The 136,024-nt window shown below is 32.9% G+C and overlaps 7 protein-coding genes and 1 long non-coding RNA gene across 11 annotated transcripts; 2 read left to right on the forward strand and 6 right to left on the reverse strand.

Moving 5' to 3' along the window:
• Positions 1-33,161: 33,161 nt before the first annotated feature.
• On the reverse strand, positions 33,162-85,031 carry LOC123693992 (pyrokinin-1 receptor-like). 2 transcript variants are annotated; one of them, XM_045639280.1, is made up of 6 exons: positions 84,887-85,031; positions 54,990-55,795; positions 48,448-48,554; positions 41,842-41,949; positions 35,844-36,020; positions 33,162-34,472 (listed from the first exon to the last, which is right to left on the reverse strand). In XM_045639280.1, the coding sequence occupies exons 2-6, from the start codon at positions 55,768-55,770 to the stop codon at positions 34,263-34,265; spliced, it is 1,383 nt and encodes a 460-aa protein (XP_045495236.1). In that variant the 5' UTR covers positions 55,771-55,795; positions 84,887-85,031; the 3' UTR covers positions 33,162-34,262. The 2 variants fall into 2 exon arrangements, with proteins under 2 accessions (XP_045495236.1, XP_045495237.1); XM_045639281.1 differs by having other exon boundaries at positions 34,319-34,472; positions 35,839-36,020.
• LOC123693704 lies at positions 66,507-67,223 on the reverse strand. Its single transcript, XM_045638899.1, has one exon. It carries the CDS (start codon positions 67,221-67,223, stop codon positions 66,507-66,509), a length of 717 nt encoding a protein of 238 aa, XP_045494855.1.
• A 14,347-nt stretch (positions 85,032-99,378) lies between the features above and the next one.
• On the forward strand, positions 99,379-110,625 carry LOC123693986 (WD repeat-containing and planar cell polarity effector protein fritz). Of its 3 annotated transcripts, none has more exons than XM_045639272.1 (13): positions 99,379-99,636; positions 99,705-100,003; positions 100,230-100,351; positions 100,545-100,711; positions 100,916-101,027; positions 101,121-101,345; positions 102,825-102,958; positions 103,153-103,273; positions 103,349-103,617; positions 103,865-104,019; positions 104,381-105,006; positions 105,407-105,571; positions 109,711-110,625. In XM_045639272.1, exons 1-12 carry the CDS (start codon positions 99,560-99,562, stop codon positions 105,557-105,559), a joined length of 2,460 nt encoding a protein of 819 aa, XP_045495228.1. In that variant the 5' UTR covers positions 99,379-99,559; the 3' UTR covers positions 105,560-105,571; positions 109,711-110,625. The 3 variants fall into 3 exon arrangements, 2 of the variants coding, with proteins under 2 accessions (XP_045495228.1, XP_045495227.1); XR_006751749.1 differs by having other exon boundaries at positions 99,380-99,636; positions 105,407-105,611; XM_045639271.1 differs by having other exon boundaries at positions 99,380-99,636; positions 105,407-105,530.
• On the reverse strand, positions 101,955-102,692 carry LOC123694013. The gene is made up of 2 exons (XR_006751752.1): positions 102,632-102,692; positions 101,955-102,588 (listed from the first exon to the last, which is right to left on the reverse strand). It is a non-coding gene; the product is annotated as an uncharacterized LOC123694013 (long non-coding RNA).
• A 1,768-nt stretch (positions 110,626-112,393) lies between the features above and the next one.
• Positions 112,394-113,404, reverse strand: LOC123694010 (ubiquitin-60S ribosomal protein L40). Its single transcript, XM_045639306.1, has 3 exons — positions 113,273-113,404; positions 112,777-113,010; positions 112,394-112,622 (listed from the first exon to the last, which is right to left on the reverse strand). Exons 2-3 carry the CDS (start codon positions 113,000-113,002, stop codon positions 112,459-112,461), a joined length of 390 nt encoding a protein of 129 aa, XP_045495262.1. The 5' UTR covers positions 113,003-113,010; positions 113,273-113,404; the 3' UTR covers positions 112,394-112,458.
• A 534-nt stretch (positions 113,405-113,938) lies between these two features.
• Positions 113,939-115,406, forward strand: LOC123694011 (cytochrome c oxidase subunit 7A, mitochondrial-like). Its single transcript, XM_045639307.1, has 3 exons — positions 113,939-114,105; positions 114,173-114,343; positions 115,173-115,406. Exons 1-3 carry the CDS (start codon positions 114,031-114,033, stop codon positions 115,311-115,313), a joined length of 387 nt encoding a protein of 128 aa, XP_045495263.1. The 5' UTR covers positions 113,939-114,030; the 3' UTR covers positions 115,314-115,406.
• Positions 115,407-117,853: 2,447 nt separating this feature from the next.
• LOC123693983 (synaptojanin-1) lies at positions 117,854-122,647 on the reverse strand. Its single transcript, XM_045639265.1, has one exon. It carries the CDS (start codon positions 122,501-122,503, stop codon positions 119,225-119,227), a length of 3,279 nt encoding a protein of 1,092 aa, XP_045495221.1. The 5' UTR covers positions 122,504-122,647; the 3' UTR covers positions 117,854-119,224.
• A 630-nt stretch (positions 122,648-123,277) lies between these two features.
• Positions 123,278-129,427, reverse strand: LOC123693985 (polyphosphoinositide phosphatase). Its single transcript, XM_045639270.1, has 12 exons — positions 129,292-129,427; positions 128,995-129,205; positions 128,344-128,767; positions 127,837-128,157; positions 127,245-127,589; positions 126,845-127,043; positions 126,413-126,546; positions 125,781-126,008; positions 125,301-125,487; positions 124,544-124,698; positions 124,087-124,275; positions 123,278-123,707 (listed from the first exon to the last, which is right to left on the reverse strand). Exons 1-12 carry the CDS (start codon positions 129,364-129,366, stop codon positions 123,467-123,469), a joined length of 2,709 nt encoding a protein of 902 aa, XP_045495226.1. The 5' UTR covers positions 129,367-129,427; the 3' UTR covers positions 123,278-123,466.
• Between the last annotated feature and the right edge of the window lie 6,597 nt (positions 129,428-136,024).

Raw genomic sequence — 136,024 nt, forward strand, 5'->3', positions numbered from 1 at the left:
GCTTATCGGCCAGAAAAGAAAAAGGGGGCGCCCTTCGAAATCCAAACCAGCGCTGATTATTCAGTGATTATTGTTTTTTAACAATAAATACATATTGATTATTTTAACTTTAATTAAGTGTTTTATCCACAATTATGCTAACCATAAGCCAGCTATTAAACCAGAGCTGATTATTCAGTGGTTAGTATTTTTAAGAATAAATATTGATTATTTTAACTTTTAGTAACATAATATGATTTATTGGTGATCTCTTTAAATTAGTTTGCTTAAATACTTATTAGGACACACCTATTATAATACATACAAAAACATTTATTTGGTACTAGACCTTATATCTCAGGATTTTAGGTGATTTATTGTGGAACTGATTTTGCATTGTTTGGTGACTACATTTTGGTGACAGATATACTATTTTGAGGACAAACCCTATTATTTAAGAAACACAAAACTAATTAAATTGGTGATAGCTTAAATGATACCCTTTTTTTAATGTTAAATTAAACTGAAAATATAAAAGTTTCCTTCATCTCTTGACGGTTTTCACTCTTTATTACATCAAAACCATTGCTATAGTTGTATACGTAGTATATTATTATTAGTCTATGGTTATAGATAGAACCCTCCAACCACAATCTTTTATATTCGTTCACTAGCATTGGGAATATTACGCAGGCCACAAAATGAAACCCTAAATAACGTAGCGTTCAATATGCACAACAGAATTTCAATATCGAAAGGTCAAGCTTCTGTAACAGTTTGTGCTTCGGCTGACTTAATTAGGCTTTTATTTTCATATACTGTGGTAATTATTTAAATGCGTGTATCGATAACATTATGTACTATTATGGATAATCTCTCGAAATCGTTGTCATTAATGGAAGTTTACTAAGGATTGTATAATATTATTTGCGTCATTATCTACGTAAAATTATTAAATAATAATAAGTGGAAAATTATATCGTCTTATTTGTTCTTGAATAACATTGTATTATTTATTGTATCTTATTAGATTAATACTTGATTAATATATATTGCTAAAATCTAATCTATGTAAATAATTACTATTGTGGGATGCTGGGAGCGTTTAAATTAAATCACAAAACATTCCACGATGAGGCGTTTAATTCGCACGTTACAATAATTCGAATTTAGATAAAAACTGAGCGCACATCCGTCGTCTATGCCGGTCGCCGCGGAGTGAGGGGCTGACCGCTGACGAGCCGTCGCGAACAAATCCCCGTGTACGACCGGCGCGGGCGCGGGGTGAAGGGCACGTAGTCGCTAAGCTGGCCGCCACACTACTCCCCCGCCGAGACCGATGCCAACAGCTAAGGTCGATAGTAGTTCGGGAAGCGAACCACTCGTCCACTTCTAGTCTTGAACGGTAGTGATTTGCTGTTCTCATCGTGTTGTGGTTCTTCCTGTAATTTAGTAAGCAAATAAGCAGGTTTAAGTCTATCTATGGTTACATGCGAAAGCTTGCCTCCCACGTCAATTTTAAATGTTTTTTCTCCTCTTTCAATCACTTTGTGCGGGCCAGAATAAGGTGATTCTAATGACTTTTTAATAGGGCCTTTGCGAAGGAAAACATAGTCAGCAATTTGTAAGCTCTTAGGTATGAAAAAGGTTTTGCTTGTATGCCAGTGCGCTGGTTTTGGTGCGAGATTATGAAAATGGTTGCGTAGGCGGGATGCAAAATCTGTTAGATCAGTACTATGAGCTTTAGGAGCGAGAAACTCACCGGGAAGGCGCAGTGGCTCCCCGTACACTAGCTCAGCTGCAGATGACTCAATGTCTTCCTTCCAAGCGCTGCGAATGCCAAGTAAAACAAGTGGAAGTACCTCAGACCATTGATCATTTTTATGGCACATGATAGCTGCCTTAAGCTGCCGATGAAAGCGCTCCACCATGCCGTTGCATGCCGGGTGATACGCCGTTGTAGGGCGATGAACTGCACCCAACAATGAAGATAAGCTACGAAACAAATCAGATTCAAACTGTCTTCCTCTGTCAGTAGTGATCTTCTCTGGACATCCGTATCTCGCCACCCAGCCAGAGAGAAAAGCACGGGCACACGTCTCGGCTTGTATGTCTGGTAAAGGAATCGCCTCAGGCCAACGCGTGAATCTATCGATGATCGTGAGACAATATCTGTAACCAGAAGAATAAGGTAATGGTCCTACAATGTCCATGTGGACATGCGAAAAACGTTGAGAAGGTGTAGAAAATTGAGAGAAAGGTGAAATTGTATGACGAATGACTTTGTTGCGCTGGCAATCTGTGCAAGCTCGCGCCAAGTGTCGACAATCTTTTTTAATTCCAGGCCAAACAAATCGTTGCGTAATCAACTTAATGCTCGCCTTAGCACCAGGATGGCTTAATCCATGTAGATTATTAAAAACTTGTTCGCGAAAAGCTTTAGTAACAAACGGTCTGGGATTTTGCATAGACACGTCACAGTAGATGAAATGAGATGAATTTGGTAATTTTACTTTTACTAGTTTAAGAGATGAATTGTTATTTAAAAGTTCTTGCAGCTCATTGTCTGTACTTTGAGCGCGTGCAAGCTCCTCAAAATTTATAGAGTCTGCAATTTCCTCTATTCTGGACATAGCGTCGGCTACCATATTCTCAGACCCGGTCACGTACCTGATATCCGTAGTAAATTGAGAAATAAAATCTAAATATCTAAATTGTCGAGGTGAACATTTATCTCGATTGGTTTTGAACATGAATGTCAGCGGCTTATGATCTGTGTACACAGTAAAATTTCTGGCCTCAAGCATATGGCGAAAATAACGTATAGCTTCATATATAGCTAACAGCTCTCGATCATACGGACTATATTTTACCTGAGATGGCTTAAGTTTGCGTGAGAAAAACGCTAGTGGTTGCCAGTCATCATTTACCCGTTGTTGGAGCACAGCACCAACTGCGATGTCAGAGGCATCTGTGTGAATTGCAAAATCACAGTCGGACCTAGGATGAGCTAATAAGGTTGCTCTCGCAAGAGACGACTTACAGGCATTGAAGGAGTCCAGCATGACATCAGACATCTCGATAGGTTGATTATTTTTCTTTTTAGATCCTGAGAGTGCCAAGCTGAGAGGACCTTGAATAGAAGATGCATCTGGAATGAAACGCCTATAAAAGTTATACATTCCTAGAAATCGGCGGAGTTCTCTTACACTCTTCGGAACTGGATAATCGACGACAGCTTGAACCTTTTCTTCAACGGGACTAATTCCAGCTGATGTAACTTTGTGACCCAAGAAGGTTATACTAGGTAAACCAAACTCACATTTGCTTGAATTAATAAGCATGCCGTAGTCAGAAAGTCTCTTAAATAATTGATCCAGGTGTTCCAGGTGCTCATCGTAATCTGCGGAAAAGACCAAAATATCATCGACATAACCATAACAAAAGGATAGTCCTTTGAGCATTTCATCAACAAAACGTTGAAAGGTCTGTGCTGCGTTGCGAAGGCCAAACGTCATATAGCAAAACTCGAATAATCCGAATGGTGTAGTAATGGCGGTCTTCGGTATATCGCTCTTGAAAACTGGTATTTGGTTAAATGCTCTTACCATGTCGATTTTAGAAAATATAGTGCTTCCAGCAATTAAATGTGTAAAGTCCTGAATATGTCTGATAGGGTAGCAGTCTGGCAAGGTTCTTGCATTTAAAGCTCTGTAGTCTCCGCAGGGTCTCCAGCCGTTGTCTTTCTTAGGAGCTAAATGTAATGGAGATGACCAAGAACTGTCTGACCTGCGTGCCACGCCTGCTTGCAGCATGTCCTCAAATTCTTTTTGTGCTATCTGAAGGCGATCCGGTGGCAGCCTGCGTGGTCGTGAGGAAACGGGTGGACCTGGTGTAGTTCGAATATAATGAACGGTATTATGTTTCACCTCCTTATGTGTACCAGCCGGGCGGGTTATGTCTGGATATTTGCGTAAAAGCTGATGGTAAATAGAATCTCCAGAAATTACCTTAATTGAACCATAGTCGCTTTCAGTTGGGATCTCAATTGACGCTGTGACCTGGAGTGACGTCAACCCATCAATAAGTCGCTGCTGGCGGCAATCTACCAACAGATTGTAAAAAGAAAGAAAATCAACGCCAATTATCGGCTTATTAATATCTGCAACTACAAATCGCCATTTAAAATCACGCCGCAAACCTAAATTAATATTTATCTGCACCCAGCCATATGTAGGTATGACAGTGCCGTTGGCCGCGAACAGCTGGTAGTCAGTCTTCTCTCGATATTGCCTGAGCGCTCTGCGTGGATAAACACACAAATCAGAACCTGTATCGACAAGAAATTTTATTTTACTTATTTTATCAATAATAAAAAGGCGGCCTGGCGAAATATTGCAGTCGGTTGCCGCTAGTTCCGGCTGCACATGTTGTTTTCCGACGGTAAATTAAATTTGCATGGTTTAATGCATTTATGCGCTCGCTTTCCAAATCTATGATGATACCAACAAAAATCAAAATTTCTAGATTTAGATCTTGATCTGTTACGGTTATTTCTTATTCGAGATGGGGTACGTGACCTTGATCTATGTAAATTACCTTTTAGTGATGCTACTTCTTTTGTTAAATTTTCTAATTGCTTACTTAATTCTGAAATTTCATTATTATTCAAATTATTATTTAAAGTGCAAACTTGTTGGGTGGGGTGTACAATATCATGAACAGAATCTGCTAAATCGGCAATCGCTTCTAAACTGAGACTTTTTTGTGAAGCTATTATTGTTTGAATATTTAATGGTAACCGACCTGTCCATAAAGTCCTGAGAAATTCGTCCGGAACAGCTGGCCCCGCCAAATTCTGTAGATGTCGAAGAAACTGTGACGGTTTTCTGTCCCCTAATTCCTCTTGAGCCAAAAGTTGTTGTATTCGTCTCTCCTGTGACGCCGTTAGCCGTCTTATTAATTCTGTTTTTAGTTTTTTATATTTATTCTCAGCTGGAGGATTTTTTATTATATCCTTTACTTCCTGGGCAAACCTTTGTTCTAATTGCGACGAAATGTGGTAAAACTTCGTCGTATCAGACGTTATTCCAGCTAAAAAGAATTGTCCTTCAACCTGGGCGAACCACAAGGCAGGGTCATCCGCCCAAAATGGCGGCAGCCGCACGCCGACTTTATTCAATTCCAAATCCGATCGGTCTTCTTTTTCCATCATAAACGTATTTTGAAGTCGGGGTCACCAATGTGGGATGCTGGGAGCGTTTAAATTAAATCACAAAACATTCCACGATGAGGCGTTTAATTCGCACGTTACAATAATTCGAATTTAGATAAAAACTGAGCGCACATCCGTCGTCTATGCCGGTCGCCGCGGAGTGAGGGGCTGACCGCTGACGAGCCGTCGCGAACAAATCCCCGTGTACGACCGGCGCGGGCGCGGGGTGAAGGGCACGTAGTCGCTAAGCTGGCCGCCACACTATCAAATATTTCGATACGCGAAAATGTCACTCGAAACGTTCTTTGCTATATTTCTTTAATGGACATTTTAATAAAGAACGTAAAATTTTAATGAGTACTAGTTTCTAGTTTGTACTCACGATCTTCAGCTTTTATTTAATTCGGAAATTTGTCATAAAACATGACCTTGCCTAACGTAAAATTAGACTTAGGTATTCTCTAATTTTTGAACGTTCTTTTTCGTTATAATAATACAATGATGCGATAATAGCATTGTTTTCTGTGATTGTTTTTATGCAATAGATTATAATTAAGAACCAATTTTCCTTAATTAGAAATATGAAATGTCCGCCAATGAAGTAAATTAATGACTTACACAGTAGGTTAATCAGATATTTGCAATTTTTAAATATTTTGTAATGATTACAAAATGACTTCCATTATGTACTTTTCTGTATAATCTACATTTAATGTATAAGTATATACATTTAATGTATAATTATATACATTTAATGTATAAGTATATACATTAAATGTAGATCGTAATTAGCCTTGCCTCTACTTTAATAATCACTGAGATACAGTGAATATAAAACATGTAAACCAAAGAACCTCTTATCATCAAATTTGTGCCACAAATTACCTCATTTTGACTTGAATATGTGTATAAGTTAATATACCTATTACCTGCTAATAATATTTTGTATTTTTAAACTAAATTGATTGCCTCTTCATACCTACATTTTAGGTCATCATCCTCATCATCACATCATTTGTAAATTGTAATATGTAACAGAAATTAATGTTGGCTTTTTGTTAACCTTGTCATCATCATTATATTCCGAGATTGGATAAATAAGTATCCATAATACTTTTAATATAGGTATTTATTCTATGAAAGTTTTACACTAATTCAAAGAAATCCAAAATACCTACTTAATTTATTTATAAAATTATTTCTATTAGGTAATAACTTTATTCTTAACCACGCGTTTATATAACTTGTATCCCACAGTTTATTATAATTTATAATACCATGTTTTATAAAAATATATCATCATTAAATACATAATTGACAAAAAATTATACACGTACTAAGGCTAGGTACATACCTAGGTACCAAAATTGTGATGACTATCGCAAGAATATATTATGCGCATCGCTGGTGTATGAAATAAAATAACAATCATTACAGTATTATATTATCTGTGCTATAACAAAAAAGCATATTCAATCCCATGGGAAATTATAGCATCCTACCTACAATATAACAATTACGAACCAACATTACGTTTGTAAATAAATTGTCCATTATTCATATCATTTTACTCCATATTTGTAGAGAACAAATTCTCTTATTACTTTCCATATAATCCAAATAATCAAATATAGCATTCAATTCATATTGAATTAAACAATAGTAAAATATATTAGTATATTAGTAGGTACGTAGTAAAATATATAGGTGTAAGAATACATAATGTAAAAAAAATTTCAAAGAAGTAGGTATGTTATAAAAAGCTATTAATGTGCCTAGTTACAATCACATATTAACGATGAACCCTAATCCTTCCCTTTCTTGTTTTATTAGCTACATTTTAATTCTGCACGAATAAGGGTCTGGTATTTAATTAAATATCTCAAATACTCATCAATGACGTTTATACGCCATTCCATTCGTTTTATTTCCTCTGGACACATAAAAATGGGCGCGTCATCTGGTAAGTTTTAAGATATCGTTAATATACTGCTTTATCGTTTCGTTGTATGTCATAGCAACGGAAAAATCTTGACTCAGGCCCCGGAACCACAGAAAGTGAAGTCCCGTGTCCCTGTAGAGGGGTAAGGGGCAGATGCATTATGCATACATCCGTTTCACTGATCGATTTTTCTTTAGGGACAATAGATTTTCTATTGTGTCTGGGACCGATCGGGCCGCTTGGGGCTCAATGGGTTAAAGTGTGTATGCACATTGCACATGGTGTATGAGTAGCATACCTTTGTCAGGGATGTTTTATTTTTTACAATTACTCTTTAAAAAGATAATATACCAAATCAGCAGATAGATCAGATCTATACATATAATAAATCTGTAGAAGGGTCAATTCTGTACATTGAAAATATTGAAAAAATAAATACCAGGGGGTGTTACTGGATCGATACCAAACCCAAATATGTGATTAAAAAAATTTTTGTCTGTCTGTCTGTCTGTATGTGAAGGCATCACGTGAAAACTAACGGTTCGATTTCGATGAAACTTGGTATAATTATACCTTATTATCCTGGGCGTAAAATAGGATACTTTTTATCCTGGAAAAATACGTAGAAAAAAATTAATCTTAATTTTTCAGTTTTATCCATAGACGTTGTTCTGTAGAACCGCGAACACACGTTGCGTATTATTATAGGCCTAGCCGTATTTGGGTCCAAATTCCAATAGATATTTATAAGATGTCATTGTCAGAGTTACTCAAAATGGAGAAATAAACCATCCACGTGAAGACCGACATCCGCGCGGACGGAGTCGCGGGCGGAAGCTAGTATATATTATATATCAATATTATTTTACATTAGGTATATTACAAGCTTGATTAAAAAGTTTCTTTTCGAAAGTGGTAACTCAAAAAGTTCCGAATAAATCTGCATGTAAGGTAGTTTTAACTAAAGATCCCAACAAATGTGGTTAAAAACTTCTAAAAACTAGTTCCACGAGATCCTTTATATACGGAACTACGTCTTAATTACTTTTTACAGGATCCACTTTAGCATATATGGTTGGGTTGAACTACAAAATTATATTCTTTTGCGATTTAAATAGATATGTAATAGAATATAATAAAATAATCTTTGTCTTTATATTATAAATTAATATCAACTTATACAACAAATCTAAGACTACAATATTTGCATATAAAGCTGCAATGTTTTTTTTTTCTTGTGGGAATTGTTTCATAACACGGCACTCACTACAATATGCTTTATGATGTTAAAATAATCAATGTATTTGCGTTTGGGTTTTATGAATTGAATAAAGAAGGGTTGGTAATCTTATCAAATATAAACATTTCTGTATTGCGGGTATAGAGAATAGAGCGGGTAAAGAGTGCTTCTTTTATATTTTAAATGCGACCTTTTTATATTATTTCATTATAATTTTTAAAATTATTCAAATTCTTTCTATCGTCAAAGGAAAGACTACATGTATGTGTCGGACCAATTCTTCCATTATCAAACTCAAATTTTTCTATTTCTACCTTTGAGACATTTTCACACATCATCTATCTACTATATAAAAATAAGTCGGGTTTTCCTTCCTGACGCTACAACTCCAGAACGCACCAACCGATTTCCACGGTTTTGCATTCGTTGGAAAGGTCTCGGTCTCTGGTGGCGAAACGGAGTTCGCCCGGTTTGCTAGTTGACATATTGACATATAGATTTAAACAAAACGTATGATTTTTATTTATTTTCGTTACATACCGTACGAAGGTAAGTACCATATTTCTTCGAGTGGGTCATATTACTTCATCCACAAATTTTACTAGGTACCAATTTTAAAATTATTTTAAATTTATTATAAAAATTTGTGGCTTATTCTAAGTATGAACTGAGAACCTAAAAAGAGATTTGCATAAAATAAAGATATCGAATGCTTATATGTAAGGGCCCTAATATAGAAATTTATTGCCAGCTATTAAGTACGTCCAGCCGTGTATTTCCCCTAATATATCTCACCCGGAATAATAAAGATTAATAACCAAAGCCGTTCGACACATCCTGTAACAAAATATCTCTCATTGATTAGATCTGTCACTGTGACACTAATAGAAAGAAAAGAACATTTAATCCTATGCTTCATCGATATACTTATAAATTTTAGTGGTTTAAATTCGTTATATCGACTACGATATTTAAATAGAAACGATTTAAGGAAAAACTTTTAGCGAGATCTTTGTGTGTAAAGTGTGTTTTAAAACGATTTCTTATAATGAATAATCTACTTCGACTAATATCATAAAGCTGAAGAGTTTTATTTGTCTGTTTGTTTATTGAATATTGAACTGCCGGTCCGATTTGAAAAAAAAATTCGGTAATAGATAGCTCATTTATCGAGAAAGTCTATGAGTTCATCTCGCTAAGACCAACGGGAGCGGGGTACTGTGGGTAAAACCGCAGAGCACAGCTAGTATAGTTATTTTAGTATTCCTTCTCAATATTTTTTTAATAATATTCAGATAATAATATACTACATCATTACAATTTTATATAATTACTGTATAATGTTTCAAGGAATTCCGTTATATAATTATGAGTATCAAACGGATTTTATTACAAAGGGAACGCGTGCGATTCGGGCGAGCATTGTTAACATAAATTATTATTAATCCTAGCATGTCATAATAATATGTTGTATTGTAATCTATACCCCTGCACATAACTGGACAGCCCAAATAAATTATAGTTACATAGTTTAAAACAAGAGGCTATTCCCTTCATAGGCTGTTGATAATAAAATGATTAAACTAAACTAATATTATACAGATTTAAATTCGTCGATAGGTTCGAAAAAACTGAAAACTCCCCGGGTAAGTTTCCGAGGAATCTGCAGAGAGAGATAGTCAGTCATAAGAGAATAGTCAGTAATTTAATACTCATTTCCTTTCCTCAAGTTTCTGATATTATACCTATTAATCAAATCTGTATTAAAGTCGAGATTAGCTTTTGTTTACGACATTTTTTTTCTTGGAAATATAATTAGAATAGAATAGAATAGAATATGATGTAGACCGTAAGTATATACTATTTTTGAGATTTGTTTGAGAATCTTTCATAGAAACAATATAAAATAATGTTTTACGATAATTATTATCAAAATACAAACATAATATTGGAGGCTTCAATCATATCCAGCTGTTGGAGTGGATGCAATTACATGAAATTTAAATCGAAATAGATAATATTTACGTTTCATCGGAACACTCTCAACAATTAACACTTATTTTGAAATGAAATATATACTTTTAATCTGATTCGATTACGATTTCGTATTATTGAAATTATCTGTTCACGTGAATTAATTAATATCTGTTTAATATTGTGGTATATTTTTTACTTCTTTATCCAACTATAAATTGGCAACGCCATGACAAATTACATCAAAAGTGAAAAGCTATTTTCGAAATATTTTTTCAAGAAATAACGTCACGTTTTCACATTTTCTTGTTTTCATTTCTTAAAATTATTGATGTGTTATTGATCTATCGTGTCACCACAGATAATATTGTACATAATACTATCTACCAAGAAGCTTATATCTTATACACTGGAGATTTCGGTATGAACATTTGACGTGTAACAAAAAAATTGTTGTGTTTTATCACTTTCACACCTAACTTGGTATTGCCACTGTTAATACGAAGTTTTCCCAAGGCTACTATGTATGCCGTAATATTCTGTGCAAAAGGTTAGTTTTTGTACATGAGTTTGTTGATAAATTGCCAACAACGTCATTCAGAAGCATTGTTGGATGAGACAATTATTATTTATGCTAAATAAAATAAGTATCTGGACCAATTATTAAAAAGCGAAACTCCCTGATTATGGGTAGTTACCATAATAAAATTGTAGCAACTCTCACTTTGACAATATGGCATAAGTGTCAAAAAAATTGCGTCGCTTCGAATATTTAAGTTAATATTGTTGCGTATTTAATAAATATTTTCCGAATATAAATAATGTATTGCATTGTGAAAAATTGCAGAAGTGTTTGGACACCAAATTCTGGCATAGAATTTCACAGGCAAGTGTATATTTACGTTATTTACAATATTCCTCAATACTCCTGCATTTACCTGTTTAGAATCATTTCAATGGCAAAAATTGTAAAATTTTGCATCATTTTAGAAAGCAGTCATGTTAAATTTGTTATTTTCGTAATACTTTATCATTTTTCAACAAGTTTTCAATAAACAAAATTAACAAGTAAGGTAACCATGATGACGAGTTTTTATGGATAGTGAAGAGAATATATTGTAATAACAATATTATGATGAAATTTAGAACACCATTTTCAAGATTTTTACTAGTAATGAAACAACACTCGACATCGGTATTGCACTCACATGTAGTTATAGGATTGTTCGTTTTTACATTGAAATTTATACTTTTTTAACTTACCTCATATTTTTTTGTTTTAGGTATTTCAGCTTTCCAAAAAGTAAAATAAAAAGAAATATATGTGCCCATCAAGGGTAAAATTACTGAGGATTACGACCCAGAAAAAAATACCTTTTGAAAAATAAACTTTGTAAAGTTAGCTGAAATTTGTGCAAGGCGTTTATTATAAACAGTTTTTCTTTGATGATTTTGGCTTGAAATTGACCCGTCGAAGCAACGCGTTTAAAAAGAAGATCTGAGTAGCTTACAATTTGGTAAACAGCATCTGATGCAAAACACAACTTTCCTCTATTTACAAAGGATGTTAATGCTATATATCGGTTCATATCCAGGCTTTGTAGCCAAGAGTTATTTAAAACTATCATTCTATACCAATTAAAATTGTATGTACCTATAAAGTATGGCCAGTAATATTATAATATAATTAATACTGTTAAAAATAAATGTAGTTATTATTTATAGACCATGATTTTTAGTTTTTTCTATTTCGAAAAATCCTGAATATACAAACCAGTGTGATCACCCACAGAAAGAGACAAAAAACAACACTGACGTCATTCAAGGTTATATTTTCTTGGTCATAGTGCAATCTCCAGTGTATTAGATATAAGCTTCTTGCTATCTACACTTACTGTTGTCACTTATTTAGGTCATTCCGCTCTTCCATTCCTTCATTCTAAGCCATCATTCAACACAAAAATGGGCGATATCATAAAATTCCACACAATAAACAGAAACTCCAAAAAATAGTTCACCCATAAAATATGGTTGTTTTTTCGTCGGCCGGTTCGTTCATATTAATATGTAAAAAATATCTAGCCAAATTAAAACTTTTCAATTTTCGTTTATAATGTTTTGCATTTGCAAATTGTCCAGTAAATATTTCATAGATAAATTAAATCGGATTCAAGCGTTGATTTGAAAATGTGCCCCCAATAAATTTTCTGTTACATTTAGTCTTCGGAATTCAGAGTCGCAATACTCCCAAAAATATATTGCTTTATAAGCTCCATAAAAGCAGTACAGGGACAAGGTAAATTATTGAATGTTATGTGTGAATTTGTTGCTAATTGCAAGATTTAATTGCGCTCCATTTTGTCTTACAAAATATAGCTTGTAATTTTATCAAATGCTGAATGTCTCGAGTTATTTTTACTATCTAATTAGGTACGAAGATAATATGTATTGTATTATCATAAAAGTTAGAACTTTAGAACTTAGTTGGCATTTGTATCTTTAAAAATTACACTTATCTCAAAAATATTAGGCACAAGCAACGTTCACTTGTTATAATTATTATTATTCGTAATTGATAGTTCCATGGGTAAAACGACAAAACCGCCGCCCGCGCCAAATATTTAAAGTTCTAAGTCCAATTGCCGCATTGATTTGCTACGAATATATTTTACGCAAGTTTTCGTCCTTGCTGAAAAAGTCTGAAGTCGAAATTGAAAAAAGTCAAACCGTATATTTTTACAATTTCGTTAACTCATTATACACTTTTACAGCAATAAATTCTCAACTTTTTATAGCGGTTTATGGAAATGGGGACTCCCACAGGGACTCCAGTTGGTTCGCTTCACGCCCTTAGTTTCTGTGATCTGTGGCTTCACGTGTGAAACTCGATACTGCACTATTTTAACACTTTTCATTTGACACAGTATATAAACTTTGTTGAAGGTTACGGTTTTTATGAGATTGACATATTTCGGTCAGAATCATTATGCGCATAACATACAATTAAATAATATGAAAAATATTTTTTTTATACTTGCTACATCTTAGCCAGTTCTACTCAGCTACTCAGTTCTCACAGAAAATGATTTTATTTCAGTCACATCATTTACAGTTACTATAGGCACCTATTTACTCTTTTGGCATTTTATTTTGTTGTTTCCTATGTAACTAGTTATTAGGGAACAGATTTCCATACATAATGCACTTATCGCGATCAGTTAACTGTTGTTACGTGTACAAAGCCCAATTGAAATTTGCTGCCAATCACGTGTTTGCTCTAACGCCAAAATTCACTGAGTCGATTCCCAAATACGACTGTAATTAATGATGTGGACTGTCCATAATACCCTTATACATCGTACAGCAGTCTATCACGTAATATATTTTCATTTGGGTTTAATTAATTTAATAAAAGTCACTGGAGTAGATTTACATTAAAATTGTAAGAAGGTAATGAACAATTGATTATTAAGAAACACGCGTCTCTTTAACCTTACTCTGGCTCATATTATGTTAATTAACTTGTATGTGAAGAACATATTTTACGTTACTTAGGTATATAAATTAAAGTTAAAAAATACAGATAATCACATACGTGTGACCGAAATACCTAATATTGAACGTTAATATTATGTAACTTCTGTAATACCTAAGGTTATTTTTTCGAACTCGTCAAGTGACTTAATTTTATTTCTCAGTGCGTGTTATCAAATCGGTCTGTTAATAGTTTGATGTAATAAAGAAAGGAAACTTTTATTAAAGAAAATCTAGGGAACTACTGGCTCAGCGCCAAGCAGTTTAGTTGGACGCCTGTTACTAAAATACGGCAATTGCATTTGCGAACTAAGTTCCAATGTTTTGCTATTTTTATTTACACCTTCAAAATGTATATCGAGGAATAGTCCTTGCTTAGTTTTTACAGCTCCATATAAATAATAAGCTTATACCGAACAAAACAATTTTATATTATACCATAGCTTAGTCCACATTTACTTTTAAATAAAAAGTAAATTATGCCACTCGGTAAAGATTTAGCTTTCTAGTGTTAAAGAATTAATTAAATTGATCCAGTTTTGTGTCTTATTACAATCGTACATACAATAACACAAGTATGTTTTTTCTTTAATATTTTATCAAAAAATCATTTACTAATGTTAAATATTATATTGTTGATAATTATGCAGTTTAAAATTTAATTCTCGTAATGGAATTTGTAGCAGATGCCTTTTACATATTTTTCACTGTCATTTTTCTTTACAATCAATCTTTTTCTTTTAGACTGAGACGGGAGACCTTCTAAATGGAATCGACCGACAACCTGTTGACCTCAATTGTTTGTATGTATTTGTGAATAAAATGTCTGTTATAAAAAATTAACTAGATTCACATGCTATATTTTTGACCACGGTTTGATATATTTAGTATTTACATGTCATTATAATACCTTTAGGTAATTTACGATAATATTGTTGTGATAATATGTGTAATATTGGTCCTTACGGGTGTATTGATATTCATTCAAATAATATTTTCAGTTTCGACACAAGAAATGTATATTTATTTCACAGTTGACACGTAGTTTTTAAATGTAGAGCTTATGTAGAGAGACTATTTTAGCTTTTCAATATCAAATTCTAGTTCACTTACTTTATTCTATTTAAATAAATGATTTTTAGATACGGCAACAAACGAACACAAAAATTGAACCAATACAATGAAATTACTAAGAGAGCTTAAACCCCAGCAATAGACATTCAGTATTTCTAGAAAAAACAAGCACTAGTAGGCACTAACAATATCGTGGTTCGTTTCACGTAATTTTGGGAACGTAAAAATAACAAAGTGCGACAAGAAAGATCCGGTTTCAGTTTACGGGCCATTTGACCGACTATTGTTTGAGGTTTTGTCCTAATGCGGCAGTATTTTATATAAACGACACGTTTCGAGTGATAACGTATCCCACTTGACTTTCTTTGGATGATTAACGTTATATTATCTTTATTACGAAGGTGCGTGATCTATTGCTGAGACGCTGTGTAACTTTAACAAAAGTTTTTGATTATTTCGTGTACATGTTTTTAGTCTGCCCAACAAAGCAGCATTGTTGTTTGAATTGCTTAATATAAAATGTGAAAGAAATATAAAATAAAAAGATTTATTTTTCACATTTTACCACTTTTACTTTGTTCTCAGCCGTGTTAAGTTTTGTTTTATTTTAGGTACTGTCTTCTAAGAAAGACTAAGCCTAATCTTATTATAGTAGGTACTAATCTTGTTATTGCTGAGGTAACTTTTAAAAGATTTTATAAAGTAAATAAATGATGCAGCAACATTTATTTATAAATTACATGTTTTATAATTTTTGAGCTACAGTTAGCATAAGAACGAACCGCAGTTTGCTGATACTTCTTAATAAAATAGGTAATGTTCTCTGTCCAACCATGTATTATTTTTCAAAAGCTCATTCATAGTATTCTGCTTCAATATTGTCAGTCTCTACAGTATTTCAAATATAGGTACCAGCAATTTTTCATCCGGGCGTAAATATATCATTGTCAGATTAGGAACATAGAAGAGTGTTAGATGAAAATGCGCGCGCGACCGTGCAACTTAATCCGATAAATACTCGATACAACAAGCTTGTGTTTTCTGAAGCGTCTGTAATCGGTAGTCGGCCGGCTCAAATAATCGCATCATCGTTTCATTTTAATCACAGCAAAGTTATTTAATGCTAAAGGTTCATTATTATTCATTCAGAGAACTTATTTCAGTAGATAATTAACTGAAACATCTATTAAAAAAATAAAAATAAGCATTAATTTTATCATAAAATGTTGGTGTCAAAATAAATCCTGGACGGTGTACTTGTACATAATATCTTCAAACTCTCGAGGTAAGGGCCCACTGCCCCCATTATTTTCCGGCTAAACTCCACTGTTCCATCGAACCGCTTTCAGTGACGGGTTGTTGTTTGGTTTCAGTAGGTACTCTGTCAGTGGCAGCCGGACACCGAGCACAGCGCAAACCTCGAGCGGCAGGTTGTTCTACTCTCCTGGGGCGGCGTAAACGGAAAACGTCTAACGCCGCCCACCGCACCAGACGATAGATTACATCCTAGATCCAAAGCCCAGTAAAATAATGATAGCATGCACGTATTTCCCAGTCTTTTATGCTTCGTATCCAATTTTCTTGCCTTTAAAAATATTGCAGTGTACGAGGTATTCTTACCGCATAATAAAATATGTTAATAACCTATGAATTTAAAGCCTTCTCCTGCCCTCACCTTTATCCTGACTACATTACTCTTGAGTGTGTATGCCAATTTATCTTATTTTATACTGACTGGAATAAATCGCTAGATTTTTCCAGTAATTACATCCTTAAGTTTTTACCTCGCCGTAATCGCGGTACGTGAACAGCATCTTAAACAAATGGCTCTCCAACGACAGATAAAAGGGGAAAATAGTTAATTTGCATATTTACTCAGACCGGTACAATTCACCTGATCCTGTTCTGGGAACTGTTTCTGTTCACCTGTCCTGTTATTGGGAAATGTGAAAAGTTTTATTTCTTTACAGTTCATCACTATACAAAATATTCATGACACAAGTCTCTTTATAGGACATCTATTATTGGCAGTGCCGGATTAGCCACGTAGCAAGAGTAGCAAATGCTACGGGCCCCGCGACTCGGGGGGCCCCGCGGTCTAATACCTGTCTGACCGTAAAAAAATATTAATTTATAATACACGTACCGTAAAAAAAATACACGTACCTGCTAATAATTTAAAACTTCACCACGTTTCTACAATGGAGCGCTGGCTACACCAAAAGTTGTGTTGTACTGCTTGCACTGCGCTACACGCAAGTTGGTAGCACGGCAAAACTAACAGGGGAATCCCCTGATATTGTCATCGAACGAGCTAGTCGTAACAACCCGATCAAATAAAATAGGATTCTATCGACTATCAAACCTTAGATTACAAAATAAAAGGCAATGAGAATCATCCATCGCCCTTGTCAAAGAAAATACGAAATCAAAAACGAATACGAACCTCCGCCAGTGCTATAGCGATTATAGTGTCATGCAATACGTCAAAAGGGGTTTGCTATTTAAGAGGCCTACACCACCGAAACTAGCGCCACCGAACATTTTATTTTTTTACTCCTAAACCAGATCAAATTTAAAAAATCTAGCTCGGTACTTTGCTAGTATATTACTTGTAGTATTTTTGGTATTACTTTTCACTATTCTAACTGTTCATTATTCTAGAGAACTTTTCTCCTAATGTAATGTTCTCCTAATTTACCGAATGCAAAATAATGAAAAATAATACCAAAAATACTACAAGTAATATACTAGCAAAGTACCGAGCTAGATTTTTTAAATTTGATCTGGTTTAGGAGTAAAAAAATAAAATGTTGGGGGGGCGCTAGTTTCGGTGGTGTAGTCGCCTTAAGTAAAAACTAAAAAAATGCTGTCTTGTGATATTAAAACGCTGTAAAATTTGTTCCCGAAAACAAACAAAAAGATAAAACATCGTTTTACAGGTTCTCTGTAGATTATTTCGCTTATTTAATTTTGTATACAAATAATAATTTTACATATACGAATAACGAAGGAATACAAAACTTCAACGTATGCTGCCAGTATTTTGAAAATGAATTTGCCATTTTTATGGGTAAAACGGTAAAATCGCTAAAAGATCTTCGAGGTAGTGCTGTTGGATTTTTCGATCGTGAATGTGATTATTTGTATAGTGCAATAAAGGTTCATGATCATTATAAGATAATTTTAATAAGCATAATACTTTTTTTTGTTACTTTTATATAGCTTAAAAACGTCAGAGTCGTTTTCGCCCGCGATTTAATTCATTTGAACTCCGTGATGGATATGACAAAATTATTATTATTCAGGAATTATATTTATTTATTATCCAGTAAAGCAGCTGACAATGTGGATGTCGTAAGGTGGTCACTGAAAATCAGTGTTAAGGTATTATGCCTCAGGTATCCTGAGTGGCTTCCTTTTTTAGCGCAAGCAACCATACATAAATTTATGTTTTCTATTACCTATTATTCATAATTTACAATGCTATTGTTGTTGTGTTTGTGTGTATTGGAATAAATGGTTTCTTCCTTCTTTCTTTCTAAAAATAAAATGTCCCGTGTTCTAGACTAAAAACTACCGCTATCCGCATTCATATATTTTAAAAACAAAAAATAATATAGGTAATCATTGTAATTTTGAAACATTTTTTTTTTATGTAATTTATTTAATTAAAAATTTATCGTTTATGTAACAAAAGAATTTTTACAATATGTATTATAAAAAATTATCATATACAAATATTTATAATAAAAATTAAAATTAAACCCTGACAGCTAATTTATGTAGAACGTCACTAACACCACTACCATAATAATTCAGATGATTGCAATGTCACCTCATAAATCAAAATAGGTTCAGCGGTTTATACTGCAGGGCGTGCCAAAGAAATATTATACATAGATACACTCGAAAAACAACCCTCTTTCTTCTGTAGTCGGGAAAAAATTTGGGAAAATTTTCAATATCTGGTAACATAACACCCACACAGAAGCACCGTGTACGTACAGTTTTATTTAATACCCTTTAACTTGAGAAACTATAGCAAACGAAGGGCCTCTTGACAGAATTTGCTACAGGCCCCGCGCTGGCTTAATCCGGCACTGATTATTATTGGCAATAGCCTAAGATGGCGGGTGCCTCTTTAAAAAAAAAACATTTTAGGACAAATGCTGACGAATTTTATATCAGTTACAGCTGTATTGGCAGCCTATAATAGAGGTAATCGGTATATTTATTTATCGATTGTTATATAACTATTCAATCAAATCGCTTGCCACTCAATCCAGAAAGTTCGAAGCTCTCAAGTATGTAATTATCTACTGGTAGTACGGTTCCGCGCCCTCTTTAACTCAAAAACAAAGACAAGTAATAAACTTTCAAGATCTATGTCAATGATACTCAAACTTGTGTGTATTGAAACCCTCGTATATAATTGAGACAAGAAGACTTCATGTCAAAATTATTTGTTCTATAGGTACTAATTGCAGTTAAAGGTGTATTTGTGCTCCTTAAAGAGATTTGTGTAATAAATCCGAACCAAACTGTCCTCATCTTATCTCACATAGCTCTACTCATCGACATGCCTATCTCTAAACTTTTTGAAAATTTATATTATGTTTGATATAGCACAATATGATGTGCATAATTTTAAAACGCAGGGATGGAACGGAAGGATTACTATACTGTTTTCAAAATTGGTTAAGTGTCAAAATTTAACGACAAAAAGGGGAAGAGGTTTTTTTTTTTTAATTTAAGATTGCCAGGCAGCTGACTGCATCCCACCTGATGGTAAGTATATGGGTGGACAATGGGCATGCCTGCCTAGAAAGAGCCTATAATTCACTTTTACCTTGCTTGGTAAAGCAAGTTTAAACTGTAATTTTAGCACTGGTTCATATTATTTTGTTTGAGAAGCTCTGCTCTAAGTTATTTATCTACCTATACCCCGAACGAGGTTCCGTGTGAAATCGCTGCGCTGCAAACATGTCACATAGTTAAACTTAAGCCCCTTTTCATTTATAACTTGAACTGAATTTCGTTTAAAAATTTCTTTATATTTATTTCCTAAGTATTGACACAATTCTGTATAGTAAATAACTTTACTATAAAAAATTGTTACATTTATCTATACAGTAATTAGGTCTACCGACGTGTCTGGTTGTTATCTTTCTAGTTCACATTGTATTGTCTGGTTTAAGGTATATGTTATAACGTTAAAAGATGCGGGTTTCTTTTCCAGTGTAGATAAGAGCCAAGTAAGGATTTCTAGAATTAAATTAAGTAAGGAGTCTGAGAAAAAAATCTAAAAAAAAAACAAGAATTCAATTCATTTATCGTAAACTAGCTATGCTGGTTTTAGCCGGAGTGCTACGATCCTGTTGGTCTCAGCGTGAGCCTTCCTCAATAAATGGACCGAAAGATTTTTCAAATTGGACCAGTAGTTCCTGAGATTGGAGCGTTCAAACAAACAAACTCTTCAATTTTGTAATATTTTTGTATTCGTATAGAATATATACATATAGATAACAAAATTCTGATAAAGAAGACATATCTGAACATAGTCGATAAGGTTAATAAAAAGTAAAAAAGTAGCGGCACTTGAATATGAAATTCATAATGGAACAAGAAAGTTCTCCACTGAAATTAAAACCACCGCGACCGCCATCGTTCTACATTGGAGTGTTAGGTACACTCCTTAAATTATATATATTATTTAAATATCTTTATTATCTCTGTAAATACTGTTAAAAAGTATTTCAGATCTTCTGTCGATAATTGGTCCTTTGTTTTGTAAAATTGTTAGTCTGGCATGTGCAGATTTACTCTGGTTCGATGTTATTTCCGAGCAGAAAATTGAATAAGGACGCACGCTCTGCATATTTGCATAACTATCGATAGTTGATTAGTATTATTCCCTCGGAGATTTTCGCTATTTTCATTGCACAAATATTTTAAAATATTGATTTGAAAAATATTTAAAACTCTATTTTTTACTATTCTCGCAAATGTTTCTGTGCTATAATATTTGTATAGAAAATTTAACAATTTCCGAGTTTTCAATTTTAATTTTGAAAGTCTTTGTTCTAATTTTTTACGAGCTTCATAAAAGGTTTTTTATTAAGCTGAGCAGAGAGCTGACTGGCGCATTTATGCAAAGTGGTATTAGATAATATTAATAACAATAAAACCAATGCTGTGTTTTATATAGAATCAACTGTAATTATGTACTATAGTCCTTTCCACCTAAGATGATTTCTGTGACACTTCGATTTTTGACACGTGAAGAGATGTCTGTACTGAAATCATATCAATTGTTTTCGATAATCGGTAATATTTTATATGGAAATGAAATCGATTTGAATAATGTACCAAAATTAGTTTTTTCGGCATTTCGCCATCAATTAACTAAGGAAACTTAGCAAACAACAGCAAAAAAAAGTCAACAATAACAATTAGTAACAATAGCAGAATACCACGGAAAGTATCAATATAAAAATGCAACTTGTATACAAGGCTGACGCACTCCTACAGACGATTGACTCGATTGACAAACGATCATAAGATGGGCGCCGATTATATGATTTTCCAACTCTATGATTTTTCAACGATCCATTTCATGTACACGAGTTGCGTAGGTATTATATTTTTGTGTTATTTTATTTTATTTTTCATTATATTAAACTAAACAATACTGTTTTTGATTTATAAGCTTAAGATGTCTCATTTTTATATTTTTGGTAATAATGCTGCCATAAAATAAAAATATTATGCACTAAAATCATTTTGGCGTTTTAAACATAAAATACGTAATTCGGAACACGATGAAGTGTCACAGGAATCATCATAGCTGAAAAGGACTATACATGAAAAATGGAACAGATGTTTTGGAACATTTTAACAACGCAACGTCTGGAATTTCTATTAATATTAAAGGTTAATTAAGTACCTTCTAATAAATACTTTGTATTTGTTTAAGATAATCTAGTATTTTCAATCATGGACACAATTACACGAAACAATATTCAAGTCATGGCGAAAAAGCATAACAACTGCTGCACGACTGCGAATAAAATTTGGGAGAGATTACGCCGAAATAACATGAGATATAAAAATGTACTTACTTACATGTAAACAAAGGGTTCATATAAATAATAATTTCAGGCTCAGTTACAAGGACATTACTGTAACTTTACCTCACAAATACGGATCTCATAAATTAACAGTAATCGCCTAACTTTGCCTTGTTTTCTACGTTATTGTTAATAACTACGTCGTTATGCCCCTGTGCCTTAGGACATAACAATACAAACAATAATATACCTCTAAACGAGTGTCAATTTAGGTATTATCATTTGCATAATTGTATTGAATCCTTTCTTTTACGTATTCGTATGTAAAATGTAAATGCAAAATAAAGACACAACTACAACTAAGGAGTTTCTTGCCGGTTCTTATCCATAGATATTGCTTTCCGATTTCCGAAATGTTAAAAATAATAAATCATAATTCCACCTCAATATATTTTCATGTAAAAAATTTGGATTTAGTGAAACTGAAACATACACAACACAATAAACATGTTATATTTCAGACAAAAATAACTTTTACACTTAACAAAAATAACTTTCATACAGTTAGTTACCTGCTTATCAATAAATCATTTTCACGTACGAAACAAAAAAGATCCCCAATGTATACAGCATTATGCATTTTCTAATCATTTTATTCATAAGGGTAATTACACACATTCAATTTGATTCAAAGCCTCAGATAAACATATAAATTGGTATACATTATTCATACTTGTCGAACATACCTTATTATGATTCAGTCGGCTCCCTGTTTCAGAACAATCTCTAATAAAAACCGTTTTACTTGTCTCTCTCTAGTGACAAGACTCAATCCATAACTTTATTTGCGTCACGGGATAACCATTTGAAAAAAAACAGGTTCTGAACATATTTACATAGTTTTATATCTCTTAAATTTCTTTAACACCATCTAAGAGTTACTCACAAATACAGCAACAAATACGTGGACATACTATAGTATTTTAGATCTAAGTGTGATATAAATGTACTAGTTATTTATTTTTTCTAGTGTTCTCCAAAAGAGTTCAAGTATTTTAAACGACATAAATATTATTAATAAAGCTTACTTCGTAGATTTCATAATAACTTAAATCAATTGAAAAGATGTTTTGTTATCATCCATACTAATATACTAATATTATAAATGCGAAAGTAACTCTGTCTGTCTGTCTGTTACTCAATCACGCCTTAACTACTGAACCAATTTGCATGAAATTTGGTATAGAGATATTTTGATACCCGAGAAAGGACATAGGATAGGTTTTATTCCGGAAATCCCACGGGAACGGGAACTATGCGGGTTTTTCTTTGACTGCGCGGGCGATGCCGCGGGTGGAAAGCTAGTCTCTTATAAAATATGAATACAAAATCAAAATGGAAAAATATTCGTTAAGGTGGACTATGCTATTTCGGCTTACAGAGCCGCTCTATTTTTCAAATGATATCAACACTGATATCATTTGAAAAATAGTATTAAAAAATTAATTCTATCACGAGCTCGTTGTTTAATATAATCACATAAATATACACTACAAATCAACATCCTATATCATACACAAGTATTGTATAATATGATACGTTATGAGAAGGTATCAAATCGTTGGACAGACAATCGAAGTTCGCCAATTAGTTTGTAACAGTGCAATGGCTCAGACAACTCCCGATGTTATCGTTAATGAGATCCTGCTTACAAGCAATCGCAACTTATTTTCCTAAATATTTTCTTTGTAAGTAATGATGAAAGTTTTGCTATGGTTCCATTCCTCGGATTACACCTCGTTTATAGTTAACGATGAAATGTTTTGCATTGTTTGTTTTTAAACTTCAATAAATGAATTATTGAAATGAAACAACTAGTCGATTGTATGGATTTTTATAATTCGATACTAACATTTATAGCAATGAAAACACGGTTCCTTAGTAACTTTAAACAAAAGTTATATTACCATTATTTAGAATCGATCTAATTTGAGTTAGTTATGTCTTGAAGGAAATATTTTCATTTATTTTATAGAAGTATTAGGTACTCGTTATTATATTCATTTAAGTAAAAATATTGTCCATTATAAAAGTATTTCGTCCTGTGAAGTTCAATCGTTGGAAAGCTTTTGAAATAGAATTTATGGGTATTCAGAAGTTTTTATTTTTATTTTTATTTTTATCCAGTTGTGAAGCAAGTAGGTTCTATAACAGAGAATCCTTAGCAATAAGCTCTTTGATATAAAATTTAAATGCAATTACTAATGTTTTTGTTGTCGACAAGTGCGACATTGTCAGCGCCACTTTCCTCTCTATTTAGTTTTTTTCATTCACATAGGAAAGAATCCATACTTAATATTATAAATGCAAAAGAAACTCTGTCTGTCTGTCTGTTACTCAATCACGCCTAAACTACTGAACCAATTTTCATGAAATTTGGTATGGAGATATTTTGATACTTGAGAAAGGACATAGGCTACTTGTATCCCGGAAAAATGACGCAATCCCGGAAATCCCACGGGAACGGGAACTATGCTGGTTTTTCTTTGACTGCGCGGGCGGAAACATAGTTTTATATCTTAATATACATATATAAATCTCGTGTCACAATGTTTGTCCTCAATGGACTCCTAAACCACTTAACCGATTAAAATAAAATTCGCACACCATGTGCAGTTCGATCCAACTTGAGAGATAGGATAGTTTAAATCTCAAATTGTTTTAGAGAAAGCGGGCGAAGCCGCGGGCGGTAAGCTAGTATTTTTATAAGACAATAATATATGGGTTTGTCACTTGACCAAAAATTATAATTTATAGGTAACTTTGTTTGCATTAATGTAATTTTGACTAATTAAAGATAGATCCAAAAATTTCTAGGCTTTGAAATTACTACCGAAAGGACATAAACACTTTAAAACACCAGTGCATCCGGCAATGTATGTTGACTTTGGTTTTGGTCATAAATGTGGTGCATGTGATCAAACAGGTCTTGGCAACCATATTTTCTTTTTCATAAAATAATCATGATTTTCAACCAGCAAAACTGGAAATGTAAATTAAAATCGCATTTTTGAACTCTTAGTTTGATAAAATCCAAAAAAAATCAACGAATTAATTTCCTTAATATTTTAAATGCTGCGCCTGTATCGTGTGTTCTCAACAATTTGAAATAACAGTAAATATAAAAATTATAAAAATATCTGACTGGCATCATTGTTTCAATTTAAAGAAAGAATGAAAGAAAGAACATTTATTTGATAGAAATGATAGAAATGATACAAGATAATTGCGACAAAATGTATGCATGTAAAGTTCATAGCGCTGGTATTCAATAGGACCCCTAAAAATAAAGTTGTACGAAAATGTTGTAGATATACTAGGCCTATATGTATATTTTACAAAACAGAAGAAAGAAAGAAATTTATTGGTACACGTGATGCGGAACACTTAAGTGGTCGATTTCGTAGCCCGCTCGCGAGTTGCAATTCCATGCTAAAATCGAATTTTATCTTCTATCGCTTGTGGCACAAATATTCATTGTGCATTGGAATTTTGTGAAAAAAACACTAAACCTTTTGTATGAAGGAAATGAATTTTGTACAAAGAATGAAGTATCAACTAATTTACAGAGTAGACTAAAATATCTGCAAATGTCTTTAGGTGTGATATTAAATGCTTTTTCATTAGTTGATAAAATACAATTTGGATAATTATTATATTACATTCACGGTTCAGCTTACACTTTCTTAAAAATCTTAAGATCATCAAATAAAAGTAAATAGGTACCCTACCTTCTTAGAAATGTACAACTGGGAAGGTTATTACCTACAATAAAATATTGTTGAGTATCTAAATACTCAAATACATATAGATACACATAAATGTATTGATACCTTTTTAGTATCTATATATGATATATCTACTTAGGTAGTTAATACATTTATAATACATTTATTTTTCAATTCCATTTTTACATTTATTGGAAAAAATTAAAGGCTACAAAATGTCAAGTCTGTGACTTTTTTTACATTTTGTATACCTACTGTGTCCTTTTGAAATTCCAAAAATAAATTGAATAGTGGCTTTAGCCTAGTATAATTATTTAATATGATTCTGATCTCGATGCACTTTCAAGCAAACAATACTTCCTCGTATTTTGAAGGACAAAATTCAACACTTTCTAACCTTAAGATTTTATTTGGACTTTTAATATCTGATATGCATATCTATAAATAAATTTAAAAGTGGTTTTATTCTTAAATAATATGCCGCTGTATTCGGCAAGGACGTTTCTTTTTATTTTATGTTGTGAAGCTTACATAATTATACAATATAATATAATCTTTAAAATCAACTTAATTCTAAGGAGACCACATTTTTTGTTTAAGTAGGTACCACAAATTTATATAGGTATTGGCCATTTCATATATTTTTAATCTTCTGCTTTAACGAGTAAATATTCAGATAAATTATTAACAACGAATAGTTCTTTAATTAAATGTCTTTTCTTTCTTTCTTTCTTTCTTTCTAATTTATTGCTGTTTCTCGTGTAAGTGACTTCATGTCTTAATGAGAATAAATGTCTTTAAACCTCAATTTATTGCGAATATTAAGTTTCTGAAAATTATTTTTTAGCCAAATAAAAACCATTTCATTAATAGACGGTTTTGTTAAATCTAATTATTACTTACTATGTATATATGTATAACTAACTATCCATTAAGTCCTGCTTCGGAGAAAAACTTGTTGCAATACTTCAATGTGTACTAAAAGTCATAAAATTCAGTCAAGTCATTCATTTCAATAACCACTTATAATATAACAGTATTTTGTAAAAGGCAATCATGGTTTTTGAAATGCATTGGTCCTTCGTTAGTACAGGCTGTACTAAATTACAACTGTACTGTACGGTAGATGTACTGTATAGTTACCAATATTAAAAAACGTTGTACCTATAACGTTTCATAAACTTCGTTTACGTATTTATTAAATGAATATTTATTGTAATAAATTAAAAGTTATTTATTATCAAACTGTTATGACTGGATACTATGGACGAAATTTAATCAGGAAGACAATAACTTTATTGTTACAACGTCGAAACTTTCCTACGATTTATCCGATTAGCCAATTATATAACTTTAGTATTACCTATACATATTGTAATGTAATAAGATACGGTATCAATCTAAAACCTACAAACTTCTCACGCAACAATATCAAAACAAAACAGAAGCGAAGTAGGTAAATAAGTAATCACCAATCTATAATTCAAAACATCCTAAATTAATTAAGGACAAAAATAGCTTTGTGTGTCTCTCTATCGCCAAAATATTCACAACAAACTGCTTATAGAGACAATAACAATTATTGTCAGTATGATAAATTATATCCTTGGAAATAACTTTTATCACTTATAATAAATATAAAGCGGGAGAGTTAATATGGAGATTCACCATTTGTACGCAAACGGAGTTAGGCGGGCGGCTAGTAATTTCACAAATAAGCTCCACAGTGATTTAAACATAATTGGGATAAAGACAGTTCCACACAGAGCTGAAACTAGATGCAGCATCAAACGTTTTCATGGTCCGTGTAATGACATGACCTTACAGGCCGTGGGTCCCACTAACGACGCTAATTATTACGGTCACGGGTAATCCATAAACGTGGCACTGATTTATGCTCTATACTTACATATAACAAGCTATAATAATGGTGGACAAGCATCTATCGTTATATTTTAGTGACAACGACATCTAAAATTAGCATCTTGATGTACTTATTCACTGAAACTGAAACTTGAAAAACGTTTTGCACCATTATAAAACTCTTCTAAAAAGGTGCAATGTCCAACCACCTCGAAGGTAGAGCTGACTTTTTACTAACTTTTCATTATCGTATACTTAGTAATTTAAATGCATACTTACTTCTATAAGAATAATACTAAATCAATTATGTATCATTTTACTACCTTCATCGTACCATAGTATCTGCATTTTATTACCTTATGATTAATGTTTAGGTATATGATTATTGATTACTAATTGATGATAGGTAGGATGATAACAATTTCTTGTTATACAAAATATATTATTCTAGATTTAATTATTTGTAGTATTAGTTAGTAAGTATCTCCTTAATCTTTATCTTCATTATTTAAAACAATAATTTTACTTATAGATAACTATCTAACCAATCTAACTTATCTTGATTCCTACATAGTGTTTTTATAGACAAGTACAGAAACCCTTGATAATCGTAAAACGATAAAATATGGATCTACTTAGAAAAGGAAGAGAATAAACCCAAAATTAAGGAAAACTAATTTACAGGCGAACCAGGATCGGGAAGTTGGAAAGAGTAAAAATCGTTTTCTCTCGATTTCCGGCAAAACTACAAGCCCCGTGGAAAAAATTGAATAAGCTTTAAGTAATTAAACGAGCTTTTTTATTTACACTTTTTTATTTAACCTCAATCCATACTAATATTATAAATGCGAAAGTAACTCTGTCTGTCTGTCTGTTACTCAATCACGCCTAAACTACTGAAGTAATTTGCATGAAATTTGGTATGAAGATATTTTGATACCCGAGACAGGACATAGGCTACCTTTTATTGCGAAATATGTACCACGGGCGAAGCCGGGGCGGACCGCTAGTATTTACCTAAACTTTCAAATGAAAGAGTCGTTTTTATTCAGTTTTATGTCCTAATAACCCTGCTTCCTTAAAATACACGTGTGATCGAAATAAACAAACACTTTATCAAAAGCTCTCATAAATGAATAATTTAATTCACATATTTAAATCAATTGATACTACAATATTATGCATATTGGAAAATACGAAAGAAATAATATGGCTTTCAAAAATATTGTTACAATAATTCATTTCAATATTGAAAATGAAAGGCGTAATGATTATAGGTTAGGTATTTTTGTGTTACTATTGATGAAGCAATATCAAACATTCTTATTAATTAATAAATTTTATATCAATACACACACGTAATATAATTATAGGCTAGCTTATAGGGAAACACATTTTACACGGTCGTATCAGTCTAATAAAAGTAGAATTAACTATAACAATCTCAATAATTGACATTCTCTTGTTGATTACCTTTGTAGACATACTAGAGTATAGTTAGTATTATCTTATCTGTGCCTGTGTTATCAAATAACGAATACGTATTTTCTACTATATTATGTACTTCCGACCGCTTTCTCAAAGAATTAAATGTTACAAATGGGCCCATATTATTCATCCGCCCCCAGTGCGTCTCTCAATACTCGATATCGAGAAAATACTTTCCACAGTATCACACAAACACCCCATTAAATATTCCTTGACAGCACTGACAATTGTAAAGGAATGACGAACCCAATTTAGCCTCATTCATGCCATATCGACTTTATGTACCCCACTGAAGAACATCGTTTGAAATAAAACGTCGCCCTTTTTAAATTATTTTTAGTAAATATTTCTGTTTATTTATTAATAACTCACTTGCTTATCTTAGTAACCCATCTTTTTATAGATAGAAGCATTGAGTTACGCTATCAAATGTGTATTCGACACAATTAAATGATTGTTATATGTATATTTTATCTCTATATTGATAAAACTTTTCCTAATCTTTTTTCGGCTCGGTTATCCTTCCTTAAACAACCCTTATTTATGGTCAAGTTGTCTAATCTCTATAAAGAATAACAATAAATTTCCCCGACACACCCCCACAAAACTAATGCAAGCCAAATAATATTTATTTACTGGGATAATTCTATTGCCTATACAAATCAATTGATAATTAAAAAAATGTATCTGAAAAATTTAGGTATAGATGTTGAATAGTTACCCAACTAGTGCTTTTATTTAAACGTTATTAAAATATCTTTTTATTCATCATTAACTACTTGAACATTTTCACACGTTCCTATCAAATCAAGATTCCAAAAATATGTTGTCGTAACTTTGTGGGCAAGAAATTCTATATTGTATTTTATGGAAGTTGTAGGTAACAATAAATTACACAATTTCGACAAGAGAAGATACGAATCCTTATTTATAGGTATGTTTTAGTTTCTTCTCCAGTTTTTTATCGGCTTCACACTGTACTTTATTTATAACTAGTGGTCCGCCCCGGCTTCGCCCGTGGTACATATTTCGTAATAAAAGGTAGCCTATGTCCTTTCTCGGGTATCAAAATATCTCCATACAAAATTTCATGCAAATTGGTTCAGTAGTTTAGGCGTGATTGAGTAACAGACAGACAGACAGAGTTACTTTCGCATTTATAATATTAGTACCTATGGATATATTTACATCTATCATATCGAACACATATGAGCAGTCAGTAGAGTACCTATATTAGACGTGGTTCGGTAGTTACGTGTGGTTACATCAAATGTTATGATTACATGTAAAGGTAGGTAACTACAATACACGTAACTATTACCAAAGGATATAATTCTACATTGTACTCGAGCATTGTCTTTCACTCATGCTGACTATAATAAATTTTCTTAATACAATCATAAGCCTCCTTTAAACCAAGCTTAAGAGCAAAACAATATAACATTATTGTACCTATTTACGTAGTAAGAAATGTGTAGTGTGTGCTATATAGCATGTATACTGTAAAGTATTCCATATATGTATTACAACGCATTAATAAATCATTTGCGTATCATATGAATCCTCCATAGCTTTATTTTTGGTAGATATTATAACTACGACCGTCTTGTTTATTTCCGTTTTGATTGTATTGCCATTTGCCATTGACTCTAATAAATCGCCGTCATCGCTATAGCCGCAAACTGACCAGTTGGATGTAGTCCTGATTAGTGTGGCATAACCCCCAACCGCGTAGGTACAGTGCGTAACCATCTCAAGATTGACTTACGACCTTGCCGGGTTTCAGGAAGCCACGTTATATTTAGCTCTCTGAAGCGGCCTATACAAATATTTGAACTTCCACAGTACGCAAATAATGAGTTGGAGAGAAGTAGACTTAAAACTTGAAAGAATAATCATTAGGAGATAACATTTTTTTCAGTTCTTGGTTAAAACTTACAGTCCAATGAAGTATCACAACAATAATATAAATAATCTAAGTAAATAATATTACCTATAAACATGTTAAAAGATGGGCAGTTAGGACAGACTATTCCAAGGGTAATTTAATACGATATTCGAGGAATTAGTTTTAACCAAGGGTTTAAGAATCGGCAATAAGTGTCCTAAGCTACTTTATATAGAAGATATTACAATTGGTTTACTAGGTATTGTGTATTTCTTCGATGTTTTTCCTTGTTATTATTTTTTGTTTATCGTACATCTGCCAGTACATATCAAAATATTCAAAACATCATAAAGTGGATAACAAAAGATCATGAAGAGGTTCTTCACGCATGAGCGAAAATCTCATAAATAAAGAGATGAATGAAAAAAAGAATATTTTGTGAATTAACTTCCTTACATACAGACAGTATTTCGTAAATTGACTTTTTCAGAAACTCAATTGATATATTTATCAAAAAGTTTCTAATAATTTGGAATATTCCTAAGCAATGTAAAAATAAAGTCTAATAGCTCTCGCTTATTTGATAACAGTTGGTATATTAATAATAGCTCAATGATATTTACCCGCCCATAAACTCAAATATTAACCTTTGTTTTATTTGATAGTTGACATTCTTACTGATCCAATAATTGTTTTATGTTCTATAGAAGAATAATTTAATCGTATTTTTTGTACGAAGACGAAACCAGACAAAACAGGTAATTTTTATTAATAAACAATAGTTTCCTACAAAGTACAAAGTATATAAAGAAAAAGCTAGCTAAGCATTATGGGTATGCCCTACGGTAGGGCGTAGACATACAATGTCTACACATTTACGATAAAAACTCATTTTGTTCTCAAGTTAAATTGGCAAAAATTACTATAAAATGGTATATTAGTATTATGAAAGTCCGAAAATATGTATTATATATAATATATATATATAATATTGACTCAACATTTCTAATATGTGGACGAAAACAAATCCAAAAAATTAAATATCTCAATTATCACATAATATATAACTAACCGTGTTTATATTTTACTAGAGGTCCGCCCCGGCTTCGCCCGTGGTACATATTTCGCAATAAAAGGTAGCCTATGTCCTTTCTCGGGTATCAAAATATCTCCATACCAAATTTCATGCAAATTGGTTCAGTAGTTTAAGCGTGATTGAGTAACAGACAGACAGAGTTACTTTCGCATTTATAATATTAGTATGGATTATAATTTATAACATACGAGTACATTTTAACTAACGAGCATCCACATTTATTCTATTATTGCCAATCAACCAGATAAGAGGGTGAGACACGAAAAAGGATTATGGGTTTCGACCCTAAGCCTTATTTATTGTACGATATGCAATTCAAATGTTCTCCCAATACTTTCCTACATGTCGTATTATACAAATCATTTTGTGCTTAGGTTATTAGTAAGTAAATATGCGGGCTTCATGCTAACTTATAATATGCCAATTTGCCAATACAATAGTTTTTTTTCAGTATCAGGGAGTAAGGAACTTCTGAAAAATTATGTTGGCTTTAAGTGAAGTACCCAGTCCCAGCAATCAAAGTCGAAGGTTCGAGAATGGATGAACAATGAAACAGAATGCATTCATTTTATTTGAATTCCTGGTGCTATTGTTAAAGAAAACCATCAGGAGAACCTGCGGAATTTCATCATTTGCCCACCTAACCTTATTTAACCTGAACCTTCGTCGGCCTGTGACCCTGCATTAGAAGAAAAATGCGGTGAAGAGATAGAGAGAGGGGTGTATTTAATTAACACAATTATATTATTTATATGTATCAAAGGTAATAAAACAACATAAATATTGAAACACATTTAATTACCATTCAATTAGGAAAATTCAAATCGTCAAATATCTTATAATTTGTCGTGTGTATTTACCCAAGCATTTCCATTTCCAAACCACCACATACAATGTTAAATAAAATAATGATCACGTAGATTTACGTGATCCTAATATCTCAGGCGTGAGCTTTATCACGGCTCTAGAGAACTTTTCTGTTTTCATGTATCCCTCATGAATCATGATTAACAATTGTGTAGAAACAATTCAACTTTTTTCACTATTTACAAACATAAATTATGAATAAGTGATGTACAAAATGTACGTGATAAAATAAAAATAAAATTCTACATTTATTATAATCTAACTAATCATATTTACAAAATGTACAGTGTATCTATGTAACTAACTTTTAACAATTATACAATTAAATTAATATCACGCATTATCCAGTATACACATTCCAATAAAAAACAACACGAACAATCGTTTCAACAATGTTATATTTTTCTACAATATTTTAATTTATTCATTTTAACATTTTATTTAATTGACTAGCCACACAATCATAGTCATAACCAATTTGTATTAGGTACTTATAAAATTACTTGTCCACTAACTACAATTTCACATCTTTTCTGAACATTTGTTATAAAAATAAAGATAAAAACTTCAACAAAATCTACCTCTCCGATATCATAGGTGCTTTAAAGCTTTAACAAATAGGACACGAAGTACGAAGTCTAACAAAACTAAAACACATTTTAGGCTGTCAAAGTCAATCAATACAACACATAGACCTTTGAACTGAAAATGTTGACTTCGTGTAAGGTATAGTAAATTTTAATAGAAGTTCCTTTTTTATAGATATTGGTCTCCATAGACGTTTGCCATTAACTCATTGAAAGCACTTAATAAATGAATCACATAAATTTACACATTGTGAGCAAACAATTCGAAAATGCTAGAGAACAATAATTATTTTAATGGCATTATACAATTTTTGTCGTAATAAATCATTTTTATTGACTTTTAATAATATTCAAAAACAGTGTAGCTACAAAATTTCTCAAAATTAATAGAACATATCAAAGCTTATTTTATACTATTGTTTATTATTTAAGGATAATAATACGTCATTGGTTCTCGCTAATCTTTTAACATTCATAAATTTTTGCAACAACAAAATAGCACATTACAAATATAACATCTATATACAACACATATCTGGAACGTACATTCTACAATTCGTATCACAGTTCTTTATCAACCCGAGGAGTCCGAGCTAAATTACCTATCACTGTTTTGTTTAGATCAACCGTTCCGGCAATCTAAACAGACGTGTCTCAGGTTAACCCACCGATATTGCAATTCACTTGATACATATAAGTGGCTAGTTCCTCCCCGCTCAGTTCTTGGTCGAATTCGTGTAAGCTTGAGTTTGATATACTGCGTGGTGAGGTGAAAGAGTCGGATCCCTCGTTCAAACGTCGCTGTTGCCACACCCAATTCACATTTGGCGACTCGTTGACTATGGAAAGATTTCTTCGGTAGGACTGTAACAGAAATAGAACGATGCGCTTTATTGCGCTTGTTTTTCCGAGTATTGGATGATATTTTTCCAGCCTACACCGTTGTAGCGATAGCGTTATATTACAGCATGCATTGTTGGCTTTGCAATGAAACCACAACAGTTGTACCCAGCACAATATCGTATAATTGTGCTGCTATTAACATGAAGTTCCTTTGAACGGAACTTTATCTTTAAACAGTATAAAATGAATAAATACAGAATGGAGCTTGTATTATATACTTTTCATATTTTCCCAGATACTTTGTGCAAATACGAAGTTAATTTTAACATAATATACGTTAACCGTATTCCTTTCTAATGAAAAATAAATTCCATTATCGGCGATGTTTCTCTACTTGTACACTGTAAAAATAACTATAAATATTTTTTACCTACTATAGTATGATTACTATTATTAGTGAATTGCTGAACTGTATCTTAAAACTAAAATCATCATCTTTATTGGGTTCAGTGTGTATCGTCCCCTTTCAACAAATGCGAGATCGTTAAGGAAGGATACTCTTGCACACGATGAAATAGATTGTTGAAAACAACAAAATACATTGATTACATATTCGTTTGAACATGGATTATAACGATAAATAATTAATGATTGCAGCCATTCGCTTGTCGAATGCATTTTAATTTATTTTTTTACTCTTGTAATTTTTGGCTAAATTTAATAAAACGGGTTTGTAATATTACTTTAAAGTTCATTTTGGAAAACGGAAATTTGTATACAGATTTTAAATAGCTATATTATCCGACTGTACATACTGTCTGACCTTTTTTGTCTTATATTATAATTTTGGGTATTTCCGAGAGCTATTCCATAAATTTTTACATCGCACATATTTATCGTTACTCAATATCATAAAATCCTTATATAAAAAGTATTTATGCTATAATAAAACTGGGTAAAGCGGATTACTATCGCTAAGCATAGAATAAATAAAACATTTCATCGGTAAGAGTGGTATTAAACGCCTAAATCAAAATATTTACTCTCGTACTCCATTAGATTGTCTCGTAATTATAATAATTATCTAAGAATAAATTCATTATAACAGCTGTGTTATGGTAAAGAGTTTTCAGAAACAAAAATCACGGTAGAATAAACAGTTTTCCTATTCCTTTTTATTTACTTCATGCTTTGTTGTTTTAATCGAAAAAAGGGTAAGTAATTTTAATTAAAAACTGAGTTTTCATTTTACAATACGGCCATAGATATAATATATTAAAAATTAAATGAATATGCATTAAATTATCTTAATAATAAATGAAGTCGATTAGTAATCTATAGCGTTAGAACCCATTACCCATTCCAAGATAAAAAGGTTCGTTCTAACCTCACCTGGGCTCTGGAAGGGGCCACACACAGTTGCGTGGTGGCGGTAGACAAACGCCGCAAAAGCCGAGGGTGCGGCCTTGCTCGCTCGCTAGCGGCCCTTTGCCGGGACGCTAGTAAGGCGCTGTATGTTCGGCCTAATCTAGGCCCATCTCGCCGGCTGCACCACACTGATAGTGTCATCTAGGAACAAAGGTTGTAATTAGTAGATAAATAGTAAAGTTAAAGCCGAGGTTCGGCCTGGCTCGCTCGCTAGCGGCCCTTTGCCGGGACGCTAGTAAGGCGCTGTATGTTCTGCCTAATCCAGGCCCATCTCGCCAGCTGCACCACTGACACTGATAGTGTGATCTAGCAACAAAAGATTGGCCAGTGTTAGCCCAACAAATGGTAGTCAATGTTGGCTGCCAATACGGTTATGAATAAGCACCTACAATGACGTCCGATCATGAGCATTTAGGCCCTCTACATTGTTCAAAGAGGAAAAACATAATTTTATTATTATGACTATAGAATACAATTATGTATATCAAATTCAATCTATTTCTACTCCATGGGAAAAGGAAATTTCTTGTAATACAAAAAAATAAAAAGCAATAAGAAAGACGAAACAATGAGAGAAAAAAAATGAAATAGACTATATTTCAGCAATAGTTTAAGAGTAAGCTGTTAAAACGATCCCAATTGTTTTAATAAATTAAAACTAAATGGTTCGGTGAATGGATTTGTACTAAAACTTTAATTGGCTTATTGGGTAGCTGGAAAATATTTATTGAATACAATTTTATACTGAAGTGGTAATATTATTATAAATAAATTAAGATATACAATATTATTTATAAAAAAAACTGAACGACGTAAATTTCGTTCGAATAGAAAACATTCTACGAAGCGGTAATTTTTTTCTATTGCTTTTTTAGGTATTTTTTTTTCGAATGCCATAAATAATAAAAAAAACTTCTTGGTATAAATAGGTATAAATTTAGATACAAATTGAGGTATAAATTGAGATTCTTAAGTATCATGAAAACCGCATAGTTATGTCGTGTAATCGTGTTTGCTTACGTGTCGGTGTCAAATTTATTATAGAAAAATTAACAACAATACAAACAATTAAAAAAGTAATTCCTAATTGAAAATTTAGAAAAAATAGATATATATTAAATCTAAACCCTTAAATATATAAATTGACTACATATTATTATTACTTAGGTAAATTCAAAAAGAAAACCAATATTCAAAATAATTTTACATCGCCGACGAGTTTTCCTTGCAATTTAAACAACAAAAAATGTATGACCTTCTTAAAGAATACTTCATGCGCAGAATTATAATTTTATACATTAAAATTATAAAGGCAAAAAACTCTACACTAGAATTTATATCTGAATTCAAATATTTATATAACATTACTGATAGGTACCTAAAACCGGTCGTAAAGCATTACTTAATTATTTAAACACACATCAAAAATGTTAATTAAAATGTAAATTCAAGTGAAACTTTAAAAAAGTATATTTAAAATTGCTTCCACAGTAACATATGGCATTAACAAGCCATCAAACTTAATAATAGTTTTTACATTAGCTTTTTCCAAATACCTATTGAATATTATTGATATCTTAGGTATATTTATTAGCCTAAAACTATTTAATTATCATGATATTATACTAAAAAAAAAACAAAGTTTACACCCAAGAAACTGCGCAGTTCATTCGCTACTGTCCAATTAACTTTTTCAATCAGCGATCGTAAATAAAAGGGGTAAGAATCGTTAAGAAAATATTTACTAGGAAAACTAGTCCTATTGATCTAGTGGCATTTTTAGATTAAATGGTTCAGTGGCGAAGCAGATAACTCAATCTTGGGGGTCGGTAGAAGGCTTATTCAGTAGACGATATATTTATGTCCCATAATGGGCTTAGACTGAGCACTTCGAAGGGAAAGGTGCGTTTATGCCAAATATAGCCCAGATTTACGAGCGACCTTTGACCGCAATCGGCTGATAGGTGCCTATTTCACCAAGGCGTTGTCGAGCTGTAAAATGATACTATTTTAACCCTAGGCAATGGATATGCGCAGTAACTTAATCAAATATCAACAGAGATGAATAAAAACTTTTGTTTACGGGTGAAATCTATTAAAATTCAACGTTCATACCTACTATGTAAATGGAAAGCTGAAATATTCATATAGTAAAATTCAATGAATTGTGATTGAGCTCACTTGTGGTGGAAGAAGAGCATTTTGGCGTGAATAATACAAAATAAAACGTATACTAAATTACAAACTTATAAATAACTAGCTGACCGCCCGCGGCTTCGCCCGCTTTCTCTAAAACGATTTGAGATTTAAACTATCCTATCTCTCAAGTTGGATCGAACTGCACATGGTGTGCGAATTGTATTATAATCGGTTAAGTGGTTTAGGAGTCCATTGAGGACAAACATTGTGACACGAGATTTATATATATTAAGATTTAGCCAAATGTCTCAGGCACAATCCTGAAGTATATACTGTTAAATTAAATATACGCTACAAATCTACTTCATTTATTTGAAAGAAAAATAATTGCGTGAGTATTTTTCTTTTTGCGCCCGACTTGAGCCAATTGTTATAAAATAAATTTGTTGAATATGAGTGCCTGTCGAAACCACTCTTACATAGGTCCTTAGCAATTCACGAATAGTATTTGCTAACGCTTGAAGTGTGTTAACTTACCTACTAAAATGTCTTTTACAATAATTATTTTTATAGAATAACTATTACAGCTATGAAATACATGTGATATCAAATTCAATAATGTGATACAAGATGATGTAAGTAATGTTCATGTCACATTCTAAATTAATAAATCCATTTCGATACAGTTTTCTGCTTGAGGGAAAATTCACAAATTGCGTCAAACATGCCAGTACTTTTTGAAGATAATCCCCTATGAATGACGTGATAATACACACTCATTGTAATAATAATAAGTATATGGATCTGGAAAACATAGGTACTATACAAATACTTTTTCAACGAGATGGGAACCCTGTTTAAAATTAACCCCGTAAAACATTTCTGAAATTAACAATTAATGTAAAACTTTTTTTTTATTGTAATTAGTAGGTATATCTGTAAATTCGTGAAAAAACCATGAATACCATTAATGTCTACCCACTGCCATCAAATAGTGACCAAGCTAGCTATATTTAGATTTAAAGTAACAATAATATTTATGATTTTTGCGTAATGTATACCAAGTATTTCCTGTTTCATTCTATTTTCATGGTACCTGGATTTAAATGAACTCCAATAACCCCTTGCTTTAAAAAGGGCAAGAAATACGCGTAAATAAATTATTCTTTAATTTTTTTACGACTATAAAAATAATTTACATAAATGCTTAAAATAGCGTGTAATTAAGATGAACCCTGCTATTTTATTACTAAAAGAGTGTATTTTAATTTCTTGGATATTTTTATCCATTCTTTAAAAAATATATATTTGTTGATAACCACATGTCCTAAACTGGATCCTTATTAGGATGGATTTAGGATGTATTAGGATATTAATTACGTCTTTACATATAGGTTATTTGCAAAACCAGGCTCAAACAGAGAAAAGGGAAAATTATCCAAATTAACCGAAAAAATATGTTTATTTGATAGGATTGAATTTCAAATGTGCCTTACAAAATTGTGCCATAAAAAAGTTTTGAAACAGGAATAAATAAATTCGCAACCAATACCTACATTAGATCTATCTCCACATGTAAAATAAAAGCCTTGAATGGAACGTGGCTAAAAAAGTAATCAGTATGCTATCAGAAAAATCTTAAACATACTAAAAAATAATAAAAAAGTTTCATTAAAATAAAACAATTTAAAACAAAGTTTGACAGAGATGTATCACGAAGAATGTAATTTGCGTCGAATCACGACGAAAAGTTTTATAGATTTCAATTTTTTTTCCAAAATTATGATAATAACTTTACAATATTTAAAATCATTTAAAAACATAACTAGTGTATTTTTTATATGTTGTTATGAGACAGTAGACTTCAAATTTTAGTCTCAACGCGACTTAAAGTTTCACTTCAAAAGGCAGATTTTAAGAAAAGTCTATGCAACTAAGTAGCTATGTAGTTCAAAAGGCTACTACTATGTATACTAATATTTTTTTTATATTAATTGGTATATGAAATGAATTAATTGCTGTAATTAAAAATTTTTGAACACATAATCTTCTTAATATATACATATAAATCTCGTGTCACAATGTTTGTCCTCAATGGACTCCTAAACCACTTAAACGATTATAATAAAATTCGCACACCATGTGCATTGTGCAGTTCGATCCAACTTGAGAGATAGGATAGTTTAAATCTCAAATCGTTTTAGAGAAAGCGGGCGGAGCCGCGGACGGTAAGATAGTAGTGTAATAAAATACAAAAACATTACACAATTTAGTGTAGGTAGTTATGACCAAGCTTCAAATTAAATATAATTAGCCAGACACATAATTTAAAATAATGAAACATTAAACCTTAAACATTAACCAAAAACGAACACACAATTAAATATTACAATAACCTTTTAGTTTTTCTGGTTATTTCATATGAAGTGATAAAATTTCAAAATTACATAGAATTAATGAATGTATATGTATCTACTCCAGAAACATACACGAAAATAAGATAACATTAACAATAATTTTAAACATTGAATGCTATTCAGTGAATGCATGAAACGCCTGAAGTAATAAGGGGAGAGTCAGGCCTATAAGAATTTCATAAAACATGAACGAAGTAAGTACACCGATATTTATCATAATGTAATTTATTCATTGCTGGTTTGAACGAATCCATACTAATATTATAAATGCGAAAGTAATCTCTGTCTGTCTGTCTGTTAATCAATCACGCCTAAACTACTGAACCAATTTGCATGAAATTTGTTATGGAGATATTTTGATACCCGAGAAAGGACATAGGCTACCTTTTTTATTGCGAAATATGTATTATGTACCACGGGCGAAGCCGGGGTGGACCACTAGTTGTATGATTTGTTCAGATACGCGCATTGCATCTCAATGTTGTTCCACCAATGCTCTTTGAAAAAATGTTGTTTTTAAAATAAATTCCGGAAGTTAATTATCGGTTATTACTTTCGATGTGTATTAAGTTAATTATGAAACTAATTGATATAGATTATAAAAAATGCTTTTAATTAATCAGGTAACTACTCACCTCAAGAATAATATAAATTACTGATGATTATAATATTATTACTCACTGTCACCACGTACTATAAGCGTAAAAATATGCCTAGTTTGTGAATCCAGAATAAGAATTAAGATCGTAATCTATATTTATTATATAATATATAATATATAAAACTCAGAGGTGACTGATATAGTGATCTATCATCGCACAGCCCAAACCACTGGACGTATCGAGCTGAAATTTGGCTTGCAGGTAGATGTCATAAAGTAGGCGTCCCCTAAGAAAGGATTTCCCGAAATTCTTGCGGGAACGGGGAAAAACGGGGATGCACGTACAAAGTCGTGGGCGGAAGCCTAGTATTATATAAATTTAAATTCAAAATTTTAGTATTCAATCATGTTATATTTTTCTGACATTGTAATATACCTCTATAAAAATATATAAATTAATATATTTTCCTCAACGAATTTTAGAATCATAATATTATAATTTATAACGTAAGTATTTTATACATATCTAAATCTTACAAGACAAATTACCCGGTATTTTTTAAGAATAATTAATATTACCAAGCTAATATTACAGACATTGTGTTTGACTTTACGTTGCACAGCTTTTAAGTTTGGGTTAATGAACTTCACCATTTTGATTTTATGATGATTCAGTTTTTGAATTATCCTTCCTTCAAAAGTTAAATAATTGTTTGCGATTTATACTTCAATAATATTTTTATAATTCTGATTTCTGACATTTTGAGTTTACAAATAGCCTTGGAAGAAAATTAAAAAATCTTACCTTAAATGCATTTCGGAACTTGTTAGACATAATGTTGTACAGGAAAGGATTGATTGCAGTTGACAGGAAGTAGAGGACTCCTGATAAATACGTCAGTACTATGTACACCTGTGAAGAAAAAAATTACATAAATAAAAACAATTTTTACAAAAATAACAAGCTTATTACTAATTACCAAAAATTTTCCATATCAATATCAATAATGTAACTATATTTTTAACACCAGAATATAGATACATAATTGGCCAGTGGCCTACTTATCCTCATTAAAAGATATTTAGACAATATTGGTAATGCTAAACTAAACTTTGTAAGCTTATAATATATCTATCATAAATCATAATCAGTAGTGAGTGACTCTGCGAGTCAATTACTAATTATTATTAAGGTATAGGTAATTATTATGGATGGATTCCTTAGGGCTTAGCCCAAAGATTTTATTTTAAGTAATTATCCCAAAAACCAAATTAATAACGTGATCACGGACTGCCAAGTGCCAAAGTTACAATTTTTAATTAATTTCACTTCGTATTCAGGTTTCTCAAAATATTCATGACATTCAAATTAAAATTGACCTCTAAATGTTAGATGTCAATGCATTTTTGGATATACTTTTCAAAATATCTTTTAACAATAACATACCTAATCCAATTTTTGTAAGATTAATAAGATTAATGTAGATTTGACCTTTTATTTATGAGTGGCATTTAAATCTTCGACTTATTATCATTTTCCTACATTATATTTACTTTCTACTTTTTACTATATGTTAAAACTAGCTTACCGCCCGCGGCTTCGCCCACTCTCTCTATTAAAAAACCGCATCAAAATCCGTTGCGTAGTTTTAAAGATTTAAGCATACAAAGGGACATAGGGACAGAAAAAGCGACTTTGTTTTATACTATGTAGTGATTTTAATCGTTTATTCATCCCATAAGTTATAATAACATCGAACATAAGAGATGTGAGATTAGATTTTTATTTTGTTTCTGGTCCATAAAAAACAATGATGTACTTAAAATAAGACTTTAAATGAGTATTTGTTAGGTTGGTAAAAAAATAATTGTGTTGCATAAGCACTCTGTATTTTAAAAAAAAACCGCTTCAAAATCCGTTGCGTAGTTTTAAAGATTTAAGCATAATATGGAACAGAGAAATCGACTTTGTTTTAATACTATGAAGTGATTCTCATCTACAGTATTATAGTAGACATATTTAATATTCTTATAAAACATAATTTATACCAATGGAAGATAAAAAACTAAAAATTTGAATTTGAAATAAGTATCATTTTAAATGACTTATTTCATTTAAGGTCACGGTCACGTGGATTCAGTTTTTGATAATATGTGAGAAGTATTAATGTTTGAATTATAAAAAAAACACGTTTTTTGGTAATTGTTTTATGTACTCAAAAGTACAATTACGAATGTACCTAGGAAATGTGATAATACCTTCCCTTCAGGTACATAATAATTAATATTGTTCTTTATAATTAGCAGTAGAGGTTGATGATAACTCCAATTTTTTAAGAATCTTTGTTATGTTGTAATAGTAAGATACGGAAAAGAATAATTAGTTTGACAAGGCTATGTAGTATGTATAATTGTATAGCTAAAGGCAAACAAGGAGGCAGCAACCATTCGGCTCTCGCATTAGCACAACAGATACCTATAAATTTTAATATAATACTAGATAGTACCAATTAATAACGCTATCATTTACAACTATATTATCCAATTGTACAATCCATACTAATATTATAAATGCGAAAGTAACTCTGTCTGTCTGTCTGTTTTGATACCCGAGAAAGGACATAGGCTACCTTTTACTGCGAAATATGTACCACGGGTGAAGCCGGGGCGGACCACTAGTACAAATATAAATCAGCATTACATTTGTTTGCGAATCAAAATATATTTTAAGATAATATTATGTGCAGATCTACCTTTATCTTATTGTATTGGAATCCATAATATAAGATAAGTCCATTCTAATCTTTACAAAAAGATACAATATATTTAAAATTGAATAAAATTATCTGAAAATTAAATCAGATTTCCATAAATTTGCCCCTTGTCTTATCTCGTTGTCAATTATGGAGCCTTAATTACTTATCTATAAAACTTTAGGCGTAAACAGATGTTATTCCCATCTTCCCTTGAATAGCCACTATCAACGTTCAAATAATTATTACATTTAATTAATTATCAAGAATTATATTTAAACTGTAAATACGTTGTTATAATTTCTTACCCACGAATAGGAGTAGTAACTTTTTAAACATAACATAATCATATCACATAACATAACATAACAAACATAACATAAGATAATCACATCCTTTATTTAATTGAAGTGGGAGTCGAGCACTGCTTCGGCACAAAATGGGTCAAGCTCGCACCGGGGAAGTTACCACACCCTCACAGAAAACCGGCGTGAAATGGTGGCATATTAACAGTATGCTACCGTGTTTCGTACGGTGAGTGAGGGGTCCGGAGACCCAAAAACAACCCCCAAATATGAACGCGGTATTATCAGGCAGAATACCCCAGGAGGGTACCGGCACCTACGGTGCAGGAGAATCCCTCCCGCAGCGCCTGCGCTGCGGCAGCCCGTCGTATTCTGGGGCGGGCATAATTCCGCTTGGTCATGTGCCAAGGGGTTCGCAGAGCAAGCGAAGAAAATCACCCCCCTCCACTCTCACGGTGGACTTTTGTAACATCCGGGGGCTGCACACTAATTTAAACGCCGTCCACTACCATCTTGAGACGGCTAAGCCGGCCTTGCTCTTCCTGACTGAGACTCAGATATCAACTCCGGCCGACGTATCTTATCTCACATACCCTGGTTTTAAGCTGGAGCATACTTTTGCACCGCGTGCCGGGGTATGCGCATACGTTAGGGAAGATATCTGTTGTCGACGTCTTGGCACCCTTGAAGGTGAGGATCTGTCCATTATCTGGCTGCATATTGACTGCGGCGACCACCCTCGCGTCTATGCTTGCCTGTACAGATCCCACAGCGGGAATACTGGTACCGACCGTTTATTTGAGCACATCCAAGAGATGATCGACACTTTGCTTGTACAGTTCCCTTCTGCGGAGCTTGTGGTTTTAGGCGATTTCAATGCCCACCACGTTGAATGGCTTGGGTCGCGTACAACTGACCACGCGGGACGAACTGTGCACGATTTCGCTCTAGCCTATGGCCTAACACAGCTGGTCTCATCGCCTACGCGAATACCGGATGTGGAGGGCCATACTCCCTCTCTTCTGGATCTTCTGCTGACCACACATCCCGAGAACTATCAGGTCTCCGTCGTGGCCCCACTGGGGTCATCAGACCATTGCCTGATATGGAGTATGGTGCCACTTACGGGTTCGAAACAGCAGACACCTGCAGCTCGACGCCGTGTGTGGCACTACAAGTCGGCAGACTGGGACGGAATGCGTGGTTTTTTCGCTTCCTACCCATGGGGGCCTGTTTGCTTCTCCTCGGAGGATCCCAACGCTTGTGCTGAGTCTATCACTGACGTGGTACTGCAGGGTATGGAACTATTTGTGCCATACTCTGTTGTGCCCGTCGGTGGCAAATCCAAGCCTTGGTTTGGACGTTCCTGTAACATGGCGTCTCGCCAGAAACAGGAACTTTTTCAAGCCTGGGTTGCAGCAACGGCGTGTCGCGATCCAAGCGTTGGTCTCATCAGGAAGAAGTACAACTTTGCCTCCAGATCCTGCAAAAGAGAAATCGCTAGGGCTAAATCTAGTTATATTGGTGCACTTGGCGATAGACTAACGCGACTTCCTTCGGGAACAAGGGCGTTTTGGTCCCTCGCCAAGGCCATCCAAGGTAACTTCTGTCGTTCATCCTTTCCACCTTTGCACAAGGACGAAGACTCTCTGGCCCATTCCGCTAAAGAGAAAGCCGAACTCTTGGGCGCTCTCTTTGCTAGGAACTCGACGCTTGATGACAGGGGAAAGACACCGCCGACCATCCCGCGGTGCAACCATTCAATGGCGGATATACGTTTCACACAACGTGCCGTTCGAAACGCTCTCTTTTCCCTTGACATCCATAAGTCGACAGGGCCGGATGGAGTCTCCCCTATTGTGCTTAGGACATGTGCTCCTGAGTTGGCACCGGTTGTAACGCGTCTTTTTCGGCTCTCTTACGCCAAAGGCATTGTTCCGAATTCGTGGAAGACTGCTCTTGTCCACCCAATCCCTAAAAAAGGCGATCGCTCAAATCCATCTAACTACAGACCGATCGCCATCACTTCTTTACTCTCCAAAATAATGGAATCCATTATTAACAGCCAGCTCATGAGGTATCTGGAGGAGAACCAGTTGTTAAGCGACCGGCAATACGGTTTCCGTAGTGGTCGCTCGACTGGTGATCTTTTGGTGTACCTCACTCACAGATGGGCGGAGGCGGTTGAGAGTAAAGGGGAGGCATTGGCTGTAAGTTTGGATGTAGCGAAAGCCTTCGATCGGGTCTGGCACAAGGCACTTCTAGCGAAATTACCATCTTTCGGACTTCCTGCGAGGTTATGCGATTGGGTTGCCAGCTTCCTGGAAGAGAGGAGCATTAAGGTCGTAATCGACGGTTCTTGCTCTAAGCCTCTTCATGTGAACGCTGGTGTCCCACAAGGCTGCGTGCTATCTCCTACACTGTTTCTTCTGCATATCAATGATTTGTTACAAATCAGTAACATTCATTGCTATGCAGACGACAGTACGGGGGATGCTCTTTATCCCGGCCGTGCAAACACCTCAAAGGAAAGCCTCAATGAGAATCGAAACAAACTTGTGTCTGAAGTCGAGTCTTCTCTCCAAGAAGTCTCGGATTGGGGCGAACTTAATCTTGTCGAGTTCAATCCCCTAAAGACACAGGTTTGCGCGTTCACCGCTAAAAAGACCCCATTTGTCGTAGAACCTCGGTTTAAGAGTACTCCCCTTAGTATATCGCCGAAAATCGGAATCCTCGGAGTTGAAATCTCGAGTGACGTTCAATTCCGCAGTCATTTGGAAGCGAAGGCTAAATTAGCCTCGAAAAAACTTGGTGTGCTCAGTAGATCGAGACAGTACTTCAAGCCGGCCCACCGACTTCAGCTGTACAAGGCTCAGGTGCGACCGCATATGGAGTACTGTTCTCATCTCTGGGCCGGAGCCCCACAGTATCAACTCCTTCCTCTTGACCGCATCCAACGTCGAGCAGCTCGAATTGTCGATGACCGTAGGCTTTCCGATAGGCTCGATCCACTGTCAGTGCGGAGAGACGTTGCGTCTCTCTGTATACTGTACAGAATCTACTATGGGGAGTGCTCTGAGGAATTGTTCCACCTTTTACCAGCCGCACAGTTCCACCACCGGACCTCACGCCGTAAAAACCAGTTCCATCCGCACCATCTGGATGGTTGGCGCTCCACCACTGTCCGCTTCACCCGCAACTTCCTTCCGCGTACGGTGAAACTGTGGAACGATCTGCCACCTGCGGTGTTCCCGAACAACTACGACATTGGGGCCTTCAAGAAAAGAGCGTATTTGTCCATTAAAGGCCGGCAAAGCACCTGTAACACTCCTTGTGTTACAAGTGTTTATGGGCGGTGGTGACCACTTAACATCAGGTGGCCCACCTGCTCCTTTGCTTGCTCTGACATAAAAAAAAAAAAAAAAAAAAAAAAATTCTCTCTGTACAACCGGTTGTCTGGAAGAAATCGCTATTTAGCGATAAGGCCGCCGTTTGTTACAATGTATCCTAGATTAAGTCTCAATTTGTAATTTTTAAGAGCAATAAAGTATTAATAAATAAATAAATAAACATATCATTATCATGATATTGTCGAAAATATGAGATATTTTTTATGTGGAATAGTATAGCTTAATTATGTTAATTTAATACAAATTTTTATATATAATTTTTATGTACATTGTACAAATTTTAAAGAACCATAATAATTAATAGCTTCCTGTTGTTAAATTACAAAGTATTACACGTGCTCATAAAATTGAGAGTTCATTAGACTATTGCCGGAATTTAGAAAAAAAGTGACTTAAAAAAGCAAGGGAAATGGTTTCACTTAGATACTTGGCTGTTGGAAAAGTCTAGCAGTGAAACAGAAGTTAAATAATGGCAATAGGACTTCCCTTTTGAATTGTAGAGTCGGGGAGATTCTTCGTTTTTATATCAAACACCGGCAATAATTGTTATTTTTATTTAATTACTTTATTTCAGCTTTCATCAGTCATTCCAATCCGAAGGGGCGGATCGAGCAAGCTTCGACTATAAGTTGTGTTATATGTAGATTGTAAATATATAACAAGGTATGACTAACAATACATGCAAATGTAAACATATAGAATACTAGCTGTGCCGCGCGGTTTCAGCCGCGTGTTTCCGCTCTGTTGGTCTTAGCGTGATAATATATAGCCTATATTACTCGTGGATAATTTAGCTTTCGAATGGTGAAAGAATTTTTTAAATCGGTCCAGTAGTTTATGAGCCTATTCAATACAATCAAACAAACAAACAAACAAAGTTTTCCTCTTTATAATATTAGTGTAGATATTAGTGTTGATATTTCATAGTTTATTTTCTACTCACCAGATAAAATGTATCGCTAGGATGTTCCAAATTCTTGCCATAAATTGCAATTATTCGCTGAACGTGGAACGGTGCCCAGCATAGGAAGAAGGATAGTGCCACAGCAACTAAAAGAGAAAAATAATAATGATAAAATACAGATAATAAATTAAATACCTACCAATTAATCTAGTCTCAATGTTGTAGGTATCAATATTTATATCGAAATTGCTATAACACTAGTCAATAAATTACAAAATATGTAGAAAAATAATGAAGGCATACAAATACATAATATTTGGTGTTTGTGTAGAGTTAACATGGATGAACTCCAGCCTATTTTTTTTTCTGCATATTTAATAATTATCTTTTTATTCCGCTATTATGCAAAACAGTTGGAAACAAAACAGATGTTATATTTATTGTTTATAGCGTAAAGAATCACATATAAATTATTATGAATGAATATGAATACTATAATACGGTAATATAATTCACTGCCTTATCTGTTTAATTAGTTATACATATATCTGTATAATTTGTGGATTATGGATACAATATGAAGCAAATATAGGTACGTCTTCTATACAAGGTAGGTATGATGCCAAAACATTGGTTTAATTTACGATAAGATATAGGTCTGGTAGATATGAGTGATTTATTCACTAGTTTCATTAATGATGTTGTATAACTGTAATAGATATATTGGTTTAAATTTTGGTCCAAAGAGTCAAATGTATTATCATCAATATAATATCGTAATTTTTAAAACAAGTGATAACTGCGTTAAAAACAACCGACTTCAAACTTGCACTTGCAAAATTTACAAATACCTACAGACAAAAATGCTCATAAAATAAAAACTACTGGGCCTATCCGAATAAAATTTTTATGGGACCAATTCGACACCATTCCGCATCGAACAAAAAAAGAATCACGTAAATCGGTTCAGAAACCTCGAAGTAATCGGTGTACATACATTAAAAAAAAAAAAAAATATACCGGCCGAATTGATAACCTCCTCCTTTTTTTTGAAGTCGGTTAATAACTAGGTACAAATTTTTTTCTTCTTAAATTACCTACTTACTATATGAATGTCCTATACAAGTAAAATTTACTGTTAACAATGTGTCTGATATGCATATTATAATATAGGTAGATAGTTTTTTCCAAACTTCTAGAACCTTTCACCTACAAGTACACCATTTTATCTATTGAAATCTTACTTTCAATCGAATTTCCTTATTTTATTGTGTCACGCATTTCAATGTCAAAGTGACACCACGACTCGAAGCCTTTATGGCGGGAAAGCTAACAAATTTTATTTACATTCGTATACTTAGTGTTATGTCGCCGGATATACTGTTACAAGATTTTCACATTACCGAATTCTATAAATAATTATACCTATATATACCTACCCGAAACTAATATGATTAATACAACATTTTCATTTAAGTATTTATTTTTTAATGCTCTGAATTAAATACGGATTGAAACATAACCAAGGTACAGATTCAGGTTTCTTATATTGAATATACAAATATATGTTTTCGATTGCATAAAACAATCATATTATTAAGAATCAGGAAATTCCAAAACCAGTTTACTGTTATTTTAAATCTGCAGGAACTAGTCAAAGATTTTTTTTATAGTTGAAAAGGAAAAAAAAAATTGTGTTAGTATAACATGTCATACTTTTTAAATAAAATTTAAAATTACGATGTCCTATCATCTAAAAGAAATACATAATCAAAACTAATCTTTGATTCCATTATTCGCACTATATCTTTATTTAGAAATCCTTGACCTCATTCGCCTCGATATTTTTTTATTTTCCGTCTAGTGCGACGAATTTTCTACTATAAGTTTATACTAAATGAAAATATCGTATTAAGTTATCCTCCATAGAACTTTTTACCCTAAATAATTGTAGGTAAGTATTAAGAAATCATTAACCGCCTGATTTACAGATATAGAGATTATAGAGACTTTACCTTCATTTACATTCAGATACTTTAATATATCTAGTGTTAAAATATCAGTAACAAACGAGGCTACATGTACCTATGTACTTCATAAATCATGAAGAATTAATTCATAAGGGTCATTTTACATTTTACATTTTTTACCATTTCAGTACGAAGATTGTTTCCTAATAACGGAAGTTGCAAAAATTAATTTGAATAAGTACCTAGATACGTATAACTCAGTTTTTAACACATATACCTATATATTTACAGTAATTAAAATTATTATAAACCACATTCCTTTCTAAATATCTTAGATACATAATATTTTGACTGATAATTATAAATGTATTATGTTGTTGTTAATTTTAAGCAATTGCGTACAACATATAATCATAATTTTTAATGAAGGTTACGGGGTATGGTTGTTATTTTAGAGACTTGGGTTAAGGTGAAGATACACAGAACATAATATTATAAGCTGGTTCAACAAAGAGTCGAATTGTTAGATGAATAGAACTAATAAAACAACAACATTAGCTTTTATCGTTTGTTGTTTGTAATGTTTTCTTTGATTTATTTGAAACTCAAACCTCGCGAATCTTCCATCTACAGGTAGATTATAATAGGCATTAACTACCTATGATAAAACCCAAATTTAAACATACATATTATTATACCTACATATACGTTATCTATTCTAAAATAAATAATAAAGCATAATATAATAATAAAGCGAATAAAGATAAAGCTTTTTTACGTTGACGGGCATGAGAACTCTAATTTAATTATAAAGAAAATTTATGTGATAAAATGCGGACAATTTGAAAAATAATTGTAATGTTACTAACATTACAATTATTTTTACCAAATATATAAGCGACACTTTTAAACAATATTTTTAATGATACAATAATTGAATATTAATATAGTTATGGCCCTGAAAATGCTAATGAATATTTATTAACACATACCATGTATGTTTGTATAGTAAAGGAATAAAACTAGAACGTCGAATATCTTTTCTCTATGGTTCTTTATTTGTACAAAGTTGGTACAAAATAATATCAAACGAGGTTAATCTTTACCCAGTGACAACGTTCAATAAAAAAATACTTGAGTAAAGCACGTGTGTACCTTTTGTTTAATACTAACTACTTACTAGCTGTGCCCTGCGATTTTACCCGCAGAGCTTCGCTCCTGTTTGTCTTCCTCGATAAATGGGCTATCTAACACCGAAATAATTTTTCATATCGGACCAGTAGTTCTTGAGATTAGCGCGTTCAAACAAACAAACAAACAAACTCTTCAGCTTTATAATATTGGTATAGATTTATGTTGTGGACTTAATTTTTTATAATTCTTTTATTAGATAATACAAACAGGAGATGAAGTGATTGCCAGAAGCGCTTTTATTATTATAGGTATTTGGGTTGGACGACCTGAGATTAATATCCGTTCCCTCATTTATAGTCATTTTAAATTTATAGTTAAATAAACGTGAATTGATTTTGTCATCATTATTTTTAAAATAAATAAAAAATTAAAAAAGCTTATAGAGTCGAGTCGATTTTAGGTCCCGAGTCCCATTTTTTTTTTTTAATGAAATAATACCGCTATCTTGAATCGGTGTAAATGCTTAATTCCTTCTATCCTATTTATATACTTTCCTGCATTATTTACTAGTATGCATTCATCAATTTTGCCAGTATATAAAGAGTCTTTAAATTTTATTTGTACACTGTATATAAAACGAATTTATATACCATAGAGTTTTCGTAACATTGCATTTACATACTGGACTTGAAGCGGAATGTTTCAAGGCCATAGATTCACATTATAGAATTTTATCGAACCGTGTAGCATTCTTATCACTAAATAATTATAGTACCTATTGGCATGTCGTTCATCGAAATCAACGTTCGGAAATTCTAAAAATAGTTCAAATGGTTTTACAACTTTTATTTGCGATTGTTCTTCTGAAATGTCTTTTAATGCTCGTGTTTGTTAATCCACTACATAGTATAAAACAAACTCTCGATTTTGATGCGTTTTTTTAATAGATAGAGAATGATTTAGAATATAATTTATTAGGTTTTAGACAAAGCGGGCGAAGCCACGGGCGGTAAGCTACTTTATATTTCTATAGTTTAGATTATTGTTAAAGTAGCGACTCATATATTTTATGTGATTTATCTAATTTAAAACTTTGCTTATTCACTTTATATTACAACTAATGTTCTTATATAGTAATGTAAATAATGCATAGTTCTGTTCTCATGGTTACCTACCTATCCTTCTAAATCTTAGTACTCGCTAGGTACTCACATAGTTCAGATATAATTCATGCGATAAACACGATACTAGAGCTTGGCATACAAAATGGTTATTAATTTACAAGACACCATGTGGTAAAGGAATTCTATCTAAGATATTTCGACAACATGAAATAGAGATACTGAGAAGACAGGGTAAATATTAATTTATCATCAATTCCTTAGCTTTAATAAATGCAAATGCAACAAATGCACATAGTAAAAAGTTTACATAAGCTAGCTGACTATAAAAAATCGAATAAATTTATAGAAAATGCCAGCTAATTATTAGAAAATGTTCAAAGCATAAAATTTTTCTAGCAGATCCATCTTCCGCTGCAAAAGCGAGTCGTCGTGATATTTTCATATTTATTTTCAGTCGTCGTTTTATAAACATCGATCATGATCGAATCCAATTATAGCCCACTCATAAATTATCACTTTTCTAATTTCTATATTATATAAAAATGCATTCCCTTAGTCACGGTGGCTGGACCATTTCGATACTTCTCGTCGTGTACTTTTTTGTCAAGAGAAAGATCTTATCGAAGATAAACTTAAGAAATTATGTTACAAAAAGTAAAATTAACATCTATTTATAAGACACGACGTCTTTCGGGTCAGCTAGTTAATAAAAACTTTTAACTATATTTAAGACTAGCTTCCGCCCGCGACTCCGTTCGCGCGGATGTCCGTCTTCGCGTGGATGGTTTATTTCTCCATTTTGAGTAACTCTGACAATGACATATTATAAATATCTATTGGACCCAAATACGGCTAGGTATAATAATACGCAACGTGTTTTCGCGGTTCTACAGAACAACGTCTATGGATACAACTGAAAAATTAAGATTAATTTTTTTTCTACGTATTTTTCCAGGATAAAAAGTATCCTATTTTACGCCCAGGATAATAAGGTATAATTATACCAAGTTTCATCGAAATCGAACCGTTAGTTTTCACGTGATGTCTTCACATACAGACAGACAGACAGACAGACAGACAGACAGACAGACAGACAAAAATTTTTTTAATCACATATTTGGGTTTGGTATCGATCCAGTAACACCCCCTGCTATTTATTTTTTCAATATTTTCAATGTACAGAATTGACCCTTCTACAGATTTATTATATGTATAGATAATATTTAAGATAATATCCTACAATATATCAAAATACGGAGCATAATGACGTATCTCATCAGTGCAATGGGAAGTGGGATTTAAAGGTTTAAGTGCCTTATACCGGAAGCTTCAAACGATGTTGAAACGTTCAGTAGTGAGGCTTTAACCTGTATTACAGCTCGCAACTTAATTACTACAAACTTTATTGATAGTTGTGTATTTGTGGCATTATAGCTAAACTGCAATCAACTACAATAAAATATTAGACATTAATGAATAAATTATATTGATATAAGTGAGAAGCAGTAAGTCTTACTCTATATATTTAACTATTTTGTACCTTATAAACTAAGCTTATAAATTTATAAATTATATATTTTGAGCCTTCATTCAATATTTGAGATGTATTACGAAAGTACTTACTTGTTCGATTTTACATTGAAATTCGTTTTTCCGTTTAAAATTCGTTATTTTCGAAATATAATTTGGTTATAAAATGCATACTGCGCTTACAGAGGAATCGTCACCACAATTAAACAGTACCTATTAAAAAAGTTGAATCTTAAATAATATTTTTGTAGTTGAAATGCCAGAAACACTGTACAGCTTCTGCCCTGTCTGTTCAAATTACTTTGCTCTCACGGTTCCTGTATTTTAATATCTATCTTCTAAAATGTATGCATTTAATTTACGAATAATTGTATTGCTATTCTCTGGTTTTAGAACAATACTGAAAATTTTACGAAATAAGCATCACAAATCAAAAAATTACACTGCAGTTATCGGTTTTCTTATACCTACCTAGTTACATAGTTAAAATTATATAATTATGTCAAATATAAAAATGTTTACTTTTTTATTTCTGATTGTTAAACAATATTAATATACCTACTATAGTTGCTACCTATATGAAAACTACCTTTATGCATTCTAATAACACACTGTACACATACCTATATTGCACTAAAATCAATCTATATACCTCCCTCCCATTCTGACACAAATAAGAGTAGGTAAATGTGAATCGATTACTCTTAAGATGCAAATCTTTTTGGATGCAAGTCTGAGCGAAATATCGTGAAAGCAATTCAATTTGTTCGCTGGATATAAAGGTGCACATACATGCATTAGATTGAAAATAAAATAAACTCACCTAGCATCCTTATAACTCTTCTTTGTGACGCTCCATTTCTGTAACGCGTCGAACCATTTTTATCCCTACTCTCTATGGACGATTTCTTCACTGGATGTAACACACGCGACGTGTTCAGTTTTACACCAATCAGTACATACAACACTGTTATTAGAGACATCGGTACGACGAAGAACACAAAACTGGATATAACAAACACTTCATGTACACCGTGTCCTTTTACCGTACACGCACTTATATCACGTCCCTTTTCATTGAATGTCACTATACCAAATTGCATCGCTTGCGGCACCGCAGTGCACAATGCAAACACCCAGATAACCATGATATAACGCACGGCTCTCGAAGATTTGGACATAGTGTGCGACATAAACGGACGGCATATTGCTATGTACCTCTCTACGGTAAACGCAGTTATAGTTAACACTGTAGCGTTGGCTGATGTCTCGGATATTAAGCCCATCGACAGGCATAAGGGCTCGCCCAGGGGATAAGAATTTGGGTCCCAAAGGCGATACAGTTCTATCGGCAGGCCACAAATCAAAAGAAGGAGATCAGATAATGCGAGACTAAATAAGTAGAAATTTGTCGCTGTGTGCATAGAACGATTTCTTGCGATCACTACACAAGTGCTGATATTTCCTAAAATGCCAGCGACAAAAATAATAGAATAAATGACCGTAAGAGGTACAATCACATTCAGGGACTCGTGTTCTGGTAACGGAGTAATTTCTGTGACATTTGTTTTATTAGCCCACAAGTCATCTTCGTCCAAATCCATTTTCACCGCTTCTCCATCCCTCCTCCTAGAAAAGAAAAACAAATGTTAATATTTCTAAAAATAAAATAATCATTATGAATGCGAATAATCTTTTTGCGAATAATTATTCTTAAATACATTTAATTTCCGTTGACTTCATTTAACTTGAAAAATGGCGTGGGTCAAAATATGATACCACATTACAAAGGAGGAAAATATTAATTATTTGGTCAACTCAAGAAAAATTATTCAAGTTATGGTTGCTTCGATCAAAAATATGAATATTATACATGAATGGCGCCTTACTAACGGAATTATTTCCGTGATCAGTATAGTAAAGAATGTTGACCCTGACACAGATGCGTAAGAATATTCAATAATTTATTGGTTGTGATTTGAGACAGACTTAATTAAAATTTATTAACATTTAGAAATAGATTTAAAGAAACCTGAACGTAGAACTTTGGAAGGATACCGGAATATCCTAAATGACATTCAGTCAAGACCATTGTTATTTAGATTTCTATGGTCAAGACTGAAGACGTTGAACGTTACATTCAATAATTTGACGAGTTGTCCGTTAATCATTCAATTAAATATCGTCATTCAATGAAAGCGCTAGCGCATTTAATCAAATAGCAAATTCAAACAGATGACTGTGACATATATTATATTTTCTTATTTTAATGTATGATGTTACAAATATTATATTCGTTATCTAGATTATAGACTACCTCAATGTTTGAAGCGATTAAAATAAGCAAGTCACTCAGAATCACTAAATTAAGGTTTAATATAGGAGATAAAATTATGGTTTGGCGTAGCGTAGGTACGCCTAATACAAAAACCCATTTTGTCATGATTAATATTCTTGTTTATCAAACAATAGTATAATTAAGTATTGTAGAAATTAGTTATTGCTATTATGTTACATTTTATAAATAAAGAGGTACGTATTACGCCGTTTTTTTAAATGCTAAATAAATCCATTATAATATGACTGCTAGTTGCTAGTGTATAAATTAATTACGTACTTGAATAATAAGACTTCAATATGAATAAAATAAGAACAATACTCCAAAATATGAGAAACGCTCTACATTATATAGATGGAATAGAAATTGATTAATTTACGTTTTATTAAAATCTGATCAGCCTTTCATTTAATTTCAAAGCTTTAAATTTGTTTTTCTTAAGCTGATTTTAAATTATGTTTTAATTAAACATCAGTTTTATAACAAGTAGGAAATGGTAAAGGTTCTCAATTACAAAAAAAAGCATTTGGTTGGCTTCATGCTTGCCCTTTTCCTGCTTTTTAATTATTTATGAAACAAATAAGGAAAATTGCAGTACAATTATGTTCGTAAGTCCACCATGTTTATATAGCTTTGTTGCCGGGCAGCGATAAAAGTAAATAGAGAATATATATTTTCTAATATTAAATACACTTGGGAAAATTGTGACGAAACTAATATTACTGTAACATGTGTTCAGAAATTATATCAATATTTACTCATACTAGAAAAATAAAAGATTAGCTATTATTTAGCAAAACGTACAAAGTATATAATATATATACTATATAATATAATAAAAGATATTATATAGAAAATAAATATTAAAAGAAATAGATAAATATTGGCCATGGATGGATGATTTGTAAATGGTAAGGACCATATTTTGATAATAACAAATCCCTCTAATTTAAAAAAATGAGGTTTACTTTATTTTACCTTATCGTATATCACCTTTAAATTTATATTTATTTATTTTTATAACATTAAAATGCAAAATTTATCATGAAACAGGCCTTTTCAATATAATTTATACACTTTTCAATGTAGGTAGGTAATTCTTCAATCATACTTAAAATGACTCAAATCATACTAGTGTGCTATTCAGGGCAGTATTTAAAGACGTTAATGAGCACCTAAAGATATGGTACATCCCTTTCATTACGGGAAGCCCGCTTCAAAGTCGACCCTTATCAATCTTATCACGCATCTGCAGTGTGAGTATGACCCAAGGAACCTCGTAAACCCATTATAACATAGACAAGGGCATTATAACCATTTCATTGAAATATTCCAATACCATGAATATTTTCGACCATATTTAAATGGTTCAAATTTGTAACGATAAACATTTTTACGCTCGGTTGAATTCTTGATATCGAAGAATGATAAAATCGAACGTTAAAAACCATTCGTAGTATTTCTTTTTAAATACTTTAGTTTCGCACGTAATTTTTTTCCTTATCATCAAAGTAAATCAATTTCTATATATAAAATGTGTTTTCCTTTTGTTAGTAATTTTTTGTTGGTTAAGTATCACTTAACTAGTTTTCCCAGTAATTTACCATCTAAACCAAAAAAACTTATTCCGGAACTCAGAAACTGAGAACAATTTAGAAGATAAGCTATTTAACAAATACATGCTCCTACCAAGTACCAATCTATCCCTAATATATAACACACCAAAAATATTCACTTATAATACCACAAGAGCTTCAAAATTATCGGGTATTTTCCGATAGGTTCGTTGCAAACAAATGAAGGAGTCAAGTTTTTAGTCAAGGTTAAAAAATGATTTTTCCTGAAAAACTTGACGACTTTATTTGTTTGCAGGGAACCTTGAGGGAAATGCCAGATAATTTTGAAGCTCGTGTGGTATTCGGGGGATTATTTTTCCGTCCCAAATGTCGGCCAATATAATTTCACAATTGAATTCAACCTGTCAATTTGACGTCAACGACCAGAGAAAATTTTCAAAAAATTATCAATATAATACCATGTAGGTTGTACCACGTGACGTCGAATGGTGCAATTCTATTGGCCGATATTTGGGTCGGAAAAATAATCAACAACATTGAACATATCATAAGCACGACACTATTCAATAACATTAATCGATGATTTACAATTACTTAAATAACAAGAAACCATTTCTCTTTGATATCAATTAAACTTGTACCGAAGTCGCAAACTATAGAACTGTAATTGATCCTATTATAAATGCAAAACTGTTCACAACTAACTCGGAGATGTTGTCAACATTAACAAGACTTCGCAATAATATCGTCATCTCTACCGCACTTTTTCCAGTTACCTAATTGGAACCGATATAAGATTTTGCCTTCTATTTTTCTTATTGTTGTTGAAAGCGTTCAATTCTTCTTCATCTATTCACGAAATAATAATCTTGTTGCCTTATGGGTCATATAGATATAAATACATGCATATTGTATGTAAATATATTATATACAGTCTTTTTAAAATCATAAAATATACAAAATACTTTTGTTTATCCTAGTTAATCGATTGGAACAAAACTTGATCATATATCAAAGGAAATCAAAGTGTTGAATCAAGACCTCTCTAAATATTCGGTTCGAATAAATCTCTAAATATATTATTTACGAACCCTTGCCGTCTGAATATTTTTTAGATGATGAGTTGGGAAAAAAACTAATAAATTTCACTTTAACGCCCAACGATTATTGACATGCTGAATATAAGTTTAAAAGAAGAGAAAAAAACCGGCCAAGTGCGAGTCGGACTCACACACCGAGGGTTCCGTTAAATTTAAGGTTTTCGGAATTTTTCCTTTATGTGTGCTATAAAACGTTGCTTCATGCCAAATTTCAAGATTCTAGGTCGACTGGAAGTACCCTTTAGGTTTTGATTCCCTTGAGAGTACTTGCGTGTTTCAAAATATGCAGCTTAAATTGCTGTTTCTTTTGATTGCGTTGACATAGAAGTTTGATTTTGTTACAGCTTAAAGTTATTAGACCTGAGTATTTTGTATGAATTTCAATTTAATACCTCTACGCGTTTATGAGGAAATGGGTAGTAAGTTTAAAATTATTAAAAAAATATATATTATGTGATGTAACTAAAAATTTATGGTTTTCGTAATTTTTCCTTTATCTATGCTATAAGACGTTGCTTCGTACTAAATTTCAAGATTCTGAGTTCACGGGAAGCACCCTGTAGGTTTTGATTCCCTTGCAAGTGTCGAAAATTTGCAGCATATACGGCTGTATCTTTTGATTGCGTTGGCTTAGAAGTTTGATTTTTTCACAGCTTCAAGGGACAGTAGACCTGAGTAATTGATATAAATTTCAGCTTCATACCTCCACGCGTTCCTGAGAAAAAGGGTCTTGACAGACGGACGGACGGACAGACGGACAACAAAGTGATCCTATAAGGGTTCCGTTTTTTCCTTTTTAAAAATTGAAATTGAGTTTGATTTTAAGATTCTAAAAGAAGAGTTAAATATAATGTTTGATACATATTTACCTTCAATCATCATTTATGTATTTCTAATTATTTATTGATGAATGAACTTGAACCACTTGCTTCTACAATATACGTTTACCTATATGTACATACTTTACGTTTGGTTCTAGGAGGAATAAAATTAAAACACAGTTGACAGATATATACGTGATTAAAACTATTATACTACGTTTTCACTCGACATAAATATGGAATGCCAAGAAAAATAAGCATAATATAACAAATATAATATAATATGATACTGTACTTGGAATTTGGATAGATTGTGACACAATTTATCAACAGCGTGGCTTTCCTTAATAATTAATAATTCAGCCGTACAACGTGTGACTTTAATTAAAATCAGTCTGTGTATTGTGGTAATGATAAAGCTAAGGAAAGATGAAACAAAAATGCTTTTTATGTTATGACTTATGTTAACCATTAATTGCTATTATTTATATCAGAACACAGGAAAAACTCAAATATCTAGTCAAAAATTAACACAAGGTTATCTTATGTACATTTAAGTATGTTTATATTACTTTAAAATATTTTATATAATATCATGTACATTTAATTAGTTTGTATTTTAATTTTTAATTTATTGTCTTATGCGTTTTTCGGACATACGAAAAGTAAATGCATTTTTTTTTCGTTTGTAGTCTTTTTTTATTTGTATCATTAATCCTAATCCAAGCTAATACAAATTCAACAAAGCATAATATATCATTAAATTTAGTTCATCCATTCTTGTGTTATAAATGGTGTAACTAACACGACTTTAATGGGATAGTTAGATTTAAAAAAAACTCAAACAACTCAACTTGTTAGCAAAGCATACGTATTTAGTAAATTCTCGCAAAATTTATTGGTTTCTCATGAAAGCTCGTATCTAACAATTTACGTAACAAATTTTCTTGTATATCTAGACTTAAATGCAAATAAGGGTTAGAGTTCTAGACTACAATATCCTCAATGTAGATACAAGTTTACCAAAGTTTGGCCACATATTCAATTATGTTGTCTCCATTTGGTCAGAGCTAGCAATTTTTTATGATTCCTCATAATTTACTATGAAACTATAAACTATTTCATAACATATTTGCGATTCTTAGTACTCTTACAATCTAAAATAATAAAAAATAAGTATTCAAGTTTTTGTCCACATAACCATATTTTTGAAAGGGAAATTTCAATGTAATATAAATATTTTAAAACGAGACAATACTTCCGTATTTACTAGTAAACATACGGGTCCAATGGCTACAGAATGTACAATAAATACAGTTGTCATTAAATTTATAGAGATGTTTGTTTTATGCTTCGATTTACGTTATTTAATTTTATACTTACAGAATATTGGTAGTAAAACGATGGTGTTAGAAGGCAATAGATCTTGGGTTAATAATATTGTAAGAGCGTATAATATTATAGCAAAGCATCTTGATAGTTATTATGTGTTCTTACCTGTACAAACTCTCCTTTATTGTATTGAATTTATTTGTCTCGAATAGCTTGTACGGTCTTCGTACATTATTAAATATTGAAAATTGCACTGATTCAATTGGCATAACTAGGCTCTGGAAAGCTTCTTAGTGAAATAATTAACGTAATTAATTAGTCTCTGCAATACTAATCATGTAATTTTTAAATAATTTGAATAATATATAAGTTGCTTTTAACTCCGGTACATGTCTTAAATAATGAACTAAGCCTTCGCATAACCTTAATCAAATTAAACTGAACTGCAGAATTATTAAAGCAGATATTTTTTTTTAGTTTTAATTGCTAGCAGTTTTATTTTTAACGAGCTAGAGAAACGGAATGCGTGTAGTGAATCTAATTGAAAGGATTTAACAACTGATTTGATACTTAGAGATTTTACGGATACTCGATAAAAATAAGATTTATGTTACAATAACACCATGCAAGTTTGTTTCCATTTTTATGAGAGATCGCGACAATACGGCCGTGTTCGGATTTATGGTGGTTATAAATAGTTGATTGTCACATAGCTCCATAAAGGCTGAAGCATTCAGTAGTGTTCTATTAGAATTCAATATAACTTCCATTCATTATATCATAGCAACCGACGGACAAACATGTCGATATTGGTGATTTTAGTTTTCATTTAAAATTTTAGTTTACTACTACTACTTTATTTTTTTATTTTTTAGGTGCGAACAATATTCTTCTTGGCATATTATATAGTTTTAAATTGGCTATGAAATAAAATTACTAAGTATCTATTCCAAGGAATATTACCTATTCTTCATTCTCTGCGTTGCGTTGTATTATTATCAGTTATATTCGTTTATGCATAATATGTTACGTGTTTAAATGCATCAAGGACGGTGTTATTTATCAAGTTAGATATTTTTATTGAGTAACTTCTTTATACGTCATAATGGATACGCTTGACACACTAGAAATAAGGGGAAAGAAGAAAAGAAAAGCCTTTACAGTTGCGGGATAAAATGGGCTTCCATACATCCAGCACTTTACAAAAATCTTTACACAGCTCTAAAAGGATTGAAACCATATTTGTTATCCGCGCTTATATGTATACCGAAACATATAGGTATGTAGTGTGCTTTATATAATTCAGAGAATGTACGATAATTGATAACATTGAAAATATTCAAATGTAAACTATTATCTGCACATAGCGAGACCTCCAAAGGATTTAGAAGCCATTGGAGGTCACAGGAGGATCACGCTGACCAAGTGGGAGGTCATGTTATTATATCGACAATGTTTAAAATTACAAATTTTCACACGATGTTTATCACAATCTAAGAAGTTTGTCGCTATTATTTTCCAGTCTTTTATGTTCTTTTTGACTGGATAAATTTTAACTTAGATACATGTACTATGTGATGTAACGTTTTGCTTCAAGGACACATTTACAAAAAATTGTACAGAAAAGATATTTAACACATTATTTATGACTTAAAAATCTAATGAATCGATTAAGTTGAAATTAAAAAAATATATAAAAAATACCAACGAGGCTTACAAAAACTATTATATAATCTTATTAATAGAGATTTAAATAAATATCCATTTCAAGGATTTATCGTATTGTGGTAAAGTATAAAAAGTTTATTCGTAAATTTTGCAATAATCGCATTAGTTAGCTGAAACTCATATATGATATAATTAATGGTTTCGAGGTTGACCGAACTCTGCTTTATTTGATTTTGCAAACCTCACACCGTCAACACTCCCAATATTTAATAAATAATAATGGTGTCCCACAACACAGTAAAGTTCTCTAAAGGGCCTCTGCGTGTTGGATCCGTGTCCCCACGTAAGCCTTCCAAAGGACCGGGTACCTTCCTTATGATGGTACCCGAGTATTATGGATTGAGATACACATAATAATAATAAAGCTCATTTATTCCGTGTAATAAATCAAAATTTACATTTCAAATGTTTTGTTAGTTGTTAGTTTAACTTAATTTATTTTAGTATCTAATGTTAGTTTAATTTTTTCTTATTTCCACGGACCCCTTATTGGGTAAAAGCCTCCTCTCTCCTCTTCCATGTAATCCTATCCTGTGAAATTTTCATCCAGTTTTTGCCCACCGTTTCTATTAAATCATCAGCCCATCGCTTTCTTGGTTTACCTTTTTTCCTTTTTCCTGTTGGTCCTGCCCATTTAGTTGTCAGTAATGTCCATCTGTTATCTGTATATCTCGATATGTGACCCGCCCATTGCCATTTGAGATGTAGAGCTTGGCGGAGAGCATCTGTTAGTTTAGTTTTATTTCTTATGTCTTTGCTTCTAATCTTCTGTATTTTTTTTATTTTTAATATACTTCGTTCCATTGAACGTTGGCATGTGGTAATTTTGTTTTTAATTTTCTTTGTATATGTCCATGTCTGGCTCCCGTATGTCAAACTAGGTAAAATACAAGTATCCATCACTATTCTCTTCAATCCTATGTGGTAGTCTCCTTTTAAAATTTCTTTTTGAGCCCAAAATTTTTTCCATGTCCCATTAATTCTTCTATCAACTTCTTCTTCATTACAGTTTTCGTTAAATGATACTAGCTTTCCTAGATATATGTAGCTGTTAACATATTCGATTTTATTACCGGATATTTGTATTAATTTAGTTCGAGAATTGGTCATTATTTTAGTTTTTTGAAGGTTCATATGTAGGCCTACTTCCTGGCTGGAGTTCGATAACAGTTGTAACATTTGTTCTAGTTCGTTGGCTGAGTTGGCAAATAGAACTATGTCATCTGCGAATCTTAGATGACTAAGATATCGGCCTGAAATCCACAGCCCTTTGTTTTTCCAGTCAATACTCTGGAAGACGTCCTCCAATACTGCGATGAACAGCTTTGGCGATAAGGGGTCGCCTTGTCTAACTCCTCGTCCGATTTGTATCTCTTCTCCTTTGTTTTCTAACCGTATTCTGCTTACACTATGAGAGTAGATGTTCTTTAGAATGTTTATATATGTGGTACTTATTTTGCATGATTCGAGCGCTTTCCAAATTGAACAGTGAGTAATGGAGTCGAATGCTTTTGAGTAGTCAACAAAAGCTACATAAAGCGGGTGATTGAACTCTTTATATTTCTCTAGTACTTGGTCTAACGTGTGGATATGATCTATAGTTGAAAAGGCTGAACGAAAGCCTGCTTGTTCAATTGGTTGTTGGGAATCTATTAGTGGTGTTAACCGACTCAAAAGTATGGATGTGAAAAGTTTATAAATACTAGATAGAAGGCTAATTATAGGTCTATAATTAGCAATATCTAATGGATCACCTTTTTTGTAGAGCAAAACTATCTCTGAGCAGTACCATTGTTTAGGTACATTTTCGGTTTGAAGTACTAAGTTATAAAGTTGTGCGAGATATGGAGTGAGTACTGGTGCACCTATCTTTAAAGCTTCATTGGTAATATTATCTGGGCCTGGACTTTTGTCAGATTTTAGTTTTTTGATATGTTTTAATACTTCGTCCTCACTAACAAATTCGTTTACAATATCTACCTTATGTTGCGTACTCAAGGACTTTTTCTGTGTATTTTGTATCATTATTTCTGGTTTCTTATATAATTCTTTATAAAATGAAGTTGCGTAGTTAATAATATCCTGACGTGTTTTAGTTGTGTCTTGCTTTTTGTTTAGTTTAAGTATCCAGTCTTTATGTGTAGTAAGTTCTTTGTTAGCTCGTTTGATGCTTCTGTATTTGTCTAAGTTTTTCTCTATAATTTTGCTTCTATGGTTTTTGTAATCTCTTGCTATTTCTTTATTTGATAATTTAAACAATTTTTTAAGTTCCTCTTTAATTTCTTTTGTTTTATTTTTAGTTTTTAATAATTCTGTTCGCCTGTTTAGTAGTTTTATTGTTGATTCGCTTAGTATGTGAGTTTTATTGTCTCTGTTATTAGTTGTAGGTTTTTTAATAACGCTTGTTGAGATTATGTTTTCTAATTTGTCGTAGAAATATTGTATGTTTTTTGTATCATGATTGAGATTTATATTATTTTCTAAATTTTGTTTCAGTAGCTTTATGTAGAACATTTTTTCTTGGTCAGTTGAAGGTAACTTATGTTTCGATCTGAAAGTTTTCCTGCTCAATTTCGGTATTTTTAATGAAAGAGATGCTCGTACTAATCTATGGTCTGACGGATAGGACAGTTTATTCAGAACTTCTACATTATTTATAATTTTAGGTTCATTACACATTATAAAATCAATTTCGTTTCTCGTTCTATGGTCTGGCGACACCCAAGTCCATCTCCTATTGTGCCTCTTTTTAAAATATGTGTTCATTATAAACAGTTTTTGTTCGCAAGCATATTGAATTAATCTTTCACCTCTAGCATTCCGTCTCCCATATCCAAACTTACCCATTACAAAATTTTCATGACTAGATGGTTGTCCTATTTGGGCGTTGAAATCTCCCATAACGAATACGGTTTTGCCTTCAATTTCCTGGGCCGTCCTAAGATCGTTGTAGAATCTATCAAGTTCTTCCTCGCTCGCTTTTTCGGTAGGTGCGTATGCTTGAACAAGTGTAAGAAGTTGTTTGTTTAGATTAAGTTGTAATACCGCTACTCTTTCAGATATTCCACTATAATTTACTATGCAATTTTTATAATGCTTTTTGATTAAAAATCCTACGCCATATAGTCCCTTTGTTTCTCCTGTATAGCAGAGTATGTATTCCTGTAATTCTTCGATTTTGCAGCCCATTCTCCTTACTTCACTCAGTCCTATAATATCGAAGTCTACGCTTTTCAGTGCATGCAGCAGTTCAATTAATCGTTCTTGTGATGCTAAGGATCTTACGTTGTAGGTGCAGATTTTTAACAGATGGTTGCGCTTCATTTTTGAGGGGTGAGGGTGTTGGTCGTTGTCCCCACGGTGACCAACCGGCTTGGGGAAAGTATTTTTAAGTTCTTCTATTGTGGTTTGTGTTATATTGTTCCGGTGGCTGATAGGTATTTGCTATGCTTTGTGTTCTACTTTTCCAGTTAGAGATGTTGTAGAGTTGGATCGGCCTCTCATTAGTGTGAATGCGTTTTTCTTATTTTTTGTCGGTACGTTTTTCTCTGGCTGGATTGGGGTAGTTGGTGATATGGATAGATCCCTTTTCCGGTTGTTTGTCTGTGTAGAATAATCTTTAATAATAAGTTTATCGTAGTTAATAGTCGCATAATTCCCTTTATCTCGTTCTTCTTTGACCCTTTCGTGTAGTTCTCTTCTTTTTTGCAAGACCTCTTTAGGAAAATCTTCCGATACGTAAACATCACCAAGTTTCTTCTTATTCTTCATAATTGTATTTTTCAACCAACCATTAACACATGCCATGAGTATTGGTCTAGTTTTCCCTCCAACAGTATCTTTTTTTCCGATTCTATAAATCTTATTTACATCTTTAGGTTCAACCGTAATGTTCAGATGGGTAGTAAGTTTCTGGGTTACTTTTTCCAAAAGATCTGTTTGGGATGATTCTGTTTCCTTAAGACCATAAATAATAATGTTGTTTGATCTGCTGTTTTTCTCCAAATTCGCTATTTTTTCTTTTAAAATTTTATTTTCTAATCGTAATTCTTCAATTTCTCGTGTGAAAGGTGCTAGTTTTTCATCCATTTTATTTAAGACTTCTTTAGTTTGGTTTTGCATTTCGGTTTTAAGTTTGTCAAAAAGTGCTTCATTATTCATTTTAAAAAATTTAGTTTTAGTCTATGGTCAATATCGTGTCACCCGACTTTTATATTATCCCTTATCTTTTTCGAATGGCAACTCCCGATATTTTCCTTATGTTGGCAGTATGTATTTGACACTTGTCAAATATGTGACATCTGTCAATAACAGCTGTTGGTTATCGAAATGCTTTGAATTATGGAATTATTAATTAGTAAATTCAATTGTTGAAAACTTATCTTTTCTTAGTACCCGATGATTTTTGTGCAGTTTCGATGTTTATTTATGAATAATTACACTTTTCACTGAATATGGATAACTTATACAGATGATTGAGGTTTAAATAGCGGAGCACAACAATTGTACGTATTACTTTGACAGTCACCGGAAGTCAATTATTTAATAAATAACAGATACTAATAAAGCAAATTTTAAATAAAATTAATTTAACAAAAAAATTGTTAGAGTCGACTTAACTTCAATTTCAAAAATTACAAGGCTTATCTGATCAGAAACCGTTTAAAAGGGAAACAGTTTGTGGGTTACACCTGTGGGTTACACACGGTGTCTAAATACATGGTTTTTTTTCTTGGTAAGAGATGGCGCAGGATATAGTCAAATGGAGGCTCTTATCGTCGTAGGTTACTACGGGTACTCTTTTTGGGTCATTGTGCCAATTTAGTCAGTATACATACACATAGATGCTACATACTATTACCATATAAAAAATATAATTTACTGTTAAAAGTCATTTAAATTTAAATGAGACGATAGGTTGCACACCTACACGAAACACGCTAATTGGCAATTACAGTTTCTAAATACTAATTAAAATGCGAATTTTTCCAATCGAAAGCGATAGATAGCATTACATAATATTAATTTCTAACTATATTTCAGTTAATTAAAGGTTTTTTTTTAATAACTTGTAGATAACTACGTTTCTTTGCAATGTTGTTTTCAATGATTCTAATTTCTAGTGTTTGAATTTTTAGGTATGGGAACAGCAGGATTTTTCCGTAGCATAGGTTCATTGATTTCTATAAAGGTATGCTGTGTTTGTCTTGGTGATAATCCCACGCAATATTTTCTTTGCTATTTAATTTCATGACTTTAAAGATAGGTAAAAAATTAAAGTATGTACTTTACATTAAAAATCTTTAATACATTTTATTATTATTACATATGTATAAAAATCTGTAAAGCTCCGACGCCTGTAATAAAGTTTATTTGAGCATCCCTACAATAATATTATACATAAATGCGAAAGTAACGCTGTCTGTCTGTTACGCTTTCCCACTTAAACCTCTCAACCGACTTTGATGAATTAATTTGGCACGGACAATCTTTAGACCCCGAGAAAGAACATATAAGATACCTTGCGAAATATGTACCACGGGCGTAGTCGGGGCGGACCGATAGTATACTATAATTTTACCATTGTCCTACGTAAGCCATGAAGTTTGTTTAGTGGCGACTCGTTCCCAAAATAACTTTATAATAATTTTAAACTGGAAAAACGATCCGTACTGACAGACTGACAGACGCGTAAAATTTCCTTTTCAAATCTCACAATTGAAATTGAAGAAGATATAATACATGCATGGGCGTAGCTAGCCATGGGCTCAAGGTGGGGCAACAATAAAAAATAATATTATGTAACTAGCAACTGTATGTACCAAGTATGTACCCAAAGTTATATCCAGGTCTTCAAATGCAAATGCCGGCGGTACGGCCGCCGGCGCGAAGGCATTTGCGAAGGCATTCGCGAAGGCATTGGCGAAGGCATTTGCGAAGGCATTTGCAAAGGCATTTGCGAAGGCATTTGCGAAGGCATTTGCGAAGGCATTTGCGAAGGCATTCGCGAAGGCATTGGTGAAGGCATTCGCGAAGGCATTTGCGTAGGCATTTGCGAAGGAATTTGCGAAGGCATACTACATACTAGAAAAAAGCCTCAGCTATTTTCTTCTTTCGTGTGTAATTCGTTATTCGAATTATTCTTATTCAAAACACCTTATTGTTCACCTACCACACCACGAAATAGATCCAAAAATCTTCAGCCGGCGGTACGGCCGCCGGCATTTGCGAAGGCATTTGCAAAGGCATTTGCGAAGGCATTTGCGAAGGCATTCGCGAAGGCATTCGCAAAGGCATTTGCGATGGCATTCGCGAAGGCATTCGCGAAGGCATTTGCGAAGGCATTTGCAAAGGCATTTGCGAAGGCATTTGCGAAGGCATTGGCGAAGGCATTCGCGAAGGCATTTGCGATGGCATTCGCGAAGGCATTGGCGAAGGCATTCGCGAAGGCATTCGTGAAGGCATTTGCGGTGGCATTCGCGAAGGCATTCGCGAAGACATTTGCGAAGGCATTTACGAAGGCATTTGCGAAGGCATTTGCGAAGGCATTCGCGAAGGCATACTACATACTAGAAAAAAGCCTCAGCTATTTTCTTCTTTCGTGTGTAATTCGTTATTCGAATTATTCTTATTCAAAACACCTTATTGTTCACCTACCACACCACTAAATAGATCCAAAAATCTTCAGCCGTTTGGTCGCTGGGCGTATGACACTAATTGTTAGTAACAACTAACTGACTAACAAGTCAGTCAATTTAGAGGTAAATAATACTAATTATAAAGGTCGCATTTTCTGTGTCGCCTGTCGACTTTCGAGAATCGAGTGTGAATTTTCTTACGGATATTAAGCTTAGTAGTTAGTAGGTACTTCAATTTTTAGATTTGGTTAGGTATCTACCTACCTTCCAGGTCAAAGCTAGAGTGGGGCAAGCACCCCACCCTGCCCCACCGTGGCTACGCCCATGAATACAGTCATGGTATAAGCCAACTTCACAAAACCTTGATAAAAAAACCCGGGTAAAAAAATCTTCAAGGCCATTTTAAATCACATTTATTTTTAAAAAATCTTGTTATGAAATGCCAAATTAATATACATACTTTAATAATTAACCACCGATTAATCACTTGCTTTTGAAATTATTCAAATGGCTAATTTCATTCATACCACTCCCCCCTGCATTTTGCATTAAACCTCTTTCATCCTTATTATCACTTCAATCTCAATTATAATACGAAAAGATAAATATGGTAAAGTATAATTGGATGAAATGCAGAACTGTAGAATAGATGAGTAGCTTTCTAGAAAGATAATTACCTAAACATTAATTTATTATTAAAATATTTTTGAGATAACAATACATTAATAAATTAGTATTATCACTCCAGTTTTTTGATTTCACTTAAAAAGAAAGTGTCGTCGTACAATATATATTATAAACGAAGGTCTTCCCTCACGTTTCTCAGTGAGGTATAAAACAATGCCGATTTGTCTAATGTATGTTTCATCGCAATACGTGCAGTGGAATCCACCTGAGGATCGTAAACATTAAAAGGGTCGAATCTCGACCACCAGGCGGTCCTAGTACTAATAAAACAACACAGAGCCATAGAGCAAATGCTTAATAATTTATCTTGATTCTATAAAACTCATAGGTAATGCTAAAAAATTAAAAATAAACAAATCTATACTAATCTCTACTATAGTATTATAAAGCTGAAGAGTTTGTATGTTTGAACGCGCTGATCTCGGCAACCATTGGTCCGATTTGAAAAATTATTTCCTTGTTTGATAGCCCATTTATCGAGGAAGGCTGTAGGTTATATATCATCACCTAAGATCATCACCTTAAGGCCAACAGGAGCGGAGCAATGCGGGTAAAAACGCAGGGCACAGCTAGTATGAAATACACATGTTAAACAGGTCTCAAAGAAAACTTCTCAAATAAGCCATTAAGTAAAAACGAGAGATAAACAACTGAGTACATCCTGCCTGGTTAAAGACATTATTGTTGTTTTATGAAACACGAAAAGCTTGCGAAAGTTGGAGCATTGGATCAATACTTTGTTTAATTGTTGGTGAGATAACCTTACGTAAACTAAAGGATTTAATATAAAAATGGCTTTAAAAGTTTATTTTTGAAAAAGTACTGTTTTTTTTTTTCAATCTTGGATGATTTTGGTGAAATTAATCGAAAAAATTGATAAATTGTTGATTATAGCTATGAACTCTATCATATAAATCGGTAATATCTTTGGCTATAAGTTTGTCTGGATAAGAAACGGTAAAATTTTTGTCAGGAAAAACGAAGGCACCGCATATGTGGTAATTAGGAACAAGAACAGTCTGAGTAAATTAACATAGATTAAAAAAACAATAAGGAGTTATTTCTTTAGCATGCGTAAGACATTTATTTGGCATTAACATTCAATAGTTTAAGTATATATTATCAAAATTGTAGAGGTCTCAGAACAAAAACTAATTCTTTTTACTGTAATCTTTGCTGCATAAATTATGACATAATTATATTAACTGAAACCTGGCTTAATAATGGAGTTCTTAGCAGTGAGCTTTTTGATGACCGATATGTAGTTTATAGGCGAGATAGGGATTCTTCTGGTTTTCACCACACTAAAGATGGTGGTGGGGTATTAATCGCTGTATTAAGAAAGTTCAACTCCAATCGTGTAGACATATGGCAAAGTAAATGTGAAGATTTATGGATAACAATAGATTTGCCTAACTACACGATGAACAAATTAATTTTCTGTGCAGTTTATCTCCCTCCCCCTGTTTGTTTTTCTCTAATAGAGCATTTCATTGATCATTGTAATATAGTTATAGAATCTACTGATATCCCCGTGTGTATAATAGGTGACTTTAATTTGGGAAAGATAAACTGGAATTCTGATTGTGTAAGCGATCCTATTCCTAAGACTTGTCAAACCCTCCTAGATTTTCTGAATGTAAATAAAATTAACCAACACAATAGAATAAAAAATATTTCCGGCCGTATATTAGACCTTGTTTTATCGTCACTTTGTAGATTTTCAGTTACTGAATCTACTAGTTCCTTAACAAAAATAGATCCATTGCACCCTCCTCTCAATATAAACCTTTCACTGATTAAAGACGTTACGCTTCCTTACAATAATCTGGCCAAAAGAAGAAACTATCATAAAGCAGATTATGAGAAAATTATTCAGAGATTGTCTGAGACAGACTGGGTTGAACTATTTGAGGATCGGGATGTGAATAGTATGGTGCAGATTTTCTATGACATTTTAAATAGTTTAATAAATCAATATATACCTTACCGTAAATCATTAGCCAGCCAATATCCACCTTGGTTTAATAAAAATCTAATTCGGTCTTTAAAAGAAAAAAACAAATTAAGATTACGATACAAATCATACAAAAATCCAATGGATAAAATCGAATTTGATTTGGTTTCAAAAAGATGCCAAAACTTGGCAAAAGAACTATACAATAGCTATATATTAAAGGTTGAAGCGGAAATTACCAAAAATCCAAAAATATTTTGGACACACATCAAGACCAAGCGTGGTGGATCAAGCGCATATCCATCAACTATGACTGACGGAGATACTACCTCATCCAATGGTTCAACTATATGTAATTTGTTTGCATCATATTTCTCTTCTGTATACATACCCAAAGGCGAGGACACTTCCGTAAAAGACTGTAACTCTCTCAGCGTTATCAATACAGGTGGTCAGTGTCTGACATGTCCAACTTTACACAAAGATTGTGTTCTAAAGATTTTAAAATCTTTGAACGTCAATAAGGGAGCGGGTCCTGATGGTATCCCTCCTTTATTTATTTCTGCTACTGCTTCAGCTTTGGCTACTCCATTAGTAATGATTTATAACAAATCTCTCATCTCAGGTTCCTTTCCTCAAGAATGGAAGAAAGCCAAAGTTGTGCCCGTTCACAAATCTGACAAAAAAAATGTTATCTCAAATTATAGGCCGATTTCAATCCTCTCTTCATTCGCTAAGGTTTTTGAGTCTTTGATCTGTCCTTTTATTCAACGGCACTTTAGGCAGTTTCTGAGTGATCAACAACATGGTTTTATTCAATCAAGATCGACAACAACAAATTTGTTGACATTTACTGAATCGCTTGTGCAATGTGTTGATGAGAATAAACAATTCGATGTAATATACACCGATTTCAGTAAAGCTTTTGACAAAATCTCCCATCCCATACTATTACAAAAACTTTCAGCCTATGGAGTTACTGGCTCGTTGCTACATTGGCTACAATCGTACATAACAGGTCGAGAGTTTTTTGTTGTCGTAAATGGCTTCACATCAAATGTCCATCATATTACGTCTGGTGCTCCGCAAGGATCCCATTTGGCACCAATCCTTTTCAACATTTATGTAAATGATCTACCCCATTGTTTCTCTTTCTCTGAGGCTTTTTTATATGCAGATGATCTTAAATTTGCCAAAAAAATCGATAAACCAAGTGATACCTGCCTTCTACAAGAAGATCTTAATCGGCTTGTTCAATGGTGTGCACTCAATGATATGCAGTTGAACCCCAAAAAATGTTACCATATGAAATTTTCTAGAAAGAACTCTTCAGTGCATTCAAAGTATTTCATTGGAAACCAGGTAGTGCAGGAGGTAGACACAATCAGGGACCTCGGTGTCCTGTTTGATAAATCCCTGACCTTTCTACCTCATATTGAGAATGTAACAAAAAAAGCTTCCCAAATGCTAGGGTTCATATTACGAAATACAAAAATTTTTAGTTTGGTCCGAACTAAAATTATTTTATACAACTGCTTGGTACGAAGCGCCTTAGAATACTGTAGTTCCGTTTGGAGACCCCACTATGCTACTCACATGCTAAGACTAGAAAGGGTACAAAAAAGATTCCTATGGCACTTAGCTTTTTCTGAAGGGAAGCTGAGACAACTACCCACATATAAAACACGCTTAAACCATTTTAAAATACGTGCTTTGCATATACGTTACAAAATTATTGATGCATCGTTTCTATACAAACTTCTAAGAAATAAAATTGACTGCCCCAGTTTATTGAGCCAAATCAGATTTCGCGTGCCATATAGATATCCCCGTAACTGTATCACACCTTTTTACCCTCCAATACGACGAACTGTTCTTGGTTCTAATTCACCACTTCTTAAAATGTATAAAATTCTGAATGAGTGTAGTGATTTAATAGATATAAACTATGATAGCCTCAGTATATTCGTGAAGAAAATCTCAGAACACTATATTAATTTAATTTAGGATCGCTTAGCTTATACAAACTTTACTTTTGTTTAGTCAATTTAGATTTATAAGCTAAATATTTACATATTTTTTTGTTTTCTCATAGATCTCAACGTAAAAAAAAAAAATAATTTAGATGTAAGATACTATCACAGTTTTATTTTTTTTATTTTATTTTTTTTTCCAATTAATCCTTGTATTGTCATAACATGTAACCGTTTTCGCATGTGGTGTTAGCCTATAAGTAGTTATTACATTTATGTAAGTTATTTTGTAATCTTTTTTTCTGTATGTTTGCATTGATGTAAATAACTGTTGGCTGACCTTAAATAAATAAATAAATAAATAATATTATGCTATCATGTAGTTGGTATTATATTATGATTGATGAAACATTAGGTTCTAACTTCTATCTAAAAATTCACATTATTATACTATTAATATGATTAATTGAAACGAAATCCGGTGTTTTTCTAATCGGTAAAATATTTTTTTAATTATCTAAGGCGTGATTTATTCTCCATATTAATTAATTCGACGTTTCGAACACTTTGCAGTGAGCATGATAGTCATCGATCTATCCGTGACCTTGTTAGATCTATATGTGTATAATCCATACTAATATTATAAATGCGAAAGTAACTCTGTCTGTCTGTCTGTTACTCAATCACGCCTAAACTACTGAACCAATTTTCATGAAATTTGGTATGGACATATTTTGATACCCGAGAAAGGACATAGGCTACTTTTTATCCCGGGAAAATGACGCAATCCCGGAAATCCCACGGGAACGGGAACTATGCGGGTTTTTCTTTGACTGCGCGGGCGAAGCCGCGGGCGGAAACCTAGTATTATATACTAATAATAAAAATGCCAAAGTTCTCATATTTTGTTTACACGCCATAACTACTGAACATAACAATTGATGAAACTTCGGGGCTTATATTTACTAGAACAATAATTATAAGAACTGTAGCTTTTGCCCGGGGTTTTGTTCGCGTAGAATTAAACAAATAGTTTTCAATTGGTTCTTGTAATCAATATTGCTACCTAAAAAAATTATATGGCAAAAGATACCTTTGTGTTATAAATGAAAATTCATTCCTCAATTTTTTGCGATATTGGCCAGAGCAATACAATTCCAGGCTATCCAATCGAAGGATTACGTGTACCTACGTTGTATTGTCAGATAGTCCAAAAGAGAAGAAGTTTTAATTCTCTTTCGGTGCTCTTAAATCGAATAGAAATAATTTCTATGCAGTCTTTTTAGATAGCCAACTTTTTTATTTAAACATTTATCAAGTTTAAACTTACACGCTAAAATGTTTAAATATTAAAAGTTTCCTTACACGTTTAATTTTTTCTAGTTTTTTATCTACATTGAAAAAAAAAATAATATACACCATCATTAATATGAAATGAATTACTGTTGAGTTTCTACGACACGAAATTATTAAAATCCTTTAAAAAATGATGTCACAAAACGTACCGAATGAAAAAGAAAGGAATTGAGTTACTGTTTTTGGAAACGTCACTCATACAGAAACACCTTACACCTACATAATAAATAGATAATTATAAGTACCTACACTAATTTAAAAACGGGCAGATATTTTTTCTATATAAAATGTTTATTATATTTAGCAGCCATAAAAAAGTTATTGTAATAATATATTAACTAAACGCTGAAACTTTCAATTGATATAAAGTAAATCTAAATTGGAAGCTATTATATTCAATATTCACTCTCCCACTGTTCATTGTTCTCACAAATACTACTCTTCCTGTTTAACGCAATAAAACTTTATGGTTTACCATAAGAAATTAATCTTTATTGAATCACATGTTTTATTACAGAGATATACCTAATGCTGTTTTCAACAAAGTATTTCCACTATTTTAAAGCAATGGTCATGACCATTTTATTTCCTTCATTTCAATTTTTTCGTTGCGTTTCTTTTTCGTTGCGTTTTCCTTGTCTTCCTTCAAGGAAGACAAGGAAAACGCAACTTTTATGCACATGACTTTTAGAACAAAATATATCAGTTCTAATTACTTTTCCTGTTACAATATTTATTTATTTTAACCCTGTTTAAAAAGAGCACTTCACTTGACTGTAGGGATTAGTTACGTTTGCGTCTGCAGACTCTAATATGCAACTCTGAAGAGGGATTAAGCCATTAAGACTCCGGAAAAATTACATTTCCTGGGCAGAAATAATAACTTCTCTCCTGTTATAAAATTTTAAAAATAACGGTTGTTATAGTACAAGCTTGGATTAGTCTATAAATTATAGGATTCTAAGGTATCGTTTACGAGAATTAATTTCATAAAAATATATTTTTACATCAAATAAAATTAATAGTTTAGAGAAACGTTCTAAGGAATAATCGTTTTTAATTAAAATTCGAACTGGCTTTATTTAATTAAAGTTCGATATTTTCAAAATAGATGCGATAGGATAAATTATTATTCATACATTCATTCTATCGCCATTTTGTTTTTGTCATGGACGGAATTTGGACGGAATCGATCGAATCGAGACACTTTTATTTCAATAATTTGTTACTTTTATTCCATACATTTTAGCATTGAGAGTAATAATAAATCATAAGAATAAACAAGAATAAAACAGGTATCCAGATATTATATCGAAAATAAAAATTTCAATTCTACATTGGATATTCATTAAAAAAGTCTAGACTCAAATCCGCTTTTTCAAAACTAAAGCAAAATACCAAAATATACCTGTATAATCTATGCATTATGTAATTTTAATTTATTTATTTCTTCTCGTCGATTTTATTTTAGATATGATATTTGGAAAAATAAGATACGTTAAACGTCAAAAAGATAGAAAGAACCGGATGTAAGCTTAGGCACATGTTTCGTTATCAAACAACCCTTTTGTAAATATGTATCATTAAGGGACAAACAGAAAGGTCTATCTATTCGCAATTATTTAAGTACATAATGTTAATATATTTAACCATTCTGATTTGAAAGGTTTTGGAAAATCAGGCTGATAAGAAAAAAAGGAAATAGTTAACTATAACCTTTATAAAAATTTATAAAATATAAACTTTTCATACATGTAAATGTAGAAGTTAGGTAAAATCTTCTACGAGAGTGACCTAATTCGTGTCGACCATCTTCTGTATGCCCGCTAAATTCAGGGCTCCAAACTTATGCCCTGCAAGTTTATCTAGTCAATTACGATGGATAGCGCTTAGCGGTGGTACATAAATTGAATAAGCGGAGCTTCCCCAATTGCACTAACTTTCAGATTGTACGGACAAAGAAAGGTCACGTACAGAGCACTAATACAAAAAAAATCCAACAATAGTAGATCGATAGACGAGAAAAGAATTGAAAATACCCCTCCAAACACCGCACCAAGTTTATTGAAATGCCGCTAAAATTTCTGCCCAGAATCTTTGGTATAAAATACCTTCTAAGAATCCTCACCAGCGACCTACATTATAGACATTATCATAAAACGTGCGAACTTTGAGGACCAAATTTATACTAGAAAAGAAATTAACCAATTCTTATTATTTTATTCAAATTTTAAAGCTACAAGCGAATAATGCTTTTAGAAGCTCTATAGCCTAGCCCAAAATCAAATTTAAATACATTCAATAGCTAGTTTATAGGATTAGGATTTAGATAGAAAAGGAAACCCTTTGGGAATGTCATGAAAACATTATGTAAATATATGACCCATTCTTTAAAATCGAATGCGTAAATTTGAGTAGGCTTGTGATGTACCTACTTCGTATTAAAGACTGTCTTTAACCCTAGATAGCTAACGTTCGTCAAAATGACGAATACTGAATGAATATATCGCCATCTCTTTTTAACCGTTTCGGTTGTGCGTGTGCGGTGTGAAACCAACTCAGTGCGAGCCAAGCTGCGTCGAACTGCAGTCGCGATTTAGCGGTAAGTTGCATAGTTTTTGAGATACCTACTACTCACTCGTCATTTTGACGAATGGTTAGCTTATGTGTAACTTTTTATAAATATCATTAGTGTTGATTTTTACTTGTTTTGTTTTAGTTATTCCGTTCAAAGTACAGAATGTCAGGGAGATCGAATATCACAGATGAGGCGATTGCTCGGGCGTTGGATGATGACGATTATTTCCCTTCGAGTTGTTGATGGATGATTTGGAAAGTGATTTTCAGGACGAGGTCTCGGACACTGATGAACCAATACTTACTGAAGAACATGATCGCACCTTCGCCTAATCAATCTGATGAGTCACAAGAAGAGTCTTTATTAGCTTCCGATTCGATTATCCACGTGTCTCAGGCTAATATAAGACAAAACAACCTTACAAGTTACAAGTTAACTTTAGTTGGAACTTTGAGGGCTAATAAAAGAGAAATTCCAGAAGAAATGTGGAACAACCGAACTAGACCAGTTGGAACATCCATGTTCTGCTATGATAGGCCACTTACTCTGTCATATAAACCAAAGCCGAGCAAGATGGTTTACTTGCTTTCGTTGTGTGACGAAAACGGAACCATAAACCAATCATCAAAGAAACCTAACATCCATCCTGGTTCAGACTCTCAATCAGACTTCGAAAATGTACCTACAAGGAAAAGAAAGATTTGTGGCTTGTGTTCCTATAAAACAGACGCATGACAAGAAACGTTTGCAACTGTTGCAAAGTGGCCATTTGCGGCGAGCATTCAGTTGGATTTTGTCCTAATTGTGCCAATAAAATATAACTTTTTAATATAATAATACAAACATACATATTTTTACTTATATACTTAATAAAAATAATATAAGAAAAAAATGTAAAAGTTTTTGTTTTAATTGATTTAAGATTTATCTCATTTTTTGATCTCTTGTAACCATGTGCCATTAAGATTTGTTATTTTGTACTTAAAACTCTAAAAAATATTATATTTTGCTAAAAATATCTTAAATTTATATCCTGTAGTTTCTAATATAAAAATAATCTCGGATATAATTACATTAAATTTCATTAAAAACATATTTTAAATTTGTTCGTCAAAAAGTCGAATGGTTAGCATCTCATGGTATTCTAGTAACGTTAGCTATCTAGGGTTAAAAATGCTTCGTAAAAATATATATATTTTTTTTTTAATCTAACGTATATTTTATATTCAAAAAATGTATTACATATTACTACTTCCTTATCACTTTAGGTCATTTTGTTAAACTATGTATTTATGTACCTCCTACTAAATATGCGTGTGACATTTATTATTATATAGTACAAAGAGAACATGAATTCATTTTCATTTTAATGAAGGAAATTTTTGGTCATATACCTAATGGATACACAATTGAATTTAATTGTAAATACTTGGCACAGTTGATTGCCATCTATTAATATTTAATACCTCTACATCTATACATATAATAAATCTGTAGAAGGGTCAATTCTGTACATTGAAAATATTGAAAAAATAACTAGCAGGGGGTGTTACTGGATCGATACCAAACCCAAATATGTGATTAAAAAATTTTTTGTCTGTCTGTCTGTCTGTCTGTCTGTCTGTCTGTATGTGAAGACATCACGTGAAAACTACCGGTTCGATTTCGATGAAACTTGGTATAATTATACCTTATTATCCTGGGCGTAAAATAGGATACTTTTTATCCTGGAAAAATACGTAGAAAAAAAATAAATCTCAATTTTTCAGTTATCCATAGACGTTGTTCTGTAGTAGGTACCGCGAACACACGTTGCGTATTATTATAGACCTAGCCGTATTTGGGTCCAATAGATATTTATAAGATGTCATTGTCCGAGTTACTCAAAATGGAGAAATAAACCATCCACGCAAAGACCGACATCCGCGCGGACGGAGTCGCGGGCGGAAGCTAGTCTATAATATAAGAATATAAAATGCATTTCGTTATTTTTATTTAATAAAACATAATGTTAATGTCGTGAAAACAATTGAAAATCCAGTGTAATTTTTCTGAATTCAATACCATTATTCTTAGTTAATTCAAGCATCTAATCTCAAAATCTCAATTAGAAAAGCAATCAAAGTCTTACAGTCTATAACTACTTAGGTCCAAAGGATCTCTGGTTTACTTCACGTTCGGAATTCTGCAAGCTCATCTTAGACTGCACGTGCTTTCAATAACTCCTCGTGGAAAGTAATGACAACGAACATTCGATTCGAACTTTATTGCGGTTATATTTAGATTCAGTATTTAATTACGTAGACTTATGGAGACAGCAAGGTCAGTTTTTCTTTAGGAAAGATCGAATAAGGTCTTCATCTTTTTTCCGCTTACATTTAGTCCAAATATATGCATTGAGATATATCATAATAATGTCACTTGCCGGCTTCCTTACGACACATTCGCCGGCACTTTGTGTCGCTAAAAATAAATATTGAGTAAATTTGCTTTGCTATAAAATAATTCCTTATATCTCTTTAGTATAATTTTTTTGAAGTGTCGCCGTTTATGGAGTTCGCTTTGATGCTTAAAACACGAAAGGCGCGTTAAAACCAACCCATAATATTTTCAATAAAACGTGTATTTGAATTCATTTTTCTACAAATATCTTAAGATATTATGGATACCAGAACGAAAGGAAATTGTTCGAAAAAAGAGTAGGTACATAATAAGATTATTATTGAAATAGTAGGTTCTTTTTGCACTATCCCATGAACTACATACATTTCCTTTCCCGTCAGGTTGCTCGGTAATGATTGCTGCTTACCAATAAGGCCACCTCTTGTACAAACGATCCCTTTTTTTTGTAATGATCAGATGTCATTTTTGTCATAATTTAGTGTTTAAAAAAATAATTTATTGTTAACTGTCTACTTCCATAATATAAGCTTTTCTATGTGATTTTCACGTCACTTAATTTTTCACTCTTTAATCACTATATTAAAATCCCATTCGTAAATGTATTTCTGTCTAGTAGACCTCAGTGAATTGCATTTTCACTTAAAATATAAGAAATCGTTTAAAATATTTGAACAAAACTCGAAACGTGATAGTTAATTAAAATAAAATTTACAATGCTAAAATGCTATTGTTCTTGAAAAATCCGTTGAATTATATAGAGAAAATGCTAGTCTCGAAAAAAACTCAATCAGCCGAAATATATCAGCGATAACGCCCATTAAAATATGTATAGTATGTCTATTGTCTATATACAATAGGATATTATATAATTAACATATACCAACGTGCCTCTGCTGATTTCTTAAATAATGGAACCTAATAAAATTTATACTAAAACCTTCCTCTTGAATAGCTAGCTAGCTCTATCTATTAAAAAAACGGCATCAAAATCCGTTGCGTAGTTTTAAAGATTTAAGCATACAAAGGGACATAGGGATAGAAAAGGCGACTTTGTTTTATACTATGTAATGATGATGATAATGATATAAATGGAACAAAACTTTGATGCAAAGCCTTAAAATACAAATAATATACTACATATATAACTATGTGGAGTGCTGTAGCTCTTTATACAATTATTTTTCAAACAACAATTTTTTAGGGGAAAGATTTGTTATCATAGGATACATTGAAAATCATTTTATCGATGCTCAATCGTGATAGAATAAAAGATACGATACGTAGTTAGAATATAAATAGATCTCCCATTATCATTCATGGGATAACTGTATAAACATACATATGTATAGAATTGTAAGTTAGGCGATAAGTATACTACTTAGGTACATACTACACAATACACATATATGTGCATAGTGTTAGCTATATAAAAAAACATTAATCAAATCAATCCTTTTCTTACGTTACTTTACGTTAATAGAAATATTATTTATATATGCCTAAGCATATTTAGTCATTAGTGCCTTGTAGAGTTTTGTTGCCTGGTAGAGATCCTTGCACAGTAATAAGTCCGCCTATCGTTCTATTATACTATTATACATTTTCTATCTCATATCAAAATCTCATCATCTGCATTATTTAAAATTTAAATATGTATATAATATATATTTTTTAATACTTGGATGTATTTTTTCACTGTAGATAAATTAATTGTGACGCAAACGTACATATAAATAATGGAAACAATGTTTTCATTTCACCTAATGCAATATCTACTACATCTATAGACCACGGGGAGGTAGGCACTCTACTTGTCAATGAATAATACTATAGCTGTTATCAATATAATCTATCTGCATATTATAGTATTACAAAACCGTGCAAAAAGTGGCAAGACAAGACTGATCAACATTCGTGAAGAGGACTTATATTATTTTTATATTATGAAATCATAAGATCAGATTCATAAAGTATGTCTAGAATAAATTTAATTTTGTGAAGAATACGTAGAGTCACATTATTGGAGCAACAGAATAACAATTACTACAATAATATACACTACCCGCCATAATAAGCAATTTACATAGTGATGATAAATGTAATGACTTTATCAGTATATTCTTTTGATACATAGTTTATTTCAAATTTACGCTTTGTGATCACACATATTAATGCATTATAATATTTTTATGAATAATAATCCTCTAAATTAAAGGTAGCTTTAACACAATTTTTTAACCCTGAGGAATAGCGAAAATGTTAATTAGGTGAGCATAATATGCATGTTTAAGTGACTATGTCTTTAATAGAATAGTTGTCGAAAAGTGTACAATAATTAAAGTAATGTATTTAATTCATTCAATATAATATTATTATAATAAGTTTCGGTCTGCCGCTTTGGTAGAGTAGCTACTATAGCTAGCCTGCCAGTGTTAAAAACCAAAAAGCTCAGAGGGAGGAATGAAATATCATTTGAAATTCTCGGATGCACGAAACCGAATAAAAAAATTCTCACATATTTTACAAATTTCATAAATCAACAAAAAATTTATAAATATATACATATAGAGTTTATCTCATTAATTATTATTAAGAATATTATAACGAAAAAAAAATTTATCTGTCGATTAAGGTAAAAACATAAACGTACAAAAACTGTATGCATTTGTATGAAATTATTATTAATTACTTAGTACAAAAATATAGGCCTTGGAATTTGGATAGATATATTACCCACTTGTGTCATATATCTACCTAAATCCATAGTCCAAGTGATTAAGAAAGATCGAAATACAGTGGACATTTTGTTTTAATTAATTTTATCGTATTTTTTATAGTCAACGTGTAAAATAGAATCAAATGGCTTCTAATGTTGCACACCAAGTTTTATTAACAGATAACCTCATAAATGTCGATTTCGCAACATTCCCGAAAAATATATTTGTGTTAGTACCTATTGTTCAAGCAACACAAGGCTGAATAAATACCGAGGAAATAATATGATAATTTGATCGCATAATCACAGTATAATTTAGCGAACGTAGGTAGGTATATAATCATAGAAAAGTATAACATCACAAACAGAAAATCTTTTCCTAGCAAACTTTACGCGCAAGAACTAGAAATGTATTATCATACCCAGAATAAAGCAGCTGGGGTGTTCGAATAAATCAAATGATGTCACTTTTAAAGCGACGAACGATATTTGTGGGAACAATGCAAATTTTTCTCTTTAACAATGCCCCATTTTCAGTAACGTTCGAATACCTACATAATACATCGCTGTAATTTTGTTTTAATAAAATCTATTACAATTTAAAACAATCGTGCCAAATTTGAATAAAATAGCATACCTACCTTGAAAAAAATATAGGTAGGTCCTCACTGAATGCGTAATTAAAAACCTTGGTAATTTAAAAAAAATATATTTAAAGTAGTTAGGTACTTATTTCTTAATGAGGAAATAAATCGGAATTAAAATTATATCCCAATAAAAAACAATGAAACGGCTGTAAGAAAATTAGTACTTACGCTGTACAGAGCACGTGAAATGAGGCGTATCTGATTTATCAATGAACCGCCAAAATCACTGGATCAAGTTCTGTTTTATTGTCTGTTTGTTGTAATGTGGACATTATGTCAACATTTGTATACAAAATGAGTCAACATAAATAATAACGAAAAGGATGCGTTATAAACTCGGTGTAATTAATACCACATAAATATAAAAATCGATACAAATATTAATATTTATTTCCATATATAATTTATACACTCCAAACACCCATAAAGTTTAATATCTTACAAAACAAGTCCATAACCCAATATAAGAAAAGCATTGTATTTAATTTATGCAAATACATTCATTTATAATCAAATTAAAAGTACAATTAAATATTTCCAAATCACATTTACAAAATATAGGAGGTTAATATTAATTTATAGTAGGTAGTACATAACTATTTATGACAGGTATGTACTCTATTATTAATTCATACATAACATACCCTCTCATTTTTTTAAGTTCTCTTGTTGCATTTTTGTCTATTAAGTATATAACGCAAAATATAAGTAGGAAAATCAAAAAAATATCCTTAAAAAAATTTTTACTAAAATAATTATAAATTCATCCAATTATTTTAAATGTATCCAAAATTTTATAACTTAATGTCCATAAGTTTATTAATGATTATAATAAAAACTACAAATATAATGCTTCAAGTGCAACTGACCTTGAATAATGTATCCTATATTTTGTAGTATTCAAACTCACTTGATTTAATTAACTACACAGAACTATAAAACAATTCACATTTGAACAGTATTTATTAAATGAACGTAAATCGTGAAGCGCGAACCTGCGGACCGCCGCGCTGGCGTATAGTCTGCCTTATACTAAAAGCCGCTCCGTAAACATTGCACACTTTTTGAGCGTTTTCCGAATTCCGATACATTTTTGAGATTTATTTTGTTTTACATTATTTTTATACATACACATACACAAGTAATTGTAATTACATGAATACCGCATACTTTGAGAGGAGTTCAATTATACATAATATTAATATAATGAATTTTATAAATTTAATTAACATTAATAACGTAAAGTTACTTTTGGTAAACCAGGCGACCGGTTATGATGACCCCTAATATTATGATGAGAAATGAGTATGTTTTTCGGAAAATTATTTGAAAATGAAGTTCGTTATTGCAATCTAACAGGTAGAGCAGGCTAGGCGGTAGAGCCTGGTTATATTTTATTACTTATGATTGCGATTTTCCTAAATATTGAACTGTGTATTATAGAACTGTATTTTATCGTAGCTTACATCCACTATTTGATATTGAATAAATCGTTTATAAGATTTTCTTTTCTAGAAATGTATTAGCTACCTATCATATCTCATCCTTTTAATAATAATTTAAGTTTAATAATAATAACTTACATATTTAGCTGGCTGTTTTTTTTTGCTAACCATAATTACAATGGAGTAATTATTTCATTACTTTAACCATCTCCATTCATGTTTAAATATTAAAACGATAGTCCCGATGTTGATCTAAGCAACTCTATTAAATCGTAATCAGACCACTTACGCCTTAATGAGTCTCATTGATTTAATTAACTATATCTCTTTTTTATCTTGGTAAGTTTTCATGGTGCATTTATTATATTTGTATTCATTTTATTTCAAATCTCGGCTCAACCAGTTAATTATATATAATAATAATATATAAATTTGAGTGTCGGTTCATTTCACATAGTTTAAACTTTAAAGTTATCAGCATCAAACAATATTTAACAAAATGGGAAAAACATATTCGGTTGAAAAGAGAGATGAAGAAATTGTTATCGCTCAAAACGGAGCGAATCACGCCACAGCATCTAATACTGATTTTAAATTGGAAGTGTTGAGCATCACGGTGACGGTTATGGCAGTCATCCTTTTTGTGTTGTGCGCTATATTAATATACAAAGTTTGTGTTATACGTGCAAGGAAAATGTTAAGGAAGGAATTAAATTGTAGTCAAGGTACAGATTTAAGTGTTTTGTCACAGCATAGACTCCCAAATGTTAATGTTTGCTAATTTTTTTTTTTTTTATATTTGTCAGTTATGTAAATCATTTTTTTTTAGAAGGGGGTGTATGTAGTGTGTGTTATTATTCTCAGTAATCAAATATCGTAAATTCAGCGGTTTGTGGCGCGGCGAATGGCGACACTCCTGCGAGAGCCAGTCGCCTGCCACTCGCCTATCTAAGTTAACGTGTAATAAAGTATAAGTTTATAAATGTAATAAAGTAGTTCAGCGAATACAGTATTTTATTGGAAGACCCCAGCCTTTGTACACTAAATAATAAATAAAAAAAAACAAATTGAGAACGATCCGTCGTTATGGAAACGTCTGTTAACAAGTGATAACTGCGTTAAAAACAACCGACTTCAAACTTGCACTTGCAAAATTTACAAATACCTACAGACAAAAATGCTCATAAAATAAAAACTACTGGGCCTATCCGAATAAAATTTTTATGGGACCAATTCGACACCATCCCGCATCGAACAAAAAAAGAATCACGTAAATCGGTTCAGAAACCTCGGAGTAATCGGTGTACATACATAAAAAAAAAAAAAAAACATACCGGCCGAATTGATAACCTCCTCTTTTTTTTTTGAAGTCGGTTAAAAATTGATGTTTCAATCATTCTACTATATGTGTCTTGTTATGATATGGTTCGAGCCACAGGTTCGAGCCCATTATTTACTTCGTGTGAAACTGGGATAAATTGTAGCGGGTACCCTATATGCTATTCCAAACTACAATGTATCTCCTTAGTCCATACCAAATCCATACTAATATTATAAATGTGAAAGTAAAGGACATAGGCTACCTTTTATTGCGAAATATGTACCATGGGCGAAGCCGAGGCGGACCACTAGTTTCAAATAAATAGGATCAGTAGGTAACTATGTTTTTGTGAATGAGTAACAAACATCAACAAACTTCCGCATTTATAGTATTATCAGGATGGAATATAATGTGCCTATTTTAAATGATAAAATATGTAATATTATATGGATAAAATAATCATATAGGTACATAAAACACTGATAGAGGGGCGTATTGTACCTATGTATGTTTTAGTCGGAATTCTGGTAATGACTCTACAATCTGCTTACATATTTGATGATGAATGTACCTACGGTCTGTTTTATACAATATTCAAATTATTATGCAGTATTAGCAATTTAATCTATAGTATATTATAATATTATAAAGCTGAAGAGTTTGTTTGTTTTATTGAACGCGCTAATCTCAAGAATCACTGGTCCGATTGGGTCCTTTCGGTGTTAGATAGTCCATTTATCGAGGAAGGCTCTATATCATTCTGCTAAGACCAACAGGAGCGGAGCACTGCGGGGAAAACCGCGGGTCACAGCTAGAAGTATATATTTTTACTTTTATGCTACGTTCAGGGCATGGTCCATTTCAGATTATAATTATGTAAATAAAGCGTAACAGAACACCAAGCGTTGGTTGAACCAAAGCCGGCCATTTCTCTCTACAGCAAAGGCGACAGTTTTATCTAATATTTTATGATGCATATACAATAATGCAACAGTATTGTACATGTTTTGTATATTGTTTAATTTTTTATTAAAAGTGAGCTAGGTACATAATATACGTTCATCCATTTCAACTTTTTATACTCGTGAAAAACTTCGATTCGTTAGTGGAAAGGAATGATGTTTTCCTTTAGGCACAAATTAAATCAGTTAATGGTAAGTAATTAGTTAAAGTTGCCATAATTAAAATATTTTTTACGTTTTTGCCCAGAACCGAAAAAAACACAAATGTATCCGTACCGATTAGTCACGGTTAGGTTATTGCCTTCAAAATCGAGACAATTGTTGGCTTATCATGCATGGACGCACGAATCAATATATTTTTTTTATTCTTAGTTGTTTTGTAAATTATGTATATTCCGTTTACACGCGGTGTCAAGACTTCTCAATCTATACATTAGGGTGGAGCGTAATTTTTTTTTTTGGAATTTCGAAATGGAACTATTGCCAAAAGTTGTCAGATATGATTACATTTAAAACTGTATATTTAAATTTCTTGATATATTTATGGAAATACTGCCCCAAGCCCTCTGATATTTTGAGAAAATACACTTTTTAGACAATATTTAGATGTTTGATAGAGATTAATAAAACAGTAAATTTTCAATAAAAATTACTTTTATTAGCCTAGAAACTATCCGTATTATCATAATTATAAAAACATGGAACTAAATTATGGAAAATTATAACTAGTGTTTCGACAAAAAAATTGCAAAAAATAAATAAATCAATGTGTTTTGTAATCTTTTTTTGTTTCAAAAACAGGCATAATTTTACGTGATAGAAGGCGGGTTCGTATGAATCCATCCCTTCTTATTGGACCACACACTGCAGCAGAGGCTTCTGTTACTATTTTAACACACCTCTCTGTAGCTTGGGTGTGACAACTGACAAGGGTACTTTTTTAGAAGAGGTATTATAAAATGATCAATTTTTTCAGGCGTCTCAATGCACTCGAGTATTATGCTTGTGCTTATGTTTTTTTTTAAATTGGAGGCTCCGTGACGACCACATCATTCCAAATGACGATGTCAATGTAGTCAACAGCATTAAAATTTAATTGAGGAACCTTAAATTCTCTCACGCCCCTAACTGCTGAATCCTTATGCCTTAAGGATTTTACGCAGTGCCAAAACTCTTATATTTTTTCTTTCGTCATCCAACATAGCCAACAAAATATTCTCTGTATGACCAAAGAAACCATTTCGTTGTATGACTGGATCTCCTATCATTTTCAGGTGTTCGGGGAGGTACCTCGAAAGAATAGTGGTTTTATGCAAATGTTTTGCACCATAAATACATGTTGGTTTTGTTTTAATGAAAAACCACATAGGCGCGTAAACATTCAAAATAAATGTTACCAAGTGTATTAGGTTTTCCGTAGGAGACGTTGTCGAAACGTATAATCTAAGTAGTCTCGTTTGCCATCGTGAGCCACCTGGAATGAACAATTTTGCCATGATTCTTTTTGGATAAACTTATACTACAATGACCGCAATTAATAGCCATACAAATATACTGACAAATGTACTATTGATCGGAGCTCAAATCTTGTACGTTAGAAATACCTGGCGCAATGGTCGACGTTTAAAAAATTTCCGTTTTTTGCCAGTAACTAGCGGGACCGTGGGGGTCGCGGGGGTGGTACTAGTGATGTCCTAGCCGATAATATTGAAAGATTGACTTTTATCTAACCTAAATTGTATTACAAAGTTTTAGAAATCTTATTAAATTATATAAAACAAAGGGAGAAAAATACTCGAAATTTTTGAAATTTCTCAAACTTGAAGTTACTTGGGGCAGTATTTCTAATTGACCAATTTCAAAAATATTTTGGCTATAGAAGATCTATACATTAACACAACTTTTGGTAAAAGTTCCATTACGAGTTAACAAAAAAAAATTTTTTTCATACAACGACACTCCACCCTACTATACATATAATAAATCTGTAGAAGGGTCAATTCTGTACATTGAAAATATTGAAAAAATAAATAGCAGGGGGTGTTACTGGATCGATACCAAACCCAAATATGTGATTAAAAAAATTTTTGTCTGTCTGTCTGTCTGTCTGTCTGTCTGTCTGTATGTGAAGGCATCACGTGAAAACTAGCGGTTCGATTTCGATGAAACTTGGTATAATTATACCTTATTATCCTGGGCGTAAAATAGGATACTTTTTATCCTGGAAAAATACGTAGAAAAAAATTAATCTTAATTTTTCAGTTTTATCCATAGACGTTGTTCCGTAGAACCGCGAACACACGTTGCGTATTATTATAGGCCTAGCCGTATTTGGGAATTGGGTCCAATAGATATTCATAAGATGTTATTGACAGAGGTACTCAAAATGGAGAAATAACCATCCACGCGAAGACCGACATCCGCGCGGACGGAGTCGCGGGCGGAAGCTAGTATTATAATAAATCTGTAGAAGGGTCAATTCTGTACATTGAAAATAAGTTGAAAATATTGAAAAAATAAATACCAGGGGGTGTTACTGGATCGATACCAAACCCAAATATGTGTTTAAAAATTTTTTTGTCTGTCTGTCTGTCTGTCTGTCTGTCTGTCTGTCTGCATCACGTGAAAACTAACGGTTCGATTTCGATGAAACTTGGTATAATTATACCTTATTATCCTGGGCGTATAATAGGATACTTTTTAAATAAAATACGTAGAAAAAAATTAATCTTTTCAGTTTTATCCATAGACGTTGTTCTGTAGAACCGCGAACACACGTTGCGTATTATTATAGGCCTAGCCGTATTTGGGTCCAATATATATTTATAAGATATCATTGTCAGAGTTACTCAAAATGAAGAAATAAACCATCCACGCGAAGACCGACATCCGCGCGGACGGAGTCGCGGGCGGAAGCTAGTCATTAATAATTGTGTAGCTTTAATAGTAATTTATCCAATTTTGTAGCCCAATTCTCGCTCAATGTTTTTTTTTTTTACTGAGGAACGTCTTGAGGTTTGTGAACAAATAATGCAGCAACAATATCAAAGGAAAAAACAGAAAATATATGCAATAATTAACTTACTGAATTGTTTGAATGTATTTTCTATGGCATGGTAGCAAACAGCAATTAAAATGTCTAATTAATATACCAGTAATTGAACAAGTTTTGTATTTCAAGGATGAAGTTTTTTTCATACGAAAGAGCACTGAATGTATTTAAAAAAAATGCAGATAATGTGTAAAGATATGCGATACTCATAACATATTGTTTTTTTAGCGGTAAGACTATAAAAAATGATGTTTTTCTTTTTATATTTGCCATGGAATAAATTAAGAATTAATCGAAAAATCGTGAACATTTTTCAAGTAAAAGATATACCAGTGTAGTAACGAGTTTGCGCAAGAACCTCGAACTTCTGATTATAAACAAACTCACGCAAAGCGAAACTTTATAAAATTACAAAGTTAACCCGTATCATTTTCACAAAGTACTTTGTGAACGAAGAAACTATTCAGATGCTTACCTTTCAAACGTTTCTGCATGTGATGCAAAATTGCATCTTTGTTACTCTTTCATGACTTTGAATTTTACCTTGATTCACCTGTTTCAACGAATGTGTACGTAGTATGGAGGCATACCTACTTTGTGTTTGATTTTATTATTAAATCTGTCATACCTAATTACAGATATTTTTTTTTACATAAATAATAAACAATTTTAATTTGTTTTAAAAATGAACTACTTTGAAAACTTTCGTCTTAAAATGCATTGCTATGGTGCTTTTATTATCTCTCTACAGTTCTGTTTTCTTAAAGTTTACTTTTATTATTCCTTTTTTCTATCCCTTGCTTGTTTTGAACAGCGATCGTCCACGATACGGCCGTCTATTTTGTACCTCCACTTCATTTACTTTACTCTTTTTTAATTCGTACTTTTTTAACTTTTTTTATTCATCCTTGCTTTCTTTCATTATACATTTATCTTAAGTAATTTCTGCCCTTGGAGATCAAGTTTTAATTTTAGCTAGATACTCTTGAAAATGTAAATTTAACATGAGTTGTAAAATATATTTTACTTACGTAACAATTAATAAGATAAAAATATAACTGGGTAATTAAATTGCAATTCAACGGCTTTTACCATGCGGAAAATAAGGAGTTTATTATACGTGAATAATTAATTATATGTATTACATAAGAACAATTTCAAAAAAATAATTTCGTTATAAGTTTTCTTGTATTAAAATATTATTAGCTATTTCCAAAACTGTGAATGTGAATGGGATGATTCGCTAAATCATAAATATTAATAAGGATGATTACCCCTGAAGAAATGTGTTTTAAGTCTACGAAAAACTATAGCATCGACATAATTAATTTCAAAATAAATTAATTTTACAATAGATAATTATGAGTTACTAGATTCCCGCCCGCGTTTGCAAAGGAAAAACCCGCATAGTTCCCGTTCCCGTGGGATTTCCGGGATAAAAACTATCCTATGTGTTAATCCAAGTTACCCTCTATATGTGTGCTAAATTTCATTGTAAACGGTGCAGTAGTTTTTACGTGAAAGAGTAACAAACATCTATACATCCATACATCCATACATCCATACTTACAAACTTTCGCCTTTTTATTATATATTAGAATAGATATTAGATTAGATGACCTAACTTACGCATTGTGTCAAAAAAAGACTCTACCAACCTAACATATTATGGAAATAGAGAACAGATTAAGAACGTAAGGGACAATAAAAATAAATGCCGATAGAAAGTCCATTTCGCTACCGAAATAGCTCTAAAGCCGCAAGCCCCAGAAACCGAAACCCCTCGCAGCAAATTGGCAATCTTTTAATACGTATAATATATAGATACATAACTCTCCAAGGATTATGGATTATCCAAGAAATATTAAACTTGGATTACACCTCGACCTCCTAATAATAATTCAATGATGTGCACCTATACCTCGTATTTTTATGTCGTAGTTTACTTTTAATTACATTACGGTAGCCAAAAACCCCAAATGGGTATTTTAATACACTACATTTTAGGAATGTTAATAACTAAAGTGAACCCCAAAGCTTTTCATTCTTTAAATTTCTACATAAAAATGTTGTTCGTTGCGCAATCTAAAAAGATTGCAAATATTTTGCACTTTTTTTCATCTGAAACTAAAGCGTTACACGCTGGACATTGTTACGTGATGGCATATATATTGTTTCAGCAAATAGTTTTGTATTTTCCATATTTTTTACGCTAATTGCTACCAGACACTTTTAGATTTATTTTTTAACGCCGGGCGATATAAATGTCAACTGCAAGGTAACATTTTTGTTGCTAGGGAAATAACTTATGGAATTGATTATTATTTTCATACCTAATTTAACCAAAACATGTTAATAGGTTTATCTTTCATTCGGCTTTTGTAACAAAGATACAATTATTATAAATATTTGCTTGTTATATTTCAGAACTTAGTAGGTATTTTGATTTATAGTATTTGAATTTCATTTGATCGACATTTCTTAACTTGTAACCATGCTTGTAACTAAAAATATATTACATTTGTACCTAAGTACCTACATATTAACACACATTATTTTTTATTAGATTTTACGAAATCTTTATAATTATAAAAACTTAATGGAAAATTAAACGCAGTCGAAAGCAATGTAAAGAATTTGTAATTGTTCGAGCTGGCGTAATGGGACCATTCCTTCTGCCAGATGGCTTTCGTTATTGAGTACTTATATTTTATGCGTAAGAATTAATGTTCATTTGACGTTTCTTAGGATACACTTTCGCATCTGATAGATTAAAAGAAAATCTTAGAGGATTCATTACAATGCCAAGATCGACCATAATACAAATCAAATGCAAATTATATCTATTTTGAGGACTGAATGTGATTTGAGACAACGAAAGATTTGACTGACATTTAGATGGCTATCGTTACTCCTCTCTATAATTATATTAAACGTGTACTGTTAACAATAGATACGTTATAACCATGTACTTATACATATATACATACTATAATATGTATACTAATTTTGTCAACCGGTAGGTCTGAGGACTGAGGTGTTCTTACACGCGTTTATTTGAGCAATGCAAATAATGGGAAACTTAGTAAAGTTAAATTAGCGTAATACGTTTCAAAGTATTTTTGTAAGACCCCAACCCACAAGCCGAGCGGGCAAAGCGAGCGTGCCGCGCCAGCGGCGAGTGCCAGAAGCGAATCGCTATTTTAAAAAGAAACAATTATAATAATACTAGCTATCCGCCCGCGGCTTCGCCCGCGTTTTCAAAGAAAAACCCGTTCCCGTAGGATTTCCGGGATAAAACCTATCCTATGTTCTTTCTCGGGTATCAAAAAATCTCTATACCAAATTTCATGCAAATTGGTTCAGTAGTTAAGGCGTGATTGAGTAACAGACAGACAGACAGACAGAGTTACTTTCGCATTTATAATATTAGTATGGATAGTAAGATATATATAAATATATACTTTCCTGATAACAAGACCACAAATTTTTCAACAAAATTACCAAAAGCTACGAAATTAGCAGGTGAATGGTCGGTTGGAGTAGTCGAGTTTCAATATCCATGTACCATGTTTACTGTTCAAGATCATGAAAATGTTGTATAATCACAAAAACCTTATGTAAGTATAGGATTTTAGACGCATTTTTTCTTCAATATAAGATGTTCGCATTTTCCATAGTACTCGAACCTCTTCGTCGTAAATTCTTTGCTTTTCTTCTAAACGAATTATGAAGTTGCTGCAAATAATTAAATTTTCGCCAGCGGCCTCCATCTTATCACATAAACACAGCACTTTCAGAGCCTCTACCAATAATTAATGTAACTATTTTACAATATGATGAAATAATTTTGATCATTTCATGAAAAAACCGCGCGTTTAGTTGGCCATATCGAGAAACGATTTCTTATCATTAATATGCTCAAACCACATCATGATGTGGCCAATAGACATGCGACCAGCAAATCTACGATATGGCCACAACAGATGGACACATTGTATAGCACTGGCTGTTTACGTTCGCGATACGTAATATGACAACGTAGGTAACACACTTTTAAGTTTTAAATTTTAATCGTTTTCTTTTGTTATATTTTTTTTTTCATAATGAAATATTATGTGCTTAGGTACATAAATAAAAATCAATGGTGTATTATCCCACAAGACAAATAATAAAGTAACCATGACAAACATAATGTACTACACATTAGGTACTAGTCATTTATGTTGTAGCCATAATAGGTAATGATTTCTTTTTTACGCGTAAAGTAGAACGGATTAAGATACATTATGATAATAATTAACTATGTAATGAGTATCTCCAAGGTACATTAACCATTTTCTAAGGCATGAAAACTATATAAAATTAACATAATAATAAACATTTATTTTGCACAAAGAAAGAACGTTACAAAATAATATAAAATAGCTTAAAATAGCAAGTACTTAGGCGGTCTTATCGCGGTCACGGATGAATTCTACACATACCCGTGGCCCTGTCGCTGATGCGGCTTGACGGAACACAGTGGGGTTTTGGTCGGTAGGAAATAGGAATCCGACATAACCCACAGCCTCTTCCCCGGAGACCGTGGGTATCTATGCAAGATTTACCCACTAAAAAAAAAAAAAAAAAAAAAGGCGGTCTTATCGCATGAAAAGGTAAGAAGGATAAAAAAGGAATAAAACTGATCGGAACACATTTTTAATATATACTTAAAAAGAATAATTGCATAAAAATAATTTTCTACTCATCAATGGTTTAAGTATGTATTCGTCATATCCACCTTGACGTTAATTAATAATAATTATTTATTGGTGTTAGGCTTAATTTAGGTACTCAATGTAGGTATACAAGGATAAAAAATAGTTTTGCTCTTAATGTGTGTAAAAGAAGGATGTTTCAGCTATTTTCGAAATATTATTATTCGGAGTTTTATACTGTACCTACCTTTGGATCGCCCGCCGCGGCCGCCGTGAGATCCTGAGCGTAGAATCGAAGGTTCTGCGGGGTTCGATTGACGGGTCCCGATCGAAACAAAGAAAATAAATTGCTTTGGCAGGTGGCAACAAAAGGTGGTGATCAACCTTCTGTTTCCTTCCTGCCAGAGCAAATTTTTTGGCAAGGAATTAGATAGGTACGTACCTCTTATGTTTTAACTTTTTATGAGTACACATAGCGTCATACCAAATTCCAACACTCAAGGACTTCGAGTAACTTAGGCCCTAGAATTCATTTGTGGCCGTAGAATGTTCGGAAGTATTTTTTATATTCTGAAGTCCAAAAGCATTACAAGCAAAATGTTTCTTATGAAGCTACCTATAAACTACTTATTATCTAAACTTAAACTATTGAAACAGATACAGAATCCAAGGTTCAAAAATATGTATCTATGTTAATAACTTCGGTCTTAGAATTAGGTAACATTTAGTTCAAGGTTATCCTATGACTACTTTATAGTAGGCAAGCCGGTCGTCCCAGATCCGCTCGAGCTGCGGAAATAAAATATAGATATACATATATTAGATGACTCAAGAAAAATGTAGTTTTCTACTGGTCAAAGAAATTTGAAGTCGGTAGGTACAGTAAAATATACATACCAAAAACACAAATGTTTCGTTTCCTTATAAGTAATATTACTATGGATCTAGTCCAAGACTATCACAATAAGATCACACAGTATATCACTATCAAAATTTTAAATAATTACTATGAATTCTTTTAAACAAATTTAATTAGGTATGTATGTACCTATATCTAAGTATGACGCCAATGTAAATTCAATAGATAAATTTATTTGAAATGTAGGCATTTGTTCAACATAAGTAAATATAATAGCTAGGTAAGTATATCGTAGCATATTTTTACATACTTACAGTTTAAATTACTTACGTGTTGTATACCTACATTTATTGCAGTTATTCAAAATAAATCTACTTGTATCATATTGGGTATAATAAACTAATACCAAAAGGAAAGTAATTCTATCCCATTAATTACAACGCGATGATTAAAAATTTATTGCCAATCAACGTAGTAGCTGCCTTAATTCTAAAACAATACAGTTAGGTAATTAAACGGAGATAGACAGAAAGAACACTTTTATGGCTTCGAAAAAGAGAAAAATAAAGATATAAACATTGGATTACACAATGCATAATGAATTACATAGATACCTATTCATGGGCGTAGCTAGCCATGGGCTCAAGGTGGGGCAACAATAAAAAAATAATATGTAACTAGCAACTGTATGTACCCAAAGTCATATCAAGGTCTTCGAACCTCAAATGCTGCGAACGCGCCTGCGAACGCGCCTGCGAACGCGCCTGCGAACGCGCCTGCGAACGCGCCTGCGAACGCGCCTGCGAACGCGCCTGCGAACGCGCCTGCGAACGCTTCTGCGAACGCGCCTAAAACTTGGATAAAATAGTGGGGTAACTAACTGTACTACACTCATTTTTCTTACAGTTTATGTAACATAGAAGCCTCAGCTATTTTCTTTTTTCGTGTGTAATTCGTTATTCGAATTATTCTTATTCAAAACACCTTATTGTTCACCTACCACATCACGAAATAGATCCAAAATGTGTCCCTATCTTCAGCCGTTTGGTCGCTGGGCGTATGACAATTATTATTTGTTAATCAGTCATTGTAGAGGTAAACATTACTAATGTTTTGGTCTCATTTTCTGTGTCGACTGTCGACTTTCGAGATTCGAGTGTGAATTTTCTTACGGATATTAAGCTTAGTAGTTAGTACCTGGATAATTCAATTTTTAGATTTGGTTAGGTACCTTCCAGGTCAAAGCCTGGGTGGGGCAAGCGCCCCACCCTGCCTCACCGTGGCTACGCCCATGTACCTATTTATTTAGGTATATATTTTGTTCAACGTAAGTACCCACTTAATATATTATGTGATAATAATATTATGAAGTGATGATTATGACTGTTGAACATAATAGCAATAGTCATAATGGCTGGTTTATACGGGCTTATAGAAACTAAGTGCTAAGTGCTTGTCACTAATACTAAGTTCAAATACAGTAGACGCAAATAGTATGTACTAAATTGACAAGAAATTTCAAGACGCTATTTTTCCATATTATGAGGGTCCATACGGGATTAGGGATACCTACCTTGATTTTTTTAATTTGCCGCCTTTTATTGTAGGATACACGACTCGTTTGACGGACTTTATAGTGAATTTTATGATATAATAATAAATAATAAGTTTCTCAATCTCTTTATACTGTGCTCTAAAGTGATTATTATAAACTGTCTTACCATATTTACTATACTCTTTGTGTCTTACAATATTATGGTCTTACCACAGGTCCCCACAAAAATCTTTTGACAGGGTTTTTTTTTTTTTTTTTTTTTTATGCAATAGGAGGCAACAGAGCAGACGCGTCACCTGGTGGTAAGTGCTCCACGTCGCCCATATGTACCCACAGTGCCAGAGACATTGTGAGTATGTTGCCGGCCTTTCAGGTAGGAATATGCTCTTTTCTTGAAGGTCCCCAGTTCATAGCCGTTTGGAAAAGCCGCATGAGGGAGTTTGTTCCAGATGTCTGTAGTGCGCGGGAAGAAAGACCTTTTAAAGCGCACAGTTGTAGATTGCCAACAGTCAAGGTGGTGAGGGTGGTATTGTTGACGATGTCGTGCTGTACGGTGGTGGAACTCGGCGGCGGGTAATGTTCCAAACAACTCTTCAGAGCACTCCCCATAGTAAATGCGATAGAGAACGCATAAAGAAGCGACATCTCTTCGCAGCGCCAAAGTATCGAGCCGATCGGTGAGACTTGGCTCGTTAACAAGTCGTACAGCTCTCCTTTGAATGCGGTCAAATGGAAGGAGGTATTGTTGGGGTGCCCCGGCCCAGATGTGGGAGCAGTATTCCATGTGCGGCCTAACTTGCGCCTTATATAGCTTGAGGCGATGGTGCGACGTGAAATACTGCCCCGCTCTACAGAGCACACCAAGTTTTTGTGAAGCCAACTTGGCTTTTCCTTCCAAGTGACAAGAAAACTGTACGTTACTCGAGATTTCGAGACCAAGGATTCCGATACTGGCTGCGGCTGAGAGAGGAGTACCCTGAAAGGTAGGAGCTATGACGAAGGGGAGCTTTTTGGTTTAACAAGAGTGGGTTCTCTATAATCTATAATCTTGTTTTGTCCTGTGGTTTTGTCGTATTTCACATAGACAACTATTAAAGTGACAGATCACAGATCCCTGGTTTAAAGTAAGGCCGCGTTTCCATCTGCAAGAAAACTTCCGCAAGAAATGTCCGACAGTCTGTCTGACAGCAACTTGCAAGTCTACTTGCAGGTGGAAACGCGGAATTCGACTTGCAAGTTGCTGTCAGACAGACTGTCGGACATTTCTCGCGGAAGTTTTCTTGCAGGTGGAAACGCAGCCTTGGACCGTGTATAAATTGTTTTATGGTAAGAACAATAATCTCTCGTTGCTAAATATCCCTCACTGCTCACAGAGTGCATGCATTTTGGCATGCATGTGGCATGCCCTCTGGGCATGCCGCACGAGTGTGTCAAATTGAATCATTTTGAATTGAATTCAATATTTTAATGTCAAATTGACACATTGACATTTGACAGTTTGACAATTGACACATTGCATCTTACCTAGGTACTTCTGATGTAAACTGTAAATAAATGAAAAAAAAAAATATGTTTGTAAAAAACAATTTAAATTAAAATGTATTAAATATGTATGTATAGTAGATTAAAATACAGTTAGATATACAATATGTTTAGTTACGACGTTAAGTTTCTCACATGTGACGACTCTGTTTTTGTGAAAAACAGTGACCTGAAAAGTTATAAGTGAGTTAATAACGATCAACATCCTTTAATAAAATTATTTCCATGTAATTAACATTTTAAACTTACAGATATGAAGCGAAAAAGAAGTTCGACGAGACAGTTTATGACAATGGGAAAAGAATGTACTGCGAGCGTCGTGGTGGTCATGTTCGAGCCCCAAGAGTGAACCACATAAGGCAATTGGAATCGAAGCTTCGGGATTGGAATATCGTTGCAAGCGAATGGATAAACGATTCCCTTGCAACCTTAGTATTTTCGTCGGGTGTAATTGCTCACATCACAATAAATCCCACTACCCTTGATGTGACACAAATTCTGTTTGATAGATACTGCCTCGGTAAATTAATGGGAAACACGGTAACTGGCGGTATGTAGATGAATCCATAATTTAGAATTTATTTCAAATATAATAGCATAGTAAAGAATGCTTAAGCTGAATGTTATAAAGCAGCACAAAATCTGGTATTTTGTGATTGCTTTTATTGTTTCATGTATTTTAAGTAAATTTACAATCTGATTCTGTTTTTTAATTTAAATTATTTGTCTATTTGTACTTTTCAATTAGACTTAGTTGCTTTTCATTTTGCTTTCAGTTGTTTTATCTCGAACTCATTTATTGTTTATACATCCTGAAAGAATAGCTACTCTTATAGTATTTGGGAAGAAAAATGATCATGTGCCATGTCGGATCTCTGATAGAGATCCACATTTACAAGTAAGTGAATCAGCAAGGTGGCGTTTTATTCCATACATTTCATTGTTACTGTTTTGTTCAATAAAACTTGAACTTTGAACTTTTTTAAATCTTTCTTTTCACCATTGATTTATTTTTGCTTAAAAATGTATAGTTTTATGCAAAGTTTATTCAATATAACAAAAAATTATGTGATATGATTATTATGTTTCAGAGTTTAGATTTAGGTGGAAGCTCTCGTAAAACAGACAGGCATGTATCCTGGTGTCAGAGCAGTACAGGCCTGCGAGTCTTGGTGTGGAGCAACAACATTGCCGACCCAGCCCCATGGAGTCCTCTTCTAGAAGATCATGCTAATTTACATCTGTATAATATTGAAGGGTAAAGATTTTATTTTATGAAAGGCGCAATTTTGTGAAATATGACAGATATTTTTTATTAATATATTACATTTTCACAACTACTGAGCAGTTAAATACTGAAAGATTGTCACTGTAGAGGTTTTATATTCATATATTGCTATTAAAAATAAACTCCTGATGCCTGTAAGTATTGACTGATTAATAAATTTATATTTATTTTTAGACAGCAAGTATCACTGATTGCCTTCCATCAAATTGAAGGTGAAGTACTAATTGCAGAACTGTCACAAAAGAATAACTCAATACATATTGTGGAACAAGCAACATGCCATAAGGTTAGCTCAATATTTTTTTATAAACATGCATGTGGGATAACCATAGACATTTTTTGAATTAAAAACTTATCTATGGTTTTATTTATTTTTCAGAATGGCGTGAATCTTTTCTGGTTGAGGTATGATGTACCCAAATCAGATAGAGTACTACAATTGTCTAGTTTACATGAGAAAGTGACTCAGGTCTCATTGTCATCGCCTGTACGTATCGCGCGACGGTCGCCGTGTGATGCTAGACTGTTAACTGCCTGTATTGATGGCTCTGTGCATATTATACATAATGTAGCTGGTCTTACTCATTCAATACGTGCAGGCTTTGTAAGTATATTTGTTAAAAGTATTAGTTTGAATAGGTTTGAAATGATAAATATAATTCAGTGGCGGTACGTTCATACAAGCCGAAAAGCCCGGCTTGCCTAAGGAATTCGCTACGAGACAGGAAAATACCCAAATTCACTTTTGAATATTCGCGCGCAACGAGCAATTCAAAATTTGCTCCGAAATTCAATGAAAACTCACCAACAAACAATGTCGAATTCGAGTCAAACTTTTTAATTTCATCCTTCTTGCTATCTAAATAAAGTCGTACTTTGTATAAACAGTGTGGTGTCCTTCTTGAGTGACATATAGTTCTCTCGCTTGCACTCGTGGGCTTTTACCGGGCTTTGCGCTTATCTCTTCTAACGTATGAAATTTCGTTGAAGTAGCTACATACCTATCTATAGAATTCTATAGCAATTTATATGGCCAACAAAGCCGGGCTTTAACAGTGTGAAGATAGTTACGATTGCGCGTCGCGCGAACGAACGTCGTGAATATTATTGTTAGTATGGTTTAGCGCGTGATTATACCGGTGTAATTTAGGTTAAGTTTTTCGAATTTTGTGATAAAATAAGTGTCGCGACACAGATTGTATTGTAAATTGTGATGGTTTGCTTTGTGCTCAGCGGGGAAGGTAAAATCATTAAACTTTACTGTAAAACAACGATTAATTTCTTCATCAAAACCAACTCCCGATTTGTGCAGTAAGTAACATAAACCAAATTTTAATTGTATTGTTTACGAATTAATCGATTTCATGAATGAGAATTGGTTAGAAGAAGCCTTCTGATGAAACTTGCACATATTTTGGTATTTACGATTCTTGCTAGTTGTTCTTCCACGGAGCGTGCTTTCTCAGCGTTAAATCGAATTCATAGGTAGGTAGGTACGTATTTAAGAAATACACAAGGCCAAGAACGCCTTTCTGAATTAACAATGACTGTCATTGAGAAAGAGCTGTTAATTGAATTAAAACAATCACCTAAGTAGGTACCTACTTCTATTCTGATGTTATAAAATATTTCCTTCAGAAAGATCGGCGTTTTGAATTAGAATATAAATGATCTGTACAATTTTATAATATAATGTCATACAGTTTTATATAATTTATAGATATAGATTTTAATATGATTGTAATGGTAAACGTTTGACTCAACTGTTTGCGGGCGCGCGTGAAGATTTAGAAGATTTGATTCGGTATGTTCACATTTTTTATAAGTTTTATAACGAACATAGGTACCTACTTAGTAACACAGTGTATACCTAATTCAAGAAAAGGGTACCCAGCAAACACTTCGAAAAATTTGGGCTTGCCCAGTCCTTACACCCTAGGCACGCCACTGAAATATATGATAGATAATTTTTTTTAGTTTACAACTCGAAGGACCAAAAAATATCATATAACATTTATTTTTATTTTTATTTATTACGACAAAAATATGCTACACTTGAATAAAAAAATATTATTTTTCTTAGATAGCAACAGATGTCCGATGGGCTGGTGAATTAGTTATTGCAAGTGAAGAGACTGGTCGTTTGCAATGTTTCGACCGTGCTCTCTCGCTCTTACACCATCACACAAAGTGCCTGGATCTCACATCACATTTACGGTATAAATTGTTAAAGTACTAAACTTAATCCATATAATATTATGTAAGCCAAAGTTAATGTGCAAATTAATGAAATTCCTATATTATAGTGTCGTCGTAAAACGACACTTTCAAATAGAACGGCAGATTTTGGTATCGTATTTATTTTAATGATGATCTTATAGGATTCAAATCTCTAAAAATTTGTATTACAGGGACACAAGACGCATACAAATTTTAGGGACGCGTTCTTTTAAAGGCGGACCCTTGATTCTGGCAACCTTTTCCGGCGGACCATTAACACTCTTACGAATAAGTCATCCCCGTTTACTTACTGTAAGTGTTGCCACATCTAATATTTAATTCGAACACTTTGAAACAAAAAAATATTGGTCTTTTTTTTGCTTCTAGGCATGGTTACGTTCAGGGCGGCCGTCAAACTCAATAGAATTATTGAAAACATTGGACTGGGAAGAAGAGGGTGATCAATGCTTACATGGGATTAGTGAAATTGTGATCAGTACTTTACGTAAAAATACTTTCGATGTGAATGCTGAAAGTGCCATACAAGGGGCTCTGGGGGTGTACTTAGCGCCGACCGCTCCCCTACCGCCCTCGGCGAGTCGATATTCGCCGCCCATACATGATCTAGCTAGGAAGTTCTTTCATCACTTGTTGAGGTATTTTATGTATTTTACACACGTATTATATTCTCAAATTTTGAATTCACAATTTAAATAAAAAGCGTCATTTTAATTTGTGTAAACTATCTCGGATAAAAACTGATTTATGAGTAATCCTCTGATGTTTATGAGCGTCGCTATAACTGCTCAATTATTTTAGTAACATCTTATAAATATAATCTTTTTTGTAAATATAATGTTTAATAAGTATATTATTTCCTAACATTATAAAATACTTTTTCAGACGTGGTCGAATAGAAAAAGCAATGAGTTTGGCCGTGGAACTCGAAGCGTGGGATCTCTTTGCTGACGCCCAGTGGGCGGCTACAAGAGCGAGACAGCATCAACTAGCGCAAGAAGCAGCCGCTTGTGCCACTCACTATGCGCCTCGCACTCACGGTTCGTATTTTCTATAGATATTATTTTCCCGTTATTTTTTTTTAATCTTATTTTATTTAAAGGGGTTTTGTCAACAGCTGACAATGTCACCCCCATAGATTTTTTCGTTATATCTATACAATTTACCGGTTTTGATTAATTTTACATAATTAAACGAAAAATAACTCTTTATAAAATGACCTAACTACATTTTGTGTGAATATTTAGATTTATTCTTTCAACAATTCAATGCTGAACTAATAAGTAACTTTTTTTGTTGGCAGACAAAATTTTTTACAAATCGTAAAATTCTTATCTGCAGAAAATAATAAATACACTTGTTCATACTATTATTAATACAACTGTGATTACAATATTCCAGATTCAGAATGCTCAGATTCATGTTCACAATGCAGCTCTCACTCATATTCAGAGTCTGAAGACGAACATACACACAATGGAAACAGGAAAATTAATCCGCCGCCATTACCGCGAGTGCCTTTCACACATCCGACTGTATTATCCGTTCCTATCGCACAAAATGACCCACCTTCAACTAACAGCATACGACCGAATCTCCACCAATACCTAGATAGAGATAATACAATATGGACTACTAATATCAAAGACGACAGCTACATAAGTAAAACATACGACAGAGACTTAAAACCGTCAAGCAACCAACAAAATATGAGATGGAATAGTGTGGATGTGCTAAATTTCAACATGAACACTTCAAGAATAAGTGAGGGTTTCGTAAAACCGACTTCTGAAGTGATACAAAAGCCATACAATGAAAGAATGGCGTCGACACACTTCAACCATCTGTTTCGCGCGGATTTAAAGGATGATGTGCCAAATACGTATCGATATACTAGCAGTTTGCACTTATCTAATACAAACTTTAATGAGAGATATCGACAGGATAAAACTGTATGGCCAGGCAGTAGGCCAGCGGAGAAAAATAAAGTAAAATTTTCAGATACTGTCACAATAGCCGTTGTTCCTGTAAGTACATATAATTTTCTTATTAAGGAAACCAATATAATTTGATTTCAAAAGTTTACACTTTTCCTATTGTAATATTTAAGATTTTTTTGTTTCATATCAACAATGGCAAATAATTATTTAATTTTTTTTTATGAATTTTGATTCTTGATAAAATACGAATTTTTCTATTAATTTAATTTCATTAGAGTTTTTTAAAACCGGTCTGGCATCAAATGTAAAACAAAGCTTTTTTCTGATACATCTGACATACAACAGTACATAAAAAAGTGAAAAAGTGAAGTCCCATGTCCCCTAGTGGAGTAAGGGGCAGATGCATTATACATCTGTTTCACTGATGGATTTCTTTAGGTTACAGTACATAAACTTAATCAAAATAGTCAAATATTTTATTAATCAGGAGCAACCACAATCCGAAGTAGCCCGAGAGCTAGCGGACAGCCTGCCGCTCTGCCCGCCCAACAAATACCTCGCTGCGTTCACACCACAAGCGAGCAAGCCGTACGACGAGCCGCGACCGCTCGGTACAACACTCGACTACGTTGAAGTGTGACGCGACACGCATGTTAGCACGCATGATTGCATGATACTAAACTTTGCTATGTGTAAGTGAACGCACGGAACATGTAGTGTACACATTAAAATTTATATGTTCACGCTATTTATGTCCTACCGATTACTTTTTAGGTTAAGTTTTCGTCGGGTATCTATGGTATGGATGGAGTATTGATAACTCCATAATGCATTTGCATCAGGATCAGTTGAAATTTACAAGTATTTTTCTTTATAGTTTTTTTGTAAAACATCTATTTGACATCCATTCGTAGAATACAGGTAAATTAGCTTGGAGAAATTTTTGCGTTTGTAGTAGTGTATGGTCAGCAAATAAAATAAAACAACATTTTATTTTTAGTTTTTATTATATAGATATATAGGTATATATATATATATATATGGGATTTTAAATTAAACTATATGTGTTTCTCCTCTGAAAAAGATGAGACTTTAATTTAATATTTGCACATTTAACATACGTATAACTTTTACAAAATGACAATGTTACTAAAATGAAAAATTTACTAACCTTAAAAAGAAACGACATTTAAAGTTTAATTCTTTAGTTTGAGAAGTCAAAGGCTTGCCTCGACCATGTTTTAACACTGGAGCCATTTTGAATTAACAATATAAAGTTACAACACTTACACACAAATTAAACACTTCAACAAATATTATAACAATAATAACAAATAATAACAACAATCAACAAATACAAAAGGAGATTGCCCAAGTGACTATGGCACTTGGTATCGCAATCAAACTTATTGTGTCAAGATGAAATATAGCTCAATTTAAAGCTTGATGTTAGTACTTTTAGAAACGATTAAAGTTTTTATATAAATAAGCCGCAGTTCGCGACAATAAAAATAAAACAATAGTTTTATTCAACACTTCAAAAAAATACTTTATCGAGTTTAAACTAACGATGAACGTTAAGTTTTACATTTATTACATAGGTAATATTTTAATTTACAAGACAAATGTGAAAAGTAAATCGTAATAAACATTACCTATTTCGAAATAAATTACGTCGAACATTGCGTCGAACACATTCATTCAAGATTCATTTCAAATAGAAACTATGACATAAGACGCAGGACGCTTGCAAGAGAGATAGATATATTATGTGTCAAAACAAAAACTTTTACTTTTATTCTATTTACTAGCTTCCGCCCGCGACTCCGTCCGCGCGGATGTCGGTATTCGCGTGGATGGTTTATTTCTCCATTTTGAGTAACTCTGACAATTAAACATCTTATAAATATCTATTGGACCCAAATACGGCTAGGCCTATAATAATACGCAACGTGTGTTCGCGGTTCTACAGAACAACGTCTATAAAACTGAAAAGTTAAGATTAATTTTTTTCTACATATTTTTCCAGGATAAAAAGTATCCTATTTTACGCCCAGGATAATAAGGTATAATTATACCAAGTTTCATCGAAATCGAACCGTTAGTTTTCACGTGATGCCTTCACATACAGACAGACAGACAGACAAAAATTTTTTTAATCACATATTTGGGTTTGGTATCGATCCAGTAACACCCCCTGGTATTTATTTTTTCAATATTTTCAATGTACAGAATTGACCCTTCTACAGATTTATTATATGTATAGATTTGGTATAATTACGACTTAATAGTGATAAATATGATCATTATAAATACAAATAGGAATTAACAATATCACGAACACGTGACACAATTAGTATTTTACCGATTCCATACGTGGTCATATATGTTTCAAAACACAAACTTTTAATGTTATTTCAATTTATCCGGTATAATTAAGACTTAATAGTGATACATATGATCATTATATAAATACAAATAGGAATTAACAATATCACGAATACCTACGTGGCACAACTCAAATTTTACCGATACCACCCGTGGTCATTCTCCTTTATCAATTAAACTACGTACATAATAATTATAATTTTTGAATGAAATGTGTGCTTTATGTTCTAACGGTACCAAACCACTGCATCTGGCACCTGCGGACAGCGTAAACTGGTTTATTCTGGTTTTGTGCGTTTTTCCACTTTCCACTATCAAGTGACGATTTATTTATTTGTTTTGTTTCGTAATTATTATGGTCAAATATTAATTATGAAACAAATTATAATGGACACGATATTTTATTGTTTCACGGTAGTCGCCTTGTCGTTTGCTCAAGGACGTGAAATTGAATGATATATTTTTTTTATAAAGTCAAAACCATTTTCTTTCAAATTAAAAGTTGTTTTTATTGAAAACGAAAGTGTTGCTAGTTTAGTGTAGCTGTGTGTAGGGAGATGAAATTAAAGATACCGGCCAATTAAATTTTATATTTCTTCTAAATTACACAAAAATATACTATTTATATTCTCTAACTACAAAACGTGGGTCGGTGGCGCGAGCTATGGGACAACTGAGGGGCGACGCTATGTGACTGTGCGACGCGGCCGAAAATCCTGCGTCAGCACAGCACCTACAATATTCCCCCCTTTTCAAAAAAAAAAAATGTGGAACATTTTTAAACAAAATCAAATTAAATTATCTTTATTAAGATTACTAACTCGCAACAACGAACCCTAACAATTATGCTGACAGACAAAAAATAACAATGTGAAACATAATACAAGATTAGTTCAGGAGTCGGTGAAACATTTATATAAACACACGAACATTTATTTTAAAAAAGATACTTAACATATAAAAATTACTAGTCTGCAGCCATGGTGTTTGATATAACGTTATGATGTCCTCTCTTGGCATCATTGCGGCCATTTGCCAACAATACAATCAAATAAAGTCCTACGATCGAACAACATAACATTACATACACACAAACATTATAATGTAAAGTAACATTATTAATAAAAAAATACGCAATGTATAATATTAAGGTATCATGCACCTAGTACATTAACATGCAAATAAAATCATTCACAATTAATACGAAAATATAATTAAAATTGTTCAATTGTTAAATTTTACCGCTGCCACCGCCCTGTAGTTTCTTCTTGAGTTGTCCGTATATATGTATTTATATATTAATTTTGAATATTTATTCCCTACTACACACTCACGTCGATATATCACGCCGGTCGAGATCACGTCGGGGTCACCAATTTAGTGTAGCTGTGTGTAGGGAGATGAAATTAAAGATACCGGCCAATTAAATTTTATATTTCTTCTAAATTACACAAAAATATACTATTTATATTCTCTAACTACAAAACGTGGGTCGGTGGCGCGAGCTATGGGACAACTGAGGGGCGACGCTATGTGACTGTGCGACGCGGCCGAAAATCCTGCGTCAGCACAGCACCTACACTAGGAATAAGTATAAAATTAAATAGTAATGTTAGGATATCGAAACATTTTTGTATAGGCCAGAACGATATAGTGGAAACGCGCTCTAAGATCTGAGTAATATACACACCACTACATATGCAAAAATTTCTCCAAGCTAATTTACCTGTATATACAATATACATGATACATTTACAAATAGCACACTGATTCCTGATGCAAAGATAAACCTCATTGTTGAAATTATTATTGACAAATTTGCACATAGCACCATTTACCCAATGTGACTAGCACTACACTTTATACCAAAGACTTTCTTCCTTTATTATCAGACACACCTCTCACTAAAAATAATCGCATGTTTTGTGTTTTGTGATTAATTGTCATTTAGTTATAATCAAATAGTGGTAACGAATTTATAACAATTGTTTAAATGTTATATGTGAGAATATTGCACCCCTACAAAATGGTTACAGGAATTATGAGGAAATCCGCCATATGTATTTATTGCGGAAATTAATAATTAAAATGCCATTAAATGGTTTTAAATGGTTAAAAAAATAAACTTATTTTACGGTTTATTTGTCTCAGTTTTGCTATGGTCTACTTTTTAGAAAAAATATTGATAATTGTGAATAATTTGCCAAAATGGCCGTGTGATTATTGAATATTTGGTACACATATTATGTACATAAACAACACAATATACACGTTTCATAAATAATAAATATGTATTGTGCATGAGTTTTTGGTATCAACGTGGAATGAATGCAATGCACTTATTTAGTCAAACCAAAGTTTAACAGGAACCTAATTTAATATGAAATATCAATCTTATTTCAGATGGCGAGGCTCAACGTAATCCACCTAAGATCAAAGTTGTACATTTTGGTATGGTGTGATGCAGAATATAGAATATTTTTATAAGAATTTATTAATTTTTAAGGATTCTATCCGTCCATCGCATATTGTATTTTCTGAAATAAGAATCCATACATTCCAATGGTTGTGATAAAAGGTTCTTGTAGAGAGATTTATATAAGAATAAGAAGTTTTATACATTTGTTTACATATACATAGTATGTTAATCGCACTATAAATGCTGATATTGATTATTGCTGATCAAGATATTATATTTGTAATGTCAATGATACACGACAGATATATTTAAAAAAAAGTTGCATATGGTAAGGCAATCATTGCTGATCTATATTTTGTATTTTATTTCCTATCTAGTGTAAAGATGTTCATGAAATAAAGATGTATAAATTTATATATGTATATAGTGTGCACACTGTAAACTCACAAATTTTATGAGATTCATAAAATAAAGCATATAGGCAGTTTTGTTAATTGTTTGAAAGTTAAAAAATAACGTATCATTAAAAAGAATACCTATGGCCACAGTTGAAGTCAATATTTAATACGCTGTAAAAAATAATTTCTTATGATCAATACACTATGAGGAAAAAAAGGCTACTACTTCTCCCGTCTCTTGTGATTGTGAAATCTCATAAACAAACTACTATGTACATATTTTTATTGTAGTAGTAGTCTAAAAGCTACCTCTGAAAAATGAATTATTATTAGAATAAAGTTTGCTTGCTTTCATATTAAAGACTATCCTTATCAAGATGTTTAGATTTTATAGTATGCTACGTAAAGCTTTTATTTGGATATTCTTCCAGGTTCCTGGGCTTCCATTAAACTTAGTGTTCATGTATTTTGTAGTTAAAAAAAAAATTATAAGAACAATCATAACTTGTTTAATTTTTTTAACCTTGTATCACAGAACACTAATAGTAGCATGGACCAATATACTCAACTTGAGTATAATATTGGTTCATGATACTAGGTTGCTTACTAGTTACTTTGAGAAACTACTTACGCCATCTAGCGCACAGCACGAGCGTTTTTTCCTACTTGGCGCGCCGAATACGTTCACATAGTCTAAGAGCTAGCTGCATAATTGTATATTCTATACGATTATTGCCAAAGACTTAGGGCCAATTTTTCAATGCCCAGATAAACAGATAGATAGTTTAGCGATTTTGATCAAACTTTGGGTAGGGAATAGAAATTAACAATAATATTCGACCAATGTGGCGAGGCGTCGTTTTTGTTCACGCTATGAAATCCGACGACTAAACGATGGGCCATCAAAACAATTAATATGGTCATGGGTACAGAAGTTTAGAGGTTCTGGCTCACTTAAAAATGAGCCTCGGCCTGGACCTTCAACGTCTGTTACTACGCCTGAAAACGTAGAACACGTGAGAAGGGAAATTTTACGTAATCCGCGTAAGTCTATTCGGAAGATTGCCGAACGTTACTGCGCAATGCTAGACAACTTTTCTATACCGGAGCTGCATCGTCATGTTAGTTACAATAATAGGACCAATTTTCAGCAGGATGGGGCCACGGCACACACTGCTAGGGACTCAATAGCAAAAGTGAGAGAGCTTTTTCCCGGAAAATTAATAAGTCGCTTTGGCGACATAGCCTGGCCCCCTAGATCACCAGATCTGACACCTTGCGACTTTTTCCTATGGGGATATTTAAAGTCTCGCGTATACAGCAATTCACCATCAACAATACCGGCCCTCCAAGAAAATATACGACGCGAGATTGCGGCGATCAATCCGGAACTTTGTAAGCGGGTTTTCAAATATTTGAGAACCATCAAATCAAAAAATTTTATCCTTGTTATCTCTGTTAGCTACCACAATCGAGAGTTTCGTACACGAAATTATTCGGTGTCTCATCAAAATAAAGCTACAAACGGAAAATCAGCTTGATAGTAGTCACTTGCAAAAATGGGCGATGTATCCTGAACTAATCTTACTAATATATAAAAATCAATGCCACTTTTCGTTGTAATTCCATAACTCGAGAACGGCTGAACCGATTTCGATAATTCTTTTTTTATTATATTCCTTGAAGTACGAGGATGGTTCTTATGTAGAGAAAACGTTAATATGTACCACGGGCGAAGCCGGGGCGGACCGCTAGTATAATATAAATCTCGTGTCACAATGTTTGTCTTCAATGGACTGCTAAACCACATAACCGATTATAATAAAATTTGCACACCATGTGCAGTTCGATCCAACTTGAGAGATAGGATAGTTTAAATTTCAAATCGTTTTAGAGAAAGCGGGCGAAGCCGCGGGCGGTAAGCTAGTAGTAATATAAGTATGAATATTATAAGCCGAAGAGTTCGTTTGTTTGTTTGAACAAGCTAATCTCAGACTAACTGATCCGATTTGAAAAATTCTTTCGTTGTTAGATAGCCCATTCATCGAGGAAGGCTATAGGATATAATATCATCACACTCAGACCAACGGGAGCGGAGCCACGCGGGTGAAACCGCGGAGCGCAGCTGTTTACATTATTTCATGAGTCTAAATCCAACCAACCTCATGGTTCTGACTTCTGACATAATTTTTAGCATATTGAAGGTCAGATATAATTTTGAATTTTTGAGCATTGGAACAAACTGGAGATATCAAATAAAAAATACACATTAAATTTTTCACTTTTTAATTTAAATCATAAACCAGACTTTTTATAAAAATATAGGAGATAGATTTAATCCTTGATCTTCTTCTTGGGGCGGAGGTTGTTAGTGTGTCCACACTTCTTCTTACGGCAGTTGGTAGCACGGGGGTGAAGCCTAGCATAGCATTTGCGGCAGATCATCTTGTCGCAGTTGTACTTCATGGCCAAGATACGAAGAGACGGCTCAATGGTACCTATAAGAAAAATCAAGTTTACAATTGTTGTAACATTTTGACAATTACTGATCTTTGCCAACAATTATGCTATATATTTGAATTTGATGTCTTCAGAAATGAATTTAAAAAACTCAATGCAATTTAAAACCAAAAGTTACTAAGATATACTAACCTCCACGAAGCCTAAGCACCAAGTGAAGTGTAGATTCCTTCTGAATGTTATAGTCTGACAGAGTACGGCCATCCTCCAGCTGTTTACCAGCGAAGATCAAACGCTGTTGGTCAGGAGGGATTCCCTCCTTGTCTTGAATTTTCGCCTTAACATTTTCGATGGTGTCAGAAGCCTCCACCTCAAGGGTGATGGTCTTACCCGTTAGGGTTTTGACGAAGATCTGCATTTTTTCAACTAAAAAGAAAAAGCTTGCTTTACTTCAACACACGTACAATTTTGAAATAAATCTACGAAATGAATTGAGATTTGAGAAAGAAAAACAAATGAAGTGTGATGGTCTGTCTATGACATGCCACGCTATTTTGAATTTGGAACTTTACTCAATCATATTTTTATGGCACGTTTAATTACATTAGAAATTTAATAAAGAAAAAACGTAATTATTTTTTATATTACTTGATATTATCAATAAAAATTAATTTATTTCATTACTAACCTCAGCAAAATGTGCTCGTTGAACTGTCAAACTGGCACGAAAGGATGTTCAAAGATGGCATGGCGGCAGTGTGACCAGATGATATTTTTATATGTACATATTGTCTATGATACATATATTTTTAAACAAAACGTCTAAACAGAGTTCAGACACAGTACAGCCAAAATAAGACTGTAACTAATATTAATTTAATTAAATACTAATTATAAAACTTTAATCTTCCTATCAGTGCAAATAAATTTGAATATTCTTAAATTAATACGAAACGAAGCTTAGATATTTATAAAAATACAAACATTTATCCAGTTCGAATAATTTTAAAATCAGGTAGAAATAAACATTCTTAACCACAATACATGATAATAAAATATTACGCTTTATAATTATTATTATTTGTAGCTATCAGTTTTGCAGTCGATTACCAGAGGCAAAAAAAATTGACAATTTGTCACACACGAATCAATGTTTCGTTCGAAAATTATTTTTTTCAACTTATTGATAACAAAAACAAGAGAAAAAAATTTAATGTATAAATTCACAATAATTCGTTTTTGAAACTTTAAAATTAGTTAGATTAAATAGAATTACAAAACTATATATAATACTATTTTTTATATTTTAATCAGGCAGACAACCTTACTGTCAATGTAACATATTTCTGAACGGTATCTATATTCCATATTCGATTAGGTACTTGTTTCGTAACAGGTCCACTCCGCTGAAATACAGAATTTAAGTTGTACTGTGATTATCCAAACATGTATCATCAACTGAACAAAGTTACCGGCAGGCTCGTAGCTGCCTCCAACCTCCAGGCGCCACTTTTCCCAGTGGTAAGTAAAACGTTTTTACCTAACCCGACTATGTTGCGTACAAGGTGATAATGTTCCTATATTACAGGCTCCCATTGCTTTGCAACGAGTGGACCCACCAGCAATCCAGTACAACACTGCACAGATGTCGACTGTCTCCGAAGCTTGCTCGACTGCTCCAAGACGGATGATCCCTGGTACCAACGAAGCCTACTCCCCCCTGTCTCCCAAAATCCGTGAACGTCAAGAACGCTTCCAGGTAAAATAGAATACCTACTTTTCAAAATCTTATTAGAATGAAAACCACTCATCGATTCACATTATCAACTTATCATTATTACCTCACCTCATTTATGTACAATCAACAAATTAAAATGTTGAAAAATATTGACTCAATGCCAAAATAATGGCACATCTACACTACACTGCATACTTAGGTAATTTATTATATTATCCTCCTTCTGTTATTCTCAACTTCATTCAATTGATAAAAATTCGATTTTAAATTTGGAAAAAGATCACCAGATGTGATGGATGTGATGGATAAATGAAAAAAAAACATCAATTATATATCATACTAGCTGTTCCCCACAATTTCATCCGCATTGCTCTGCTCCTGTTAGCCTATAACATTCCTCGATAAATGGGCTATCTAACACCGCAAGAATTTTTCAAATCGGACCAGTAGTTCCCGAGATTAGTGGGTTCAAACAAACAAACTCTTCAGCTTTATAATATTAGTATAGATTTGAAAAATATTATATTATGATGCAGCATAAAATAGGTTTATTAAATTTTATACCAAAACTTTGATGACAAATAAAAATAAATGGTATTAAGGGACAATTTTTCAATCCTTGGATAAAACCTATCCATCCAACAAAGTATTACACAATATAAAGACACTTGAAAATGTCAGTAGTAAGGCAATAGAACATTTTTTTAAATATTTGTGTAACATGTTATTCGATGAATAATAACCAAGTTTTGAAAAATCAGTCCTTAAATGAATAAAAAACGTAAACAAAAAATACATTTAAATTGTTCCAACCACAGTTATTTGTATACAATAATAACATTATTTACAGAAAGAGGATGACACGCCAGTCTTCTTGAAGGGAGGTCCCTTCGATGGTATCTTGTACCGTTTGACTCTAATCTTGTGTGTTGCTGGAATCATTGGAGTTGGACACACAGTCTATATCCACGCTGTACCACAGAATAAGTAAATTATTCAAATGCACATGCATGTGATAAACAAACGTAGTTAATTCTGTATAATTTATGTAACAAGGATCAGTATAAATATTAAAGAAAAGAAACAATGTTGTTTTATTTATATCCATTTTTATAGGTTTAACTAGTTTTAGTTTATCGCCCGCGACTTCGCCCGCTTTGTCTTAAACTAATAAATTATATAATAAAACCTTCCTCTTGAATCACTCTATCTATTAAAAAAAAACCGCTTCAAAATCCGTTGCGTAGTTTTAAAGATTTAAGCATACAAACTACAAAGGGACATAAGGACATAGGGACAGAAAAAGCGACTTTGTTTTATACTATGTAGTGAAGAAAAAGCCTTCAAAGAGTAACGAAAATACTTTACCATAAAATGTTATTTTTGCCTCATAGTACAGCATTATTGAACAAAGGCCAGTTATAATATGCAGAACATTAATTATTATCATGTATATTTTTGAGGTACATACCTAAACAATAATTAAGCAGTTAATATAAATACGATAAAGGTAAATAAAAAAAGGGTATACCAGGGTATCAAGGTTATTAGGTAGATATCGCATTGCTCAGACATAGCACCATAAACCGTCTGTAATAGACGTATAGGCCAACGACGACGACGAGGTAGATATCACATCGTTATAATTCAACTAACACAACACAATTGAATGAAACAAAAATTAAACAGCAGTAATTTTAAACGTTTAAAATTAGTTTCAACTTTAAACATAATTAAACTAAATCTCATTTCTCATGCTTTTGAAGTTGTAAATAACTAGATAGGTACTGAAATGAAAAATTTTAATTGTTTAAATCTGCGTTAACTTTGATCTGGAACGGCTGAATCGATTTTTATAGGACTGTCACTGAAAGGTAGGGAAGCTACTTCTGCAGCGCCGGCCTTAGCCCGCATTCAGGGTTGACCATTATTCAAATGACTCTTGATTATAGCCTTCATATCATTTACAAATAATTTAGGTTGCTTCTTATTGAAAAAAAAATAGCTGTATAATTTTATGATTTTTTTATAAGTAGGTATGCCTTTCACCACCAGAGGGCCTCGCAAAATGTGTCTTGTCCACAGCCGGCACTGTACATAAATACCTACTTGGGGACAAAATAATGAAACAAAGATGTCACCATTGCAATATCTGTTTATTATAACACACTGACCGTAATGAACATAGCGTTTTTAATACGTAGTTAGTTAGGTATTTAATTAAATTTACCAAAAAAACAAAAAAATGTTGTGTGGTTTTATGAAACCACAGTAAAAGTGAAACTTTTTTTCACACTATAGACACGATAATTATCGTACGGTTCCGAACACTGCTTTAGGTACCTATACCTACTCGGCAGCCGACCGTCACGCGACATGCGCTACACAAACCAAAAAGTTTGAGACGATGTAATAAAAGTTTCACTTTAATAACTTACTATTTCTAAAGATTTTTTAAGCCATTTCAACTACTTATGCTTTCACTGTTTTTATGAAGATGCATTTTTGAATATTCTACGGTACCTAGTTTTTATAAAATTTTAGTTAACTTCGTTGGTTTTTCTTTGTATAAAGAGCTAGTTGCGTGTTTGTGTTTAGGTGGTCTATAAATGAATATTCTGGCTTTGTAATATTACCTCAACCAAAGTAATAAACTTAAAAATATCTCTACTACTACAAGAATCTCAGATTTTTATTTAGGTATAATTTTAATAAATCCAACGGTCATAATTATTACTTTATTCAAATACACCATGTATGCAGTATAGGATGCCCCTATAGATCTCCCACGATCGAAACTCAATACATTGATAAATAGAACTTGTGTGTCGAGTAACACGTGTCAGAAGTGAAACTTTTTTGACAAGATTCAATTCAAACATAGGTAGGTACCAAAATCGTCGCCGTACTCCATGAAGTGACGGTATTGCCATGACGCGACCTTGAAATTATTATTACCCTCAACGCACGTTTCAAAAATATTAATATAACATAAAACTGGAATTTGTATGCTGGGCTGGCATAATCAGCCTATACTTTCTTTTAATAGGATTGTACCCACAGACATACACTGTGATTGTACCATAATCAGTTTTTCCAGTAAGTAACAAAACCAATAAAAAAAATAACTGCATAATAAAAAGACTAAAAGAACGCATAATTTACTTCGTGTTTTTATTTGGTATGGTCGTTCCTTATAATATTTTTATATTTGTTTATCGTTTGGGAGATCTATGGCAATTCTAGTTCTTATGAGATAAAAAGGAGATATTTCAAGAAAGATAAGCCAGTGCCCTTAGTCCATTGTAGAAGATAAAAATAAGATATTATCTAAATTGCACTATATATACTTATATTTTGCTAGGCAGGCTATTTTACTATAAAAGTTGCACTTATTATGTAAAACTATGTTGATTCGATAGAAATGAAACATCTCCTTTTCAATAAAGACGTAAAAACAGTGTTTTAATTTAGGATATATTATTAAGAAATTGTATTAATTTTAGTTATTTAAGTATATAACATTGGTCATGTCGTCTATGAATTTATTAACATTAACACAACAAAAATAAAACTATTTAGTGTAAAGTGAATTAAGTGCACACGCATTAAATATATCTGAATCAACATTGGAGCGATAAATGCTCGTAAAACATTTCTAATAAATGCATACATGATTTAGCTTATGTATAACAATAACAATATTAATGGTTACACGGGTAAATACGTAATATGTCCAACATTTAGTAAAACACACAATTATCTGTATCTACGTATAACAAACATCATTTATTTTTAAAAGTTTAATGATTTTATTTAAAATGAATTTATCGGAAAACGGTAGATATTTTTTTAACAATAGGAATAAACGTTACGTACATGCATGTAGTACATAGGTCCAAATATAATAAATTGTTAACAATGGATCTGTGTATTTTCAACTACGTTTCTCTACAAATACGAATAGCCACTGACTCTACATCAGCATAGCATGTTTGATATTTTTATATGATATACGTATATATATTATAATTATGATATTTTAATCACCATAATCTACATGATATATCAAAAGCTTCTACAACTACCTACATTTAAACAATCCTAATTTTTATAAATAACATAAATAGTTTTGTTCATATTGCATTTAACATCTCAATTTCATATATTATGTTGTTAATATTGAAATAATAGCTCTTAATACTATGATTACTTCTTATAGATAAATTTTACTGTTCTCGCGATAAGCACAAACTATAAGTACTTAAACAAAATTGACAGACATTAGACATAGTACATTTTTATAAAAATAATAAAGTAAGTAGGAACTAAATAAAACAAAAATAAAAAAGGAGATCAAGGATAAGATCCTTTAAACATATAAAACTCGCGTAACATAAATGCGTATATTGCTCATTGCTGATATAAAAAAAGGTACAAAATAATAAAATTTTAATTCACACAAGGAATGTGAATTTCTTTACAAACCAAAGAAGGTTTATTATCAATAATTATCAATTAGATACAAATTACTTATATCATTTTATCAGATAAATAATGAATAAAATCTAATAATGGATAAAATCATAAAATATAAAAAAAATCTCAGGACATCTATTTAAAATAATTTAAAAGTGTTCTGGAAAACGACGGATTACTCAACCACAAAATAAGTGCAAAACCGAATAGAAAAACATCAAGAACCAAAAGTAGGAACAAATATAATACTTATACATATAAGAAACTTTCGATGTATACATTTGCTATAATTTCATATGCAATAAACATCACAGCCAATACATAATACACCAATTAATAACGAAATAAATATAAGTCAACGGATATTTAAATGACGATATCGCGTTCTTTGCATTTTAAGCATCTATCTTTTGGCAAAGTAGTTTAGCTAACTGGTCGTGGACGCGCAGGCAAAGGTGGTGGAGCGCCTTGGCGTGCGGGTACAGGCGGCGGCGGGCCCGTCGGAGGGGGAGTGTTGCTGGAGGGCGGCGGCGGGGGCGGAGCGCACGATGGGGGAGGCATCATTTCCGCCGGAGGAGAGCTTAACGAACTTTGAGATACAAGAGGCTCAGGTGTTATTGGAGCCGGTCGGGGTGGTCTCGCAGGGCAAGCTGCCGGCGCGCGGGATGGAATAAGTGGCGTTGGAGAAGGTGCAGGGGGCCTACTAGGTTGTTGTCGTCGAGGAGTGGGAGGTGCCGAACGTAGGGGACGCTCAGCAGGAACTTCCCCAAATAAAGGGATTGTATTGTTAGTACACAATCCCACTTCAGATCTCACAATTTCTATCCAATTTGGCGATTTAAGCGAAACGCGCAAGGGTATTACAGATGATGATATGGTGCCTTTTTGAGCTGCGGCTAGTGCATTTTGTCCATCTCTGAAAGTAATACTGAGTGTATGATCATCAATAAAACGCACTAAAGTAACTTCGCCAAATGTAGCCAATTCTTGTAATATTATCGCCATTAAGTTATCATCAAAAATGGTATCATCACTATCAATATCTTCGACTGGTTGCACAATAATGCTAGCATCAGGAGGTCCAAGATCTTGAACAACTTCGTAAAATACTTCCATACATTTTGTATAACTGACTTGTAATACCTCTATTTCCAAAATTGCTATTACTGGACGATGATCACTCTGTTTCAGTTCAGCTCTACCATAGTGAAGTAATTTACCGGCGGCTAGTTGTGATGTTGATTCAGGGTCAATCGTATGCTTTTTACTTCTCCATAAAACACGATCCGTCCAAGCTGGCGCACGACATTTTTCACTCGTGTCATAGTCGTCACTAAACAAATCATATTTGTATGTGGGAAGGAAAGTAATTTCCCCTTCAAAACAATTTTTGAAAACTAAACCTTGCGATTTTTGACGAGTTAGTTGGTCCTGTTCCAGAAGCCTTTGTAAATTATTTTGTGCTGCCAATAATCTTGTTTCTTCTTTATCTAGGTCGATGCGATAATTAAAATCACCACACCAAAATACAAAGTCATGGGAATACAAAGATCGACCCATGGGAAATGCAACTTTTCGAGTGATTTCTGTATAATCTGCATTGCGCTCACTTACTTGAGATTGTCCAGCAGCAAAATGAGCACAAACAAAGCAAAGTGATGTACCATAAATAACTAAGCGAATAGCTACTGCTCCCTTATTGCCAGTTGCTCCACCAAGTCCTGTTTTAACTGAATCTAATGCAACATCCCTTATGTGGGGTATAAGATCTTTTCTAGCAAAAACAAATAAACAAACTCCAACCAATTGATGGCTCGAGAGCAAAGTGTAAGATGCATCTCGACACAGTACTTTTTCTAGTTCTTCACTCCATGCTTTTGCATTATCAGAACTTGCTGCCATTATATTGCTGGCATTTAAATCAACAATTTCTTGAAAGCCTATTGCAAATATATCAGAAGGATGATCTTTAAGGTTCACAGTATTTACTAGTGAAGAATTCGGACAATCCAACAACCAATCCGCTAATGACACATCTTTGTAAGCTAGACTTCTAAAATGTTTTCCACCATTGACATTGTAAGTGCCAATTGTAATACGGATACTACTCGGTTGGGTAAACTCATTTGCTCTGCGACACATCTCTCGCAGCACTGCTGTAGATGTATGTAAAATATTTGAAGGCAATAGTATCCTGGTACGATCGGCAAGTTCTGAATTTAACGTTGAACCTAACAATAAAATATCTATTGCTTCTTGTTTTGAGTTGTCTAGCAAATTATTCTGGATTGTTCTAGCAGCAGATCTCGCCCCATCTATTAATTTGGAACCACCCTGAATGGCTCCGGTACCAGCATATATTTTGGATATCTCATTGCCATTATTAATCCACATTTGTTTGAAAACTTCCTCAAATCTATTAACATTTTGTTTTTTATCAATGCATTGAAGTAACATTAACTGTATTGCGAGCATCTCTAGGCCAATAAATGTCTGTATGGAGTTTGTTCTGTCTAAACAATCCAAGCAATTAGTTCTTATTACACCTTTTTGCACATTATAAATATCAACACCTTTAGCGCTAAATATGCTGATGCTGTCATAGTATTTTTCTACAAACTTTTTAAATTTCCCCAAGGCCGATTCTATTGAAGAAGCTCTCACTTCCTGGTGATAATCAAAAATAATCTGAACTATATCAGAATGAGCAGATTCATTTAAATGCCTTTGGAATGCATTGCTGAGATTAGCTTCTCCTTCTGTACCTCCTATCATACTTGATCCAAGCAGATTTACAACAAAAATAGATCCATAATTACGTTTTAACTGAGAAAAGTGTCTTTCACATGCACTTGTGGATGCATCATACCCTCGGGACATTTTAACTTTGTGTGAACCTACTTGTATACCTGGTTGCTCCCAAAAAAGGGGGACAGATCCTCTTGTTTGTATATATGAGGAAACAGAGTCATCCACATAAATAGCTTGCTCAGTTTCAACAAAGTTTGCAACATTACCATCATCATTGCAACCTCTAACATTAAATCTAGTTCCAGCTCTCTCACAACTGAGTCGAGAAATTAATACTGCTCTTGCCACACGATGGCCGACATAAATTGTGCGAATTTCGACAGATCCGCACATTGCACGGGTAAGCCAGTCATCACAATCAATTCCAAATCTAATAAGATGGATGAATAAGGTTCTATTCCAAAAGAATCTGTTATCTGGACTGGCTCCTTTAGCTTTTCTTTGGGCGCACAATGTAAGATCAAAAAGATTATCACTGGTTTTACCTGAATTCCAAGAAAAATAAAATGTTCCAGAGTTTAATAATTTTCTTACTTCACTAACCTTATCTTCTCCCTGTGTTTGATGAAATAGTGGTAAAAATTGAGATTGCGTTATTTTAAATACTTCATTGTCACCCACTTTGCCGACAGAGCTGCATCCCGTTACAAGAACAAGATACAGCATACAACTTTCGCCGGAATTTAGTTGAAGAACTCCCAAACACCCATAGGCGTCTGCTATTTTGTGATATTGTTTACGTAAAGTATCTGTTTCTTGAGAAGACAGGGAAACAACAGCTTGCGATTCGAATAAAAGAGCTGTATCTTTATTTCTGTGCTGTAAGATTATACTGTAAGGATTCGGTGGTGCTGACTTCTCTAGCACTTTAAAGCCTTTTGACATAGCCATTATGTATTGAATAATATCTAATGGTCTAGTTTTAAAGCCATCCGCCCCCTGCAGCCGATTTATATCGCACTACACTGAAATAAACACAGGCAACAGCGATCACTTGCGATCCGTGATACATTAAATTTTTGAATCAAAATTCAAATGTCACACTAATCAATTTCAAATGTCAATACGTCACTGCCATTGATTATTTTTCTAAGGATTCAGACACAGAGCAAGTAATATAGGATTCAGATAGACGACTGTGTAGACGACTATGAAGTATGAGCGGAAGTATACCAACGAAATTAATTAGTAATAAAAATATATTGAATAGTGAAGTCCCATGTCCCCTAGTGGGGGTAAGGGGCAGATGCATTATACATCTGTTTCACTGATCGATTTTCTTTAGGGACAAGTAGGTCATCAGCCTACGCTCACGCGTCAACCACTGTACCAAGGAGGCGGCGCGCTATAAAACTTTTTCAAAAATTTTAACCGACTCCAAAAAAAGGAGGAGGTTAAATGAGGAGACAAGCACTAAGCACTTAGCCCGTGCAAGCCGGTAAGTTTTACATTGGCTTGGCACCGACATCAAACCTATTTAATAAAAACTTTAAAAAGCACATCTAAATTTTTTTATTTTTTGATATGTTATTAAGAAAACTATTACAATGTTATATTTAATCAGATAAATAAATTGCAATGACCAATCATCCCCTAAACACAAAAATTACTCAACCATGAGTATTTAACCCACTGTGGCTGAAAGGATAATAAAATCAAACAACCTTGACCTTGTATTTGAATCACAGAATCATCTCTTTAATATAATTAGATAAAAATTTCGAATAATATTCATATTACATTAATTAATATTAAGAAATAACTTAGAAATAACAATATTATACTAAAATAAATAAACATTTTTACAGCTACTTTTATAGACTTTTTCCTAAATAATTATTTAATAAATTTAACCTAAAGGCTAAATTCAACATAACTTTTATACAACTGCAAAGATTCCAGAGGCACAGTTAATTTTCCCGTACTTCGTTGAACATAGTCAATATAGATTTCCTTAGAAGCCTTTGTGATGGTTGGTGGAATGGTATCAACAGAACTGTCGATGGTGAACGCACTGTTAACTGTCATTACGATAGGTATATCAGGCTTGTAGCGGGGGTTGGAGCGTTTTTCGAAATTCACGTAGCGTTTGTACCTGTGAATAGTAATTATAAGATGTTTGGAATTTAGATATTTTTCATAACTTATTTGAAGCGACTCATTTTGTTAAATGATTATTTATAATAACGGTCGAAAAGTACCTACTTAGATGAAGATTTATTGTATGAAAAGTAAGTATAACATAATAATTCTTGGTAAAATTTAATCATATCACAATATTTTTACAATGAATCCGAATCCATAGTTTTACAGTCGTGCAATAAAATATTAAGTTTCCGAAACACAACTCTGCATAAGGCAGAGTTTTCTAATGAACGATACAACGCGGCTCGAACATTTTTGACGACTTTTTTAATATACGACTTTTATCTTTATTACTTACCAACAACATTTAAATTTAAAATTTAACTTACAGCAACATATCCCGTTTGTTTGGCTCAGTAACAATTGGTTTAAGTGTTCGTTTAACAAACAAAAATGGCGGACGCTCGTATGTGACTTCCTCTTCAGGTTTCGAGATCACTGCACTTGGTGACAACGGCTGGCGAGAGCTCATGGTGGAACTAGTCAGGTCATCGTCTGACGAAGAGTCGCTGTTTGAACTAAAAATGCAAAAATAAATTACTAAAAATTCATTGCCAGGGGAGAAATAAAAGTAGATTGATGAAACCATTAAAAATTTTGGGCATTTTTTGACAGCAGATCGTTGTTTTCGGGTTGCTTTTCGAAATGTTTCTTTAAATTTTTCAAATAAAATACATTTAAAAATAAAAAATTAAAATATACACAAGAAATCAGTCACAAAAGATTCATTGAAATTGACCAAAAATATTAATCCTGATTTATAGTTAGATAATAAAAACAACTAACTCGCTGGAATTATTAGAAGCGGTGCTGGATCTGCCGCTAATAACTGGGTTCTTGGAGGCGGGGCCTTTCACCGCGTACGGGTTCCTCCCGCGAACAACAAACGGGCTCAAGTTCTCCGCGAACGATGGTGTTATGTCGCGCAGTGTATGACACATCTGGGAAATTATTTTTTATTAGAAATTGTTTGTATGATTTTTTAGAGGACCACAATTTAAGAAAATCGACTTAATGCATTTTTACAGATACCACATTCAACAAGAACATGGAAAAGGTTATCTTAAAACAGAAATAGATATCATTGTTTCTCAAGTTTTTTACGTTCATATTTTTATTTTTATGAAAACCAGACATCTTCAGAAGCAATGGGGTGTTAGTGAAATATTTTTAAAAACTCTTTGCTTGTGCTATTAAGCTTATATGATACTAGCTTCCGCCTACGACTTTGTACGTGCATTCCCGTTTTTCCCCGTTCCCGCAAGAATTTCGGAAAATACTTTCTTAGAGGATGCCTACGTCCTAACATCTACCTGCATGCCAAATTTCAGCCCGATACGTCCAATGGTTTGGGCTGTGCGTTGATAGATCACTATATCAGTCACCTTTGAGTTTTATATATAATAAATATAGATTTACAGTTGGAAGGATTATTAATTATTAATAATAAAAATTACAATTTAATGAGTAATTCGAATCCCAAAAACGAAAAATTCCATAAATTAAAAAAAATGCTCGAGACTTATTCCTTTTTCTCTCTCACCTTAAACTCAAAACTTTCTATAAACACGGTGTACTCAAACGGCCGGTTATACTCCTGGTAAGGGTCGACCATTTCCAATGCAGTATCACCTTGCATACCGATGATCTCGCAACACAGTTTACGCATCTCATTACTTGGCTTTGGCAAATAGCGCACCACTTCATCGTCCCACCATTTTGTTAATGATCTGATTAAAAATACATTATTATCCAAATACAATTAGACTAAAAACAACAAGAAAATCATGCAAAAATTGTCTAAAGCAAAACTCTGCCTACGCGTCTATTAGGCAGAGTTTTCTAAAGAGCGGTACAATATACTTTAAGCAGTATTGTCACGAAATATGCTGTAAATTTCAATGAATGTTTTATACAAGGAAGTTGGACATTTTAGGCGAAATTTTAATAGGTTGTTGTGAGTCTTCTATATATGTAGATAGTATTAAAGTATGCCAATGCTCAAAATCAACAAAATTCTCACCTCCTATTAGGGATATAGACCATAGTTTCAGGATGATGCAGATAGTAATCAGTGGGATACACCCAAATAGCTGGTCTACTTGGATCAGGAACAAATAATCCTAGGAATAAATTCATTGTGTTCTGTTTCTCAGCATCTGAGAATGTGTTGGAGTAATATCTACTTAATGTCTGCATAATATCGTTACCGTGGGATGACCATGGTGCCGTTTTACGGTAGGTTTTTATCCTGAAAATAAAGTTTTTATTGTAAAGGGCATCATGTTTTTTATTTGGTTTGAATTTTATCGGAGCAACGTTATTTAATATTACAATTATTAATACTGTACAATTTTTTTTTAACTCAAAACAAGCACACGTGTCAGAAGTGAAACTTCTTTGGCAAGATTCATAGATACCAAAATCGTCGCCTTACTCCATGACGTGACGGTATTGCCATTACGCGACCTTGATATTTTACTCTCAACGCGCCTAAATAAGTTTCACTTCAAAAATCTATGGTATTCTTTATGTCCACACTTTATAATAAGCAATAACTTATCACACAATTGAACCAATTCCAAACCATAAATTAAACAGTTGTTTTCTGAATGTGTTAAATGTGAATACATAATAAATATTATCCTTACTTACCTATGTACTAATTGAGATCCGCCATATTGCAATGCTAAAGTGTCGCCATGATCTTCGTATAGACCTTCAAGAAGTCTAGCACAATCAGAATCAAATTCAATAACTGGTTCAGCTATAAGCCCCAAGGCATGGAGCTAGAACAAAATCATATCTCTTTTTAGTTGTAGGTACAAAGATGTTGTTTAAGATTTTTTAAATAAGAGATATTATAATGTCCCAAACGCAACCTCTCTGTGCAAAGGCCTAATTTCTCTATCAGAACTAACTTCATGCAATATTGCACTCGAAGTTTAAGTAGGTATTCTTTAATTAAGCAACGATTATTTATCTCTATGAGAAGAGCCATCAATGCCTAAAATACACATGAATACATTCATATACACAAACTTTTTCAAAACAGTATGAGCAATGAATAAGAATAAGATTCAATACCTGATACGCCAATACACACTTCCCAATTGCAAACTGGGCAGTATTAGTTCTATCTAGACAGTCTACACAATTGACGCGAACTACGCCCGTTTGTAAGCGGCCCCCTTGGTGACCCTCTATGCCCATATCATCGCTACACCCTTTTGTGCTTAGAAATATTCCTGTGCGCTTTACCACTGTACGAGCTATTGCTGATAATCTGAAAAAAAAAAGTTTTATAAACATACTTATATTAATATTACACATTAAAATTTTGTTCAAAACTTGTTATTTTCAAATAAAAAGTTGATCCATATATTATGCATTACTTAAATTTTCACTTACAATTAGATCAAATTGGTTTTGTTTTTAATATGAAACAGTAAACCAAATAATACATTAATATCTATGAAAAACTTACTTATCCAGTACTTTAGCATCAGCCCCTTTATTAATCCTTGCCATATCCAAGTGGAAATACTGAATGGCATGTTCAGGGGGTAAAAACTGGTTGAGATATTTGACAGCATTGCTTATAACTTCAGTTAATAATGATTCATGCTTCTTCTTCTCTCTCTTTTTAACCAAATTTAGTATCATTATTGGTGAACCGTATCTCTGCATGAGGTTATTGAAATGCTTTGCTGGTATTTGTGCGTAAGGATCACTTCTATCTATAGATATAGCTGGTTTTGGAACCATCTTTGATATGTCCTGTGACCAAAAACTTGGGATTGATCCTCTCATTTGCACGAATGAACTGAATCTAAAATATTAAATAATTATTGTAATATATCTTAGTGTTTGTTTTGATTTAGACATAAAATTATAAATCAATTAATTGTTTCAATACCTTTTTTTATTACTTTATAGAATATGATAATTTAATACTTTATGGAATGAATGCAGAGGGAGAAATAATTTTTATTTAGGTTAAGTTTTTGTATATATTTTGCTATCAACCATCAGTAGTTTTACTACAATAGCATACATATAATTATTAATATACAAACCTGCCATTAGAAAACGAGGAAATCATAGAATCATGTACAATCTGTTCTGTTTCTACCTCATTAGCAACATCACCATGCATATTCGCTCCTCTCTTCAAGAACCTGGTACCTGCATATCTGTTACTACGTCTGGCTATTAGAGTTAAGTAAATAGGTCTTCCAAAGATATTCAAGTTGCTTTGTTCTATAAAACCATGTATGATGTAGAGGATCCAATCTGGATGCAATTGTGAATGGACTACAGATAAGAGATGACTGTTCCAAACAAATCTCCACTCAGGTACTGCACGCACACCAAACTCCAGTTTTGTTGTATTATCACTAAAAACAGATGCATATTAAATATACTATTTGTAAAGGATATCCTAAACATTATCAGTTTGGTTTGTAGGGAATAATTTGGGTATTACAATTTATCCTTCCACAATATCATTTAGAAGTAATATTGTAAACTCATGAACATCCTATTTTTAGAAATCTTTTGGAGGTTTATGAAATATAACATACCCCATTTTTTCCTGCCTCTGTTGCAATTGCTGCTTCCAAGTCTCAAATATGTCTTCATCATCATCATTTTTATTACAAGTACAATCATCATTGACTTTAGAGTTTATATTAGAATGATAAACTGCTGCTGTGACTGGTTCAGGAAATAATGCAGGAGCTAGCTTTCTTGGTGGAGCCATATTCATTTGTAATGTATGTGTTACATCATAACTGTAGCTATAGTAGAAATTAGTGGACAAATCAATTGCAAGGAACATTTTTACATATCTTTGTTCATCTGGATCTTGTGGTCTACTGGTATCATTAGGAATGTATATCATAGCTGTGTCTTCTATTTTGTAAATTGAATGTGGGCCGATCAAGGCAATTTTTCGACGCTTGGTCACTAGAATGATATAGTACCCCTCCAAAAATCTGATGAATCCTAAAATATTAATTTGCTTAAACCAAGGTCCTTACATAAATACAAAAAGTATTGTCTTTTTTTAAATATAATAGTAGGATACAATAAAACATACAACAAATCGATTACAGTATACTAATTACTTACCTTCCAAAATGAAATCTTATAATATATATACAAGTGTGCCAGTTTTCTATTATGAAGTGTAGCATGTAGTATAAAAAAAATAATAATGATGAAAAATTTACCGACAATTCCAAAAGCAGACACCAATTTGTTAAATCCAACTGATCGAGTTCCTTTATTGCCAAAGCCTATCATGTTCAAGAGCTGGTGTATTTCTTGTTTATTATATTCCACTTTATCATCCACCAGTATTAATTCTCTAGGATCAGTCCGATCAATTTTTAACACACGAAATCTAGTTTGAGTGTTATTCGATCCTATGAGATAAAATCTCTGAGAGAAAAAACAATTTTATGTTTTATTAAACTTATCGTTTATTTCACAATCATATAGAAACTACAAAAGATTAGAGTACGCACCGCTTTCGTCTCATAAAGTGCAATTCTCTGAATAGAACTAATAATAGGGTGAAATAGAACATTTTGTTTAGACATTTTTTATTGTAAATAAATAATTTATAGACTGCTACCGTTTGTTCTTGATCAAGATACCGACAGATACCGATGATGTGACAACTGATTGACAATAAATATGACACTATTGCTAATAATTCAACAATGAAATATGTCAGTGTCATTTTTTCACAGAGACAAAAATATAATAGAGGCTTTGCTGCTAAAGGCTACCATTCATACTGCGTACTACACAGAGCAAGTAATGCGTACTAGTACTGCGCGACCATCCGCGACAGCAGTGATGAGTGAAGCGAAGTCCGCGTATGAATGTGTTGGTCAATAAATCAATAATATAATACATATTATAATACTACTCTTTGGTGTTGGTTCTCGGAACTGTGGAATATAATATGAATAATTTATAGGTCAATTACAAATTATAATAATCACTTATAAAGCTGAAGCGTTAATTTACTTGTTTGGTTACGCTAAACGCGTTTTTTGTATTGTTCTCTGAAACAAAGAACATTTTTACGCTGACAAACCTTATATTTTTATGTCTCTCTCAAAGTGTCGTCCAACGGCCAAAATATCCCCTTTAAAATGTAATCCTCCAAGCTCCAAGTGGGTTCAATACTTATTCTGACTTTTTTACCCAGTTCCAAAATAATGTTAAATCTTACAATAATATCAGTTGGATTTTCTTTAATTTGAATCCCGACGCTCTCACTTACTCTGGACATTGGTGGACTCCCTCTGCTGGGTGGAGCTATCTATTAAGTTATTAATAAAAAGAAGAAGAAGATGTAATCTATACTTTAATATTATAAAGCTGAAGAGTTTGTTTGTTTAAACGCGTTAATCTCAGGAACTACTAGTCCGATTAAAAATTCTTTCGGTGTTAGATAGCCCATTTATCGAGGAAGGTTATAATATCATCACGATAAGACCAACAGGAGTGGAGCACTGTGGGTAAAACCGCAGGGCACAGCTAGTCTCAAATATACCGGGTGTACCTAATTGTTAAGTGTGCACAGGCGATTATTCCGTAATTATTGCAGATATCAAAAAACTTTAAACTGATATCGAAAGCCCTTTGCCTAATGATTAAAATGACAATAATAACTTTTTAAAAATAAAACGGGAAATCTCCAAAAAAATTTCACTAAACACGCCCATACATTTAGTAATATGAGATCTCTACCCAACATGTAATATGAAAGGTTTTGGTACTTTTTTTGGTTTTGTGCTTATATCACTTCGCAAATTTTAATACAAATTCCTTTAGAAACTGTATATAGAGCTAGATGTGGAATATAATGGTATTCCAAAACGAGGATGTCACTTCGAACATTTGCTTTGAATACAAAATGTATGGGACTGTTTAATGTAACTTTTTTAGATATTTCCCGTTTCATTTTTAACCCCTTATTGCATGAATTATTAAGGAGATGAAATAAAAATTATTTTTTTGCAAAAAAGTGTTTATTAGACCTTACATTATGAGATCAAATTGAGAAAAAAAATTATTTACTTATATTATAGAAAATATATAACGGCGCCATATATGGACTCGTATGCAGTGTTTGTTGTATTTTTTCTGTCATATATGGCTTCGTATGCAATTAGAAAAAAGTAACTAATTAATAAAATAAAAACATATTCCGGATTAATTTCACACACACGGTTGCTAAGCCCCAAACTAAACTTAAGCTTGTATCCTGAATGCTTAGTCAACTGATATGCTACATATACTTTACATAAATCCTATCCTACTTATATTATAAATTCGAAAGTTTGTGAGGGTGGATGTATGTGTATGTGTTTGTTTGTTACTGTTTCACGCAAATACTACTGAACCGACTTCTATGAAATTTAGCACACATAATATAGAGGGTAACTTGGACTAACACATAGGATAGGTTTTATCCCGAAAATCCCACGGGAACGGGAACTATGCGGGGTTTTCTTTGAAAACGCGGGCGAGGCCGCGGGCGAAATGTTAGTACTTTATATGGATACCTAAATAACACCCAGAATCACAGCCAACTTATACTTCGTGAAATTGCTTAAAACAATTACGTTTGTCATTATAACATAAAAACACGTTATATTTTTCACATAACGTGAAGGAACGAAATTGGAACAATATAGGCATAGCTGACGGGCGTTCTTCTTCCAAATTCGGTAATGACTAATCCCATCAGACCGTACAGAATCAAAGTGAAAATCTAGATGTCCTGCAGGAGTTTTTCGTAGCTTTTTTGCGGTAATTGGCGAGTCAGAAATACTGAGGAGACTCCAGAGATGCCGATGTTTCTAAGTTTTTGAGAGACGACCACGTCTTTTGGTAATAAGAGCTTTCCCTGACTTTCGCATTTGCTCTGAAACGGCTAATTAAAAATCATACAGTGGCATATAGCATGAGTCTGTATTTATTGATGATGATATAATATTTACATGCTTAGCATAGTGAGATAAAAGTGTCTAGGATTGATACTGGAACAATCAGTGAAAGTATCCTTGAATGCTGTGCTTGAATGCATACCCAGCCACATATGACATAATATATTTTGGACGGAATGCATACGAAGCCAAATATGACAGATTTGGAAAAGTACAAAAAAACATGATTAAAGCAAAAAAACAACCTAACCAAATGTTTTACCTTATTTTAGAAAGACTAAAGAATGAAGAAATATTTTTTTTCATGGCTTTACTCACCTTTTTGATATTGAAATCTTAATTTGAAAATCACGGTTTTTTCCGCGCACCCAAACCGTCGCACGCGCTAGACTAAATCTATAATATATCTGATGGATAATATTTACACTGTATAAATTAATTACATTCCAATTCTCGATGAAATGCTGTTTAAGATGTAAGGTAGTTTTTTTAGATATTGTTTATAGTTAGCCTATAAAAAATTCATAAACTTCGTCGTCCATATATGGCTCTGTATGCGGTAAGGGGTTAAAAAGTTATTAGGTATTGTAATTTTACTCATTATATAGGTAATGTTCTTTCGATATCAGTTTAAAGTTTTTGGATATCTGTTATAGTTACGAAATAATCACCTATGCACACTCGATTACACCCGGTAGATAATCTATAGTACAAAACTCAAACGCCTGCAGCATCATAAAGTGGCATTGTGTTTTTGTTTCTCTTTTCAGTTCATTAATTTTAACTATTATTTTCTATCAATTTTTTGTTTTGTTTGTTGGTCTTTTTACAATCATTCATTCGATTTCCACATTTCATATTGCACAAAGGTAAATAAAAATATACCCACCCTTATCTTTTTATTTTGCGGGCACCACTGTGGTTATTTATATGTATAGCCCGTTTACTACCTCAGTAGGTAGGTACTGATAATTAAAATTACATAAGTGCTACACACCTACGCTCGAAAATAATGACATTCCTTCTGTTGCAGCCAGGTAAAAAGGAGCTTATATGTTTGCCCTGAAACTTCTACCTTCTAGTCCTGAAATAAAATCGCTACAGACGTAGCAAAGGTTTAGCGAAACCAAAGAATACATAATACAGAACGGACACTCTCCGCCTCCCGCCAAAATTAAACACACCTCACCCCGCACGATCAGCATAAAAATGGTCCGCATTTTTCTGCAAGGACGATACGCAACGAAGATTGACAACATTTTATCAAATTGACTTAAAGTAATTTTATTATTTTGGATTTGTGATTATCGTTTTTCGTAGAAAATGGTTAGATATTGTGCTGTTTACGGATGTATTTCATCAGAAAAACGCGAATTTTTATTTACGATAGTCACAAATGTGCCAACCATAGAAATCTAAATAACAATTTAGATTTCTATGGTGCCAACCATAAAGCGTTAACACACACATTTGCAGTCTCTACAGTGTGACTGTCAAAACGATAAATTTGTATGGAGTGTACAGGGACGGTCCAGGGTGTGGCGAAACCCCGAGAAATAGAGCGCCATAAATAAAAAATGTCAAAGTCATTTTACGTAATGTGAATTAGTTTAATAATAATATTACAAACTTAAATCTCATAATTCTGTACTCATGAATAAAAATTATATTTTATTAATTATTATATTATTCTAATTATTGTAATCTAGCGGTCCGCTCCGGCTTCGCCCGTGGTACATGTTTACGTTTTCTCACCATAAGAACCATCCTCGTACTTCAAGGAATATAAAAAAAGAATAACGAAATCGGTTCCGCCGTTCTCGAGTTATGCGCTTACCAACACATTTTGCGATTCATTTTTATATAATAGGCTAGACTAGAAGATTTGATCAATTACAATTTATATCGAAGTTATTCCTGAATTGAGTCGATACATATCAATCTCCGGTAAGTCCATTCTAACAGAAATGTGGGAATCGAGGTATTTTTAATAACTTAAAAAATCAATATGTTTGGACCTTTATAATTTATGACGGATATAATATACTTAATACATTAGAATTATTTTTACGAAGAAAAAGAAATGTATTACTTGATGATTATGCCACAAAATTAGATTTAAATCTGGACATACAGGCGTTTGATATGTACCAGCAAATCTTACCGGGTTTTGAAAAACATCGGTTTGGACTTACAGGAATTTGAAAAATCTCTAATGGACTTACAGGGATTTGATAGAACTCAGTTTTGGGACGTACTGAGGTGGTGGAAATGGGTAGATAGTTCGTCGCGTTGTAAGTATTGGACGTTAAAATAAAATATGTAAATTAAAAGATACAAATTATTATTATTATTAACCTTTATCATCCCACTGCTGGGCAAAGAGAGGGGTCAATAAATCAAAACGGTTGAAAAAATCTCAGTACGGCCCTGGCTGGCTGGCAGGGAATAACTACTGTGCGTGTGCTGTGCGTCGAGTTTCATTTATCTTTTAGCTGTTTTCTGAGCCTTGTCTGTTTTAGCTTTTGGTATTGTTTTTTTCCTTGCTTTGTCTAGAACCACCACCTCTATAGTAAAACTGTTTTCTTCCATCATTTATCAATTAAAACGATTTATAAGCATTGGTCACACCTGTTAGCTTCAACAAAATTGAGAGAAATGGCAGCTATTTTAGTGCCATACTGCGATGTGATTGGTCGAAATGGACTTACCTGAGTTTGATAAACCACTGTCGAGGGACATACCGGAGTTTGAAAAAAAACATTTACTTTAAACCTTATTTTAATAGAGATACGATTGACTTACCTAACTTTGAAAAGTACAGACTGGTTTAGTTAACAATTCAAAATTGGCGCCATTGTTATCTCAATTTTGGCAGGGAGTGGACTTACCGGAGTTTGATATGTATCGACTCAATTTAATTCTTGTAACAACCAAAGTAAATCCATGTATTTGTATGATAATATTGATTACCGTTAAATATCCCACCTTTAAGTTTATTTTCTTGGACCTGTGGTTACTAATTACGTACCAATCTATAATCACTGCACAATCACGAAAGATCTCAGTTCGTAGCTTTCTTCCCTTTTCTTTATAAGAATAAAGATTAAGTTATTATTATATTAGATAGGAACCTATCCTATCTTATCGAATATATAATTTCAATACATATTAATTTGTATATCTATTAGTTATTACTTACTTATATCTTATACATACTATAATAGCTGTGCCGCGCGGTTTTATCCGGGGGCAGAATGAAGTATTCATATGTATTATTCTGATCTACTTATATTATTGTAAAGTCCTTTTTGAGCCAATTCATAACAAACATTCTTACATACAAATCTTTCCTCTTTAGACTTTATATTATTATAATATGAATTATTATAGACTCCTAACTGCACTTTAAATTTTATTGAAAATAGTTCAGCCGCTCAACTGCTTTGATAACTATTTTGTATGAATATAGGTATATCCTCTCATAATCTCTCTTTGATTTGTACCAATTTATATGTTAGATTCAAGTACGTGCCGCGCGGTTACATCCGCAGATGGGGGGAGGTATGTTTTTCTAACTTCTATCGCTTTGTTAGCCTGGTGTTTAAGGTGATTTCTTGAAAACGGCCAAAAAGTTGGTAACATCCCGTGCATAGCCGTAACATTTAGAGTTTAGACGAATTAAAAATACATAGATTTTTTTGCATACCTACAGTGATGGATCTTTAAAAATGTAAAACCACCCACGTTAGGTACATACTTTGTCTAAATATACTTTTTCTGTGTATTTTAATGTACCTAAATCACGTTTAAATCATAACCATAAACAATCAAAACTATTCAGAACTACCTACATAATCAGTGGTTTTATAGATAGGGAGGCGAAGAGGGGAATTTTCTGTAATACTCGAGCGTCGCAGTTTAAGATATGAGAGATACCTTAGACCTAATAGAACAACCTTGTTAACTATTTAGCTCTATATGTAGTGACGCGTGCCTAGGATAGACGATCAGATTAGTAAAAAAAAAACGATAGTCTGAAATACTCGAGCGCGTCAGATTAAGATATTGGGGGTTGATTTTAGTGTTTTAAGGCTAATTTTAACTAATCTGACCATAAGTCCTTGACGCCGCCGAGTTATAGGGTCGCGAACTTGTAAAAAAAAAACGTTAATCCGGCATTCTCGAGCGCGATTTTTTTTATTTCTATTTTGAAGAATATAATCTAAAAATTACTAAAAATACAAAATCTGCCGGTTTCCGCATGACCGGAAGTCTGGAGGAGCCATTT

The sequence above is a fragment of the Colias croceus genome, chromosome 8, assembly GCF_905220415.1.
Source record: "Colias croceus chromosome 8, ilColCroc2.1".
NCBI classification, from domain to species: Eukaryota; Metazoa; Arthropoda; class Insecta; order Lepidoptera; family Pieridae; genus Colias; species Colias croceus.

Bases quoted from the DNA above. Each gene is read 5' to 3' on its own strand.
- LOC123693992 (XM_045639280.1), bottom strand. From the start codon at position 55,770: ATGGATTTGGACGAAGATGACTTGTGGGCTAATAAAACAAATGTCACA. The intron at 36,021-41,841 runs GTAAGATTTTTT...CTTTGTTCCTAG, and splicing joins AGTTCCGAAATGCATTTAAG to ATGACACTATCAGTGTGGTG. The intron at 34,473-35,843 runs GTGAGGTTAGAA...TTTCTGTTACAG, and splicing joins TGGCCCCTTCCAGAGCCCAG to TCCTACCGAAGAAATCTTTC.
- LOC123693704 (XM_045638899.1), bottom strand. From the start codon at position 67,223: ATGAATAATGAAGCACTTTTTGACAAACTTAAAACCGAAATGCAAAAC.
- LOC123693986 (XM_045639271.1), top strand. From the start codon at position 99,560: ATGTTTAGTTACGACGTTAAGTTTCTCACATGTGACGACTCTGTTTTT. The intron at 105,007-105,406 runs GTAAGTACATAT...TTTATTAATCAG, and splicing joins TCACAATAGCCGTTGTTCCT to GAGCAACCACAATCCGAAGT. The intron at 105,531-109,710 runs GTACAACACTCG...ATCTTATTTCAG, and splicing joins CGACGAGCCGCGACCGCTCG to ATGGCGAGGCTCAACGTAAT.
- LOC123694010 (XM_045639306.1), bottom strand. From the start codon at position 113,002: ATGCAGATCTTCGTCAAAACCCTAACGGGTAAGACCATCACCCTTGAG. The intron at 112,623-112,776 runs GTTAGTATATCT...TTTTTCTTATAG, and splicing joins GGTGCTTAGGCTTCGTGGAG to GTACCATTGAGCCGTCTCTT.
- LOC123694011 (XM_045639307.1), top strand. From the start codon at position 114,031: ATGTATCATCAACTGAACAAAGTTACCGGCAGGCTCGTAGCTGCCTCC. The intron at 114,106-114,172 runs GTAAGTAAAACG...CCTATATTACAG, and splicing joins AGGCGCCACTTTTCCCAGTG to GCTCCCATTGCTTTGCAACG. The intron at 114,344-115,172 runs GTAAAATAGAAT...CATTATTTACAG, and splicing joins AACGTCAAGAACGCTTCCAG to AAAGAGGATGACACGCCAGT.
- LOC123693983 (XM_045639265.1), bottom strand. From the start codon at position 122,503: ATGGCTATGTCAAAAGGCTTTAAAGTGCTAGAGAAGTCAGCACCACCG.
- LOC123693985 (XM_045639270.1), bottom strand. From the start codon at position 129,366: ATGTCTAAACAAAATGTTCTATTTCACCCTATTATTAGTTCTATTCAG. The intron at 126,009-126,412 runs GTAAGTAAGGAT...CTTTATTTTCAG, and splicing joins GGATCTCAATTAGTACATAG to GATAAAAACCTACCGTAAAA. The intron at 125,488-125,780 runs GTGAGAATTTTG...ATTTTTAATCAG, and splicing joins GTCTATATCCCTAATAGGAG to ATCATTAACAAAATGGTGGG.